At 43.6% G+C, this 144,179-nt stretch overlaps 1 long non-coding RNA gene across 1 annotated transcript; it reads right to left on the bottom strand.

The window, feature by feature from the left end:
- Nucleotides 1–54,167: 54,167 nt before the first annotated feature.
- LOC138667211 (uncharacterized) lies at nucleotides 54,168–124,608 on the bottom strand. The gene is made up of 3 exons (XR_011318647.1): nucleotides 124,549–124,608; nucleotides 73,572–73,698; nucleotides 54,168–54,184 (listed from the first exon to the last, which is right to left on the bottom strand). It is a non-coding gene; the product is annotated as an uncharacterized lncRNA (long non-coding RNA).
- Between the last annotated feature and the right edge of the window lie 19,571 nt (nucleotides 124,609–144,179).

Genomic DNA, 144,179 nt, shown 5'->3' with positions numbered 1-144,179 from the left:
TTTTTCAACGCATCCGCTGCCCAATCTATGTCCTGGGGAGGAGGGGGCGGAGTTACGGCCACACATGCGCGGTCAGAAATGGCGGATGCGATGTACAAAAAAAGTTTCATTGGACTTTTTTTGTGCCAACGGTCCGCCAAAACACAACTGATCCAGTGCACGACGGACGCGACGTGTGGCCATCTGTCACGATCCGTCGGCAATACAAGTCTATGGGCAAAAAACGCATCCTGCGGGCACATTTGCAGGATCCGTTTCTTGTCCAAAACTACGGATTGCGACGGATGCCAAACGACGCAAGTGTGACAGTAGCCTTAGGGCTAGGGTTAGGGTTGGGGCTAAAGTTAGGGCTAGGGTTGGGGCTAAATTTAGGGTTAGAGTTGGTATTAGGGTTAGGGTTGGCATTAGGGTTACGCTTGGGATTAGGGTTAGGTTTGGGATTAGGGTTAAGGTTAGGGTTGTGATTAGGGGTGTATTGGGATTAGGGTTAGGTTTGAGGTTAGGGTTGAGATTAGGATTAGAGGTGTGTTGGATTTAGGGTTTTGATTAGGGTTATGGTTAGGGTTGACATCAGGGTTGTTTTGGGGTAAGGGTTGTGATTATGGTTAGGGTTAGCGATTAGGATTATGTATCAGGTTGGGATTAGGGTTAGGGGTGTGTTGGAGTTGGGTTGGAGCTAGAATTGGGGGGTTTCCACTGTTTAGGTATATCAGGGGGTCTCCAAACACGACAGCCAATTTTGCGCTCAAAAAGTCAAATGGTGCTCCCTCCCTTCTGATCTCTGCCGTGCGCCCAAACAGTGGGTTACCCCCACATATGGGGCATCAGCGTACTCGGGATAAATTGGACAACAACTATTGCAGTCCAATTTCTCCTGTTACCTTTGTGAAAATAAAAACTTGGGGGCTACAATATCTTTTTTGTGAAAAAAAAAATATTTTTTATTTTCACGACTCTGCATTCTAAACTTATGTGAAGCACTTGGGCATTCAAAGTTCTCACCACACATCTAGATAAGTTCCGTGGGGGTCTAGTTTCCAAAATGGGGTCACTTGTGGGGGGTTACTACTGTTTAGGTTCATCAGGGGCTCTGCAATCGCAACATAATGCCCACAGACCATTCTATCAAAGTCTGCATTCCAAAACGGCGCTCCTTCCCTTCCGAGCTCTGCCGTGCGCCCAAACAGTGGTTTACCCCCACATATGGTGCATCAGCATACTCGGGATAAATTGGACAACAACTATTGCAGTCCAATTTCTCCTGTTACCCTTGTGAAAATAAAAACTTGGGGGCTACAATATCTTTTTTGTGGAAAAAAAAATATTTTTTATTTTCACTACTCTGCATTCTAAACTTCTGTGAAGCACTTGGGCATTCAAAGTTCTCACCACACATCTAGATAAGTTCCTTGGGGGGTCTAGTATCCAAAATGGGGTCACTTGTGGAGGGTTTCTACTGGTTAGGTTCATCAGGGGCTCTGCAAACGCAACATAATGCTCGCAGACCATTCTATCAAAGTCTGCATTCCAAAACGGCGCTCCTTCCTTCCGAGCTCTGCCGTGCGCCTAAACAGTGGTTTACCCCCACATATGGGGTACCAGCATACTCAGGACAAATTGAACAACAACTTTTGCGGTCCAATTTTTCTTGTTACCCTTGTGAAAATAAAAACTTGGGGGCTAAAAAATCTTTTTTGTGGAAAAAAAAAATATTTTTTATTTTCACGACTCTGCATTATAAACTTCTGTGAAGCACTTGGGCATTCAAAGTTCTCACCACACATCTAGATAAGTTCCATGGGGGGTCTAGTTTCCAAAATGGTGTCAATTGTGGGGGGTTTCCACTGTTTAGGCACATCAGGGGCTCTCCAAACGTGACATGGCGTCCAATCTCAATTCCAGCCAATTCTACATTGAAAAAGTAAAACGGCACTCCTTCCCTTCCAAGCTCTGCGGTGCGCCCAAACAGTGGTTTACCCTCACATATGGGGTATCGACGTATTCAGGAGCAATCGCACAACAACTTTTGTGGTCTAATTTCTCCTGTTACCCTTGTGAAAATAAGAATTTGTGGGCGAAAAGATCATTTTTGTGTAAACAAAAGCGATTTTTTATTTTCACGGCTCTACGTTATAAACTTCTGTGAAGCACTTGGGGGTTCAAAGTGCTCACCACACATCTAGATAAGTTCCTTAAGGGGTCTAGTTTCCAAAATGGTGTCACTTCTGGGGAGTTTCCACTGTTTAGGCACATCAGGGGCTCTCTAAACGTGACATGGCGTCCGATCTCAATTCCAGCCAATTCTGCATTGAAAAAGTCAAACGGCGCTCCTTCACTTCTAAGTTCTGCGGTGCGTCCAAAAAGTGGTTTACCCCCACATATGGGGTATTGCCGTATTCAGGAGAAATTGCATAACAAAATTTATGGCTACATTTCTGTTTTTACACATGTGAAAATAAAAAAAATGGTTCTGAATTAGGATGTTTGCAAAAAAAAGTTAAATGTTCATTTTTTCCTTCTACATTCTTTCAGTTCCTGTGAAGCACGTAAAGGGTTAATAAACTTCTTGAATGTGGTTTTGAGAACTTTGAGGGGTGTAGTTTTTAGAATGGTGTCACACTTCATTATTTTCTATCATATAGACCCCTCAAAATGACTTCAAATGTGATGTGGTCCCTAAAAAAAAATGGTGTTGTAAAAATGAGAAATTGCTGGTCAACTTTTAACCCTTATAACTCCCTAACAAAAAAAAATTTTGTTTCCAAAATTGTGCTGATGTAAAGTAGACATGTGGGAAATGTTATTTATTAACTATTTTTTGAGACATATCTCAAAGGGCATAAAAATACAAAGTTTGAAAATTGCAAAATTTTAAAAATTTTCGCTTATTTCCGTTTTTTTCATAAATAATTGCAAGTAATATCGAAGAAATGTTACCAATAACATGAAGTACAATATGTCACGAAAAAACAATCTCAGAATCAGCGGGATCCGTTGAAGCGTTCCAGAGTTATAACAAAAAAAAATTGGCTCGGTCATTAAGTACCAAATTGGCTCTGTCACTAAGGGGTTAAATCACCTACATTGTTTTATTTAAATCTTTTTAAATGTACATCATGTTCTAAGAGATCTGAATGTATATGATTCGAAATCCAAGGACAGGGCTGGCATTAAAGGGAGCAAACCGGTCAATTGTCCAGGGTCCCCATTCTCAAATGAGTCACAAGCCTTTACCAAACAAAAAATATTAATGGTCTTTCTGCATAAACTGTGCAATTTCTGAGTTCAGAAGTGTAGAAGAGCCTTTGGTGACATCATAATCATGTGACCAAAGGTCCTTCACAATGAGAATGTAATGGCGGAACTAAAGAGGAGAAAAAAGCCCAGTCTAACCTCTACACTAGGTATGTGTTACATTTAGTCTGTCTAACATGCAGTTTGTGTGTATTCACTTATGTATAACATGTAGTATGTGTGTCCTAGAATAAACTTTTGATATACAGCTCTGGCAAAAATTAAGAGACTACTGCAGAAGTGTTCAGTTTGTCTAATTTTTCTCTTTATAGGTATATTTTTGAGTAAAATGTAAATTGTTCTTTTATTCTATAAAGTGACAACATGTCTCTAAATTTCCAAGCAATAAATTTTATATTTTTTTTCTGACAAAGAAAAATGGTCAAAATTAAAAAACCCAGTGCTTTCAGACCTCAAATAATGCAAAGAAAACACGTTCATAATCATTTAGAAACAACAATACTAATGTTTTAACTCAGGAACAGTTCAGAAATCAATATTTTATGGAATAACCATGATTTTTAATCACAGCTTTCATGTGTCTTGACATGCATTCCACCAGTCTTTCACACTGCTTCTGGCGCAAAAATTTAAGCAGTTCTTCTTTGTTTGATGACTTGTGACTATGCATCATCCTCTTGATTACATTCCAGAGGTTTTCAATGGGGCTCAGGTTTGGAGATTGGGCTGCCCATGACAAGACTTTGATGTGGTGGTCTCTTAATTTTTGCCAGAGCTGTATTTTATATGTAATAATTTTTCTTCAGGTGGATTGAGAGTACAATAAAATATTACAACAACCTGTGTGTTTATTTCATTAAAATACTTTTTAATAATGTGTGTGTGTTTTTTTAACCCTTTCATACAATTGGATTAATAATGGATAGGTGTCAGAATTGGCTTACTGTCACCTTACAATAGCAAGGTGACGTAAACCCTTCATTACCCCAGATCCCACCGCTACACGAGAGTGGGAAGAGAGTGGCCAAGTGCCAGAATAGGCGCATCTTCCAGATGTGCCTTTTCTGGGGTGGCTGGGGGCAGATGTTTTTAGTCAGGGGGGGGGGCCAAAACCGTGGACCCTCTCCAGGCTATTAATATGTGCCCTCAGTCACTGGCTTTACCACTCTGGCGGAGAAAATTGCGTGGGAGCCCACGCCAATTTTTTCCGCGATTTAACCCTTAAATTGCCTTTAACCCTTAAATTTAATAGCTACAGGCTATTTAAAGGTTAAATCGCGGAAAAAATTGGCGTGGGCTCCCGCGCAATTTTCTCCGCCAGAGTGGTAAAGCCAGTGACTGAGGGCAGATTTTAATAGCCTGGAGAGGCTAAAAAGGGGATATGAGATGGTTTACTGTATGTCTCATATCATGTCGGGTTTAGGCAGGAGAAATGAAAAGCCGGCCATTGAATTACCGGCTTTTCAACATTATCGCGCTGAAGTAAATATAAATATCTATAATATAACGCTGGGAGCGTCACTCTGTCCGAAGCCTTTATAGACTGCGCAAGCGCAAGCGCCGGCGCAATCTGGGCCTCGCAGAGTGACGCTCCCAGGAGATCGCGGTATGCGTAAACACTGAACGCACACCGCGATCTCCACCGGAGAGTCAGGGACCGCCAGGAGGGTAAGTATATTCACCTGTCCCCCGTTCCAGCGCTGCGTGCGTCTCCGTCTCCCGGGTCCTCTGCTGTGACGTTCCCAGTTCAGAGGGCGCGATGACGCGCTTAATGCGCGCCGGCGCCGCCCTCTGACTGAACAGTCACAGCCAGAGGAGCATAGCAAGTGCAGCGCTGGAACGGGGGACAGACAGGTGAGTATAGCAAGTGCTGGGGGCCTGAGCTAGCGGTGACTCCAGAACCTGACCCCCACAGCGCGCCGGTGTCCCCGCCTGCTCAAGCCCCCCAGCACTCGGCGCCCAGCGATGATAGGTGAGCATGGTATTTTTTTTTTATATATGGCAGCATACGGGGCATATTTAATGGAGCATCTTATGGGGGGCATATAATACAATGGTGGCACAAGATGGGAGCAGGACACGACAGAACGGGGGCGCAGGATGGCAGCAGCACATGACAGAACGGGCGCAGGATGGCAGCAGCACATGACAGAACGGGCGCAGGATGGTAGCAGCACATGACAGAACGGGGGCGCAGGATTGGAGCAGCACATGACAGAACGGGCGCAGGATGGCAGCAGCACATGACAGAACGGGCACAGGATGGTAGCAGCACATGACAGAACGGGGGCGCAGGATGGCAGCAGCACATGACAGAATGGAAGCGCAAGATGGGACCAGCACATGACAGAACGGGTGCAGGATGGGAGCAGCACATGACAGAACTGGGGCGCAGGATGGCAGCAGCACATGACAGAACGGGCACAGGATGGGAGCAGCACATGACAGAACAGGGGCGCAGGATGGGAGAAGCACATGACAGAACGGGGGCGCAGGATTGGAGCAGCACATGACAGAACGGGCGCAGGATGGTAGCAGCACATGACAGAACGGGGGCGCAGGATGGGAACAGCACATGACAGAAGGGGCGCACGATGGCAGCAGCACATGACAAAACGGGCGCAGGATGGGAGCAGCACATGACAGAACGGGGGCGCAGGATGGCAGCAGCACATGACAGAACAGGCGCAGGATGGGAGCAGCACATGACAGAACAGGGGCGCAGGATGGGAGCAGCACATGAAAGAACGGGGGCACAGGATGGGAGCAGCACATGACAGAACGGGGGCACAGGATGGGAGCAGCACATGACAGGATGGGAGCAGCAAATGACAGAATGGAGGCACAGGATGGGTGCAGAACATGTCAGAATGGAGGCGCAGGATGGGTGCAGCACATGACAAAATGGGGGCGCAGGATGGGAGCAGCACATGACAGAATGGGGGCGCAGGATGGGTGCAACACATGACAGAATGGGGGCGCAAGATGGGTGCAGAACATGTCAGAATGGAGGCGCAGGATGGGTGCAGAACATGTCAGAATGGGGGTGCAGGATGGGAGCAGCACATGTCACAATGGGGGCGCAGGATGGAAGCAGCACATGACAGAATGGGGGCGCAGGATGGGTGCAACACATGACAGAATGGGGGCGCAAGATGGATGCAACACATGGCAGGATGGGGACGCAGGATGGAGCAGCACATGTCAGAATGGTAGTGCAGGATGGGTGCAGCACATGACAGGATGGGGACGCAGAATGGAGCAGCACATGTCAGAATGGTAGTGCAGGATGGGTGCAGCATATGTCAGGATGGGGACACAGGATGGAGCAGCTCATGACAGGATGGGGACGCAGGATGGAGCAGCACATACCAGGATGGAGACCATATACCAATATAGATGCTAGCCACCCGGGCGTAGAACGGGTTCAATAGCTAGTATATATATATATGTGTGTCTCTATGACACATATATATATATTTATATATAATATATATAAATATATAAAAAACGAAACCAGACTTTGGAGTAAAGATCGCCGACCGCCGACCCGATCCCACAGTTGGATCGGGTCGGGTTTCACGAAACCCGACTTTGCTAAAAGTCGACGACTTTTGAAAATTGCCGATCTGTTTCGCTCAACCCTAATGATGACATAGCGGTCACGCAATGCACTCTTGGGACCGGAGCACGCGAGGAGCATCGGTAAACGATTCGCCTGGATCCGGGGGCCAACGGAAGGTGAGTATATAACTATTTTTTATTTTAATTCTTTTTTTAACAGGGATATTGTCACGGCCGCCTCTGCTGCCGATTCCACCGCCGCTTCAGCTCATACTTATCTGCTCCGGCGTGCTCCTTCTGTTCCTCCAGCTGCTGGGTCCGCTGCCGTCTTCTCCACTTCTTCTCACCCACGGCGGCGCGCTCCTCCTGCAGGCACATGTCCTCTTCCTGGTTCTTGGCGGGTGCGCATGCGCACTCCTCACGCCAGCACCTCTCTGCGCACGCGCACCTCGCTTTCCTGAACTACAGGCGCTCCATACCTTTTCTCTATGATCCTGGGAGGACTCTGACCTGGTGGTCCTTCAGCACATCTTGTATATAAGGTAATTCCTTCCTCTGCTCTTTGCCTGTTTGTCAATTGTCCTCATTTGACCCAGGTCCTCTATACCTTGCTCCGTCCTGTGTCTCCGCCATTCCCTTCCTGTCCTGGGCATTTGCCATATCCAGTCCATCCTGTGTCTCTGCCATTCCCTGGCTGTCTTGGTCGTCTGCCATATTCAGTCCACTCTGTGTTTCAGTCACTGTCACTCAGTCCTGTGTCTCCACCTTAGCCACTTCCTCGTCCTTCCTCTCCTGCTTCCTGTTCCCCAGTATCAGCTTCCGCAACATTAGTCTCCCTCGGACCTGCCACTAACACTCCCTGTATAGGGGGTGGTCCATGTGGTAAGCTCACCCTTGGTAGATTCGTTGTCGCGGTACTGTGGGTTCACTCTTTGGGTTCGGAAGTTCTGATAGTACAAAGAGGGGATGGACCCCGCTGGTACCCCGACTCCTACCCAGAAGGAATTATTATTCCTCCGGGAGAATCAGTCCAGGATTATGTCCTTTTTGAAGTCAATGGAGTCCCGACTCTCGTCTTTGCAGGCCTCCGACCATGGGAGCACCTCTCAGTTAGCATGCCTCCAACAGGAGCTGGCCTAACAGCGTGACACTCAAGCTCATATTCTTAATTTTATGGCTTCTGTGAATGATCGCCTTCGTGCCCTCCAGTCTTCCGCTCCCGTTCCCTCTCAGGCTTCGGCTCCTCTTCCACCTCCCCATTTGGCTAAACCTCCTCGCTATAGAGGGGATCTTAAAGGGACACTGTCACCTGAATTTGGAGGGAACAATCTTCAGCCATGGAGGCGGGGTTTTCAGGTGTTTGATTCACCCTTTCCTTACCCGCTGGCTTCATGCTGGCTGCAATATTGGATTGAAGTTCATTCTCTGTCCTCCATAGTACACGCCTGCGCTGTGCAAGATTGCCTGGTGCAGGCATGTACTACGTAGGACAGAGAATGAACTTCAATCCAATATTGCAGCCGGCATGCAGCCAGCGGGTAAGGAAAGGGTGAATCAAAAATCCCAAAACCCCTCCTGTTGTGAGTTCTGTTTTTGGGCTCCCTCTGGTGGTTACTGATGGTACTGGGTGATTTGTGTTCTGCTGTATCTGGTGTCCACCTGTTCTATTAGGATTTGGGAGTTTCCTATTTAACCGGGCTTTCTTGTCATTTCCCCGCCGGCTATCAAGGTTATCAGAGTGTTTTGTTACCTCAGCTTCTGGCTTCAGTAATCTTCAGGACAAGCTAAGTTTTGATTTTCTTGTTCCAAGTTTTGCTTTATTTTTGTCTTGTCCAGCTGGCATATAATTGTCTCTTTGCTGCTGGTTGCTTTAGTGGGCTGTAATTGCTCCTCATGTTCCATGAGTTGGAACATGAGTTCAAGTAATTACAGGATGGTTTTTTGAAGGGTTTTTTGCTGACTGCGCAGTTTACTTTTGTATCCTCTGCTATCTAGTTTTAGCGGGCCTCATTTTGCTGAATCTGTTTTCATACTGTGTATGTGCCTTCCTCTCATTTCACCGTCATTATATGTGGGGGGCTGCTATTTCTGTGGGGTATTTCTCTGGAGGCAAGAGAGGTCTGTGTTTCTTCTAATAGGGGAAGTTAGATCTTCGGCTGGTGCGAGACGTCTAGGATCAACGTAGGCACGTTCCCCGGCTATTGTTATTTGTGTGTTCAGGTTTAGGGTCGCGGTCAGCTCAGGTTCCATCACCCTAGAGCTCGTTGGTGCTTGTCCTTTTGTGATTCCCTGCCATTGGAACCATGACAGTATAGCCGGCCAAAATGTTTGGGCTGAAGTAGGAGGAAAAGTAGTCTGAGGAAGTTTTTTTTTTTTTTTTCTCTCCTCTGAGGTTGCTGCCTAGCCTTAATTGCAGCCAGGCTGATTTTTCTTTTTTCCTCCTCTTAATCCTTGAATGGCTCTGACCTTAGCTGTTTATCATGGACGTCCAGAGTTTAGCTTCCAGCTTGAATAATCTTGCTGCTAAGGTTCAAAATATACAAGATTTTGTTGTACATGCTCCTATGTCTGAACCTAGAATTCCTATTCCAGAGTTCTTTGCTGGAGATAGATCTAGTTTTCTGAATTTTAGGAACAATTGCAAGCTGTTCCTTTCTTTGAAATCTCGCTCTTCTGGAGACCCTGCTAAGCAGGTTAAGATTATTATATCTTTCCTGCGGGGTGACCCTCAAAATTGTGCATTTGCATTGGCACCAGGGGATCCTGCGTTGCTTAATGTGGATGCGTTTTTTCTGGCATTGGGTTTGCTCTATGAGGAACCTAACCAGGAGATTCAGGCTGAAAAAGCTTTATTAGCTCTCTCTCAGGGGCAAGATGAAGCAGAAATATATTGTCAAAAATTTCGGAAATGGTCAGTGCTTACTCAGTGGAATGAGTGCGCCCTGGCTGCAAAGTTCAGAGATGGCCTTTCTGAGGCCATTAAAGATGTTATGGTGGGGTTCCCTGCGCCTACGGGTCTGAATGAGTCTATGACTATGGCTATTCAGATTGATCGGCGTTTACGGGAGCGCAAACCTGTGCACCATTTGGCGGTGTCTTCTGAACAGGCACTTGAGACAATGCAATGTGATAGAGTTCAGTCTAGAAGTGAACGGCAAAACTATAGGCGGAAAAATGGGTTGTGCTTTTATTGTGGTGATTCAGCTCATGTTATATCAGCATGCTCTAAACGCACAAAAAAGGTTGATAAGTCTGTTGCCATTAGTACGTTACAGTCTAAGTTCATTCTGTCTGTGACTCTGATTTGCTCATTATCATCCATTTCCGTCGATGCCTATGTAGATTCAGGCGCTGCCCTGAGTCTTATGGATTGGTCATTTGCCAAGCGATGTGGGTTTAGTCTTGAGCCTCTGGAAGTCCCTATTCCTTTGAAGGGAATTGACTCTACACCTTTAGCTATGAATAAACCTCAGTACTGGACACAAGTGACCATGCGTATGACTCCCGTTCATCAGGAGGTGATTCGCTTCCTGGTATTGTATAATTTACATGATGTTCTAGTACTTGGTCTGCCATGGTTACAAACTCATAATCCAGTCCTTGACTGGAAAACAATGTCTGTGTTAAGCTGGGGATGTCAGGGGGTTCATGATGATGCACCTCCGATTTCTATCGCTTCATCTACTCCTTCTGAGGTTCCTGTATTTTTGTCTGATTATCGGGATGTTTTTGAGGAGCCTAAGCTCAGTTCGCTTCCTCCTCACAGGGATTGCGATTGTGCTATAGATATAATTCCTGGTAGTAAATTTCCTAAAGGTCGTTTGTTCAATCTGTCAGTGCCAGAGCATACTGCTATGCGGGATTATGTTAAGGAGTCCTTGGAAAAGGGACATATCCGTCCATCTTCGTCCCCTTTGGGAGCAGGTTTTTTTTTCGTGGCCAAAAAAGATGGGTCCTTGAGGCCTTGTATAGATTATCGTCTTTTGAATAAGATTACCGTAAAATATCAGTATCCTTTGCCTTTGTTGACTGATTTGTTTGCTCGCATTAAGGGGGCTAAATGGTTCACTAAGATTGATCTTCGGGGTGCGTATAATCTTATACGAATAAAGCAAGGTGATGAGTGGAAAACCGCATTTAATATGCCTGAGGGCCATTTTGAGTATTTGGTAATGCCTTTCGGACTTTCTAATGCTCCTTCAGTCTTCCAGTCATTTATGCACGATATTTTCCGTGAATATCTGGATGAATTTATGATTGTGTATTTGGATGATATTTTGGTTTTTTCTGATGACTGGGAGTCTCATGTTCAGCAGGTCAGGAAGGTGTTTCAGGTCCTGCGGGCTAATTCCTTGTTTGTAAAGGGCTCAAAGTGTCTCTTTGGAGTCCAGAAGATTTCTTTCTTGGGGTATATTTTTTCCCCTTCTACTATTGAGATGGATCCCGTCAAGGTTCGGGCTATTTGTGACTGGAAGCAGCCTGCATCTCTTAAGAGTCTGCAGAAGTTCTTAGGCTTTGCTAATTTCTATCGTCGTTTTATAACTAATTTTTCTAGTGTTGTTAAGCCTTTGACGGATTTGACTAAGAAGGGTGCTGATGTTGCTGATTGGTCTCCTGCGGCTGTGGAGGCCTTTCGGGAACTTAAACGCCGGTTTTCTTCTGCTCCTGTGTTGCGTCAGCCTGATGTTTCGCTTCCTTTCCAAGTTGAGGTTGATGCTTCCGAGATTGGAGCGGGGGCGGTTTTGTCACAGAGAAGCTCCGATTGCTCGGTGATGAAGCCATGTGCGTTCTTTTCTAGAAAATTTTCGCCCGCTGAGCGGAATTATGATGTGGGTAATCGGGAACTTTTGGCCATGAAGTGGGCATTTGAGGAGTGGCGTCATTGGCTGGAGGGTGCTAGACATCGTGTGGTGGTCTTGACTGATCACAAAAATCTGATTTACCTTGAGTCTGCCAGGCGTCTGAATCCTAGACAGGCTCGTTGGTCACTGTTTTTCTCTCGTTTCAATTTTGTGGTTTCATACCTGCCAGGTTCAAAGAATGTGAAGGCGGATGCTCTTTCTAGGAGTTTTGTGCCTGACTCCCCTGGAAATTCTGAGCCCACTGTTATCCTTAGGGATGGGGTGATTTTGTCGGCCGTCTTCCCAGACTTGCGACGTGCTTTGCAGGAGTTTCAGGCGGGTAAACCTGATCGTTGTCCGCCTGAGAGACTGTTTGTTCCAGATAGTTGGACCAGTAGAGTCATCTCCGAGGTCCATTCTTCTGCGTTGGCAGGTCATCCTGGAATTTTTGGTACTAGAGACTTGGTGGCCAGGTCTTTTTGGTGGCCTTCCTTGTTGAGGGATGTGCGTTCTTTTGTGCAGTCTTGTGAGGTTTGTGCTCGGGCTAAGCCTTGCTGTTCTCGAGCCAGTGGATTGTTGTCACCTTTGCCTATCCCGAAGAGGCCTTGGACGCACATTTCCATGGACTTCATTTCGGATCTCCCTGTCTCTCAAAAAATGTCCGTCATCTGGGTTGTGTGTGACCGCTTTTCTAAAATGGTTCATCTTGTACCCTTGCCTAAGTTGCCTTCCTCCTCTGAGTTGGTCCCTCTGTTTTTCCAGAACGTGGTTCGTTTGCATGGGATTCCGGAGAACATCGTTTCTGACAGGGGATCCCAGTTTGTGTCTAGATTTTGGCGGACGTTCTGTGCTAAGATGGGCATTGATTTGTCCTTTTCGTCTGCATTCCATCCTCAGACGAATGGCCAGACGGAGCGAACTAATCAGACCTTGGAAACTTATTTGAGGTGTTTTGTTTCTGCTGATCAGGATGACTGGGTTACCTTTTTGCCGCTGGCCGAGTTTGCCCTTAATAATCGGGCTAGTTCTGCTACCTTGGTTTCTCCTTTCTTTTGTAATTCAGGGTTTCATCCTCGTTTTTCCTCTGGTCAAGTGGAGCCTTCTGATTATCCTGGAGTGGACATGGTGGTGGATGGGTTGCATCGGATTTGGAGTCATGTGGTGGACAATTTGAAGTTGTCCCAGGAGAAGGCTCAGCAGTTTGCTAATCGCCGTCGCCGCGTGGGTCCTCGACTTCGTGTTGGGGACTTGGTGTGGTTGTCTTCTCGTTTTGTTCCTATGAAGGTCTCTTCTCCTAAGGTCAAGCCTTGGTTCATCGGTCCTTATAGGATCTTGGAAATTCTTAACCCTGTGTCGTTTCGTTTGGATCTCCCGGCATCGTTTGCTATTCATAATGTGTTCCATCGGTCGTTGTTGCGGAGGTATGAGGTACCTGTTGTTCCTTCGCTTGAGCCTCCTGCTCCGGTGCTGGTGGAGGGAGAATTGGAGTATGTTGTGGAGAAGATCTTGGATTCTCGTGTTTCCAGACGGAAACTCCAATATTTGGTCAAGTGGAAGGGTTATGGTCAGGAGGATAATTCTTGGGTGGTTGCCTCTGATGTTCATGCTGATGATTTGGTCCGCGCTTTTCATAGGGCTCATCCTGGTCGCCCTGGTGGTTCTCGTGAGGGTTCGGTGACCCCTCCTCAAGGGGGGGTACTGTTGTGAGTTCTGTTTTTGGGCTCCCTCTGGTGGTTACTGATGGTACTGGGTGATTTGTGTTCTGCTGTCTCTGGTGTCCACCTGTTCTATTAGGATTTGGGAGTTTCCTATTTAACCGGGCTTTCTTGTCATTTCCCCGCCGGCTATCAAGGTTATCAGAGTGTTTTGTTACCTCAGCTTCTGGCTTCAGTAATCTTCAGGACAAGCTAAGTTTTGATTTTCTTGTTCCAAGTTTTGCTTTATTTTTGTCTTGTCCAGCTGGCATATAATTGTCTCTTTGCTGCTGGTTGCTTTAGTGGGCTGTAATTGCTCCTCATGTTCCATGAGTTGGAACATGAGTTCAAGTAATTACAGGATGGTTTTTTGAAGGGTTTTTTGCTGACCGCGCAGTTTACTTTTGTATCCTCTGCTATCTAGTTTTAGCGGGCCTCATTTTGCTGAATCTGTTTTCATACTGTGTATGTGCCTTCCTCTCATTTCACCGTCATTATATGTGGGGGGCTGCTATTTCTGTGGGGTATTTCTCTGGAGGCAAGAGAGGTCTGTGTTTCTTCTAATAGGGGAAGTTAGATCTTCGGCTGGTGCGAGACGTCTAGGATCAACGTAGGCACGTTCCCCGGCTATTGTTATTTGTGTGTTCAGGTTTAGGGTCGCGGTCAGCTCAGGTTCCATCACCCTAGAGCTCGTTGGTGCTTGTCCTTTTGTGATTCCCTGCCATTGGAATCATGACACCCGCCTCCATGGCTGAAGATTGTTCCCTCCAAATTCAGGCGACAGTGTCCCTTTAAATTGTGCAGAGGGTTTTTAAACCAATGCCAGCTTCATTTTGAGGTACTTCCCATACAGTATCTCACTGACCATTCTAAAGTGGCTTTTGTAATCTCTCACTTAGAGGGCAAGGCTTTGGCGTGGGTTAAGCCTCTTTGGGAGCGGGGTGATTCCCTTGTCACCCAACTTTCCACCTTTGTTGATACTTTTTGTAAAGTTTTTGATGAACCGGGTCGTTTGGCCTCTACCTCCGAGTCTCTGTTTAACCTTCATCAAGGTACGCTTTCGGTGGGTCAATACGCCATCCGCTTTTACACCCTTTCATCGAAATTAGGATGGAATAATGAGGCTTTAGTGGGAGCCTTCTGGTGTGGGATTCTCCTCGAATGAAGGACGAGTTGTCGGGTTGTGATACTCCGTCATCCTTGGAGGATCTTATCGCTTTGGCAACCCACATTGATTTACGTTTCCTGGAACGTTCTCAAGAATCCGCTAGAGAGAGAAGATTTCCTTGACTCCCTCCGGCTATTCCTAATTCTTTCTGTTCTCGGTCTGAGTAGACTTCTGCCCCAGAACCCATGCAGGTGGACCGTCTTAAACCTTTGGAGCAGCATCGAAAAGAGAAGCTTGCTCAAGATCTCTGCTTCTATTGTGGCAGTGCGTCTCATCTCTAGCGTTCCTGTCCTTTGAGGCCAGGAAGTGCCTCCGCCTTGGACAGGTAAGAGAGGTCTCCCTAGGTATCCCAGAACCCTCTCAACCCCTCACTCTTTCTGTTCTTTTACATCTGGGTAATAAACGTTTCTCTGATTCTGCTTATATAGATTCCGGGGCAGCCGGAAACTTTATCCAACTCAAGGCAGTTAGGAGATTGCGGATTCCTGTCAGATCCCTGGGGACTCCTCGACAGATTGTGTCAGTCGATGGCCAACCTCTGCAGGAGTCCATTACATTGAAGAATTGGAATTCTGCATCGTGAGAAGATCATCTTCTATGTGCTGCCTTCTTTGTCCCACACGTTTCTTCTTGGACTTCCTTGGTTAAAGACTCACGAGCCTTGTATAGACTGGCGGTCTGGCGAAATCCTGCGTTGGGGACTCTTCTGCCAGAGTAACTGCTTGCTTCCTGTGTTACCAAGAGAATCTTCTCGTCCTATCTCGATGTCCTCCAATTTGCCTTCCACGTATTTGTCTTTTCTGGATGTCTTCGATAAGAAGGAGGCTGAGACATTACCTCCGCATCGACCCTACAACTTCCCAATTGATCTAGTTCCGGGCTCTACTCCTCCCCAAGGTCAAATCTACCCATTGTCTCTTGCCGAGACTCAAGCCATGACTGAATACGTCCAGGAGAATTTAACCAAAGGTTTTATTCGCAAATCCTCCTCCCCTGCAGGTACGGGTTTTTCTTCATTAAGAAGAAGGATGGGACTCTTCGTCCATGTATAGACTACCGTGGCCTCAACAATCTCACAATCAAGAACAAGTACCCGCTATCACTCATACCTGAGTTGTTTGATCGCCTGAGAGGAGCCCGAATTTTCGCGAAATTGAATCTTCGTGGAGCTTACAACTTACTCCGTATTCGTTCAGGAGACGATTGGAAAACTGCTCCCCCGTCTTAGAGAGAATCATCTCTACGCCAAACTCAAGTAATGTGTTTTTGAGTAGTCTTCGCTACCGTTTCTTGGCTATATCATTTCTGACTCTGGTTTACAAATGGACCCGGAGAAAGTGTCTGCTGTGCTTAACTGGCCACGCCCTCAGGAAGTGAAAGCAATTCAACATTTTCTTGGGTTCGCCAATTACTACCGGCAGTTTATTCCACATTTCTCCACTCTGGTCGTCTCAATTTCGGCTTTGACTCGCAAGAGGTCCAATCCCCACATCTGGTCTTCCGAAGCTGAAAATGCTTTTCGGTCTCTGAAATATGCATTTACCTCGGCTACTGTACTCCGTCGGCCTGAGATCAATAAACCCTTTATTCTTGAGGTAGATGCTTCTGCCATTGGAGCTGGTGCAGTACTCTCCCAGAGATCTTCTTCCAGACGATTGGCTACTTGTAGTTTCTTTTCCAAATTCTTCTCTGCCTTGGAGAGGAACTACACCATTGGTGACAAGGAACTATTGTCCATAAAATTGGTGCTAGAGAAATGGCGTTATCTCTTAGAGGGAGCTGTTCACACTTTCAAGATCTTTACAGACCACAAGAACCTTGAATATATCTGCTCTGCGCAAAGACTGAATCCCCGACAAGCAGTATGGTCGTTATTCTTTGCCTGTTTTGACTTTGAATTACATTTCCATCCTGGCGACAAGAACTATAAAGCTGATGCTTTGTCCAGGTCATTTCTTGCTTCCGATGTTGTAGAGGAACCAGCACACATCGTGGATCCCAGCAAAATTATTCTTGTGGCTCCGGTCAGCTTGTCTTCCTTACCACCAGGTAAAACCCTTGTCCGGGTGAACGAGAGGTCTCGAATCCTATGTTGGGACCATGCCTCAAGACTGGCAGGCCATGTCGGGTACAAGAAGATGCTCTCTCATCTCGCGTCATTATTGGTGGCCATCCCTTCTTTCAAATGTTCGAGGTTCTGTTGCTTCGTATCTATCTTGTGCTAGGAACAAGGTTCCCAGACATCTGCCCTCCGGTCTCCTACATCGTCTTCCAGTTTTTTTAGTCCCATGGCAACATATCGCTATGGACTTCATTACTGATCTGCCTCAGTCCTCTGGTCATACAGTCATTTTTGTCGTTGTGGATCAATTCTCCAAGATGGCTCATGTGACGCCCAAGAGACCGGGGTACCCAGCACCGGACCAATGGGGTCTGTCTGTTGAGGGGGGTGTCACGGGTGGCTTGACCCGGTGCTGTGGCCTCAGGCAATGCACAGTGTAAAGGGTATCGTGAGGGAACAGGCACTTACTTGATCAGCAGCAGGTTCTCCCAGCGGTGATGATCCCAATCCTGGATAGATGGCTATTGTCCAAATGAAAGACTGAGGCACTGAAGCGTTTAACCAGTTTACTTTAACAAAAAAGGATTTACAACCAGTCCTGTCACCGGAGTCTGTATGGGAACTCTGAGTTACTTTGACCCTGCCGGGGTCTTCGCCTCTTATTGTACGCAATATCTGTGTGGCCCTGCTGCTGTATGTGAACTGGCTGCCGGCCCAATCTGTCCCCTCCGGGTCCTGGTTCGACGGGCAACCCGAGTCCTTTTATCGGCTTACCCCCTCCAGGAGTACCGCTGAACTCTGTGTCTGTTGCTGCGTCCGACCCTAGTGAAGCTGATATCACCTCACGTTTTTCCGGTTGCTGTATTATATGTAATGAATACAGCCACGGATCCGGTATCCGTCTTTACGCCTGTTCTGGGTAGTGATTAATGCTACCCGGTTCTCACAATGTCCTTTTTCTCTATCCCTCTTCTCCTCAGGCCGGTGATTTAGGCCTGGTAACAGTCACAGGGCTGTTAGAGATTCAACTGTATGACCTCTCACTTTCAGCTCCTTAGCCCAACTGCCAGTTTTTCTCTCAGACCAGAATGGATCAAGGGGAGTCTCTGGAGCTCCCCCTTCTGGCCGGAGGTGGTAGTGCAGTCTTGCTATTTTAGTATTTGCATTTACTGTCAGTAACTATTTTTGTGGCAAATACCCCTAGGGGTGCCACATTCCCCCTTAGTTAAGAACAGTACTCCGGGACTGTGGGACAATAACATTTTGAAATAACAATTAATATGTACAGAGTCTTAAAAATGAAAAGTTACAAAAACCACTCGAGGAAACAAAAATATAGTTCTGTACAAAGTCACTTCAAATAGCGTCCATTAATACAGTTCTATCCTTGAAGGTACTAGGAAAGGCACTGCACTTTGTGTCCAGGAATTTAGTTCCATTTTTCCAACGGAGCTATCAATATAAAGTCTAAAGAAAGTTCAAAAAGAGCGAGGAGCAAAGTTCAAAAAGCAGTCTTTCCGGAGCTTTGATTTAGTGCCTCCGGGCTGATAAAAAGTTCAAGAATATGCAAGAAGTTCACACAGACAAGTCTCTGTAGGCACTGGGCTTAAACGTTGCAGACTGATAACAATGACTATACTACATTTTCTGTTTAACTATATACGGCATAACATATATACAATTCACATTATGAGCTTTATAGTTGGTAATCTGCATACCTGGCCGGTAATTGACCCTGGGTACTACGCTGTGATCTACGTAATAACGGTGTCTCTTCATGTGGTGTACTACTGTCTACTGCGGATGTAGTATCTGCCCGCTCTGCTAAAGATAATTCCACGACTATGGAGTTGGCAAGTCCACCGTGAATGGGATTACTCTGACCAGGAATCTGTTCTTCCTGGCCTGGAACCTCCTGTAGTACGGGGTCAGCCTCTTCCTGTCTTGGGACTTCTGGTATTGGGTTTGGTGTTGGGTAAAAGGCCACCATGGGAACCACTACTGCACCATGGTATGTTAGTAGGGTTTTGGGAAAGTCTCCTATACAGGTGTGATACACTTCCTCTTCTTTTTCCTTTACTGGTTGAACCTGTATGGGTTGAATAACTTCTGGTTCTGGCTGGACAACGTCTGGCTCTTTCAATGCTTCCGGACATAATTTAAGATTGTCTCTTGACACTAGTACATATGTTAAGCCTCCGTTTTTGCTAATGAGACACATTTTAGGATTATCCACTCTTGTTGGTAAAACTGTGTAGGGTACGGCTTCCCACTGAATGTCCAGTTTATTGGTTCGACGATTTCTCTTGAGCACTTGGTCACCTGGTCTTAATGGGGTCGCTAGAGCATTCTGATTGAAAGTTCGCTCTTGTCTTTCTCTAGTTTGCTGAAGGCTTCTTTCCACACTCTCTTGCACTTGGCGATACTGCTTTTGCCGTATGATATCCCAATTGGAGTCTTGGACTTCTGCGTCTGGTTTCAGAATTCCCATTTCTAGATCGATTGGTAATTGGCCGGGTCTTGCACGCATAAGGTAAGCTGGGGTGCAATTGGTGGAACTCACCGGGACATGATTATACAGATCCACCAAGTCAGGCAATTTCTCTGGCCATTGATTCCTTTCTGCCTCAGGTAAAGTCTTTAGTAGTTCTATTACAATATGGTTCATCTTCTCGCATAAGCCGTTTGTTTGTGGATGATAGGCCGTCGTCCGGATCTTTTTGCAACCATACATATTACAGAATTCTCTGAAGATCTCTGATTCAAAGGCTGTACCTTGGTCGGTGAGAACCTGTTCCGGATATCCATGGGGTCTACAAAAGTACGTTTGGAACGCTTTGGCTGCTGTTTTTGCTGTCAGATCTTTTACGGGTGCTACTACCAAGAAGCGTGAATAATGGTCCACGATGGTCAAGGCATAGACATAGCCAGACCGGCTTGGTGTCAACTTCACGTGGTCCATGGCTACAAGTTCAAGTGGTTGTTTGGTGATTATGGGCTGCAGTGGTGCTCTTTGGTTCTTTTGATCGTTTCTTCTGAGGTTGCACGGGCCACAATTTCTGCACCACTGTTCGATTGATTTTCTCATCCCGACCCAATAAAATCTTTCTCTTAGAAGTACTTCTAACTTTTTCCAACCGAAGTGACCAGCACCATTATGGTAAGCTTCGAGGACCATCTTGACATCTTGTTTAGGCACGATAATCTGCCAAACCAATTCATGTGTTTTCGGATTGGTGTACCTTCTACAGAGCTTCCCTTGATACAGGAACATTTTGCCTCTCTCTTTCCAGAGTTGATGCGTCTCTTCTAGGGCATCCTCATCGGGATATGCACTTTGCTCAGTTAACAGTTCCTTCACCAACTTCACAGCCGGATTGCTGTCTTGGGTGTCAGCCCATCTATGGTGTGCTAACGGATTTAAATTCACCTCTTGTTGTTTCTGATAGGTACTTGACTGATGATGTTTTGCCTTGGGATGATGGAAGGCTGGTAGTTCAATTTCTTCAAGCTCCCCCATTTCTTCTTCTACATCTCTCAAGTGTGGCATCCGGGATAGGGCATCGGCATTTCCATTCTTGCGACCTGCTCGATACTTGATCTTGAAGTTGTAATTAGATAACCGGGCTATCCATCGCTGTTCTAACGCACCTAATTTGGCTGTGTCCAGGTGGGTCAACGGATTGTTGTCAGTATAGACAATAAATTCTGCAGCGGCCAGATAGTGTTTGAAACGTTCATTCACAGCCCAAACTACTGCCAGTAGTTCCAATTTGAAGGAGCTGTAATTTTCTGAATTTCTTTCAGTAGGCCGGAGCTTTCTACTTGCAAAGGCGATGACTTTCTCCCGACCTTCTTGCTTTTGTGACAGCACCGCTCCTAGTCCCACATTACTGGCATCGGTGTAGAGGATGAAAGGTTGATGGTAATCTGGGTATGCCAGAACCTCTTCTCCGGTTAGTGCCTTCTTTAGTTGTTCAAAGGAGTCTTCCCTTTCGTCGTTCCACTGAAAAGGAGGGTTTCGGTTTGAAGGTTTCTTCGTCTGCCCTACCAAGGTGTCTTGCAAGGGTGCTGCCAACTTGGTAAATCCTTTTATAAATCTGCGATAGTAACCCACCAATCCCAGGAATTGTCTCACTTCTTTTGCGCTGGTAGGTCTTGGCCAATCCCTTATGGTGCTTATTTTCTCGGGATCTGGTGCTACTCCCTCCGAACTCACGATGTGTCCCAGGTACTGTACCTTTGGCTTGAGAAGGTGACATTTGGATGGCTTGACTTTCATGCCATACCTGGATAAGGCTTCGAACACTTCTGCCAGGTCTATTAAGTGTTGTTCGTAAGTCTTTGAGTAGACGATCACATCATCTAGGTACAGGAGGACGGTCTCGAAGTTCTTGTGTCCGAGGCAGCATTCCATCAGCCGCTGGAAGGTACCGGATGCGTTGCAGAGTCCGAACGGCATGCGATTAAATTCACATAGACCCATTGGTGTGGTGAATGCCGTCTTTTCCTTATCTCGCTCAGCCACAGGGACTTGCCAATACCCGCTTGTTAAGTCTAAGGTGGAAAAATAATTAGCAGATTTCAAAGCAGTTAAGGACTCTTCTATCCTAGGCAAGGGGTAGGCGTCTTTATGGGTGATGTTATTAATCTTCCGGTAGTCTACGCACATTCTCATGGTTCCGTCCTTTTTTTTGACAATCACTAGAGGGGCCGCCCAGGGGCTACAGCTGTCTCTTATTACCCCGGCCTGTTTCATCTCCCTCAGCATATCTTTTGCACATTGATAGTGAGCGGGCGGTATGGGTCTATATCTTTCTTTTATTGGGGGATGGTCACTGGTGGGGATTGTGTGTTCTACCCCTTCTATCCGTCCGAAGTCCAATGGGTGTTTACTGAAGACTTGTTCATATTCCGTCACTAGCCTATACACCCCTTGTTTTTGATGGGTAGGTGTTGAATTTATGCCCACGTGTAGCTGTTGGCACCAATCCTCCATTTCTCCATCTGAGCCATTGCCTTCCACCTGACAGGTTGGTTCTAAGGGCTCAATGGTTGTGATGGCATTGTTGTCAACAGTATATAGCTTTGCCATTGTAGCATACCTTGGCAAAGTGACCTCTTCCTCTCCACAGTTCAAAAGTCGTACCGGCACTCGTCCCCGGTGTACCTCGACTATCCCTCGTGCTGTGAGTATAGTGGGCCTGCTGTCGGTGTACACTGGTTCTATTAAGGCTTGATAATCTCGTCCCTTAGTACCAATGGCTGCTCTACACCATACCAGCATTTCTGTTTTTGGTGGGATTACAATAGATGTTGGATCACTTACCCTCACACTGCCGATTTCTCCACCTGCAACTTCTACCTGTTGCCTTAACATCAATACTTTTATTTCCCTCCGGAGAACTCTCTGCTGGCAGGATTGGGCAGTTTCAGCAATTTGCTGTAAGACAGAAATGACTTCGGAAAAGCAGTTCTCTAACACATTCATTCCTATCAATACAGTTGGTTCACAGTTCCGCCGGTCAACATCAACAACAATTATACCCTGTTTCTTCAATTCTACTTTACCAATCTTTATGGTCATCTCCCTGAATCCTAGTTTCGGTACCAACTTACCATTACTGGCCCATATATCTAGTTCAACATCAGAGGGCCCTTTATCAATATCTGCATCAGCCCAGTACCTCTTATAAAGGATATACGGTATAGATGAAATCTGGGAACCTGTGTCCAGCAAAGCGTTGAGGGGCATTCCGTCCAGCACGATAGGGATAATGGGTCGTCCTCCGATGTACCTGTTGTGCCAGGGTGTTGGGCCTTGAAAGTTCATTCCTGCGAAGCGGCCCGCATTCCCAGGGGATTCCCGTTTAAATCACAATCTCGTGCAAAGTGGCCTGGCTGCTGGCAACGGCGGCAAATGGGCTGTCCATCCGGTTGGTAGCGGTCGCGGGGTCGTCCTCTCCATGTCGGGTATCTCCGGGGCCTCATCCATGGAACACCTTCTCTACGGTTTGACAACTCCATCTTGGGTCCTCTCATCTCCTGCATGGTTTTAGCCATTGAAGCAACAACATCAGTTAAAGAGTCAAGCTTTTGTTGAAGAGCCTCATTAGTACTGGGCCCCAGGGGCTTAGCAATGGCCCCGGACATAGCTGATGTCACTGGTACTCCATGTTGTTGAGGAGCCTCTGCCATGAGTTGCGCAGGATCCTGATCCCGAGGTGCCTCTGCCAGCTGGAGACGTATAACGCTCTCCTTTAATTGGGCAAATGTCAATTCAGGGTTCTTAAAAACAAGCATGCTCACATGCCCCCGGTGAGAAGGGGTGTAGAGTCCCTCAATAAATTGATCTCTTAGCAGTTTATCCGCTCCGGTGTTAAAAATGGGTTCAGCCAGTGTAAGTGATTTAAGGGCTTCCTGCAGGTTTAAGGCAAAGTCTCTCACGCCCTCATTAACTTTTTGTTTGCAATTAAAGAATCGTATTTTAGCTTTGCTGCTGGCAGTGGTTTCAAATGTAGCTTTTAATCCAGCAAATATGCGTTCAACAGTGCCTTTTAGATCAGCTGCCCATGCTGTGACGTCTCGCTTAGCATGGCCACTTAACTGCATCATCAGGAGACTAACACGCTGAACTTCACCCACAGGGAACATGTCAAAATGGGCCAGCATCTTTTCTCTGAAATCGTCAAGGGTATTAGGCTCACCTTCATACATTGGAAGCCATGGGCCACCCGGGGTATATGGCATCAGCACCGGCATGATGGGCGCCACTCCTTGCACCGCTGCGCTACCGGACTCTCTATCGACACTCTGTCTTTCAGCTGCATTAGCGTCGCCGGGTGCTGCGGCGTCTCCGTGCTGCGACATACTGTGCCCCCTTAGTTAATCCGGACCCTTCCGGTCCTCCGCTTCCGTCGGGATAGTGTAGATTCGTTCTGCTGTGCAGCAGGATCGATTTTCCCCTTGCTCTGATGTCAGAGCGCTCAGCTTGGTGCCGCCCACAATGACACGCCTCCTGCTGCTCCCACCCACCGCGCTCTGTAATGGCGGATTCTGAAGTTTTTCAGTTAGACTGGGGCTCAGGTGATGGCGTAGCTCGATTAACAGTCTCGTGCCTAACGGTTATGAAGTGATTACCTCAGGGGATGGCGGCCATCTTTACTCCATTATAACCAATGGGGAAAAGTCACTTTCAATAGTTTTCAATGGAGAATGGATTTTTCTTTAATAAAGTCAATTTTCAAGATTTTTCATCCAAGTTTTCACAGTTTTGGGCTCCAATCACGGCACACAATACCCGGTATACGGGCTGGCTAGATCCTGTTCGTGACGCCAATTGTGACGCCCAAGAGACCGGGGTACCCAGCACCGGACCAATGGGGTCTGTCTGTTGAGGGGGGTGTCACGGGTGGCTTGACCCGGTGCTGTGGCCTCAGGCAATGCACAGTGTAAAGGGTATCGTGAGGGAACAGGCACTTACTTGATCAGCAGCAGGTTCTCCCAGCGGTGATGATCCCAATCCTGGATAGATGGCTATTGTCCAAATGAAAGACTGAGGCACTGAAACGTTTAACCAGTTTACTTTAACAAAAAAGGATTTACAACCAGTCCTGTCACCGGAGTCTGTATGGGAACTCTGAGTTACTTTGACCCTGCCGGGGTCTTCGCCTCTTATTGTACGCAATATCTGTGTGGCCCTGCTGCTGTATGTGAACTGGCTGCCGGCCCAATCTGTCCCCTCCGGCTCCTGGTTCGACGGGCAACCCGAGTCCTTTTATCGGCTTACCCCCTCCAGGAGTACCGCTGAACTCTGTGTCTGTTGCTGCGTCCGACCCTAGTGAAGCTGATATCACCTCACGTTTTTCCGGTTGCTGTATTATATGTAATGAATACAGCCACGGATCCGGTATCCGTCTTTGCGCCTGTTCTGGGTAGTGATTAATGCTACCCGGTTCTCACAATGTCCTTTTTCTCTATCCCTCTTCTCCTCAGGCCGGTGATTTAGGCCTGGTAACAGTCACAGGGCTGTTAGAGATTCAACTGTATGACCTCTCACTTTCAGCTCCTTAGCCCAACTGCCAGTTTTTCTCTCAGACCAGAATGGATCAAGGGGAGTCTCTGGAGCTCCCCCTTCTGGCCGGAGGTGGTAGTGCAGTCTTGCTATTTTAGTATTTGCATTTACTGTCAGTAACTATTTTTGTGGCAAATACCCCTAGGGGTGCCACACTCACTTTATCCCTTTGCCTGGATTGCCCTCCGCTCCTGAATTGGCGAGAATCTTCATTTCTCATGTCTTCCGGATTCATGGCTTTCCATTGAACATAGTCTCTGATAGAGGAGTTCAGTTCACTTCTCGTTTCTGGTGGGCTCTATGTAAATCAATGAATGTTACCCTAGACTTTTCTACAGCTTATCATCCTCAGACCAATGGACAAGCAGAGCGCACAAACCAAATACTGATGACTTATATTCATCATTTTTCCAACGCTCATCAAGATAACTGGTCTTATTTGCTTCCATAGGCTGAGTTTGCTTACAATAACCACATTAAAGAGTCTTCTTCCAAGTCTCCATTCTTCATCGTCTATGGGCAACATCCTGGTATCCCTCTGCTGGTTCTCCCTGTCTCGGGTCTGCCAGCTAATGATATTCTGTCCGAGGAGTTCTCGAGGGTCTGGCAGGAGACCAAAATTGCCTTGGAACAGGCTCAGGTCAGGATTAAGAGACATGCCGATAAACGACGTCTGGATTCTCCTGTATATCGCTCAGGCTATAAAGTGTGGTTGTCCTCCAGGTTTATTCGTCTTAAGATTCCCTCGTACAAATTGGGTCCACGGCCCTTTCGAGGTTGTGTCTCGTATCAATGATGTTTCCTATAAGATGAAATTGCCTGCTTCCCTTTGCATACCTAATTCTTTTCATGTTTCTCTTTTGAAACCTGTTGTCTTCAATCAGTTCCATGTTTCTCCTGCTCAAAGTCCTTTACCTGTCTCTGATCCAGATGTTTTTTAGGTAAAAGACATTCTTGCCATGAAAAAGTCGAGAGGTAAAACTCTCTTTTTGGTTGATTTTGGTCCCGAGGAGAGGTCTTGGGAGCCACGTGAGAAAATACAAGCTCCTCAGAATTTCTCCATATTTCTTTCTGGTCTTAGAAAAGGGGTGAGTAAGAGGAGGGGTACTGTCACGGCCACCTCTGCTGCCGGGTCCACCGCCGCTTCAGCTCATACTTATCTGCTCCGGCACGCTCCTCCTGTTCCTCCAGCTGCCGGGTCCGCCGCCATCTTCTCCGCTTCTTCTCACCCACGGCGGCGTGCTCCTCCTGCAGGCACACGTCCTCTTCCTGGTTCTTGGCGGGTGCGCATGCGCACTCCTCGCTCCAGCACCTCTCTGCGCACTCCTCGCTCCAGCACCTCTCTGCGCACACGCACCTCGCTTTCCTGAACTACAGGCGCTCCATACCTTTTCTTTATGATCCTGGGGGGACTCTCACCCAGAAGTACTTCAGCACGTATTGTATATAAGGTAATTCCTTCCTCTGCTCTTTGCCTGTTTGTCAATTGTCCTCATTTGACCCAGATCCTCAATACCTTGCTCTGTCCTGGGTCTCTACCATTCCCTGCCTGTCCTGGGCATTTGACATATCCAGTCCATCCTGTGTCTCCGCCATTCCCTGCCTGTCTTGGTTGTCCGCCATATCCAGTCCACTCTGGGTTTCAGTCACTGTCACTCAGTCCTGTGTCTCCGCCATAACCACTTCCGCGGCCTTGCTCTCCTGCTTCCTGTTCCCCGGTATCAGCTTCCGCAACAATAGTCTCCTTCGGTCCTGCCCCTAACACTCCCTGTATAGGGGGTGGTCCATCTGGTAAGCTCGCCCTTGGGAGGTTTGTTGTCGCAGTACTGTGGGTTCACTCTTTGGGTTCTGAAGTTCTGATAGATATGATGCCCACATTGCTATATACTACATGGGCTGTGCAATATACTACATGGGCTGTGCAATATACTACGTGGGCTGTGCAATATACTACATGGGCTGTGCAATATACTACGTGGCTGTGCAATATACTACATGTCTGTGCTATACAGTTAGGTCCATATATATTTGGACAGAGACAACATTTTTCTAATTTTGGTTATAGACATTACCACAATGAATTTTAAACAAAATAATTCAGATGTAGTTGAAGTTCAGACTTTCAGTTTTCATTTGATGGTATTCACATTAAAATTGGATGAAGGGTTTAGGAGTTTCAGCTCCTTAACATGTGTTACTCTGTTTTTAAAGGGACCAAAAGTAATTGGACAGATTCAATAATTTTAAATAAAATGTTCATTTTTAGTACTTGTTTGAAAACCGTTTGTTGGCAATGACTGCCTGAAGTCTTGAACTCATGGACATCACCAGACACTGTGTTTCCTCCTTTTTGATGCTCTGCCAGGCCTTCATTGCGGTGGTTTTCAGTTGCTGTTTGTTTTGGGCCTTTCTGTCTGAAGTTTAGTCTTTAACAAGTGTAATGCATGCTCAATTGGGTTGAGATCAGGTGACTGACTTTGTCATTCAAGAATATTCCACTTCTTTGCTTTAATAAACTCCTGGGTTGCTTTGGCTTTATGTTTTGGGTCATTGTCCATCTGTAGTATGAAACAATGACCAATCAGTTTTGCTGCATTTGGCTGGATCTGAACACACAGTATGTCTCTGAATACCTCAGAATTCATTCGTCTGCTTCTGTCCTGTGTCACATCATCAATAATCACTAGTGACCCAGTGCCACTGGCAGCCATGCATGCCCAAGCCATCACACTGCTTTTGCCATGTTTTACAGATGATGTGGTATGCTTTGGATCATGAGCTGTACCACGCCTTCGCCATACTTTTCTCTTTTCCATCATTCTGGTAGAGGTTGATCTTGGTTTCATCTGTCCAAAGAATGTTCTTCCAGAACTGTACTGGCTTTTTTAGATGTTTTAAAGCAAAGTCCAGTCTAGCCTTTTTATTCTTGATGCTTATGAGTGGCTTGCACTGTGCAGTGAACCCTCTGTATTTACTTTCATGCAGTCTTCTCTTTATAGTAGATTTGGTATTGATACGCCGACCTCCTGGAGAGTGTTGGTCACTTGGTTGGCTGTTGTGAAGGGATTTCTCTTCACCATGGAGATTATTCTGCGATCATCCACCACTGTTGTTTTCCGTGGGCGCCCAGGTCTTTTTGCATTGATGAGTTCACCAGTGCTTTCTTTCTTTCTCAGGATGTACCAAACTGTAGATTTTGCCACTCCTAATATTGTAGCAATTTCTCGGATGGGTTTTTTCTGTTTTCGCAGCTTAAGGATGGCTTGTTTCACCTGCATGGAGAGCTCCTTTGACTACATGTTTACTTCACAGCAAAACCTTCCAAATGCAAGCACCACACCTCAAATCAACTCCAGGACTTTTATCTGCTCAACTGAGAATGACATAACGAAGGGATTGCCCACACCTGTCCATGAAATAGCCTTGGAGTCAATTGTCCAATTACTTTTGGTCCCTTTAAAAACAGGGTGGCACATGTTAAGGAGCTGAAACTCCTAAACCCTTCATCCAATTTTAATGTGGATACCCTCAAATGAAAGCTGAAAGTCTGAACTTCAACTGCATCTGAATTGTTTTGTTTAAAATTCATTGTGGTAATGTCTTTAACCAAAATTAGAAAAATGTTGTCTCTGTCCAAATATATATGGACCTAACTGTATACTACGTGGGCTGTGCAATATACTATGTGGGCTGTTCAATATACTACGTGGGCTGTGCAATATACTACGTGGGCTGTGCAATATACTACGTGGACTGTGCAATATATTACGTGGCTGTGCAATATACTACGTGGCTGTGCAATATCCTACGTGGCTGTGCTATATACTACGTGGCTGTGCTTTATATTACATGGCTGTGCTATATACTACGTGGGCTGTGCTATATATATTATGTGGCTGTGTTATACACTACATGGGCTGTTATATACTATGTGGGCTGTGCTATATGCTATGGGGGCTGTGCTATATACTACGTGACTGTGTTATACACTACATGGGCTGTTATATACTATGCGGGCTGTGCTATATACTATGGGGGCTGTGCTATATACTACGTGGGCTGTGTTATATACTACGTGGGCTTTTATATACTACGTAGGCTGTGTTATACACTACATGGGCTGTGTTATATACTGCGTGCGTGGGCTGTTATATACTACGTGAGCTGTATTATATGCTATGTGGGCTGTGCTATATACTCTGTGGGCTGTGCTATATACTACGTGGCTGTGGTATATACTCCGTGGGCTGTGCTATATACTCCGTGGGCTGTGCTATATACTATGTGGCTTTGCTATATACTACGTGGCTGTGCAATATACTACGTGGCTGTGCAATATACTACGTGGCTGTGCTGTGTACTGTGTGGCTGTGCTATATACTCTGTGGGCTGTGCTATATACTCCATGGGCTGTGCTATATACTATGTGGCTGTGCTATATACTACGTGGCTGTGCAATATACTATGTGGCTACGCTATGTACTACGTGGCTGTGCTATATACTACATGGATGTTCTATATACTCCATGGCCGGCTGCAAACAATCAGCAACAGGCGCAGTCCGGCCACGAATTGGCATGGGATTTGAACCACACTTCGCTAATTGGTCGCGGTTGACCGAATCCTGTGTATTCAATGTATTATTCTAAAATCTTCATAAATAAACTACATACATATTCTAGAATATCCGATGCATTAGAATAGGGCTACCATCTAGTAACAGTATAATCTCCAAAATAAAAAAACACAAAATCCACTATTCCAAATTATTAGGTAGACTTTTTAAGAATTGTTAGAATTGTTAGAATTGTTAAGTAGAATTTCTAAACATTTCATATGTTCTAAAGAACTGAAAATGCTCATTTGTGGAATTTGCAGCATTAGGAGGTCACATTCACTGAACAAAAAAGCTATTTAACTCCAAAAACATCCTAGCAGGCCAAGTTTCATGTTAACATAGGAATCCTTCATTGATATCACCTTCACAATTCTTGCAGTTTTTGGAGAGATTTTGCTTGTATTTCTTTGCATGAAGTACAAAAAGCCTCCCAGAGCTGCTGTTGTGATGTATAGTTCTCTATAGGGTCAGGAGAAGATGGTGGCCACACCAGGAGTTTATATCCTTTCATGCCCATAGCAGCCAATGACTCAGAGGTATTCTTTGCAGCATGCGATGGTGCATTGTCATGCATGAAGATGATTTTGCTCCTGAAGACAAGTTTCTGCTTTTTAGACCATTGAAGAAAGTTGTCAGTCAGAAACTCTATTTACTTTGCAAATGTCATTTTCATACCTTCAGGAACCTTAAACGGCAATATCAGCTGTTTCCCCATGATTCCGGCCCAAAACATGACTCCTCCACGTCCTTGCTGATGTCACAGCCTTGTTGGGACATGGTGGCCATCCACCAACCATCCACTACTCCATCCATCTGGACCATCCAGGGTTGCTCGACACTCATCATTAAACAAGACTGTTGGAAAATTAGTCTTCATGTATGTCTGGGCCCACTGCAACCGTTTCTGCTTGTGAACACTGTTTAGGGGTGGCTGAATAGTAGGTTTATGCACCACAGCAAGCCTTTGAAGGATCCTACACCTTGAGGTTCGAGGGACTTTCAGAGGCACCAGCAGCTTAAAATAACTGTTTGCTGCTTTGTAATGATATTTTGGCAGCTGCTCTCTTAATCCAATGATTTTGTCTTGCAGAAACCATCCTTATTATGCCTTTATCTGCATGAACTCTGTCTGTGCTCTGTTACAGTCACATATCTCTTCACGGTATGATGATCACTCTTAAGTTTTCCTGTAATATTCAATTTTTTCATACCTTGTCCAAGGCATTGCACTATTTAATGCTTTTCAGCAGCAGAGATATCTTTTTTCTTTCCCATATTGCTTGAAACCTGTGGCCTGCTTAATAATGTGGATCATTTTTAAGTAGTTTTCCTTTAATTATAATCACCTGGAAAACTAATTATCACATGTGTTTAAGATTGATTTCAGTGATCCATTGAGCCCTGAGACACAATACCATCCACGAGTATATTTGAAAAACAAAACAATTAAATCTTTATGACACTTAACTACAATTTGCATAATAATTTGGAACACAGTGTATTCTCAAATGAAACAAAAGAGGCAAAAAAAAACACAATACAAAAAAATTGGGATAAATTACCCCAGTGAAAAAAAGTTCATTTTTTTTCTTCAAAAATGTACATTCTGCACCCTATCTTGACTGGAAAAAGCAGAAATGTGGAATTTTTTTCATATTTATTTAAAATGAAAAAATTAAATATCACATGGTCATAAGTATTCAGACCCTTTGCTCAAACACTCATATTTAAGTCACATGCTTCCCATTTCCATGTGATACTCCTTGAGTGGGTTCTACTCCTTCTTTGGAGGCCAGCTGTGTTTATTTAAACTGAGAGGACTTGATTTGGAAAGACACACACCTATCTATAGAAGACCTCACAGATCACAGTGCATGTCAGACCAAATGAGAATCATGAGGTCAAAGGAACTGGCCAAGTAGCTCAGAGACAGAATTGTAGCAAGTAGAGTTGAGCGACCTTGACCTTTTTAGAGTCGAGCCGGGTTTCGCGAAACCCGACTATCTCAAAAGTCGGGTCGAGTGAAATCGGCCGATTATGACGTAAAGTCGGGATCGACCGAAACACGAAACCCAATGCAAGTCAATGGGGCAGCATAGTCGGCAGTGAGTGGGGGCCAGGAAAACACCTAGAGTGCCCATTTTAATGTCAAAACCATCCATTCTTCTTAATGAAGGTTGTCAAGCGTAATTTACCTTATAATAATTGGAAGGCATTTGAAATTGGGGGTCATTTGGCTAAAGTTGTGGTGGGTAGGGCTGGTTCAAGTAATTAGTGGGCCCAGGAAATCTGGACCACGTCACGGCAGTGGAGCAGGGAGAGGTAAGTATTTCAACTTTGCAAGTGCTGTGAACCTGAGCAAGCAGGGGGGGCCCACTCGTTGGCATTGGCACTGGCACAGGGCCCCTCAAAGTACAGCGGTGTGTTTGCACGGCGGGGGCGCCTCCCACCGGCAGCAACACTTTTGCGTACTATGAGAGGCCCTGTGCCAGTGACGTCGCCAACTAGTATTCCTTCCCCCACCTGATGAAGGAACCTGCACTTTCATCTGCGCCTTCCTCTTTGTCCCCGTGTAAGGTGGTATGGTATGCGGGAAGAGCAACCTGACTTTAATCAGGGTCACAATGTTGTTGTGTAGCGTGCACGGGGAATGTTGCGTTATGGGTCAATGTACCAGCAGACTCATCTATCACTGGCTGGGCAATGGGCAGGATGAGGAGGAAACACAGATATATGCCCAAAGAATAAAGTTGGCTAAATGCAGTTCAAAATTGGTAACACAGGAATAACCAGGGGGCATTGCAGTGGAGGACAACTGGAATGAGAGGCTGACACAGAGAGTAGGCCCAAATCAGTAAGTAGTCGAAATGCAGTTCAAAATTGGCAACCGTAGTTAACAGGCGGCACAGCTTTGTTCAGTGGAGGAGAACAGCAAGGAGTGGCAGACACCGATAGTAGGCCCCAACCCAACTAGTAGGCCAAATGCAGTCTAACATTAACAACTACTTAACGAGCGCCTGAAAACGGAATTTCAGGACAGGAAACCAGGAGAACAGCAAGGAGCCGCAGACACTGTTAGTAGGCCCCAAACCAACTAGTACGCCAAATGCAGTTGTTCCATTTAACCACAATTTAACGAGAGCCTGAAGATAGAAGCTCAGGAAAGGCAACCTGGAGAACACCTTGGAGTGGAACACACCATCTCTCTCCACCCCATACCCATTTTGTAGGCCTAATGCAGTGTAGTTTTTTACAACTACTAAACGAGAGTCGGAAGACCGAAGCAATGGCAAGGAAACCTGGGGAACACCTTGGAGTGTAACACACCATCTCTCTCCACCCCATAGCCAATTTGGAGGCCTAATGCAGTGTAGTTTCCAACAACTACTAAACGAGAGCATTAAGATCGAAGCTCTGGAAAGGCAACCTGGAGAACACCTTGGAGTGGAACACACCATCTCTCTCCACCCTATACCCATTTTGTAGGCCTAATGCAGTGTAGTTTTCTACAACTACTAAACGAGAGTCGGAAGACCGAAGCAATGGCAAGGAAACCTGGGGAACACCTTGGAGTGTAACACACCATCTCTCTCCACCCGATACCCATTTTGTAGGCCTAATGCAGTGTAGTTTTCTACAACTACTAAACGAGAGTCTGAAGATCGAAGTAATGGCGAGGAAACCTGGAGAACACCTTGGAGTGTAACACACCATCTCTCTCCACCCCATAGCCAATTTGGAGGCCTAATGCAGTGTAGTTTCCAACAACTACTAAACGAGAGCATTAAGATCGAAGCTCTGGAAAGGCAACCTGGAGAACACCTTGGAGTGGAACACACCATCTCTCTCCACCCTATACCCATGTTGTAGGCCTAATGCAGTGTAGTTTTCTACAACTACTAAACGAGAGTCGGAAGACCGAAGCAATGGCAAGGAAACCTGGGGAACACCTTGGGGTGTAACACACCATCTCTCTCCACCCCATACCCAATTTGTAGGCCTAATGCAGCCTACTTTCCGACAACTACTAAACGAGAGCATGAAGATCGAAGCTCAGGAAAGGCAACCTGGGGAACACCTTGGAGTGTAACACACCCTCTCTCTACACCACGGAAGGGCTGATTCTTAGGAAGGAAGGCTGTTGGAAAGAAGCAGGGCGCGTCCGAGGGTGATTATATTCTTATTAGGTATATACTCACCCTCGGACGCGCCCTGCTTTATTTGTAATGAATGTTTATTTGCAATGTGGTTTTGACTTACTCTATTTTTTTGGTAAATAATGATTTTATTATTTTCATTGTTTTGCATCTTCTTGGCAATAATATAAAGAAGACGCGACAGGACAACACTCGGTGGATGCCATATCTGTGTTTTAAATTGAAAAAAACTTTCAGTTAACTACTTGCAGGAGAAAGTTATTGTAGCTGGTGGCCATTTTTAGTACTGTACCAGATTTTTGTTGTATGTGTTTGTTTTTAATGTTAAAATGTCTGCATTTGATATCTCTCCAGTATTTTCTTTTTAATAAGCAAAATACTTATTTTTATATTTTCTAATAATAAATAAATTGGGCTGGCTGTAGGCAATTTAAAATTGGTTCCAGGGGAACACGGGCAGCAGTAGACAGGTCAGTGGAGGCCTAGTGGAAGGAGGGACCGCAGACAGGCTTCGAAGCCCTAACATAATAAATTGGGCTGGCTGTAGGCAATTTAAAATTGGTTCCAGGGGAACACGGGCAGCAGTAGACAGGTCAGTGGAGGCCTAGTGGAAGGAGGGACCGCAGACAGGCTTCGAAGCCCTAACATAATAAATTGGGCTGGCTGTAGGCAATTTAAAATTGGTTCCAGGGGAACACGGGCAGCAGTAGACAGGTCAGTGGAGGCCTAGTGGAAGGGGGGACCGCAGACAGGCTTCGAAGCCCTAACATAATAAATTGGGCTGGCTGTAGGCAATTTAAAATTGGTTCCAGGGGAACACGGGCAGCAGTAGACAGGTCAGTGGAGGCCTAGTGGAAGGAGGGACCGCAGACAGGCTTCGAAGCCCTAACATAATAAATTGGGCTGGCTGTAGGCAATTTAAAATTGGTTCCAGGGGAACACGGGCAGCAGTAGACAGGTCAGTGGAGGCCTAGTGGAAGGAGGGACCGCAGACAGGCTTCGAAGCCCTAACATAATAAATTGGGCTGGCTGTAGGCAATTTAAAATTGGTTCCAGGGGAACACGGGCAGCAGTAGACAGGTCAGTGGAGGCCTAGTGGAAGGAGTGACCGCAGACAGGCTTCGAGGGCCTAACATAAGAAAAATGTCAATACAATGGTATTGACAGTGCCAGGCATTGAAGGATGTCAGCTCATAGACTAAACATTGGTGGAGCTGTGAGAGAAAATTTTGCAAGTGGTAGAGCACTGTTTGACCTGGGGGGGGGACTGTCTTGTGGCCGGCGGTACAGGCCCAGGGCCCCTCATATTACAACGGTGTGTCTGACGTTGGGTGCGCACCACCACCGCCAGACACTTTATTGTACTATGAGGGACCTAGTGGCAGTGCCGTCGACCAAAAGCGGGCACACCCACCTCTTCAGACAAACAGTACTCTCACGGGTGCTGGCGCCAAGTGGCGATACCACGGCCCCGTGTGGGGACTTTGGCCATTTAGGGAGGTGTTAACATGTTGGATGCTGGACAATCAGGTGCTGCAAATTACGAGATTGGAAAAGTCGTTCAGAATAGTCCACAGGCAAGACCTTTACATAGGAAAGCTAGGTGTCAGCCGGGCAAGGTGGGGCAAAAGATTTCGAAATCCAGTTGTGGTTCATTTTAATGAAGATTAGATCATCTACATTTTGGGTAGCCAGACGAGTCCTTTTTTCTGTTAGTATTGAACCTGCAGCACTGAATACTCTTTCTGATAGGACACTAGCTGCCGGGCAAGCAAGCTCCTGCAATGCATATTCTGCCAATTCTGGCCAGGTGTCTAATTTTGATGCCCAGTAATCAAATGGGAATGACGGTTGAGGGAGAACGTCGATAAGGGATGAAAAATAGTTAGTAACCATACTGGACAAATGTTGTCTCCTGTCACTTTGAATTGATGCTGCAGTACCTGTCCTGTCTGCGGTCATAGCAAAATCACTCCACAACCTGGTCAGAAAACCCCTCTGGCCAACGCCACTTCTGATTTCTGCCCCTCTAACACCTCTGGTCTGCTGGCCCCTGCAGCTCGTGTTAGAACGATCACGGGCGCTGTGTGCAGGGAATGCCAGAAGCAAACGGTCAATAAGAGTTGATTGTTTGGTTGCTAATATTAGTTCCAAGTTCTCATGTGGCATTATATTTTGCAATTTGCCTTTATAGCGAGGATCAAGGAGGCAGGCCAACCAGTAATCGTCATCGTTCATCATTTTTGTTATGCGTGTGTCCCTTTTGAGGATACGTAAGGCATAATCCGCCATGTGGCCCAAAGTTCCAGTTCTCAAATCTGTGGTTGTGCTTGGTTGAGGGGCAGTTTCAGGCAAATCCACGTCACTTGTGTCCCTCCAAAAACCAGAACCCGGCCTTGCCGCGCCAACAATTTCCACTGGCCCCGGAAAAGCTTCCTCATTAAAAATATAATCATCCCCATCATCCTCCTCGTCCTCCTCCTCCTGTTCGCCCGCTACCTCGTCCTGTACACTGCCCTGGCCAGACAATGGCTGACTGTCATCAAGGCTTTCCTCTTCCTCAGCTGCAGACGCCTGATCCTTTATGTGCGTCAAACTTTGCATCAGCAGACGCATTAGGGGGATGCTCATGCTTATTATGGCGTTGTCTGCACTAACCAGCCGTGTGCATTCCTCAAAACACTGAAGGACTTGACACATGTCTTGAATCTTCGACCACTGCACACCTGACAACTCCATGTCTGCCATCCTACTGCCTGCCCGTGTATGTGTATCCTCCCACAAAAACATAACAGCCCGCCTCTGTTCACACAGTCTCTGAAGCATGTGCAGTGTTGAGTTCCACCTTGTTGCAACGTCTATGATTAGGCGATGCTGGGGAAGGTTCAAAGAACGCTGATAGGTCTGCATACGGCTGGAGTGTACGGGCGAACGGCGGATATGTGAGCAAAGTCCACGCACTTTGAGGAGCAGGTCGGATAACCCCGGATAACTTTTCAGGAAGCACTGCACCACCAGGTTTAAGGTGTGAGCCAGGCAAGGAATGTGTTTCAGTTGGGAAAGGGAGATGGCAGCCATGAAATTACTTCCGTTATCACTCACTACCTTGCCTGCCTCAAGATCTACAGTGCCCAGCCACGACTGCGTTTCTTTCTGCAAGAACTCGGACAGAACTTCAGCGGTGTGTCTGTTGTCGCCCAAACACTTCATTGCCAATACAGCCTGCTGACGTTTGCCAGTAGCTGCCCCATAATGGGAGACCTGGTGTGCAACAGTGGCAGCTGCGGATGGAGTGGTTGTGCGACTGCGGTCTGTGGACGAGGTCTCGCTTCTGCAGGAGGACGAGGAGGAGGAGGAGGGGGTGCGAACGGCTACAGCCAACTGTTTCCTAGACCGTGGGCTAGGCAGAACTGTCCCAAACTTGCTGTCCCCTGTGGACCCTGCATCCACCACATTTACCCAGTGTGCCGTGATGGACACATAACGTCCCTGGCCATGCCTACTGGTCCATGCATCTGTTGTCAGGTGCACCTTTGTGCTCACAGATTGCCTGAGTGCATGGACGATGCGCTCTTTAACATGCTGGTGGAGGGCTGGGATGGCTTTTCTGGAAAAAAAGTGTCGACTGGGTAGCTCGTAGCGTGGTACAGCGTAGTCCATCAGGGCTTTGAAAGCTTCGCTTTCAACTAACCGGTAGGGCATCATCTCTAACGAGATTAGTCTAGCTATGTGGGCGTTCAAACCCTGTGTACGCGGATGCGAGGCTAAGTACTTCCTTCTTCTAACCATAGTCTCATGTAGGGTGAGCTGGACTGGAGAGCTGGAGATCGTGGAACTAGCGGGGGTGCCGGTGGACATGGCAGACTGAGAGACGGTGGGAGATGGTATTGTTGCCGCCGGTGCCCTAGATGCAGTGTTTCCTACTACGAAACTGGTGATTCCCTGACCCTGACTGCTTTGGCCTGGCAAAGAAATCTGCACAGATACTGCAGGTGGTGCAGAAAATGGTGGCCCTACACTGCCGGAAGGGATGTTGCGTTGATGACTAGCTTCATTGGCCGAGGGTGCTACAACCTTAAGGGACGTTTGGTAGTTAGTCCAAGCTTGCAAATGCATGGTGGTTAAATGTCTATGCATGCAACTTGTATTGAGACTTTTCAGATTCTGCCCTCTGCTTAAGGTAGTTGAACATTTTTGACAGATGACTTTGCGCTGATCAATTAGATGTTGTTTAAAAAAATGCCAGACTGCACTCTTTCTAGCATCGGATACCTTTTCAGGCATTGCAGACTGAGCTTTAACCGGATGGCCACGCTGTCCTCCAACAGGTTTTGACTTTGCCACGCGTTTTGGGCAAGATACGGGCCCGGCAGATGGAACCTGTTTCGATGTTGATGCCTGCTGCGGCCCCTCCTCCTCCGCTTCAGAACTGCTGCCGCCTGCACCCTGTTCCCCCAATGGCTGCCAATCGGGGTCAAGAACTGGGTCATCTATTACCTCTTCTTGTAGCTCGTGTGCAACTTCGTCTGTGTCACCGTGTCGGTCGGTGGTATAGCGTTCGTGATGGGGCAACATAGTCTCATCAGGGTCTGATTCTTGATCAGCACCCTGCGAGGGCAATGTTGTGGTCTGAGTCAAAGGACCAGCATAGTAGTCTGGCTGTGGCTGTGCATCAGTGCACTCCATGTCAGATTCAACTTGTAATGGGCATGGACTGTTAACTGCTTCACTTTCTAAGCCAGGGACGGTATGTGTAAAGAGCTCCATGGAGTAACCCGTTGTGTCGCCTGCTGCATCCTTCTCTGTTGTTGTTTTTGCTGAAGAGGACAAGGAAGCGACTTGTCCCTGACCATGAACATCCACTAACGACGCGCTGCTTTTACTTTTACCAGTTTCACGAGAGGAGGCAAAAGAGCTAGAGGCTGAGTCAGCAAGATAAGCCAAAACTTGCTCTTGCTGCTCCGGCTTTAAAAGCGGTTTTCCTACTCCCAGAAAAGGGAGCGTTCGAGGCCTTGTGTAGCCAGACGACGAACCTGGCTCCACAGCTCCAGACTTAGGTGCAATATTTTTTTTCCCACGACCACCTGATGCTCCACCACTACCACTACCCTCATTACCAGCTGACAATGAACGCCCCCAGCCACGACCTCTTCCACCAGACTTCCTCATTGTTTTAAAAACGTTACCAAACTAACGGTATTTGTTGCTGTCACATAACTTACACGGTGAGCTATAACTTCAGTATGATTTAGCTACCCCTTTACAGGTGGGTGAGATCACAACGAAAATCAGGCACAATGTTACACACTCTGTTGTTGGTGGCAACAAATGAGAGAGATGCCACACACGCAGGACTGTCACTGAAGCGCAAATGTAAATATTAATCTCCCACTGATTTGTTTTTGTTTTTTTAAAAGGGAGACTTTAGAAAAAAAAAAAAAAAAAAAATATGATTTTTTAAGGAAGAATTTATAAACCAAATAAAATGAAATGATTGTTTCAGGGAGAATTTAGAAAACAAATAAAAAAAAAATAGGCTTTCTACGGCCCACTGAGTGAGAGAGGACGCACACAGGAGTCAGGATTGGCACACAAGCCCAGAGGCCAATATGTATCTCCCACTGATTGATTTAGTGATTTTTTCAGGTAGATTTTGGAACCCAAATCAAGCAAAAAAATTAATAGGCTTTCTATGGCCCACAATTGGAGAGAGAGAGATGGCACACCCTGGAGTCAAGACTGGCACACAAGCAGAAAGGGCAATATTAATCTCCCACTGATTTGATTTTTTTTTTTTTTTCAGGGAGACTTTAGAAAAAAAAATACAAAAAAATGAATTTTTCAGGAATAATTTAGAAACCAAATAAAATAAAATGATTGTTTCAGGGAGAATTTAGAAAACAAATAAAAAAAAAGGCTTTGTAGGGCCCACTGAGTGAGAGAGGACGCACACAGGAGTCAGGAGTGGCACACAAGCCCAGAGGCCAATATTTATCTCCCACTGATTGATTTAGTGATTTTTTCAGGTAGATTTTGGAACCCAAATCAAGCAAAAAAATTAATAGGCTTTCTATGGCCCACAATTGGAGAGAGAGAGATGGCACACCCAGGAGTCAAGACTGGCACACAAGCAGAAAGGGCAATATTAATCTCCCACTGATTTGATTTTTTTTTTTTTTTCAGGGAGACTTTAGAAAAAAAAAATACAAAAAAATGAATTTTTCAGGAAGAATTTAGAAACCAAATAAAATAAAATGATTGTTTCAGGGAGAATTTAGAAAACAAATAAAAAAAAAGGCTTTGTAGGGCCCACTGAGTGAGAGAGGACACACACAGGAGTCAGGAGTGGCACACAAGCCCAGAGGCCAATATTTTTCTCCCACTGATTGATTTAGTGATTTTTTCAGGTAGATTTTGGAACCCAAATCAAGCAAAAAAATTAATAGGCTTTCTATGGCCCACAATTGGAGAGAGAGAGATGGCACACCCAGGAGTCAAGACTGGCACACAAGCAGAAAGGGCAATATTAATCTCCCACTGATTTGATTTTTTTTTTTTTTTCAGGGAGACTTTAGAAAAAAAAAATTAAAAAAAATGATTTTTTTTCAGGAATAATTTAGAAACCAAATAAAATAAAATGATTTTTTCAGGGAGAATTTAGAAAACAAATTAAACAAAAAATAGGCTTTCTAGGGCCCACTGAGTGAGAGAGGACGCACACAGGAGTCAGGAGTGGCACGCAAGCCCAGAGGCCAATATTTATCTCCCACTGATTGATTTATTGATTTTTTCAGGTAGAGTTTAGAACCCAAATCAACCAAAAAAATAAATAGGCTTTCTATGGCCCACTATTTGTGAGAGAGATGGCACGCTCAGGACTGGCACACAAGCCCAGAGGCCAATATTAATCTCCCACTTTATTTTTTTTTTTTCCAGGGAAAATTTATAAACCCAATAAAAAAAATAATAAATAGGCTTTCTATGGCCCACTATCTGAGAGAGAGAGATGGCACGCTTAGGACTGGCACACAAGCCCAAAGGCCAATATTAATCTCCCACTGATTGATTTATTGATTTTTTCAGGTAGAATTTAGAACCCAAATCAAGCAAAAAAATTAATAGGCTTTCTATGGCCCACTGAGTGAGAGATGGCACACACAGGAGTCAGGAGTGGCACACAAGCCCTGAGGCCAATATTTTTCTCCCACTGATTGATGTTGTGATTTTTTCAGGTAGATTTTGGAACCCAAATCAAGCAAAAAAATAAATAGGCTTTCTATGGCCCACTGAGTGAGAGATGGCACACACAGGAGTAAGGAGTGGCACACAAGCCCTGAGGCCAATATTTTTCTCCCACTGATTGATGTAGTGATTTTTTCAGGTAGATTTTAGAACCCAAATCAAGCAAAAAAATAAATAGGCTTTCTATGGCCCACTGAGTGAGAGATGACACAGACAGGAATGGCACTCTAGCAGAAATGCCAATCTTAATCTCCCACAAAAAAAAAAAAAAAAAGGAACTGTCCTTCAATTACTATCTCCCTGCAGTAATCTCAGCCAGGTATGGCAGGCAGCAATAAGGAGTGGACTGATGCACAAATTAAATAAAAAGTGTGGACAAACAAAAAAGATAGCTGTGCAGAAAGGAAGGAACAAGAAGATTTGTGCTTTGAAAAAAGCAGTTGGTTTGCACAGCGGCGTGCACACAGCAATGCAGTTATCAGGGAGCCTTCTAGGGCAGCCCAATGAGCTACAGCGCTGAGAAAAAAAAAATGTAGCTTCCACTATCCCTGCACACCGAAGGTGGTGTTGGACAGTGCAAATCGCTACAGCACAAGCGGTTTGGTGGTTAATGGACCCTGCCTAACGCTATCCCTGCTTCTGACGAAGCGGCAGCAACCTCTCCCTAAGCTCAGATCAGCAGCAGTAACATGGCGGTCGGCGGGAACGCCCCTTTATAGCCCCTGTGACGCCGCGGACAGCAAGCCAATCACTGCAATGCCCTTCTCTAAGATGGTGGGGACCAGGACCTATGTCATCACGCTGCCCACACTCTGCGTTTACCTTCATTGGCTGAGAAATGGCGCTTTTCGCGTCATTGAAACGCGACTTTGGCGCGAAAGTCGCGTACCGCATGGCCGACCCCGCACAGGGGTCGGATCGGGTTTCATGAAACCCGACTTTGTCAAAAGTCGGCGACTTTTGAAAATGTTCGACCCGTTTCGCTCAACCCTAGTAGCAAGGATCAGATCTGGCCAAGGTTGCAAAATAATTTCTGTAGTACTCAAGGTTCCTAAGAGCACAGTGGCCTCCACAATCCTTAAAGGGAAAAGTTTGTGACTACAAAACGTCTTTCTAGACCTGGCTGTTGAGCCAAACTGAGCAATCGTGGGAGGAGAACCTTGGTGAGAGGCCCAAAGAAGAACCACAATATCACAGTGATTGAGCTCCAGAGATGCAGTAAGCAGATGGGAGAAAGTTCCACAAAGTCAACTATCACTGCAGCCCACCACCAGCCGGGCCTTTATGGCAGAGTGGCCAGACAGAAGCCTCTACTCAGTGCAAGACATATGAAAACCCGCATAGAGTTTGCAAAAAACACATGAAGGACTCCCAGACTATGAGAAATAAAATTATCTGGTCTGATGAGATGAAAATAGTCATTTTTGGTGATAATTCTAAATGGTAATGTGTGGAGAAAACCAGTCACTTCTCATCACCTGCCCAATATAATCCCAACAGGGAAACATGGTGGTGACAGCATCATGGTAAGGGGTGTTTTTCAGTGCAGGGATAGGACGACTGGTTGCCATTAAAGGATACATGAATGCAGCCAAGTAGAGAGATATCCTTAATGAAAACCTCTTCCAGATTGCTCTGGACCTCGACTTGGCCGATGGTTCACCCTAAGCACACAGCTAAAATAACAAAGAAGTGGCTTCAGAACAACTCTGTAACCATTCTTGACTGGCCCAGCCAGAGGCCTGACCTAAACCCAATGGAGCATCTCTAGAGAGACCTGAAAATGGCTGTCCATCAATGTTCACCATCCAACCTGACGGCATTGGAGAGGATCTGCAAGGAAGAATGGCAGAGGATCCCCAAATCCAGGTGTGAAAAACTTGTTGCATCATTCCCAAGAAGACACATGGCTGTACTAGCTCAAAAGGGTGCTTCTACTCAATGCTGATGCAAAGGGTCTGAATACTTATGACCATGTGATATCTCAGTTTATTTTTTTTAGTAAATTTGCAAAAATTTCTATATTTCTGGGTTTTTTTCAGTCAATATGTGGTGCAGAGTGTATAATAATGAGGTAAAAATGAACTGTTTTGAATTTACCAAATGGCTGCAATGAAACAAAGAGTGAAAAATTTAAAGGGGTCAGAATTCTTTCTGTACCCACTGTACATCTTCGTCATTGGACAGCTCATAAAGTTTCATGGCTTTCAGTATCACCTCTTTGCTGATGACACAGAGATCTACCTTTCTGGACCTGATGTCACCTCCTTATTTACCAGAATCCCACAATGTCAGTCATCTATTTCACATTTCTTCTTTGCTAGGCTTCTAAAACTTAATATGGATAAAACCAAATTCATCATCTTTCCCCCATCTCATTTACCCCCCCCCCCTTCCCAACTGACCTATCCATCAAAATCAATTGCTTGAAAATGATAGCTCCTTCAATTCTAAGATCCAAGACCTTTCCCCTCCAGGCCGACTCCAACTCAAAAATATCTCCCAAACCCGCAGATTCATTAACCATGAATCTGCAAAAACACTTGTTCATGTCCTCATCATCTCCCGCCTCGACTACTGCAACCTCCCACTTTGTGGCCTCCCTTCTAACACTATAGCACCCATCCAATCTATTTTAAACTCTGCTGCATGACTAATCCACCTGTCACCTCGCTATTCTCAAGCTTCTCCCCTCTGTCTATTCCTGCACTGGATCCATATTGCCCAAAGACTCCGTATCTGGACGGTAACTTTGGCATACAAAGCGATCCAAAACCTGTCTCTTCCATACATCTGTGACCTAGTTTTATGGTACTTAACTGCACGCAATCTCCGATTTCCACAAGATCTCCTTCTCTACTCTCCTTTTATCTCCTCTCCCCACAATTGCATACTTGATTTCTCCCATAGATCCCCTCTACTTTGGAACTGCGTCCCTCAACATATCATACTTTCGCCTGCAAAAGAACCTTCAAAAGGAACCTGAAGAAATACCTCTTCTGACCAGCCTACAACCTACACTAACCATCGCTCCACCATATCACTGCACAAGCAGCTCTACACTCATCTATTGTATCCCATTCCTCACCCATCCCTTGTAGACTGTGATCCCCCACGTGCAGGATCATCTCTTCTCCAGGTGCAATCTGTGACTATTTAAGATTTTTTTACTTTTTTCACATAAATGGCACTATATCAATAAATAATAATAATAATACCGCTGTGTGGTTGCCAAGGAAAGGGAATCATGATGACCCTACAGTAACTGAAGTTTTCAAAAAACTGCAAAATTATAATATTTCTACTTTGTGAAAATGATGACAATTTAGGGGTGTGTGTGTTAGGTGTTGAGTTCCCACCTCTGCACAGGGTGAATCTCGAACCATCTCTGCTGCGGTCTCCCATTCTTCTCCAGCCGCAGTGGAGTCTGCTCAGCAGAGATGTCGGTCCCAATGTCTTGCTCAGTCTCACTCTGTGCATAGGGTTTCTGCTGCTTTTCCTGCTTCTGCCATTGAAGCCAGTTCTGGGCAGCGGCGAGCAGATGCTTTTGGGTCCTGCTTTTTCCCTTCTGAGCATGCCCAGGGCAAGATCTCCCTTTGGAGATTGAGGGTCACATGCTGGATACTGCAGCAGATCCCATTGGTCCTCCAGGAAGGTCATGAAGGTGCTCAACTTCTGTGGCAGCCTCCCATTGGTCCTTCTGGGAAGGTCATGTACATGCTGCAGCTATTTAAGGTTTGCATGACCACATGACCATGTGCTAGTATACAATTGTAATCGTGTGTTTGTTGATGAATGCAAGTCGTTCCTTAAAAACCCCATCCCTTTTGTATGACTGTTTGCGTAAGGTGTATGGCTGCAATCTAGCGCCCGGCTGAACTCACAGCCTTAACACACGAAACAGCATCTACTGCTGTGACCGCCAGTATGGTGCCACACGCCATTAGAGCGCTTCTTTAGCCCAAGTCTGGGTGGTTAGTGGCGTCCGCCAGTACGGCACAGTTAGCACTCTCGTGCTATTTAATTATTAGTTTTGTTACGTGCGGTACTGCGGCCCTGTGATGCAACAGGGTTCGCTTCCTTCACACAGGGTGAAGTTAACCCGTGTGTGTATTCACATTGTACTGCCATATAGTCCGTCATTACTTGGCAGCAGGTTCCATCTCTGCACGGTGGACCCCGGGCTGCGAACGCACCTTATTCTATCTAATTATTTGGTGCATTCCGCTAGCCATAACACTGTGTCAATAATTTTGGGAAATGTTTGTACTCCAAGTTGGGTCTTGTTTATGTGTGTGTTACCTATTGCAGTAGGTTTCCCAGACTGGCAGGCCTGCAACTATTTTCAGTCAACTAGCTGTGTTTCTATCCTTAAATGTTCGAGATATCGTTAACGATATCGTTGCTACATCACAAAAAGCAACAATATCGTTAACGATATCGTTATGTGTGACGGTACCTTAAGACAAACCCGCTGTCAAAAAGGGACCAAATGGGAGAAGTAAGAGTAGATTAATAAATCCTAATTTCCAAAAGTCTAAAAACTAGGGGAGATTGTACCATGAGGGATGCTCAGCTTACCCATATTGTTGCCTGCCAAATAATAATGGTATCATTAAAGCTGTCATCTTATTCTGCAAAAACCAAGCTACCAAACAGCTCCATCAGCAAAAAATAAAAAAGGAATAGCTCTTAGAATAAAGCGATTAAAAAATAATTATTTTTTCAATATAATATTTTTTATGGTGTAAAAGTGCCAAAACATTAAAAAAAACTATATAAATGGGGTAATCGCTGTAATCATACTGACCCGAAGAATAAATACTCTTTATCCATTGCACCACACGCGGAACAGCATTAAAAAAAAGCCCCCCAAAATCCTGAATTGCTGTTGTTTATTTATTCTGCCTCCCAAAAATCAGAATAAAAAGTGATCAAAAAATGTCATGTTCCTGAAAATAGTACCGATAAAACATCAAGTTGTCCCACAAAAAACAAGCCCTCACATGACTGTCAGCAGAAATTTGGAAAAATCATAGCTCTCAAAATATGGTGATGCAAAAGACTACCTTCTTGAAAACAAAAAAAGTGTCTTTTTTCTGTGTGACAGCAGCCAAACATAAAAATCCGATCGATATCGCTGTAATTGTTCTGACCCGAAATACAAAGTTGTCTAATCACTGATACCATATGAGGAACGATATAAAAAATAAATAAAACCAATTCTTCACCTGCTGTTAATATTTTCATTTTGCCTCCAAAAGATCGCAGAAAGGCTCGACTCACATTTATCCTGCACTTTGAAATACATAATTGATGCGAAACCCCTGGCAGAAGATTCTCTATAATGAGGCAGATGGAGGCACTGTGGATGCCATAGGACCTGTTGTCCGGCAGTGTCTGTCTTTTTAAAATTGCACAAAAGTGCGGTCGGCCATAGTTTACTGCACCTCTGAAAAAAAATACACCGCTGAACAGAGGCAAGATGGAGTCCAGATAAACTCTGCTGCCTCATTATAGGGAGTGCCTCCTTCGGTGGTTTCATCTGAATTAAGTTACTTGAAGATGTAAAGGGAAACTCAGATGTAAGTGTTCAGAGTAGAGCGCTGGATAAATGTGATCTGAAACATTATGTAAAATGACCCAATAAAAGCTTCAACTCAATCCCAAAAAATCAAGTCCCCTCTCACGTTCATCATCTGTTAATGGGAATATAGGGGGTTCATCCACCTCTCGTGTTTCCCCTTTTTCCTCATAGTTTGTAAGCTTGCGAGCAGGGCCCTCACTCCTCTTGATATCTGTTTTGATCTGTGCTTATTGTTGTTCTGTAAAGTCTATTGTCTGTACAAATCCCCTCTATAATTGTAAAGCGCTACGGAATATGTTGGCGCTATATAAATAAAAGTATTACTATTATTCCTCTTTAGTGGTAGCACAAGGGCTCTGGAATAGCCCCCCGAAAGAAATTCAGCAAATTCTGTGTTCCCAAATCCATATTCCAAATTAGCCCCAGTGCGCCTAAACCACATATAGCATCTATATGTTTGGCAATTCTGTTGTGATGAGAGTCCACCTAACTTACAGGTGCATGAGTTGGGCACAGCATAATTTTTACTCAGCAAAACTCACATGGAGTCAAAATCATCACAACACCTGTAGATAAATTCCCAAAGGGTTCTAATTTCCAAAATAGGGTCACTTGAGGGGTGCGATTTTGATTTTCCAGCACTTAGGAGCTCTGTATATTGAGTCCACAAGCTATTATAGAAAATTCTGCACTCCAGGATGCCTCCTGTATATCAGTACTGCTTAGCCATACTCCCGAGTCTCGCTGTATGGCCTTGCATTATTGTACACCTTCATTTTAGGAATTTCTACATTAGGCAGAAATGGTAGGACAAATTTTGGTGCCATTTTTACCTGCAGCGCCCCAGAGTCCTGGTCGTTGCAGTAATGTCATTCTTCCACCAGGGGGAGCGATGTTACGTCTGATGGCACCAAAGGAGTTCACCCTGCCAGGTATCACAGCCACACACCCTTACGGGCCGGCCACCAAGGGGAGCAAAAGGTTCTATCTATTAGGCCACTCCTCACACTTGGGTAAAACTGAGGGTTGGTTAGGAAGTCAGACAGAAGCTGACTGGAGGGAGAAGGAGATAGTCAGTGGAAGGGAGAGTCGGAAGAAGAGGAGAGAAGCAGACTGGGCTCAGCCAAGGAAAGGGAAAGAAGGACACGGAGCTGCGCCTGCAACCCTTGCGGCAGCCTCCTAGGAAAGGACAAGAGAAGAAGTGTGCCGTAGTGAGTGAGCAAAGAAGTCGTAGCAACAGGAGTAAAACACCAGTGGGAGACCAGCTAGAAGCAGGCTGCCTCCCACTGAGCGCAGATCCGGTGGCCGGAATACTGAGGGAGTAATAGACTCTACACTTTACTTCAGAGACCGGCAGGACAGTCGATTCCAAGTTGGCTGTCCGACCTAAGAACCTAAGCGGAGGAGGGGCAACGCTATAGTCCCTATAAAATAGCCTCAGGCCACCACCGTCATACGGGTTTGTCCTATCCATCTGGGGGACAGAGAGAGAAGAGTAACAAGAGTGAGGACCTTATGGTAGCTAATGCAATTAAGGACCTATTACGTTACTGTGCGCAAGGGGAAGGCTACTGATTTCCACCTGGATAAGGGGACTCTGGAATTGCCATCACACCGGCTGGACTCTGCCTACCCTGTCATCCGGCACCCTGGACTGTGGATGCTGAAGCCTTCAGTAAAGGTAAAGAGACTGCACCCATTGTGTCCTCGTTATTCACCACGCCTTGCACCATCCACCATCACTATCTACACCTCTGGGAAGCCCTGGGGATATACTTCACCTGTGGGAAGGTTTACCATCTAGCTTCCATTCCATCACCCCAGTGGACCCCTAAGCACGTCGGTCACCCTGACCGAATACCACAGGCGGCGTCACGAACACTACTGTTATCTACAAACTCTACCCTTTTTATTTGGGCACCCCTCATAGGGCCACGGTCCGGGTCGGGCCACCGTGACATCCCCACCGAGGGAACTGAAGGACCCGTTACCGAGTACCCCATTGCCCTTACGTGGGGGCGCTGCATACCCATCTCCTTGTGTGAAAGTGTAAAATCTGGGACTAAAACAAAGTTTTGGTGGTAAAAATATAATATTTTTTTTTATATATTGCCCAATGGTATAAAATTCTGTGACCCACCTGTGGTGTCAATATGATCACTTCACCACTAGATGAATTCATTTAGAGGTGCAGTTGTAAAATAGGGTCACTTATGGGGGGTTCCTCTATTCTGGCACCTCAGGGGCTCTGCCATTGTGACATGACAGTCAAACTAGTCCAGCAAAAATATGAATTCCTATTCTTCCCTTCTCAGCTTTGCCCTGTGCCTCAAAAGTAGTTTTTAAACACATATGGTGTTTGGCATACTAAGGAGAAATTGCACAACAAATTGTATGGTGAAATTTCTCCTGTTACTCTTTTGAAAATGCAAAATTTGGGGGTAAAATAACATTTGATTTTTTATTTCCATGACTAAATGTTATAAACTTCTGTGAAGCATCTGGGGGTTCAAGGTGCTTACCATATATCTAGGTAAGTTCCCTGAGGGGTGTAGTTTTCAAAATGGTGTCACTTGTGGGTGGTTTACACTGTTTAGGCACATCAAGGAATCTCAAAATCGACATGGCATCAATTAATTATTCCAGCAATGTTTGCATACAAAAACTTCACTTCACCCTTCACAGCCCTGTTGTGCGCCCAAACAGTAATTTTATCCCATATATGGGGTATCAGCTTACTCAATAGAAATTACCGTATATACTTGAGTATAAGCCAACCCGAGTAAAAGCCGAGACCCCTAATTTTGCCACAAAAAACTGGGAATACTTAAAATTAAAATTAATTGAGACATCAGTAAGTAAAGTGTTTTTGAATATCCATATTGAATCAGGAGCCCCATAAAATGCTCCATACAGTTCATGATGGGCCCCATAAGATGCTCCATACAAAATATGCCCCATATAATGCTCCATACAGTTTATCTTTACCCCCATAAGATGCTCCATAGACACATTTGCCCCGTATAATGCTCCACAAATGCCGATTATGACCCCATAAGATGCTCCATAGACACATTTGCCTCCTATAATGCTCCACAAATGCTGATTATGGCCCCATAAGATGCTCCATAGAAATATTTGCCCTGTATAATGCTGCACAAATGCTGATTATGGCCCCATAAGATGCTCCATAGAGATTTTTGCCCCATATAATGCTGCACAAATGCTGATTATGGTCCCATAAGATGCTCCATAGAGATATTTGCCCCATATAATGCTGCACATGGCCCCATAAGATGCTTCAAAGAAATATTTGCCCCATATAATGCAGCACAAATGCGGATTATGGCCCCATAAGATGCTCCATAGACTATTATTCCCCATATTCTGTTGCTACAATTAAAAATTAAAAATCACATACTCACCTCTCGTAGCACTGGCCTCCGGCATTTGCTATAGTCACCTGTCATTACAGTAATGAATATGCGGCTCCACCCCTATGGGAGTGGAGACGGGTCCATACTCATCACTGTAATGAGCGGTACCATGTGACAGGAAGAAGTTATCAGCGCCCGGAGAAACAGGGATGTGCAGGGATTGCACCAGGAGGAGGTGAGTATTATTAGACAGCTGCCGCTCTCCCTCCCCTGCCAACCCCTGGGTAAGACTCGAGTATAAGCCAAGAGGGGCAATTTCAGCCTAAAAAAATGGGCTGAAATTCTCAGCTTATACTCGAGTATATACTTGTGGAAATGCAAAATTTGGTGTTAAAAAACATTTTTTGTGGGGAAAATGTGATTCTTCTATTTTCATGGCTCAACGTTAAAACGTTTTGTGGAGCACCTGGGGGTTTTAGGTGCTCACCACATATCCACATACATTCTCTGAGGGGTATAGTTTCCAAAATGGTTTCACTTGTAGGCAGTTTCCATTGTTTAGGTGCATGATGGGCTCTCGAAGTGAAACATTACGTTCCACTAAGTAATCTAGCAAATTTTACATTCAAAAAGTCAAATTGCGCTCCTTTCCTTCCAAGCCCCGCCGTGTGTCCAAACAGTGATTTCCTCCCACATATGTGGCATCGGCATGCTGAGGAGAAATTGCACAACATATGAAGAGTTAATAAACTTCTTGAATTTGTCTTTGATCACCTTGAGGGGTGCAATTATTACAATGTCACTTTTCAATATTTTCTGTCATCTAGGCCCCTCAAACTCACTTCAAAGGTGATGTGGTCCCTAAAAAAAATAGTTTTGTAAATTTTGATGGAAAAATAAGAAATCGCTGGTGAACTTTTAACCCTTATAACTTCCTAACAAAAAAAAAATGTTTGTTCTAATGTAAAGTCAACATGTGGGAAATTTTATTTATTAACTATTTAAGGCTATAACAATGAAAATTTAACAATTGCAAAATTTTCAAAATTTTTTAAAATTTCCATTTTTTTCACAAGTACAGTGGGTACGGAAAGTATTCAGCCCCTATAAATATTTCACTCTTTGTTTGATTGCAGCCATTTGATAAATTCAAAAAAGTTCATTTTTTTCTCATTAATATACACTCTGCACCCCATCTTGACTGAAAAAAAACAGAAATGTAGACATTTTTGCAAATTTATTAAAGGTGAAATTGAAATATCACAGGGTCATAAGTATTCAGACCTTTTGCTCAGTATAGAGTAGAAGCACCCTTTTGAGCTAGTACAGCCATGAGTCTTCTTGGGAATGATGCAACAAGTTTTTCACACCTGGATTTGGGGAACCTCTGCCATTCTTCCTTGCAGATCGTCTCCAGTTCTGTCAAGTTGGATGGTGAACGTTGGTAGACAGCCATTTTCAGGTCTCTCCAGAGATGCTCAATTGGGTTTAGGTCAGGGCTTTGGCTTCGCCAGTCAAGAATTATCACAGAGTTGTTCTGAAGCTATTCCTTTGTTATTTTTGCTGTTTGCTTAGGGTCATTGTCTGGTTGGAAGGTAAACCTTTGGCCAAGTCTGAGGTCTTGAGCACTCTGGAAGAGGTATTCATCCAGGATATCTCTCTACTTGGCCAAATTCATGTTTCCTTCAATGGCAATCAGTCCTACTGTTCCTGTAGCTGCAAGCCATCCCCATAGCATGATGCTGCCACCACCACCATATTTCACTGTTGGAATTGCATTGAGCAGATGATGAGCAGTGCCTGGTTTTCTACACATATACCACTTAGAATAATCAACAAAAAGGTCTATCATTGTCTCATCAGACCAGAGAATCTTATTTCTCATAGTCTGGGAGTTCTTCATGTGTTTTTTAGCAAACTCTATGCGTGCTTTCATATGTCTTGCACTGAGGAGAGGCTTCCGTCAGGCCACCATGCCATAAAGACCCGGCTGGTGGAGGGCTTCAGTGATAGTTGAATTTGTGGAACTTTCTCTGATCTCCCTACTGCATCTCTAGAGCTCAGCCATAGTGATCTTGGCGCTCTTCTCCCACGATTGCTCAGTTTGGCTTGACCACCAGGTCTAGGAAGGCTTCTGGTTGTCCCAAACTTCTTCCAGTTAAGAATTATGGAGGCCACTGTGCTCTTAGGAACCTTGAGTAGTGCAGAAATTCTTGTGTAACCTTGGTCAGATCTGTGCCTTGTCACAATTCTGTCTCTGAGCTCCATGGCCAGTTCCTTTGACCTCATGATTCTCATTTGGTCAGACATGCACTGTGAGCAGTGAGGTCTTATATGGACAGGTGTGTGCCTTTCCAAATAAAGTCCTATCAGTTTAACTAAACACAGCTGGACTCCAATGAAGGAGTAGAACCATCTAAAGGAGGATCACAAGGAAATGGACAGCATGTGACTTAAATTTGAGTGTCTGAGCAAAGGGTCTGAATACTTATGACCATGTGATATTTCAGTTTTTCTTTTTTAATACATATGCAAAAATGTCTACATTTCTATATTTTTTCAATCAAGATGGGGAGCAGAGTTTACATTAGTGAGAAAAATATAAACTTTTTTGAATTTACTAAATGGCTGCAATGAAACAGAGTGAAAAATCTAAAGGGGTCTGAATACTTTCCTTACCCACTGAAAACGCAAGTTACTTTGAAGAAATGTTACCACTATCATAAAGTAAAATATGTCATGAAAGAATAGGCTCAGAATCAAAGGAATTAGTGGGATTCGTGGGACCGTGAGGGCAACAAGACCTTGCTTTTATATGGTTTTTGGGTGAAATGACACATATGCTTTCAATTATATCAATTTGCAAATTTCTATTTTCATTAATCATTAACCTTTATTTTTCACTCGAAACAATATTCTTTTATTTTCCAGTTGAGTTTGCAATGTATAAGAAAAAGCACTCCGTTTTTTCAACCAGCATATGCATATATTTGATTGTATTTAATGCCTAAGTTTCTGTATGCTTTACAATTTATTTAGTGGTAATATACAGACATAAGCTTGTTTAGATAATATCATCTGCAGACTGAATCATTTATTAAACATCACTTTGTAGGACGAAAGCAAATGGAAACCGAGAAGCACTAAAAAAATGTTCAAATGCACTTAATCCCTCTGAGTAAAACATAAATTAATAATTGCTGTATGGAGAAGCCGAGCATATCTTTGAAGGTCATGCAAACATAATATACCACTTTATAATCAAAAATGCTTTACAAAAAAATAACTAGGCCGCAAGCGTTAAGCAGACATGTTATGTTCAACTGCAACTTAAACCTGATTTCATTCTTCTTTCAATCCCACATGCTATGAATAATTTCTTAATTTATTTCAACCATGAATATTCGAACAAGGGAAATAGGACTGCCATGTTGTGACTAACGATTCATTGCCGAATTTCTATATTGTGCTTTAGATTATTTGTGAAAAAATAATATTTCCTTACAGCATTAAGAAAAGTGCCAGTTAATATATTCATGCAACTTGTGTGACTGCCAATCTATTTTACCCTCTAGTAATAGTAAAATGCTTTATGTTCTTGTATAATATCCGTTGTGTTTTCACTACTTTCTGTAAGCAAAAGAAAAGAGAAAAAATAATTCACAAAAAGCAGCAGATTCATTTTCAGCTTTATGTTTTCATTCAATATACTGGCAAAATATTAAATGATTGGCTTTTCCATAACTTGAATTGAGTTCAATAGCTGCCATTTACTCACAGTAACATATGCAGAGAAGCAGTGCACTAAGATTTATGGAACTGTGCTTTATGCAAACCAGTTATTTGAAGAGATTATCGCTGAAGGGCATTCGACAGATCAGTTTTTGATCACAAACAAAGTTATGTCTGCCCAGGTAGAAGCTATAAAAGGTGCATTGGTGGCTCCTCCACCATATAATATACCTTTTAATTCAAATGGGGGCCCTGTTACAGATTGTATATTAAAACATCACTCTGGCGTTTTATTAAAATTTTTCTGCAAAACTGGTATCATTAAGGCTAGGTTCACATTGCGTTAACAGCAGCCCGTTCAACACATGCGTTAAACGGGCTGCGTTAACAAAAGTGCTGAAATATGATCGCGCTAGCGCAGATAGAGCTGTCAGATGTTCTATCTGCGCTAGCGGTGACGGACACGGAAGCACTGCAGCCCGCCCCCCAGGGTCCATCACTTAATGACGGCACATCGCTGGCGCACGCCCATTTTGGGCATGCACTAGCGATGCACCTGAAAAAGAGATTAATGGCAGCATTAACAGACTGTGTTACACCACGTTATGCCGCGGTGTAACGCAGTCCGTCCAACAGACTGCCCTAATGTAATGTGAACCCAGCCTAACCTAAGTTCCCACCACCTAGTAATTTACTTACCAGCCACCATCGTATTCGGTTCTCAGCACCGCTCCTAATGTCTTCTGCTTTTTGTGACCTCCTGGACCTTTCCACTACTTGTCTGGCAAGCTGAAGTGCACTTTTCTATGAAGTCTATGAAAACCAGAACAAGGCCAGAATAAGGCTCTCATACTCCCACGTTGAGAGATTTTGACAGTTAGCTCTGAGTTCCAGTCAGTCAGAAGCTGCAGTCGCAAGATGGCGGTGTGGGAAATCAGTGCCAATCAGTGGTGGGGGCAGGATTATGTAAAGCTCATGAATATGAGGGCAGGTTGATTAGTCCTCTGATAAAACAGTGATTTTTTTTTCAAAGCTACACTAAGCAGCCTAGCAAGTGATGCATTGCCAGAATCAGCATCTCCGCTTCCACAATTTGCTGTTCTCATATTAGGTGACAAACTCTGGTGATTAATTCCATTTAATCAAGAATTTGTAATGAAATGTTAACCAAGTGTCAGATGTTTCTATGCCTATTTTACCCTGCTTCATCAGATAAAATGAAATAGGTTGCCTTGGGCAGTCACCCTGATTTGCAGTGGGGACCTTCTTCACACCAGAATGCCAGTAGGGATAGCACATACCATTATTATTATCATTATTAGTTTGGGTTTTGGCATGTTGATGTTTAACCAATATGCACTTAATATCACATTCACATGACCAGTGTTCGGTCAGTACTTTACCTCAGTATTTGCAAGCTAAAACCAGGAGTGGAACAATTAGAGGAAAAGTATAATAGAAACATATGCACTTCTGTATTTTTCACCCACTCATTGTTTTGACTTAGAAATACTGATGTAAAACACTGAGCAAACACCAAATGTGTGAATATGGCCTTTTATATTAGAGTATCCTTCCAGGTGATCTATATATATGCTTTTCTGCATACTGTTTTATTCCTTAATTTATTTTGGCTAGTCACATAGGATATTTCTATATGTATATCCATTTTCAAGTTAATTTTTAGTTGTGTTCATCTATTTATGTTGCTCATTAGCATTTGCAATGATTTGCAATGTGCGTGTAGTAAATGATAAAAATGTTTTCTATATATTTTTGTATGTCATATATTTTGCATATTACTTTATATTTTCTTACTCTTGTTTTTTTTTTGTACATAGTTGACCATAACTCGCTTATATAATTATTACCTTTGTTAGTCTGCTCGCCATTTTATGTTTTGCACAGTTCTCATATTGAGGTGCATCTATAAAGGCTATGATGGTAATATTTAGACTTAAATTATGTTGTCTAAAATGATACTAATGCCCCTCTGCCACATTGACCACATTACAAAATGTCATAGCTTTTCAAATGTGTCCGTTCTCTTTTGTTCAACGTATCCTGGAGTATGGAGCAACATTGCCAGCTTTTGCAAAATAATATGATTCTGTGATACTCTGCCTTGGGCCACATTCACACATTCAGTATTTGGCCAGTATCTTATATTAATATTTGCAAGCCATAATCTAGAAGTGGTGACTAGGGTTGAGCGACTTTTACTTTTATGGGATCGGGTCGGGTTTCACGAAACCCGACTTTCTCAAAAGTCGGGTCGAGTGAAATTGGCCGATCTTATAGAAAAGTCGGGGTCGGGGTCGGCCGAAACACGAAACCCAATGTAGTGCATTGGGTTTCTAATGGTTCCCAGGGTCTGAAGGAGAGGAAACTCTCCTTCAGGCCCTGGGATCCATATTTAATTGTAAAATAAAGAATTAAAATAAAAAATATTGCTATACTCACCCTCTGACGCGCCCTGGTACTAACCGGCAGCCTTCCTCCCTTTGAATCAGCGCGTGAAAGACCTTAGATGATGTCGCGGCTTGTGATTGGTCGCGCGACCGCCCATGTGACCGCTCACGTGACCAATCACAAGCCGCGACGTCACCGAAGGTCCTTCAAGCGCTGATTCTTAGGAAGGAAGGCTGCCGGAAAGAAGCAGGGCGCGTCCGAGGGTGAGTATATTCCTAATATTCGTAATATTGTAGATTTTTCACAGGGCCAGAAAACTTGATTTTACACCTTGGCTCATGATATAACAAATTTGTCAAATTTACAAAGCTTAGTAAAAGATTAGTATGCTGTCGGTTTAAGTGCATATTTGGCAAAGACCGCTGCACCAAATCATTAAGATTGGAGTTTTACATGTCAGTCTTTAATGTCATTAAATGAGGCCACTGGAATAAGATTCAACTAATTCACTTGCCATGCATGCCACTTAATGAATTAAGTGTAGTGTTGAACGAGTATACTCGTTGCTCGGGTTTTCCTGAGCACGCTCGGGTGATCTCCGAGTATTTGTGACTGCTCGGAGATTTAGTTTTTGTTGACACAGCTGCATGATTTACAGCTATTAGACAGCCTGAGTAGATGTGGGGGTTGCTTGGTTGCTAGGGAATCCTCACATGTAATCAGGCTGTCTAGTAGCCGCAAATCATGCAGCTGCTGCAAGGAAAACTAAATCTCTCAGCAGTCATAAATACTCGGAGACTAACCGAGCGTGCTCGGGAAAACCCGAGCAACGAGTACACTCGCTCATCACTAATTAAGTGCATCATCTGGCAGAAATATGCTTCTGTCAGGAATTGGATTAACATTTCTAGAGTAAGTAAAACCACTAAGGTGCTGAAACTTTTCTTGAATTAGATGGCCTGGCTTAGCCTTGTCCAATCCCACGCATGCTTCACTCATTTTGGTAGATCTGGATGGGACTGGCATGAAAATGCTAGAAGTTGCACATTTTTTTCTAATTCACATCAAAAATCCGCAATGTTTGAAGGTGAGTTTCACCAGAAAACATACATAAAATGGGTCCATTTATTAAATACTCACACAACACACTGTACATGGCATATATTCAAAGTTAGTGAAGTATATTTTACTCCTAACAGCAGTCTTGGAGATAAGTTTACCAGAATAAGTAGAATATTTTTTTTCTATATTTCTAAAAGCATAAAAGTAAAGATGGTGCAAAAATATTGAGTTAATAAAAGAGAAGCTGGATCAATATGAACATTTGTAGACTGTAGAAATAATAAGCCTCCTCTGGATGACTTGCAATGCTTAATGGACACTGAGTTTATTTGAAAAAAAAAATTGCTAGGCTGAAGAAAAAGATTGGTTACAAGTGGACCAATATGTTGTTTGTTGTTTTGTTGAATCCTGCAAGACAATAATGATCGACTTTGCAGATAAAAAGACAAAGACTTCTATTGATTTGATGCGCATCTTTTCTTTCATTTTATCTAACCTGAAGCAACCTTTAGGCTATGTGCACACGTTCAGGTTTTTTCGCGCTAAAAACGCTATAAAAACTCATTAAAAATGCATACATTATGCATTTTATCATTTAGAATGCATTCTGCAATGTTTTGTGCACATGGATGCGTTTTTTTCCATGAAAAAAAACGCATCGTGGTAAAAAAATGAGCATGTTCATTATTTTTGCGGATTTTCTGCGTTTTTCCTGCAATTCTATGCATTTGGGAAAAAACGCATCAAAAACATGTGAAAAACGTGGTAAAATCGCTGTAAAAATGCATGCAGATTTCTGGCAGAAATGTCCGGTTTTTGTCAGGAAAATTTCTGCAAGAAATCCTGACGTGTGCACATACCCTTAGCATAATGATCCATTTACTCATCCTTATTATAGAACTTACGTGTTCAAGTTTCCACCCTGTTGTATAGACCTATTTGCTGCTGCCCATTATGTGTATTTTGGAGAAAAGGGTCATCTCATTAAAAGTGGTTAATCCTTTTGACTAGTATTGTTCCTCACTATTCTCCTTGTCATGCCTTTAAACAAATGCATATAATCAGTTTACAATGCTTTATAATATTGAATTGTAGTGTATTGATAACATTGGATCACTGTATTGTGATAACTTATTCAATAGCACCATCTGTTGACAATGTTCTAATTACAGCTTTACTTCCTATTTCATTGGTTACTGTGTAATTAATCTTTGCTCATCAAGGCTTCCGTAGTTTCCCATCAGCCTTTGCACTAGCCTTGCCCCCTTCTTCTTCAGCAGCCATTTTGGCCTCATGGATGCTGACATGCTTATCATCAAATGTTGATTTTCAGCCCATCTGGTTGCTAACCTCCACATAGTACAGTCGGTGAGTTATTATTTTCTCCTTGTTCGGGCTCACCATATTGTATTATGTAGCTACTCTATTCTGCATGTTTTATATCATAGTAGTCTTCTGCTATTAGAGATATTTACACTATTTGCCATGTTGTGTAATTACTCTGTGAATGTCCTGTACCATACATATTGCTATTTACTTTAGATATATTGTATGCCTTGTACTTAGCACTTTCATTTTTCTTGTAGTTTTACACTGATCCTATCAATGAAAGTTGTAAAGGACCCCCTGTGTGTACTTCAATGCAGCCATAGGAAAGAGTTTAGCTATCTGTCAACTTGCTTTTCTTCAACATTGAGGGTGCCAGAACACTCCTGAGTAGTGTTGAGCATTCCGATACCGCAAGTATCGGGCGATATTTGCTGTATCGGAATTCCGATACCGAGTTCCGATATTTTTGTGATATTGGGAATCGGTATCGGGATTAAGATTCATGTGTAAAATAAAGAATAAAAATAAAAAATATTGATATACTTACCCTCGGACGCGCCCTGGTTGTCACCAGGTCATGTGACCACTCAGCGACCAATCACAAGCCGCGACGTCATCGAAGGTCATTAACGCGCTCATTCCTAAGTTTTGTGTTGAGAAATGGAAATGTAGTGGCACAGATGATATTGTGAACACTGGCATAACACTCATATCTTTTGGCCCGCCACATCTTCCCTGTGCCAATAATGAGGTCAACTTAAACAAAGTATACAATATCCAGTAGAGGACATTACACAAGATTGGAAACGTTATCTGGGTTTAAAAAATTGATGGACTTACTGAGGGATAGGGATTCATTGTAAGATCAAAGTGAGTTCATCTCCCCCCACTGATCAGCTGATTTCTGCTCTAGCAGTGGGCCGATAAAAGCAAGCATGGATCGGCACGCTGCAAGTTCATTCATTGTTCACTTCCAGCTGCCTAATAATCTAGTTTTTCTCCCATTCAAATTAATGGGAGATAAACAACAGTATTTGGCAGCGGGCACTAAACAATGTATGGACCTCTAGAGTTCTGCTCATTCCTTTTGCTAGATTCAGGAGCTACCAGAGGAGAAATCAGGTGATCGTTGGGATGCCAGAGCTTGGTCCTCCATCAATCTCATATTTCTTATCTATTCTTATGAATAGGTTGAACAGGGGGAGGAGAGTGAAAAAATGATCAAAGAGTTCTATATAGAGTAAAAAAATATAACATCTTTTTTAAATGGTGTAACAGACACAGGAAAATGTGGACAAATAGCATGCGCAAAAACACACACACAAGATATGTGCATAGGACACACAGGACAAGGAGCTAACATATCCCACAATACTGAAGCATTAATGGTGAAGCATATATTGCAAAGTAAGAACATATAGGAGAACCCCACAAAAAAAAAATCAGATGGTAAGGTGTCAGATAATATATGAAGAACTAAGTATCCTCATATACAGCAATCCCCAAAGGAGAAGTGATATGGAGTAACAGCCCAAACATTACATTCCAAGGTGATACCATGATAATGAATGTACCTGAAAAGTAACACCAGCAAGAGCTCACGAAGCCTGTGCGCCTGCCCCAACGCGCGTTTTGCCTCTGCAAACCTTCATCATGTTCATGTCATGTACGACGATCGGTCCTGATTTAGTCCTGTACTTAAATTATCATTTCCCATGATATATTAATATACTACATGTTTGTATGTACCATTTAACTATGCTAATCCCTTTCATTAGCTATTTTTATTTCTATGAATAGGCTGTAAATGGCATGTTTCCAGACAACCCATTTAATGCTGATTCATTAAAAGAAAAGTGGTTTGTTCCATATTATCTATTGAAAAATAAAGTCACGAAAAAGAAAAAAAAGGTTAAACTAGACTGGTGTATTGTATGCATTTTTTAACATCAAGCAAGTAGCATAGGCTTAATTAAACCTTCCAGTTGTATAAAGTTGTAATATGTCATCCATACATCTCTGGGGGCTCTCTTGTACCTGCTTGTAAATTCAATCTTACATGAAGACTCGAAGACTTTTTGAAAAAATCATGGCATCATCCATTAGATGTTCATCCTTTAACACAGTACCATTAGAAACCAAGTAGGGTTTCAGAGAGTTTCAATCTTCACTGCATGTAGAAGCAAGAAAGTGTGTGCACTGATTACATAAATATATGCAATAACAATGTGGTGGGTAACGACGTACATTGTATATAGAATGCAAATGACTTCATGACAAAATTATTAAGAAATGCCTACTACTGAATATTTTATAGGTTTTTGCATTAGTAAATGTATCTATTGGTTAGGCTAAAATGTATTCAGCCCAAGAGGTGCACATTACTGCGAACAAGTAATGTGCTACCGATCCTCCAGCACAGCATAGATAGGGTAATATTACCAAATCAGTAGTCAGCACAGAACTTGCAGAATTAGCATAGAAACAGAACACATTGAAAATAAGTGAGCTTCTGCAGCTAGTTGATCAATCATGTGTACAGTTTTTTTTCCATTTGGTGTATCTTTCCAGTCAATGAAAAGATGCAAAACTATTCAATGAACAGGGTGGCATTTTTCTTTAATAATCAAATCCATAATTAAAAATAGGAAATGTTTACTCCTTAAAAAATAAACCATACAAAAAAATCATTGTCATTTAGTAGCTTTAGTAGCCAAAAAGGTGAAAACAAATATTTCTGAGTGTAAGATCAAAAAGGCATTGTATTATTAATCACTGAAACAATTTTATCGGTCTTTTTAATTTGTGAATTTACTGTATATCAAACATTTAAAGTAAATCTGTCAGCAGATTTCTCAACAAAAACTTATGTCGCTGCAACATCTTGGCTTGAATGTTTTATGAGTATATAAAAATGGCCCATTTAATAATAGGCAGAAAAACTTTCACAATTATCCAGACATGAATTGATTTAAAAAATAATGACACAAGACTTTTCAGGTTTTATTAACGTTGCATGCAGTTTGCATTGTGACATTTGGTGACAAATCTACAGAAAAAGTCCACAATGGCATAATATGCCCGTAGATCTAACTTCTCTCCCCAAACACTATTGATCTTACGTGGATGTGGTCTCCAAGAAAACTGCAGAGACTCTTCCACCTCATCACCCCTATGACTGCCCTATTGATCTGTTGCCAGGTGCAGAGCCTCCCCGGGGTCGAGTCTATCCACTATCTCTTCTGGAGAGGGAGGCTATGTCCCAACATATTAGGGAGAATTTGGCAAGAGGGTTCATTACGAAGTCACGGTCTCCAGCAGAGGCTGGGTTCTTTTTTGTATAGAAGAAGAATAGGGAACTACGTCCATGCATTGACGTCTTAATGCCATAACCGTTAAGAACAAATACACTCTACCCCTTACTTCTGAGCTTTTTGATAGGCTACGGGGAGCGAGGGTTTTTACCAAACTAGATCTGCGTGGTGCATATAACCTGATATGTAGCCATGAGGGGGACGAATGGAAGACGGCATTTAACACCAGGGATGGCAACTATGAATATCTGATGATGCCCTTCAGGCTTTGTAATGCCCCAGCCTTCTTCCAAGACGTTGTGAATTACATCTTCAAGTAACTATTATCCATCTCAGTCGTAGTGTATCTGGCTGATATTCTCATCTATTCACCAGATATAGATTCCCACCGGAGAGATGTCTGCAAGGTCTTCGAACTCCTACGGGTTAACTCTCTGTATGCTAAGCTGGAGAAGTGTATATTTGAGCAGGAGTCCTTGCCTTTCCTGGGCTATATCATCTTGGCCAAGGGTTTGGCCATGGATCCTGCCAAACTGGAGTCTGTGATGAACTGGCAAGAACCCCATTCCTTTAAAGCGGTGCAGCGGTTCATGGGGTTCATCAATTACTATCGTCAGTTCCTTCTCCACTTCTCTACCTTAGTAGCTTCTCTAGTAGCCCTCACCAAGAAAGGAGCTAATCCTAAGCTGTGGTCGCAAGAGGTCTCCAAGGCTTTTACATCTGTAAAATCCCACTTCGCTTGCACTCCCATTTTACATCGTCCCAATGTTGATAAGCCATTTATAATGGAGGTGGATGTCTCTTCCTTTGGTGCTGGAGCCATCCTCTTACAGAGGGATGTTCAAAGTCTTTTCTAAGACCTTCACACCAGAGGAGAGGAATTATTCCATGGGGACAGGGAACTGCTAGCTATGAAGCTGACTTTTCGGAGTGGAGACATCTCCTAGAGGGGGCATGGAACCCCTTCCAAGTGTTCACCGACCACAGGAATCTGCTATATTTGCCAATGGCCTAGCGCTTGAACTCTTGCCAGGCCAGATGGTCCCTATTCTTCTCCTGTTTTGATGGGAACCTGTCACCCCCAAAATCGAAGGTAAGCTAAACTCACCGGCATCAGGGGCTTATCTACAGCATTCTGTAATGCTGTAGATAAGCCCCCAATGTATCCTGAAAGATAAGAAAAAGAGGTTAGATTATACTCACCCCGGGGCGGTCCCGGTTCGTTTCGGGTCCGATGTGAGTCATGGTCCGGTCCAGGGCCTCCTATCTTCATCAGATGACGTCCTCTTTTTGTCTTCACGCTGTGGCTCTGGCGCAGGCATACTTTGTCTGCCCTGTTGAGAGCAGAGCAAAGTACTGCAGTGCGCAGGTGCCGCGAAAGGAAAGGTCAGAGAAGCCCGGTGCCTGCGCACTGCAGTAATTTGCTCTGCCCTCAACAGGGCAGACAAAGTACATCTATGCTGGAGCTGCAGCATGAATACAAGAAGAGGACGTCATCGTAAGAAGATGGGAGGCCCCCGGACCGGACCGCGATGCCAATCGGACCAGAACAGGAGAGAGCTTTGTCCTCTGCTAGTGAGTTAAATCTCTCTTCAGCCTATCATCCCGAGACAAACGGTTTGGTAGAGAGGGCCAACCAGACCCTGATCACATATCTGCAACATTTTGACTCCACCAGGTGGGATAACTGGGCATCCTTACTACAGTGGGTGGAGTTTGGGATTAACAATGCCATTGCCGATTCCACAGATCAGCCTCCTTTCCTCCTCAATTACGGCCAGCATCCACGTGTCTCTGTGCCTATGCCCATGTCATCCACCGACTCTAGGGTAGCAGACTGGCCGTGGAGGCCCATGACATTTGGGACCAAACGCAGAATGCCATCTGGGCCTCTAAGGAGAGAATGAGAGTCTCCGCTGATGTGCATCGGTGACCCACTCTGATCTTCACTCCTGGTGACTTAGTGTGGCTCTCTGCCCCGTTACATCAGGCTGCATGTTGAGTGCACTAAGATTGCTCCCCACTACCTAGGTCCTTTCAAAGTCCTAGAGTAGGTAAATCCTGTGGTATATCATTTGGCTCTTCCTGCGTGCCTGGGTATCACCAACACCTTCCACGTTTCACTTTCGAAACCCGTTGACATGTCCGAGTTTTCAGAGTCATCTGCCTGGATGTTGAGTGCATCTGCGAATAATTTTGATGAAAATGCCATTCTCGGCTCTAAGGTGGTCCAGAAGATAGGACCTGGGAGCCGATTGACCACATTCGGGCTCCTCAGCTTATTGCGGGTTTCAAGTTTGGCGAGGCTCATGGGGAGAGGGGCTCTAGGAGGGGCTCTAGGCATTGGGATTCTCCCTCTGCACAGGAGAAATCTCAAGCCATGTCTTCTCCTGTGGTCTCCAATTTAGTCATGGCTGCAGTGGATCCTGCTCAGCAGAGATGTCAGTCTCAGTGTCTTGCTCAGACTCAAGCTGTGCGTTTGGTTGCTGCTGCCTCTCCAGGTTCAGCTATAGCAAGCAGGATTAGACAGCGGCGAGCAGATGTTCCTGGGACTAAGTCCAGGATTTGCCTTTCCTAGCATGGCCGTGAGACAACCTTTCATTGGTGGTCAGCATTCAGGTGATCAGGTCCTCAAGCTAGTCCAGATTGGTCCACTAGCATTGTCCTGGCAGACAGGGAGCTATAAAAGGATCTCATGGTCATGCTCTAGTATAGACCATGTTATATGAGTTGTATGCATGTATGATAGTCTCTGGTGAAAGCTCCTAATGATCCCCTACCCTCTGGTTGTGCATGTGTTCAGGCGAGATTAGAGCTAGAGACAGCGCCAAAGTAGTGGCATCGCTTGTGCGATGCCATGTGCATTGTTGGTCTTGTCTGGTTCTAACCCCAGCATTCTAGGGGCTGAGCCTAGAGACCTCACTTGCTCTAAATATGCTGAGCCCTGTGACAGTTAACAGGGAACAGTGTCCTTTATGTTTATTACTGCGGCTCTGTGGTTAACAGAGTTTGCTGCTGTTCACACGGGGTGACATTTAACCAGCGTGTTTCTGGTGCTCACCTGTCATCTTGTCCGCCAATGCTTAGCAGCAGGTTCCATCTCTGCATGGTGGACCCTGAGTTGCGAATGCACCTAACTCTTATATTTGGTGCATTCTGCCAAACCCTAGCAAAAGGTACGTCAGAGTTTTATACCATTGTTTGTTTGGTGCTTTTTTATAACTGTTTTACTTTGTTTCACTATGTGCCTATCAGTGTTTGCAGGTTGATCTGTTATATAGCATGGGGATGCATCAGCTGTCCAAATTGTCAGTGCTGCACTGACAGGGATAGTTGCTGATCATGCACTGCAAATGATCAGCTACTTTCCTAGCTCTGGTGACCAGGATGTCGTCCTTACGACATCGAGTCACCATGGAAACAATCAGGACCCCATGTTACGCTGCGAGGTCTACGATCCAAAGGCAAAGGGGCTGTCATCCCTCTGACGGTTCTCAGAATGCTGCAATCACTTTCAATCGCAGCGTTTAGGGGGCTAAAGTGTCAGTAGCAGTGCGTGGCCCCTCCTGGCACTTATTCCCAGGTGTCAGCTGTCAGGATCAGCTGACACCCGGCGGCAATCACCCGTGCATAGCCGTGTGTGCGAGTACGATCGCCATGCAGTAATAATATGTCCCTGGTCTATAGGTCATTATTATGACATATGTCAGAAAGGGGTTGAAGTATAAACGTTGTTCAAAATATTTTTTTGTCCCTGCTCCAATAGTCCAACATTAGATACTTACATACGCCATCCAAATACAGCAGTGAGTTTCATATGCTTGCAATTGGAATGTAATTCTAGATAGATTTTCTAGTCCCATCCTATTTTATAAAGGCATGTAGGCTTTTTTTTCCTTTACCTTAATATAAAAGGCCTCTTTTTGAATAACTGTTTTACGCATCTACTGTAGATACTGTACATTCCAAAACCATTCTCCTGTTGTTTTCATGTTTGTCACTGGTTGAAAATCTACATGTGCAACTTTGCAACCTATAATTTTAGGTTTTGTTAAATTACTTTTTCGTTGAACTTCATTATTTAAAAAAAAAATATTAAAAAAAAGAATAGGATGTAAAGGTTTATTAACTATTTTAACAGTCATAGGGTGAGGTTGGGTTGTCATGACAGCTGGGAGTCTTCAGATGGTTCAGATGACCCCTGTGCCTGTCCTTTCAATAGTCCTGTGAACAGCAGGCTCATCACCAGCGTTTATAGGAGATCGCGATTTTTGCTATACATAACAGTGCTAGAGCACTGCTATGTATAGCACAGGCGATTGGATGATCACAATGTCATGTCTCCTGAGGGGACTATTCAATACAGTAAAAAGTGAAAAAAATGAGATTTAAAAAATATGACAAAAAAAACGACAAAAGTTCAAATCACCCCCCTTTTGCTCCACTGAAAATAACAAAAAAAAAATTACATATTTGTTATTTCTGCGTTCAGAAAAGTCCAATCTTTCAAAATATAAAGTAAATTAACCAGATCAGTGAATGGCGTAACGAGGGGAAAATATAAACACCAGAATTATGTATTTTTGGATCCAGCAGCATTTCAACAAAATGCACCAAAACATCATATCTACCGCAAAATGGTATGACTAAAAATATCAGCTCAGGGAACAAAATAGAAAGCTTTCACCCAGCCCCAGATCCAAAAAAATGAAAAAAAAAAAAAGGGTCTCAGAAAATAGAGACAAATGCAAAAAAAATGTTTTCATACAAATGTTAGAATTTTTTTCACCACTTAAATAAAAAATAAACTATGCATGTTTGGTATCTGCGTACTCGTACTGACATGGGGAATCATATTGCCACATCAGCAAATACAAAATGGAAAAATTGCAGCACGAATGAAAAATAAAATATAACATTTATTAATGTGTCATTAAAAAAAAATATGCCTATGAATAAGGACATGCCTGTCCAAAATACATGATGTTTCCTTATTGCTCCCCCTACCCTCTTTTTCTTCCAGTTTGATTTTTGACATTTTTTTTGATGACATGTTAATACTTTTTAATATTTAATTTTTGTTTGAATTTTAACTTTTTGTATTTGCTTTACTTGGTCCTGTTGATTCCTTCCATCACCACATGAACTACAAATTACCATGATTCACCTTGGTGAGTTGATTAATTTTTTTTTTTTTTTCTATATTGCCAGGTCAATTTTACCATTAATAATTTTTTGCAATTTCACTGCACTTTATTCACATGTTCCAGAACACTATAAAGAAAATCAATAGGGACTGGATGGGGTCACATCGCAACGCAGACCTGGCAGACGCACTCAAAGTGGCCCCCAACTTACATATCTGTGACCGAGCCGCACCTTAGCTGCCGAGAGAGGACACCGAGCTGTGAGTTGAGCTGAAGAGACTCTGTGCTGCTTAGGCGCGTGACACCTTTGTATCCACAGCTGCAAACATTTGGTAGAGCATGTGAGAGTGGAAACTGTGGGATAGGAGGCTGGGGAGGACCCGGAGAGCTGAGCACATGAACCAGGGGAGAGATCCAACCCTGTCCCCCCTAACATCAGTGACAGGTTTTGGAGGGACCTGAGGGCCAACCAGCACTAGCTACCTTTGGTGATGGCAACTACCAGGACAGAACTATTTTGTACCCCCTCAGAGGAAAAGGGAACACTTAAATTGCACATATGAAGCATGAAGCTAGAAGTGTTAAGTTGTAGCTCTGCTGCCATCTACTGCTCACAAGCAGGGCTGCCACTAGGAATTTCGAGGTCCCATACTGGTCACATTTTCAGAGCCCCCTTGAGACTCTGCCCAGGCTCCACCCTAGCTCTGCCTCCACCCCTCGAAACTTCCACAGTCCCACCACCCTCTCTTGGAAAAATTCCACTTCTGCACCACATCCTCACCAATCACACTCTATATTCTATAATGCTGTAGATAAGCCCCGGCCCGATCTGCAAGTGAAGAAAAATAAGTCATATTATAATCACGCGGGGGGTGGTCCGGTCCGATGGGTGTTGCAGGTCTGGGTCTGGCACCTCCCATCTTCTTGCAACATCACCATTCTGCTTCTTCATCGCTCCCTGGCATCGGTGCTCAGGCGCAGGAATATTTCTCTGCCCTGTTGAGGGCAGAGTAAAGCACTGCAGTGCGCAGGCGCTGAGCCTCTCTGATCTTTCCCAGCACCTGCACACTGGAGAACTTTATTCTGCCCTCAACCGGGCAGAGAAGTACGCCTGCATAGGAGCGTCGATGTCAGAGAGCGATGAAGAAGCAGGAGGGTGGCATCGCAAGAAGATAGGAGGTGCCGGACCGAACCTGCAACACCCATCGGACCGGGCCGCCCCCAGGTGAGTATAATATAACTTATTTTTCTTCACTTGCAGGACAGACCGGGGGCTTATCTGCAGCATTATAGAATGCTTTAGATAAGCCCTGAAAGGCTGTGGCCGTATCTTATATCGGACAAACCTGGTGACAGGTTCACTTTAACAGTTCCCATCACCAGATCACATACATAGCCAGCAGCTTTTTTTTAAAACTGTTTATTTTTGAAAGATTTTCCTTTTTCTCCTACAAATAGCATCATAAACATAAGTATAGTTGTAGCAAAATTATGCAAAAAATGCAAAACATTTTAGATGTTTCTTCCAGGGGCACAGTGCACAGCACTGCTGCTCCTACTAAAATTAGGGCAAACATCTAATGTATCATCTAAGAGTAGGTGGGGTACAGGGAAGAAATAGGGAAAAAGTCAGGGAGGGGAAAAGACACAGAAAGAAAGAAAAAAGGCACGTAACATCAGTTGGTTAGCTAGTTACATAGTCATCCCATGGAGCCCAGATGCGATTGAATGAATCAAGTTGATTATTAATACAGGCCGTAATATTCTCCAGATGCCTCATTTCTTTAATCTTCATCCAGAGTTTTTTCATAGTGGGAGCTGATCTTTTCTTCCAGTATGAGGCTAGTAGACACTTCGCCGATTTTAGGATATGGAGGAGCAACCTGCCAGGGCGCTTTGTCATGGGCACGGGGAGAACATTAAGCAAAAAAGCCACAGGCTCCAGAGGAATCTCTACATCTAACGCCTGAGAAATCAACCCCTGTACTCTCTTCCAGAATGGGGATATAGTCTGGCAATCCCAGAATATATATGGCAATGAGCCCACAGCCCCCAGGCATCTCCAGCGTTTATCCGATGTGGCAGGGTAAATATTATGTAAAACCTCTGGTGTATGATACCAATGCATCAGTATCTTGTACTGATTTTCCTTTTGTGTTATGCATGGTGATGATTTAGCTGCCTTGGACCATATAACCTGCCAGATAGGAAGTGGAAGTTCCCTCCCCAGGTATCTCTCCCACTTTATCATGTAAGCATGTTTAGGAAGGGGGTTTGATGGCAGAATGAACAGTATACTATAAATGTCCATGATCAAACCCTTTGTAGAGGGATTCCCTTTACAGAGTCGCTCAAAGGGAGTGGGGGTGGAGAACGTTGTGTTTTTATATAAATTTAAGGCCAGGTGGCGGATTTGAAAGTATGAGAAGTAGGTCCTAAGTGGGAATTTATACCGCTCTTTAAGAGTCTGAAAAGGAAGAATATTTCTATTAAAGGGGTATACAATATCCGTGTAATAAAATAATCGTGCTTGAAGCCATGGTTCTGTCATAGCTGCAGTAAGACATTCAGGTATGGAGGGTGTAAGAAGGAAGGAGATCATAGGGGACTTTGGGGAGATCAATGGAAAGGCCTTGCTGCTTATCCTGCAAATTTTCATTGTAAATGCCATAGAGCCCAGCAAAGGCATTGAGGGGCATGTACTCCCATTTCCCCATAGCAATGAATTGGGATGCGCTGGAGCCATCCAAAGTTTCTCGATTTTGATGTGAGGAGTCGGACTGATTTAGCTATTCGATGTCCTCTCTGACCCCTCAAAAAATTAAGAAGCACAGTCTGAAACCTCCTTAACACCACTCATGCAATTGGCACCTACAAAACCTCCGCCATGTATAAGAACTTAGGATAATAGACATCCTTATCACATTTGCTCTGCCAAAAAGTGAGAGAGGAAGTTTAGACCAACTAGAAAGTAACCCATTAATCTCTTGAAAAAAGGCCGTAAAATTATGTCTACAAAGGGAGTCGTAAGAGCGAGTCAGGAGAATACCCAAATATTTAATTTTGGTGTCCTTCCAAGCAAATTTAAACTTTTACTTCAGAGCGTCCACCATTACGCACGGTAAGTTAATTGGGAGAGCTTCAGTCTTTGTTGTATTTACCTTGTACCCTGAGAGTAGTCCATATTCTGTCAAGGTAGATTGAAGATTGGGGAGGGAAATGTGTGGGTTGGTGAGGGTGAGGAGAATATCATCCGCAAATAGAGACAACTTGAACTCTCTCTCATGTACCTTAATACCCTGGATATCTGGATTATTCCTTATTTTGGAAGCCAAGGGCTCTATACAGAGGACAAACAGCAGGGGAGAGAGAGGACACCCCTGTCTAGATCCATTTGAGATATTGATACTAGAGGAAGAGGCATGGGGGAGTTTAACCACAGCATTGGGCAAGAAATATAAAGCTTGTATAGACTGAAGAAATGGATCCAATAGGCCATACCTGCGTAAACATGCAAATAAAAAAGGCCAACTTAGTCGGTCGAATGCCTTCTCAGCATCTAAACTGAGCAGAAGACCAGATTGGCCATCAATAAGATCTATAGTACGTCTAGTGTTATCACCCGCTTGCCTATTAGCGACAAAACCAGCCTGATCTTTATAGATTAAATCCGGAAGAAGCTAGGATTTTAGTAATTATTTTAAGATCGGCATTTAGTAGGGATATAGGATGATAGCTGGTGCAATCAGCAGGGTCCTTTCCCTGTTTATGTATTACTGTGATATGTGAACTCAGCATAGAGGGGGGGAATGGGAGAACCCGTCATGAAGGTATTAAAGAGTGGTAACATAAAAGCCATTAATTCTTTCTGGAATGTTTTGTAGTATAAATATGTGAACCCATCAGGTCCTGGGGCTTTTCCCTGGGACAATTCATTAATTGTATTCTCTAGTTCTTCTTTGGTTATTATGTTGTTTAGTGTTAAAAGGGCTTCTGCACTCAAGGTTGGTAATTGACAGGAGTCCAAGTAAGTTTTCAGTGTTTCAGATCTATCAATCTGGTCTATGGGTAGAGTGGAGGGTAATGAATATAGACGGGAATAGTAATCTTAAATATGTTTGCTTGTTTCTGTGGGTCATATATGAGGTGTCCCTGTTTATTTTTGATGGCAAAGGGGAAAGCCTGAACCAGTCTCTCCCTCAACTGAGCTGCCAAGAGAGAGTGGGCCTTATTACCCCTCTCATAGTATTTTTGCTTAGTATACACCATCATTTTTTTAACTTTCTGGATAGTGAGATCCCTCAGCCCACCCCTTACCTCAACAATTTTTTAAGTGTACGTTTAGAGGGTTGCACAGACATTCTTTGTTCCAACTTTTTGAGACATGCCAAAAGGGTCATCTGTTGATGATTACTGTCTCTTTTTAAGTGTGATGCTAATGAAATGCAGTTCCCTCTCATTACAACTTTATGCACCTCCCAAACTGAGGAGAGCGAAGAGACAGAGTCTTTATTTAGAGTAAGATAATCCTCCAACTGTTCTTGGAGTTTGGCTTTATACATTGGGTGTTTGAGTAAATAATCATTTAGCCTCCAATGACATTCCCGTCTTGGTGAGGAGGCCGGGCAGAGATACAGTATAACTGGCGCGACCACGTAATTTTGCCAATGTCTGCTGTTGCAGTTCCTCGCAAAGCCAAGAGATTGCCAAAGAAAGAGTCTATCTGCATGTGGGTTGAGTGTGGATGTGAATAGAATGTGTATTGCTTGGCTGTCGGGTTCAAGGTACGCCACAGGTCATAGAGGCCATGCTTCCGAATTAGCGCACGGAACGCCTTCGTTTGTCTCGTCAAAGTCAATGGGGTTGGGGCGCCACTTACAGAAAGCCTGTCCCTTAATGCTGAAAAAATCTAATTAAAATCACCCCACTCCCGCTCTTTTCCTATTTTGGGTGGCTGTATATAATATTGGGAATCTTCTCCTAGCAAAGTTGAAGGATCCTGTTCCATCATGGCGCATCTCCTGCAGAAACACAATATCTGCCTTTGAAGACTTCAATTCTCGTAGAAGGAGGCTTCTCTTAACATCCGAGTTGAGCCCCTTAACATTTAATGACATGAGATGCACCATGATAGAGCCATTGTCTCCAAAAAAAAACAATATATACGAGATGAAGCAATAAATCTCACTCCCTTCCAGGTCCACTGGCCCCCTCTCTTGACCAAGTAGTGGCCCACCAAGCTGCCCACTATATACTGGGATAGACACATGATGCCATTACCTAGGAGAAGAAAAAGAAAAGAATGAAGACAAGAAGGGATGAGGGAGAAGGGAAAGTAGGGAACAAACTAACTGTTGGTCACATTACCAAGTGTGACCCCATTTGAAATTAGACTCCAAAAACAAGTCCAGAGCCCGATTACTTTTTGAACTGTGGTCAAAATCCCACATTGACCATATTCCTTCTCTGATGCGCGAACTGACATTAGGAAACTGGAAATGTCAATACGGGGGTAAAAAACAGGAAAAAAATGTACTAGAAGATTCTGGAGATGTCAAGTAGTCTGAGCCATTAGAGTGCCTTCTTGCACTCCCTGCCAGCCTTGCAATTGGGGCAGTACTATCTTATGTGGTCATATTTCTGTAGATATAAGATGATCCATAGTGCAAGTCCCAGGGTTTGTTCATGTTGACAACACAGGCAAAATAGTCCTCTTAATTTTCTATCAGCACCTAGGAGGGTGGTGTTTTTTCTCCTGAGATAGGACCGGGAGGGAGGCACGCCATTTTTTAGCTGAAACTTGCTGCCAAGCTGGGGACGGCGATAGAGCAGAGGGGGTCAGTTCCCAGTTTGGTAGTTTTGGGACCGGAATTTCTAAGCCTGAGCAAAACTGGTGCAGGTCAGCTACATCTCTATGGGTGGTTGGGTGGCCATTTCTTCTGCGTCTAAGGCTGAATGGGAACCCCCATCTGTCCATGATTTGGTTATCTTTCAAGGTTGTTAGAAGAGGACGTAGCAGACGCTTCCTTTTCAGAGTGACCCAGGAGAGGTCCGGCAGGATCTGGAGTTGATTTCCCTCAAACTCAATGTTCCGTTTTCTCCTGGCATGGAATAATATTTCTTCCTTTAGTCCATAATCTGTGACACAGCATTTGATATCACATGGCAGTGGAAATGATCCTTCAGAACGTAGTGCTCTATGTGCCCTATCTAGTTTGATCTGTTGAGCAGGAGGAGCATCCATTATTTTGTTAAAAATATTCTGTAAAATCTTAGGAAGATTTTCCTCGCTGTGAGGTTCTGGCAAGCCACGAACCCTAATATTATGTCAGCAACCCCTATTGTCCAAATCCTCCAGGTGTCTTAGATAGTCACAAATTGCATCATGCTGCGCCATAACCATGGAATGGAGCTGAGAAACATATGTACATATGATCATGGTCATCTTCTAGGGTCTCAACTCTGTGCGAAATAAGTTGAATATCCCTCCTTACAGTCGCAATCTCCACTCTGCATGCATCACGCACTTCAGCTATAAGCAATTTAAAACCTTCTTTAGTGGGAAGTTGTTTCATATATGAGCTCCATTTATCATGAGCATCATCAGGTGCTGTAAATGCAGAGTCTGAAGAGAATTCCTGGTCTGTATTACTAGGAAATTGAGACAGGCAGGGAGTACTTGATATATCAGCCTTATTCCCTTCTGAATCTGCTATACATGGATCTTGCCTGTAGTTAGAGCCCTGACCTGGCTCTGGGATGGGATATGTCTCCTTTGCTGAGGCTGAGCTAATACACAGCTCTGCTTGTAAAGTTCCTTTTGCATGTGTAACTCTGGGAGGGGGGCAGGGGTGGACCTGAGGGGGGCTGCAGACTGTTCTGCTCCTGTCTTACATCCACACAACCCTCCAGTGTCTCAGGGAAAACTTCACTCACCGCTGTGCATAATTCCCTCTGGCTCCCCTCTAATGCTCCAGGGATCTCGGCCACTGGCCTCTTGTTCCTGTATAGTGGCCTTGGGCACCATTGCTCTGTGGGCAGCTGCTGAGGCTGAGGTGTCTAGCTGTAAATAAACATAGAAAGAAAGCAGTGAACAGAGAATATCAGATCAAGAGGACAAAAATAAATATAAAATAAACAATAAGAAGTAATAAATAATAAATATCACCTCAAAATAGTGTATAAGTGTCCAAGTGAAAAAATATATATATACACAATATGTATACAAGACCACTACTTAAAAACTGAATGGCAGACCATTCGGTGATTTGAAACAAAGAAAGATCCCTGCGTAAGGAAGTAAACTCATATATAGAGAAAATAATAATGACCAAATTAAAGACCAAAAATAAATAACAAAAATAAAAGGTAATATAATGCCAAACAGGTATGGTATATTAAAATGCCTTTATTATAAATATATATATATATATATATATATATATATATATATATATATATATATATATATACTGGGCAAAAAATGGCAACAGCAGTAATGTGCCTGTAGCTGGAGGAAAAAGTGTACAAAACAAAATATACAGCAAAATAGCGAAAATACAACCGGACGCAAAAAAGGAGGCAAGGTATGTATGAAACAAAGTTAATATAAGAGAGACAATTGTCATATGATGACTAAAAGAAGGGAATCCACATGTAATACATAAGAAATGGTTATAATGATATTCAGTTATGCTGCAAGATGTGTAAAAAATACATCCAAGTGTGAGAGATAAAGATAGTAAAAATATATAACAAAATATAAAAAAATAAATAATAGAAAAAAATATATAGAAAAAATATATTTCGAAAAAATAAAAATAAAAATAAAAACCGTGTCGTGTATGAGCAGAAACCACACAGTGGTTTCTGCTCATACACGACACGGTTTTTATTATTATTTTTATTTTTTCGAAATATATTTTTTCTATATATTTTTTTCTATTATCTATTCTATTTCTATTTTTTCGAAATATATTTTTTCTATATATTTTTTTCTATTATCTATTCTATTTCTATTATTACACAGTGGTTTCTGCTCATACACGACACGGTTTTTATTATTATTTTTATTTTTTCGAAATATATTTTTTCTATATATTTTTTTCTATTATTTATTTTTTTATATTTTGTTATATATTTTTTACTATCTTTATCTCTCACACTTGGATGTATTGTTTACACATCTTGCAGCATAACTGAATATCATTATAACCATTTCTTATGTATCACATGTGGATTCCCTTCTTTTAGTCATCATATGACAATTGTCTCTCTTTTATTAACTTTGTTTCATACATACCTTGCCTCCTTTTTTGTGGTCCGATTGTATTTTCGCTATTTTGCTGTATATTTTGTTTAGTACACTTTTTCCTCCAGCTACAGGCACATTACTGCTGTTGCCATTTTTTGCCCAGTATATATATATATATATATATATATATATATATATATATATTTATAATAAAGGCATTTTAACCCCTTCATGACTCAGCCTATTTTGACCTTAAAGACTTTGCCGTTTTTTGCAATTCTGACCAGTGTCCCTTTATGAGGTAATAACTCAGGAACGCTTCAACGGATCCTAGCGGTTCTGAGACTGTTTTTTCGTGACATATTGTGCTTCATGTTAGTGGTAAATTTAGGTCAATAAATTCTGCGTTTATTTGTGATAAAAATGGAAATTTGGCGAAAATTTTGAAAATTTTGCAATTTTCACATTTTGAATTTTTATTCTGTTAAACCAGAGAGATATGTGACACAAAATAGTTAATAAATAACATTTCCCACATGTTTACTTTACATCAGCACAATTTTGGAAAGAAAATTTTTTTTTGTTAGGAAGTTATAAGGGTTAAAATTTGACCAGCGATTTGTCATTTTTACAACGAAATTTACAAAACCATTTTTTTTAGGGACCACCTCACATTTGAAGTCAGTTTGAGGGGTCTATATGGCTGAAAATACCCAAAGTGACACCATTCTAAAAACTGCACCCCTCAAGGTACTCAAAACCACATTCAAGAAGTTTATTAACCCTTCAGGTGCTTCACAGCAGCAGAAGCAACATGGAAGGAAAAAATGAACATTTAACTTTTTAGTCACAAAAATTATTTTTAGCAACAATTTTTTTATTTTCCCAATGGTAAAAGGAGAAACTGAACCACGAACGTTGTTGTCCAATTTGTCCTGAGTACGCTGATACCTCATATGTGGGGGTAAACCACTGTTTGGGCGCACGGCAGGGCTTGGAAGGGAAGGAGCGCCATTTGACTTTTTGAATCAAAAATTGGCTCCACTCTTTAGCGGACACCATGTCACGTTTGGAAAGCCCCCGTGTGCCTAAAAATTGGAGCTCCCCCACAAGTGACCCCATTTTGGAAACTAGACATCCCAAGGAACTTATCTAGATGCATAGTGAGCACTTTGAACCCCCAGGTGCTTCACAAATTGATCCGTAAAAATGAAAAAGTACTTTTTTTTCACAAAAAAATTCTTTTAGCCTCAATTTTCTCATTTTCACATGGGCAACAGGATAAAATGGATCCTAAAATGTGTTGGGCAATTTCTCCTGAGTACACCAATACCTCACATGTGGGGGTAAACCACTGTTTGGGCACATGGTAAGGCTCGGAAGGGAAGGAGCGCCATTTGACTTTTTGAATGAAAAATTATTTCCATCGTTAGCGGACACTATGTCGCGTTTGGATAGCTCCTGTGTGCCTAAACATTGGCGCTCCCCCACAAGTGACCCCATTTTGGAAACTAGACCCCCCAAGGAACTTATTTAGATGCCTAGTGAGCACATTAAACCCTCAGGTGCTTCACAAATTGATCTGTGAAAATGAAAAAGTACTTTTTTTTCACAAAAAAATTATTTTCGCCTCAATTTTTTCATTTTCACATGGGCAGTAGGATAAAATGGATCATAAAATTTGTTGGGCAATTTCTCCCGAGTACGCCGATACCTCATATGTGGGGGTAAACCACTGTTTGGGCACTCGGCAGGGCTCGGAAGGGAAGGCACGCCATTTGACTTTTTGAATGGAAAATTAGCTCCAATTGTTAGCGGACACCATGTCGTGTTTGGAGAGCCCCTGTGTGCCTAAACATTGGAGCTCCCCCACAAGTGACCCCATTTTGGAAACTAGACCCCCCCAAGGAACTTATCTAGATGCATATTGAGCACTTTAAACCCCCAGGTGCGTCACAGAAGTTTATAACGCAGAGCCATGAAAATAAAAAATAATTTTTCTTTCCTCAAAAATGATTTTTTAGCCTGGAATTTCCTATTTTGCCAAGGATAATAGGAGCAATTGGACCCCAAATATTGTTGTCCAGTTTGTCCTGAGTATGCTGATACCCCATATGTGGGGGTAAACCACTGTTTGGGCGCACGGCAGGGCTCGGAAGGGATGGCACGCCATTTGGCTTTTTAAATGGAAAATTAGCTCCAATCATTAGCGGACACCATGTCACGTTTGGAGAGCCCCTGTGTGCCTAAACATTGGAGATCCCCCAGAAATGACACCATTTTGGAAACTAGACCCCCAAAGGAACTAATCTAGATGTGTGGTGAGGACTTTGAACCCCCAAGTGCTTCACAGAAGTTTATAACGCAGAGCCATGAAAATAAAAAAAAAATATTATTTTCTCAAAAATGATCTATTAGCCTGCAATTTTTTATTTTCCCAAGGGTAACAGGAGAAATTTGACCCCTAAAGTTGTTTTCCAGTTTCTCCTGAGTACGCTGATACCCCATATGTGGGGGTAAATCACTGTTTGGGCACATGCCGGGGCTCGGAAGTGAAGTAGTGACGTTTTGAAATGCAGACTTTGATGGAATGCTCTGTGGGCGTCACGTTGCGTTTGCAGAGCCCCTGATGTGGCTTATCAGTAGAAACCCCCCACAAGTGACCCCATTTTGGAAACTAGACCGCCAAAGGAACTTATCTAGATGTGTGGTGAGCACTTTGAACCCCCAAGTGCTTCATAGAAGTTTATAATGCAGAGCCGTGAAAATAATAAATACGTTTTCTTTCCTCAAAAATAATTATTTAGCCCAGAATTTTTTATTTTCCCAAGGGTTACAGAAGAAATTGGTCCCCAAAAGTTTTGTCCAGTTTCTCCTGAGTACGCTGATACCCCATATGTGGGGGTAAACTACTGTTTGGGCACATGCCGAGGCTCGGAAGTGAAGTAGTGACGTTTTGAAATGCAGACTTTGATGGAATGCTCTGTGGGCGTCACGTTGCGTTTGCAGAGCCCCTGATGTGGCTTAACAGTAGAAACCCCCCACAAGTGACCCCATTTTGGAAACTAGACCCCGAAAGGAACTTATCTAGATGTGTGGTGAGCACTTTGAACCCCCAAGCGCTTCATAGAAGTTTATAATGCAGAGCCGTGAAAATAATAAATACGTTTTCTTTCCTCAAAAATAATTATTTAGCCCAGAATTTTTTATTTTCCCAAGGGTTACAGGAGAAATTGGACCCCAAAAGTTGTTGTCCAGTTTCTCCTGAATACGCTGATACCCCATGAGTGGGGGTAAACCACTGTTTGGGCACACGTCGGGGCTCAGAAGGGAAGTAGTGACTTGGAAGTGAGGGAGCACCATTTGACTTTTTGAATACGAGATTGGCTGGAATCAATGGTGGCGCCATGTTGCTTTTGGAGACCCTTGATGTGCCTAAACAGTGGTAACCCCTCAATTCTACCTCCAACACTAACCCCAACACACCCCTAACTCTAATCCCAACTGTAGCCATAACCCTAATCACAACCCTAACCGCAACACACCCCTAACCACAACCCTAACCCCAACACACCCCTAACCACAACCCTAATTCCAACCCTAACCCTAAGGCTATGTGCCCACGTTGCGGATTCGTGTGAGATATTTCCGCACCATTTTTGAAAAATCCGCGGGTAAAAGGCACTGCGTTTTACCTGCGGATTTTCCGCGGATTTCCAGTGTTTTTTGTGTGGATTTCACCTGCGGATTCCTATTGAGGAACAGGTGTAAAACGCTGCGGAATCCGCACAAAGAATTGACATGCTGCAGAAAATACAACGCAGCGTTTCCGCGCGGTATTTTCCGCACCATGGGCACAGCGGATTTGGTTTTTCATATGTTTACATGGTACTGTAAACCTGATGGAACACTGCTGCGAATCCGCAGCCAAATCCGCACCGTGTGCACATAGCCTAATTCTAAAGGTATGTGCACACGCTGCGGAAAACGCTGCGGATCCGCAGCAGTTTCCCATGAGTTTACAGTTCAATGTAAACCTATGGGAAACAAAAATCGCTGTACACATGCTGCGGAAAAACTGCACGGAAACGCAGCGGTTTACATTCCGCAGCATGTCACTTCTTTTGTGCGGATTCCGCAGCGGTTTTACAACTGCTCCAATAGAAAATCGCAGTTGTAAAACCGCAGTGAAATGCGCAGAAAAAAACGCGGTAAATCCGCCATAAATCCGCAGCGGTTTAGCACTGCGGATTTATCAAATCCGCAGCGGAAAAATCCGCAGAGGACCAGAATATGTGTGCACATACCGAAACCCTAACCCTAGCCCTAACCCTAACCCTACCCCTAACCCTAGCCCTAACCCTAACCCTACCCCTAACCCTACCCCTAACCCTACCCCTAGCCCTAACCCTACCCCTAACCCTACCCCTAACCCTACCCCTAACCCTAACCCTACCCCTAACCCTAACCCTATTCTAACATTAGTGGAAAAAAAAAAATTCTTTATTTTTTTATTGTCCCTACCTATGGGGGTGACAAAGGGGGGGGGTCATTTATTATTTTTTTTATTTTGATCACTGAGATAGATTATATCTCAGTGATCAAAATGCACTTTGGAACGAATCTGCCGGCCGGCAGATTCGGCGGGCGCACTGCACATGCGCCCGCCATTTTGGAAGATGGCGGCGCCCAGGGAGAAGACGGACGGGACCCCGGCTGGATCGGTAAGTATGATGGGGTGGGGGGGACCACGGGGGGGGGATCGGAGCACGGGGGGGGGATCGGAGCACGGGGGGGGAATCAGAGCGCGGGAGGGGTGGAACGGAGCACGGGGGGGCTGGAATGGAGCACGGGGGGGCTGGAATGGAGCACGGGGGGGTGGAACGGAGCACCGGGGGGGTGGATCGGAGTGCAGGGGGGGTGACTGGAGCACGGGGGGGTGATTGGAGCACGGGGGGAGCGGACAAGAGCACGGGGGGGAGCGGAGCACTGGACGGAGGGGAGCCGGAGCAGTGTACCGGCCAGATCGGGGGGCTGGGGGGGGCGATCGGTGGGGTGGGGTGGGGGCACATTAGTATTTCCAGCCATGGCCGATGATATTTCAGCATCGGCCATGGCTGGATTGTAATATTTCACCCGTTATAATAGGTGAAATATTACAAATCGCTCTGATTGGCAGTTTCACTTTCAACAGCCAATCAGAGCGATCGTAGCCACGAGGGGGTGAAGCCACCCCCCCTGGGCTAAACTACCACTCCCCCTGTCCCTGCAGATCGGGTGAAATGGGAGTTAACCCTTTCACCCGGCCTGCAGGGACGCGATCTTTCCATGACGCCGCATAGGCATCATGGGTCGGATTGGCACCGACTTTCATGACGCCTACGTGGCGTCATGGGTCGGGAAGGGGTTAATATACCATACCTGTTTGGCATGATATTATCTTTTATTTTTGTTATTTATTTTTGGTCTTTAATTTGGTCATTATTATTTTCTCTATATACGAGTTTACTTCCTTACGCAGGGATCTTTCTTTGCTGTAAATAAACATCCAGCGGTCCCTGGGTCATGGTGCCGGCATTAAGTGTCATTCTTGTCTGTGCATGCTGTGCGGTTTTTCTGACCATAATTTATGGTCCTGGGGCTGCCTTTTCAGACATAAAACTGTTATTTTAAGGCTGACAAGGAGCAGAACTCAGCACCATGCGTCCTACTCCATCTACTTCCGGGAGCGTCCCCCGCCAGCAGCTTTTGTAGACTCTTTTGGCTGTGCTCTACTCTACTGTAACTTATTAACCATTTGTTATAATATCCAATACAATTTAGATATGTTTTTATTTTATTTTTTTTAAAGACCAATAATACCACATACAAGTAACAAATACCACCACACCATGACCAGATCACATATTGCCACCGCATAGTGACCGAATACTACAGTACTGATCATTATAAAAAAGCGATGCTAATATCACCATAAGTGCCATTATACACAAGAGATCTATAATGTGAATGCAGTGTCCGTGTACAGGTAATACAGTGATCACCAGTGACATTATACACAGGAGCTCTGTATATAGTGTCCTTGCACGGTTAATACAGTAATCACCAGTGACATTATACACAGGAGCTCTGTTTACAATGTCAGTGTACAGGTAATACAGCGATCACTGGTGACATTATACACAGGAGATCTGTATATAGTGTCAGTGTACAGGTAATACAGTGATCAGGGACATTATACACAGGAGCTCTGTACACAGTGTCATTGCACAGGTAATACAGTGATCACTGGTGACATTATACACAGGAGCTCTGCATATAGTGTCAGTGTACAGGTAATACAGTAATCACCAGTGACATTATACACAGGAGCTCTGTATATAGTGTCAGTGGACAAGTAATACAGTGATCACCAGTGACATTATAAACAGGAGCTCAGTATATAGTGTCAGTGTACAGATAATTTAGGTATCACCAGTGACATTATGCACAGGAGCTCTGTTTATAGTGTCAGTGTACAGTTAATACAGTGATCACTGGTGACATTGTACACAGGAACTCTGTATATGTGTCAGTGTACAGGTAAAACAATAATCACTCGTGACATTGCACACAGGAGCTCTGTGTATGGTGTCAATGTACAGGTAATACAGTGATCAACAGTGACATTGCACACAGAAGCTCTGTATGTAGTGTCAGTGTACAGGTAATATTGGGATCACCAGTGACATTATAAACAGGAGCTCTGTATATAGTGTCAGTGTACAGGTAATACAGTGATCACTGATGACATTGTACACAGGAGCTCTGTATATAATAGACAGTGCATACTGTGCATGTATGTGTAATACACTAATTCACTAGTGACGTCACTAAGTGAAGTTCTCAATCTTTGCTTTTCATCTTCATCCAGCACAGACCGACATCATTTCTTCCAGCCAGGTCTCTGCAGGAAATAACAGTTATCTAGAGCACCACATGCAGAGCACATTACTTATTTTTTTCCAACTTCTATACTACACCAGAGGAAGAAAAAAGGCAAAATAGTGTCGCTCTGTACAGTATCAGGACCCCCCATTGAAAGCAGAATCCTTCAAAAATAAAATGCATCACTGCAGTAATAATATCCCTTAATTAACCCCTTCAGTAATAATATTCCCCATCTTGCCCCCTTGTGTCTCATTCCTGGCTCCAGCCATATGTTCTCACATCATGCCCCCATATGAGCTCCCACCCTGCCCCATATGAGCTCTCATCCTGCCCCCATATGAGCTCCCATCCTCCCCCCATCCTGCCTCCATATGAGCTTCCATCCAGCCCCTATAAGAGCTCCTATCCTGCCCCCACATGAGCTCCCATCCTGCCCCATATGAGTTCTCATCCTGTCCTCATATGAGCTCCCTTACTGCCCCACATGAGCTCCCATCCTGCCCCCACATGAGCTCCCATCCTGCCCCCACATGAACTACCATCCTGCCCCATATGAGCTCCTATCCTGTCCTCATATGAGCACCCATCCTGCCCCATATGAGCTCCCATCCTGTCCCCATAGGAGCCTCCATCCTACCCCTATATGAGCTCCCATCCTGCCCCATATGAGCTCCCATCCTGCCCCTATATGAGCTCCCATCCTGCCCCATATGAGTTCCCATCCTGCCCCTATATGAGCTCCCATCCTGTGGCTTTTAGTACAAAGAGAAAGTTAAAAAAAAGATTGTGATTATTTGTACACCGCCCAGCAGTGCCCTCTCCCTCATTTATTTGAGGTGCGGATGTGCCGGCACATGACAGAGACATCATATGCCGACGACATGTGCGCTGATGTCAGTTGCCGGCCTGTGATTGGCTGGCAGCTAGTAACTATTGCTGTGCAGTGCAGTGCTGTGCGGTGGCTTTCTGAACTGCAATATATTGCAACTGAATGTGGTTCCTCAGAGGCACATTTAGTTGAAAATTGCGGGCCAGGAAAGCAGATTGTGGCACTGCTTCTTAATGGTTTGGGCAACCTCCTGCTCACTTTTAAAGCAGTGTCACTGAACTGGCGAGAGCCCCCTGAATCCCTCCACCTCAGCCAGTGTCTTATATATAGCATTCTTAGCATTTTCACCTGTGTCTTGCCTCTCTGCTGTGCTTTCTGTCTCTCTCTTCTCACTTCTTCCATCTTTTCTCTCTCCCGCTCATATTTTTATCTTTTCTTCTGCCTTCTTCTCCCTGCTTGTCTGCGGCTCCTCCCCTTCCATTTAGCCCCTGCCCATCCATGCTACTTCAAAGTCTGAGAACTATGACACTGCTAGATTGGAGGGAACGGTCCTGGCTGTGCTGCTGACTGCAGGCATGGGGGGTGAGCACTGTCACAACCTGTGTGACTGCGCGTCCCTGCTCCACTGCAGCCAGCAATTCTCAGCACGGCCGCGCACATCACCTGTGCTCTGCTCCTCACTATGCATAGTGTGAAGGAGCAGAGAATAAGAGAATTTGGCAGCGCTGATATCCAGAATGCCAGCTTATTACCAGGGGAGCAGAAGCAAAAAGTGATGGACCTGCTCCAGGCCCCTCTCTGCTCCCGGGCCCCATATGCTAGTAAGGGCAGTAAATCCCTGATGGCGGCCCTGCTCACAAGTAAAATAGTGCCCTGAGCACCTCCTGGAGCAGTACATCTAGCATGACCACCTTTTAAACCAGCTCCTGCATATACAGGCTAATCTGCTGGAGACCACCACTGTCAGCAAAAGAATCTGACTGACTGTGTAGGGAATTTGCCCCCTGACACTGCTGACTTGCAGGAGCTGCAGCCTTTTCCACTGTGTGCAGATCACACAACATCAGAAAGGAAGGGGCTGTCGACCACACAAACACTGGTGTGGTTTTCCCGTCAACCCTTTCTGCAAGCTATAAGGACATTAAGATCAAACCAAATGCACTAACTGCTGGCCACACGGATCTTCTCTAACCTACTGTCTGGAGATTTATGTGCAAATAAGCATCTTGTCTTAAGGTACCGTCACACATAACGATTTCTTTAACGATATCGTTGCTTTTTGTGACGTAGCAACGATATCGTTAACAAAATCATTATGTGTGACAGCGACCAACGATCAGGCCCCTGCTGGGAGATCGTTGGTCGCTGGGAATGATCAGGACCTATTTTTTGGTCGCTGATCTCCCGCTGTCATCACTGAATGAAAGTGTGTGACGCCGATCTAGCGATGCGTTCACTGGTAACCAGGGTAAATATCGGGTTACTAAGTGCAGGGCCGCGCTTAGTAACCCGATATTTACCTTGGTTACCATTGTAAAAGTTAAAAAAAACAGTACAGGTCCTTCTCAAAAAATTAGCATATAGTGTTAAATTTCATTATTTACCATAATGTAATGATTACAATTAAACTTTCATATATTATAGATTCATTATCCACCAACTGAAATTTGTCAGGTCTTTTATTGTTTTAATACTGATGATTTTGGCATACAACTCCTGATAACCCAAAAAACCTGTCTCAATAAATTAGCATATCAAGAAAAGGTTCTCTAAACAACCTATTACCCTAATCTTCTGAATCAACTAATTAACTCTAAACACATGCAAAAGATACCTGAGGCTTTTATAAACTCCCTGCCTGGTTCATTACTCAAAACCCCCATCATGGGTAAGACTAGCGACCTGACAGATGTCAAGAAGGCCATCATTGACACCCTCAAGCAAGAGGGTAAGACCCAGAAAGAAATTTCTCAACAAATAGGCTGTTCCCAGAGTGCTGTATCAAGGCACCTCAATGGTAAGTCTGTTGGAAGGAAACAATGTGGCAGAAAACGCTGTACAACGAGAAGAGGAGACCGGACCCTGAGGAAGATTGTGGAGAAGGACCGATTCCAGACCTTGGGGAACCTGAGGAAGCAGTGGACTGAGTCTGGTGTGGAAACATCCAGAGCCACCGTGCACAGGCGTGTGCAGGAAATGGGCTACAGGTGCCGCATTCCCCAGGTAAAGCCACTTTTGAGCTACAGAGAAGCAGCACTGGACTGTTGCTAAGTGGTCCCAAGTACTTTTTTCTGATGAAAGCAAATTTTGCATGTCATTCGGAAATCAAGGTGCCAGAGTCTGGAGGAAGACTGGGGAGAAGGAAATGCCAAAATGCCTGAAGTCCAGTGTCAAGTACCCACAGTCAGTGATGGTGTGGGGTGCCATGTCAGCTGCTGGTGTTGGTCCACTGTGTTTCATCAAGGGCAGGGTCAATGCAGCTAGCTATCAGGAGATTTTGGAGCACTTCATGCTTCCATCGGCTGAAATGCTTCATGGAGATGAAGATTTCATTTTTCAGCACGACCTGGCACCTGCTCACAGTGCCAAAACCACTGGTAAATGGTTTACTGACCATGGTATTACTGTGCTCAATTGGCCTGCCAACTCTCCTGACCTGAACCCCATAGAGAATCTGTGGGATATTGTGAAGAGAAAGTTGAGAGACGCAAGACCCAACACTCTGGATGAGCTTAAGGCCGCTATTGAAGCATCCTGGGCCTCCATAACATCTCAGCAGTGTCACAGGCTGATTGCCTCCATGCCACGCCGCATTGAAGCAGTCATTTCTGCCAAAGGATTCCCGACCAAGTATTGAGTGCATAACTGAACATTATTATTTGTTGGTTTTTTTGTTTGTTATTAAAAAACACTTTTATTTGATTGGATGGGTGAAATATGCTAATTTATTGAGACAGGTTTTTTGGGTTATCAGGAGTTGTATGCCAAAATCATCAGTATTAAAACAATAAAAGACCTGACAAATTTCAGTTGGTGGATAATGAATCTATAATATATGAAAGTTTAATTGTAATCATTACATTATGGTAAATAATTAAATTTAACACTATATGCTAATTTTTTGAGAAGGACCTGTACATACTCACATTCCGTTGTCTGTCACGTCACCCAGCGTCAGCTTCCCGCACTGACTGTGTCAGCGCCGGCCGGTGATAAAGCAGAGCACAGCGCTGACGTCATGACGTCACCGCTGTGCTCTGCTTTACGGCCGGCCGGCGCTGACAGTCAGTGCGGGAAGGTGACGGTGGGGGACGTGACAGACCCCGGAATGTGATTATGTTGTGTTTTTTTTTTTTTTACTTTTACAATGGTAACCAGGGTAAATATCGGGTTACTAAGCGCGGCCCTGCACTTAGTAACCCGATATTTACTCTGGTTACCAGTGAACACATTGCTGGATTGGCATCACACACACCGATTCAGCGATGACAGCGGGTGATCAGCGACCAAAAAAAAGTCCTGATCATTCCCAGCGACCAACAATCTCCCAGCAGGGGCCTGATCGTTGGTCGCTGTCACACATAATAATTTCGTTAACGATATTGTTGCTACGTCAGCGCGGCCCTGCACTTAGTAACCCAATGTTTACCCTGGTTACCAGGGGACTTTGGCATCATTGGTCACTGGAGAGCTGTCTGTGTGACAGCTCTTCAGCGACAACACGACTTACCAACGATCAAGGCCAGGTCGTATCGCTGGTCGTGATCGTTGGTAAATCGTTTAGTGTAACGGTACCTTTACCCACCTTGAGCCCACCATCTGAGACCATGACATTATAATCAGAATGTGACAGTTTTCCCACTCCCCACCCCACTGTGGCCCATAAGCTATTAATCTGCTAATCTCCTCTGCCACCCACTGAACTGCTACTTTCCCCTACTAGTGGGGAGCTGTAATGAACAAATATCTAATAAAAGCCCAAGCAGAGAAATCCACACTCTAGCAAGTGCCTTTATCGCTCAGTACACAATCACCATCTACAATGCACAAAAGTAAACCCACCATGAAGCCACCTAAACAACCTGCCAAAGACTTATGCCACAACCCACTTCTCCATCACTGGGTAACCCACCTGTGTTACTAATGTATGAGAGTTTACCCCCTCCACAGCTTTCTCCGCTACCAAGCTGCTCTGAATCCTCTGAATTCTATACAGGCGACACTGGTAGCCCAAGAAGTCTTCAAGCTACTGAGGTCACTATTTGACAAATGGTTTGATGATCTCCATGCCTCCATCACTACAATCATAGCTAAAATTGCCACCGATTCTCAAAAAAATTGCGGAACTGGAAAGCTGGAGTCCAGTTCAATGAAACCGAGCTTAACCCCTTCCCGACCCATGACGCCACGTAGGCGTCATGAAAGTCGGTGGCAATCCGACCCATGACACCTATGTGGCGTCATGGAAAGATCGCGTCCCTGCAGATCGGGTGAAAGGGTTAACTCCCATTTCACCCGATCTGCAGGGACAGGGGGAGTGGTAGTTTAGCCCAGGGGGGTGGCTTCACCCCCTCGTGGCTACGATCGCTCTGATTGGCTGTTGAAAGTGAAACTGCCAATCAGAGCGATTTGTAATATTTCACCTATTATAACGGGTGAAATATTACAATCCAGCCATGGCCGATGCTGAAATATCATCGGCCATGGCTGGAAATACTAATGTGCCCCCACCCCACCCCACCGATCGCCCCCCCCAGCCCCCCGATCTGGCCGGTACACTGCTCCGGCTCCCCTCCGTCCAGTGCTCCGCTCCCCCCCGTGCTCTTGTCCGCTCCCCCCGTGCTCCAATCACCCCCCGTGCTCCAATCACCCCCCCTGCACTCCGATCCACCCTCCCGTGCTCCGTTCCACCCCCCGTGCTACGTTCCAGCCCCCCCGTGCTCCGTTCCACGCCCCCCGTGCTCCGTTCCACGCCTGCCGCGCTCCGATTCCCCCCCATGCTCCGATCCCCCCCGTGCTCCCCCCCCACCCCATCATACTTACCGATCCTGCCGAGCTCCGTCCGTCTTCTCCCTGGGCGCCGCCATCTTCCAAAATGGCGGGCGCATGCGCAGTGCGCCCGCCGAATCTGCCGGCCGGCAGATTCGTTCCAAAGTGAGTTTTGATCACTGAGATAGATTATATCTCAGTGATCAAAATAAAAAAAATAATAAATGACCCCCCCCCCCCTTTGTCACCCCCATAGGTAGGGACAATAAAAAAAAAGAAATTTTTTTTTTCCACTAATGTTAGAATAGGGTTAGGGTTAGGGGTAGGGTTAGGGGTAGGGTTAGGGTTAGGGTTAGGGGTAGGGTTAGGGGTAGGGATAGGGTTAGGGTTAGGGTTTCGGTATGTGCACACGTATTCTGGTCCTCTGCAGATTTTTCCGCTGCGGATTTGATAAATCCGCAGTGCTAAACCGCTGCGGATTTATTGCGGATTTACCGCGTTTTTTTCTGCGCATTTCACTGCGGTTTTACAATTGCGATTTTCTATTGGAGCAGTTGTAAAACCGCCGCGGAATCCGCACAAAGAAGTGACATGCTGCGGAATGTAAACCGCTGCGTTTCCGTGCAGTTTTTCCGCAGCATGTGTACAGCGATTTTTGTTTCCCGTAGGTTTACATGGAACTGTAAACTCATGGGAAACTGCTGCGGATCCGCAGCGTTTTCCGCAGCGTGTGCACATACCTTTAGAATTAGGCTATGTGCACACGGTGCGGATTTGGCTGCGGATTCGCAGCAGTGTTCCATCAGGTTTACAGTACCATGTAAACATATGAAAAACCAAATCCGCTGTGCCCATGGTGCGGAAAATACCGCGCGGAAACGCTGCGTTGTATTTTCCGCAGCATGTCAATTCTTTGTACGGATTCCGCAGCGTTTTACACCTGTTCCTCAATAGGAATCCGCAGGTGAAATCCGCACAAAAAACACTGGAAATCCGCGGAAAATCCGCAGGTAAAACGCAGTGCCTTTTACCCGCGGATTTTTCAAAAATGATGCTGAAAAATCTCACACGAATCCGCAACGTGGGCACATGGCCTTAGGGTTAGGGTTGGAATTAGGGTTGTGGTTAGGGTTGTGATTAGGGTTATGGCTACAGTTGGGATTAGGGTTAGGGTTGGGTTGGAATTAGGGTTGTGATTAGGGTTATGGCTACAGTTGGGATTAGGGTTAGGGGTGTGGGGGGGTTAGTGTTGGAGTTAGAATTGAGGGGTTTCCACTGTTTAGGCACATCAGGGGGTCTCCAAACGCAACATGGCGCCACCATTGATTCCAGCCAATCTCGTATTCAAAAAGTCAAATGGTGCTCCCTCACTTCCGAGCCCTGACGTGTGCCCAAACTGTGGTTTACCCCCACATATGGGGTACCAGCATACTCAGGACAAACTGCGCAACAATTACTGGGGTTCAATTTCTCCTGTTACCCTTGAGAAAATAAAAAAAATGCTTGCTAAAACATCATTTTTGAGGAAAGAAAAATGATTTTTTATTTTGACGGCTCTGCGTTGTAAACGTCTGTGAAGCACTTGGGGGTTCAAAGTGCTCACCACATATCTAGATACGTTCCTTGGGGGGGTCTAGTTTCTAAAATGGGGTCACTTGTGGGGGGTTTCTACTGTTTAGGCACACCAGGCGCTCTGCAAACGCAATGTGACGCCCGCAGACCATTCCATCAAAGTCTGCTTTTCAAAAGTCACTACTTCCCTTCTGAGCCCCGACGTGTGCCCAAACAGTGGTTTACCCCCACACATGGGGTATCAGCGTGCTCAGGAGAAACTGGACAACAACTTTTGGGGTCCAATTTCTCCTGTAACCCTTGGGAAAATAAAAAATTCTGGGCTAAATAATTATTTTTGAGGAAAGAAAACGTATTTATTATTTTCACGGCTCTGCATTATAAACTTCTATGAAGCACTTGGGGGTTCAAAGTGCTCACCACACATCTAGATAAGTTCCTTTCGGGGTCTAGTTTCCAAAATGGGGTCACTTGTGGGGGGTTTCTACTGTTAAGCCACATCAGGGGCTCTGCAAACGCAACGTGACGCCCGCAGAGCATTCCATCAAAGTCTGCATTTCAAAACGTCACTACTTCACTTCCGAGCCCCGGCATGTGCCCAAACAGTGGTTTACCCCAACATATGGGGTATCAGCATACTCAGGAGAAACTGGACAACAACTTTTGGGGTCAAATCTCTCCTGTTTCCCTTTGGAAAATAAAAAATTGCAAGCTAAAAGATCATTTTTGAGAAAATAATTTTTTTTTTTTTTTTCATGGCTCTGCGTTATAAACTTCTGTGAAGCACTTGGGGGTTCAAAGTCCTCACCACACATCTAGATTAGTTCCTTTGGGGGTCTAGTTTCCAAAATGGGGTCATTTCTGGGGGATCTCCTTCCCTTCCGAGCCCTGCCGTACGCCCAAACAGTGGTTTACCCCCACATATGGGGTATCAGCGTACTCAGGACAAACTGGACAACAATATTTGGGGTCCAATTTCTCCTATTATCCTTGGCAAAATAGGAAATTCCAGGCTAAAAAATCATTTTTGAGGAAAGAAAAATTATTTTTTATTTTCATGGCTTTGCGTTATAAACTTCTGTGAAGCACCTGGGGGTTTAAAGTGCTCAATATGCATCTAGATTAGTTCCTTGAGGGGTCTAGTTTCCAAAATGGGGTCACTTGTGGGGGAGCTCCAATGCATAGGCACACAGGGGCTCTCCAAACGCGACATGGTGTCCGCTAACAATTGGAGCTAATTTTCCATTCAAAAAGTCAAATGGCGCGCCTTCCCTTCCGAGCCCTGCCGTGTGCCCAAACAGTGGTTTACCCCCACATATAAGGTATCGGCGTACTCGGGAGAAATTCCCCATAAATTTTATGATCCATTTTATCCTACTGCCCATGTGAAAATGAAAAAATTGAGGCGAAAAGAATTTTTTTGTGAAAAAAAAGTACTTTTTCATTTTTACAGATCAATTTGTGAAGCACCTGAGGGTTTAAAGTGCTCACTAGGCATCTAAATAAGTTCCTTGGGGGGTCTAGTTTCCAAAATGGGGTCACTTGTGGGGGAGCACCAATGTTTAGGCACACAGGAGCTCTCCAAACGCGACATGGTGTCCGCTAACGATGGAAATAATTTTTCATTCAAAAAGTCAAATGGCGCTCCTTCCCTTCCGAGCCTTACCATGTGCCCAAACAGTGGTTTACCCCCACATGTGAGGTATTGGTGTACTCAGGAGAAATTGCCCAACACATTTTAGGATCCATTTTATCCTGTTGCCCATGTGAAAATGAAAAAATTGAGGCTAAAAGAATTTTTTTGTGAAAAAAAAGTACTTTTTCATTTTTACGGATCAATTTGTGAAGCACCTGGGGGTTCAAAGTGCTCACTATGCATCTAGATAAGTTCCTTGGGGCGTCTAGTTTCCAAAATGGGGTCACTTGTGGGGGAGCTCCAATTTTTAGGCACACGGGGGCTCTCCAAACGTGACATGGTGTCCGCTAAAGAGTGGAGCCAATTTTTGATTCAAAAAGTCAAATGGCGCTCCTTCCCTTCCAAGCCCTGCTGTGCGCCCAAACAGTGGTTTACCCCCACATATGAGGTATCAGCGTACTCAGGACAAATTGGAAAACAACTTTCGTGGTTCAGTTTCTCCTTTTACCATTGGGAAAATAAAAAAATTGTTGCTAAAAGATAATTTTTGTGACTAAAAAGTTAAATGTTCATTTTTTCCTTCCATGTTGCTTCTGCTGCTGTGAAGCACCTGAAGGGTTAATAAACTTCTTGAATGTGGTTTTGAGTACCTTGAGGGGTGCAGTTTTTAGAATGGTGTCACTTTTGGGTATTTTCAGCCATATAGACCCCTCAAACTGACTTCAAATGTGAGGTGGTCCCTAAAAAAATGGTTTTGTAAATTTCGTTGTAAAAATGACAAATCGCTGGTCAAATTTTAACCCTTATAACTTCCTAACAAAAAAAAATTTTGTTTCCAAAATTGTGCTGATGTAAAGTAAACATGTGGGAAATGTTATTTATTAACTATTTTGTGTCACATATCTCTCTGGTTTAACAGAATAAAAATTCAAAATGTGAAAATTGCGAAATTTTCAAAATTTTCGCCAAATTTCCGTTTTTATCACAAATAAACGCAGAATTTATTGACCTAAATTTACCACTAACATGAAGCCCAATATGTCACGAAAAAACAATCTCAGAACCGCTAGGATCCATTGAAGCATTCCTGAGTTATTACCTCATAAAGGGACACTGGTCAGAATTGCAAAAAACGGCAAGGTCTTTAAGGTCAAAATAGGCTGGGTCATGAAGGGGTTAAAGAACTGAGGAAAAGTACTTGGTGAAAACAAGCTAAGACTTGTTCCCCTTGTTTCCAAAAAAGAAGGCGATTTTTAGAAGGCTTGATAACATTTCTTTGTAATTGCATAATAATTTGGTATTTACCAAAAAAATTGGAGACCTTAAAAAATGAAAACAAGTCACTCCTGTTTGATAAACAATAGCTTCTTCAAGTTCAAAACACAGCAACTGATTTGTCTCCAGAAATAATTATTTACTTTTAATTTCCTTTTCTTTGTAACACTAGTGTTGAAAAAAATTATACAGGTTGAGAGCCTGCATATTTTTTAGAGTTCAAACCTGACCAGTAAAATTTAGATCAACCTCTAGTGACTAAAGATGAGCAAATTGATTCGATGTGAATCAAATGTGTGCAGATTTTTTTGAAGTTTCAGGAATCTGTCCAGTTCAAACAATTTCCACACTGCTTTGAGCGAATCACCTAATGTGACCTCTGCTATTTTACGGTTTGCAAATTGCATCAGTAAGAGAAGGATCATTTGACCTCGGAGCTGTCACATAAAGCTTTTGCAGCTATCATATCACATTGTATAGCACAGCCTATCAAGATGGACTACTATAGCCTTGTGAAAAGCACAGAAAATGGAAATATTTCATTGGGTTTATTTCTCCACTGCACCTGTGACATGTATAGGAGCTCCACTTACAGGGATAAAGAGCAAAAGACTGTGTCACATGTCACCAGCAGAACTGTTCTTGGTCTTCTAGGAACCAGAAGCTTTGTTATGCTGGGCATGCACTGGTGATAATTTAATCGCCAAATCCTATAAAATTATTGGCATTGCTGATGCTTCTATTTGCTACAGAACACTCGCGAGCACTAGGTAACTGTAGCTTTCATCTAACTCTGTAATGAAAAGCACCAGAAATGTACAGTGCTTGGTCACTATCAGGTTAAATAATAATCATAATGGAGGAGAATTAGAGTTGCTTAGATTTTTTTTGTACTGGATACTTAGTCATCTATGTATACTTCTGTAATCACTGATAATATTATGCCGTATGCATAATTTATTTCACACTGCTAGAAGTATTTTGTCTACTCGGCACCTGCAGCGACACTGTTTGAACCTCTTTAAGAAACAGAGGGTACAGAATAAGAGCAAGAAAAGCTCTGAAAGATATCTTTATATACTGTTATATTAAGGTCTGGCAGTGTCAGGACATTCCGGTGACAAGGAACACATTGAACTTTGTGATAGGGAATATGTGGATGATCATATTTGATGAACAGCTGTGAAGCAAATAAGCTTTTCTTAATTTTTAATGATGATTACATACTTCCTATGTCTCTCCCCTTAGTCGCTGCATATTTATAGAACTCAAGTGACATTTTGAAGTTCTTTTTAAAAGCTGCTGTATATTAGGTATGCAATAATGTACTCCACAGTGACTTGAGAGATCCTTATTATATACAGTGGGGAATATATTAGTAATGATACACAAGAGTTGGATTTGAATAAATTGAGCGAACGCTTTACTTTACTTTTTGTGAAAGCTATATTTGGAAGCTATATTTGCTAAGTCTGACTAAAGTGCAAAGCTAAAACACTATATGTTCTGTGCCCATCCTAAAAATAACATGGGCTAATGCCTAAATGGACATTATGTTTTATAGTTTAGAAATGAAAAATAATCGTTTTCTAAAAGAACATCTTAAGGTACTTTGAAAGCAAAAGCTATTAAAAACAAAATTTGCTTTTAGTTTTTTTTTCTACATTATTTATTGATTAAAGCAAAAAAGAATCAATTCTAGACATCTTTCTATAAAAATGGGTTGCCTATAAGAATTACCGTAAAGATATGACAAAGTAATAGCAAAGGAGAGGGAAGGGAAGAAGAAAAAGAAAAGGGGGAGGATTGACAAAAAAACGTGCTTACTTCTTGCCATGTTAATACAGGGTGTGTTGTAAATGAGGTTGATACATCTTATTTTAAGCTACTTGAAGTTTTTCCAAATAAAAATATTGAGTTTTAAATCGTATACACCTTAACCCCTTCCTCACATGCGCCATATATATATATGGAGCTGCGGGAGCTGCATTCACGCAAATCGCCGTATATATACATTGCCACGATCAGGCCGGCTCACGCTGATCACCACTGTGATCGGGTGCAGGTGTTAGCTCTATGTGAGAGATGACACCCTGCAGCAACGCCTACGATTGGGGCTAGCACCGATCATGAATGTTTAACCCCTCTGATGCTGCTGTCAACAGTGACAGCAACATCGAGGAGAATTGCAGAGGAAGTGAGCTCTCTCTCTGCTTCCATCGGTACAACTTGATGCTATCGAGTTGTGCTGAATATTTCCATGGTGGCTCTACGCTGCAAGATGGCTATGGCTTCCTTCACTGGTCCTATCCAGCAAAAAATGTGGGACAAATTTTGGTGACATTTTTACCTATTTCCCAGTATGAAAATGTAAAATCTGCGGCTAACAAACAATCTTGGTAGTGAAAATGTAATTTTTTTTTTCAATGCCCAATGGAATAAAATTCTGTGACACACCTTGGATGTCAATATGATCACTGCACCCTTTGATGAATTCATTGAGGGATGAAGTTTGTAAAATGAGGTCACTTATGGGGGTTCTGCTGGTCTGGCATCTTAGGGGTTCTATCAATATGACAATGCACCATCAAACAGTCCAGTATGATCTGAACTTAAAAATGGGCCTTTTTCCCTTCTGAGCTTTGAACTATGCCTCAAAAGTAGTTTCCAATCACATATGGGGTATCAGTGTATTCAGAAGAAATTGCACAACAAATTTTGAGGTCCATTTTCTCCTGTTACTCTTGTGAAAATGCAAAATTTGGAGCAAAAAAACATTTTTGTGGGAAATATGTGATTTGTTTTTATTTTCATAGCTCAACATTATAATCTTCTATGAAACACCTAGGGCTTCAAAGTGCTCACCACTAGGGTTGAGCGAAACGGGTCGGCCAGATTCAGAAGTCGCCGACTTTTGGCAAAGTCGGGTTTCATGAAACCCGACCCGACCCCTGTGTGGGGTCGGCCATGAGGTCGTCGATCTTCTGATCTGGAATCGGAATTCCGATACCGAGTTCCGATATGTTTAAGATATCGGGAATCGGTATCGGAATTCATATTTAAGTGTAAAATAAAGAATAAAAATAAAAAAATATTGATATACTCACCCTCGGACGCGCCCTGGTTCTCACCGGCAGCCTTCCTTCCTAAGAATTAGCGCCTGAAGGGCCTTCGATGACGTCACGGCTTGTGATTGGTCGCGTGAGCGGTCACATGGGCGGTCACGTGACCAATCACAAGCCGCGACTTCATCTAAGGTCCTTCAGGCGCTAATTCTTAGGAAGGAAGCGTCCAAGGGCGCGTCCGAGGGTGAGTATATTCCTAATAGGTATATATTCACCCTCGGACGCGCCCTGGTTCTAACCCGCAGCCTTCATTCCTAAGAATCAGCGCCTGAAGGACCTTAGATGACATCGCGGCTTGTGATTGGTCACGTGACGCCCATGTGACCGTTCACGCGACCAATCACAAGCCGCGACGTCATCGAAGGTCCTTCAGGCGCTGATTCTTAGGAATGAAGGCTGCCAGTGAGAACCAGGGGGCGTCCGAGGGTAATATATCAATATTTTTTATTTTGATTCTTTATTTTACACTTAAATATGGATCCCAGGGCCTGAAGGAGAGTTTCCTCTACTTCAGACCCTGGGAACCATTAGAAACCCAATGCACTGCATTGGGTTTCGTGTTTCGGCCGACCCCTACCCCGACTTTTCTATAGGATCAGCCGATTTCACTCGACCCGACTTTTGAAAAAGTCGGGTCAAGTGAAACCCGACCCGATCCTATAAAAAGAAAAGTCGCTCAACCCTACTCACCACACATCTAGATAAGATGTATGGTCAATTTTCTTCTGTTATCCTTGTGAAAGTAAACAAAATATAATCTAAAGAAAAAATTTTTGTGATATGTTTATTTTTTTGATTCCACATTCCATTAATACCTGTGAATTCATCATAAATATTAGAAATGACTAGAGTTGAGCGAAACGGGTCGGCCATTTTCAGAAGTTGCCGACTTTTGGCAAAGTCGGGTTTCATGAAACCCGACCCGACCCCTGTGTGGGGTCGGTGATGAGGTCGGCGATCTTCTGAATCTGGTATCAGAATTCCGATACCGAGTTCCGATATGTTTGCAATATCGGAAATCGGTATCGGAATCCATATTTAAGTGTAAAATAAAGAATTAAAATAAAAAATATTGCTATACTCACCCTCTGACGTGCCCTGGTACTAACCGGCAGCCTTCCTTCCTTTGAATCAGCACGTGAAGGGCCTTAGATGACGTCGCGGCTTGTGATTGGTCGCGCGACCGCCCATGTGACCGCTCGCGCGACCAATCACAAGCCACGACGTCACCGAAGGTCCTTCAAGCGCTGATTCTTAGGAAGGAAGGCTGCCGGAAAGAAGCAGGGCGCATCCGAGGGTGAGTATATACCTAATAGGAATATACTCACCCTCGGACGCGCCCTGCTACTTTCCAGCAGCCTTCCTTCCTAAGAATCAGCACTTGAAGGACCTTCGGTGACGTCGCGGCTTCTGATTGGTCGCGCGAGCGGTCACATGGGCGGTTGCGCGACCAATCACAAGCCGCGACGTCATCTAAGGCCCTTCACGCGCTGATTCAAAGGAAGGAAGGCTGCCGGTTAGTACCAGGGCGCGTCAGAGGGTGAGTATAGCAATATTTTTTATTTTAATTCTTTATTTTACACTTAAATATGGATCCCAGGGCCTGAAGGAGAGTTTCCTCTCCTTCAGACCCTGGGAACCATTGGAAACCCAATGCACTGCATTGGGTTTCGGGTTTCGGCCGACCCCGACCCCGACTTTTTTATAGGATCGGCCGATTTCACTCGACCCGACTTTTGAAAAAGTCGGGTTTCGTGAAACCCGACCCGATCCTCTAAAAGTAAAAGTCGCTCAACCCTAGAAATGACATTTGTCTAGAGTATAAAAATACTAACATATGTTCTCTCATCGGTTGTGTACTGTACATTATAATTTATGTATTCATGGATAAGAGACCTCCATCCAAAATGATCTTTATACTTCTTAATGGGCAGCACGGTGGCGCAGTGGTTAGCATTGCAGCGCTGGAGTCCGGGGTTCAAACCCCACCAAGGACAACATCTGCAAAGAATTTGTATGTTCTCTCTGTGTTTGCGTGGGTTTCCTTCAGGTACTCTGGTTTCCTCCCACATTCCAAAGACATACTGATAGGGAATTTAGATTGTGAGCTCCATCGGGGACAGTGATGATTATGTGTGTAAAGCGCTGCAGAATATGTTAGCGCTATATAAAAATAAAGATTATTATTATTAGTCTAATATGCTCTTAAGCAACACCAGACTTCCTCTGTCATCTACTCACAATAAATAAACACTTTTGCTAAACACTTTGCTTTTGCAAATCCTTCTGTAGCCTGGCCTTCTCTCCTGGTTACATTATCTCTGGCTGAGAATCCTTTGACTTCCTGTGGCATCATGTCATATTCCTCTCCGGAAACTGATGGGTGGATGTGTTTTGCTGTGTGGGTGGGCAAGGCTCCATTTAGTAGAGCTCACAGTCCTCCTCTACATGCTGCTGCAGACACAGCTCTCCCTTCTATCTGTATGTATGTATGTATTTATTTATGTACAATCTCTACTTCGTAACCTGTGTAATCTATTTACACCATTCTGTATACTCTTTAATGTAAGTACGTTTATATCTCGCTTTCTCTGTCCTTGTCCATCCATTTATCTGCCTATCTATTCAATCATCCATTCTTCCATCCATCCAACCTATTACAACAGAACATGATTAGTCAGTGAGGAATAAGCTTTATTGCCACAGCTGGTGTTCTGATGCATTACTTTTATTCACTGCAACTAATATTATTCAAAAAAGGAATAGAAGCTCGCTTGTTTTATGATAAATTTGCATTTCTCTAAGGCAAATTAAGGAGCGATATTGTTAGAATCTGTTTTGTTTTGACCATCCGCTATCTTGTTGTTTTCTGGCTGCTGGTCTTTTTCCCCTGGTGCTGGGTTGTCTTGGTGAGGTGATTGTATCACCCTTTATTAGAAGACTGAGCTCAACTATGATGTTGGGAACAGAGAGTTGCTGGCTACTAAACTCGTGTTTGAGCATTGGCGACATTTTTTGGAGGGGGCTAGACATCTGATACAGGTTTAAATGATCATAAGAATCTGATATATCTGGATGCTACTAAACGTTTGAATGCCCATCAAGCTTGGGGGGCACTGTTTTTTGCCTGGTTTCATTTCTCCGTCACATATATCCCTGTACAAAGAATGTTAAAGCAGATGCTTTGTTTCGCAGTTTCTCGCCAGCAGTTAATACTGAGAAGAAGGAATGTATTTTGCAGAGAGGGGTGGTGGTGGCAGCATTGGGTTCTGAGCTGGAGAGTAGCATCCTAGAGGCCCAGAATGCTGCACCAACTAACACTCCGTATGGTAAATTATTTGTGCCTAAAGCCTTGTGGAGAGCTTTGTTTGCTGAATGTCATGAGTCTCGGTTGGCGGGTCATCCAGGGATTTTGGAAACTAGAAAGTCAATCGGTCGAAGTTTCTGGTGGCCAGGGTGGCAAAGAGAAATGATAACTTGGGTGCGTCAGTGTACTGTGTGCACTATGTTGAAGGTCTCACATGCCCCGGCTGCAGGGTTGCTGTGCCCTTTGGAGGTTCCTAGTTTGCCATGGTCACATTTTGCTATGGATTTTATTACTGATCTGCTGGTCTCTGAGGGTTTTTCTGTCATCTGGGTTGTTGTGGACTGGTTTAGTAAGATGTGTCATCCGCTCCCGTTCAAAAAATTACCATGCGCCAAGACTCTAGCTAAGGCATTTGTGAAAGAGATTGTCAGGCTCCATGAGGTTCCCACAGACATTGCTTCCGATAGAGAAACACAGTTTGTGGCTCGCTTTTGGCATGCTTTTTGGGTCAGATTAAAGGTTCATTTATCATTTTCGTCAATTTATCATCCGGAGTCCAATGGACAGACCGAAAGGAATAACCAGGACGTCGAGCAGTTTTTGAGATGCTTTGTAGCAGACAATCAGGCGATGTGGTCTGAATATCTATCACTAGCTGAGTTTGCTCTTAATAATCATACGTCTTACTCGGCTGGGTGTTCTCCTTTTTTTTTTGCTGTACATTTTCTAAAATTGGGGCAGCGGTGCCTGAGGAGGAGAGTTTTTCTGGAAATTTGGACAGGGTTTGGACCAATGTACGCCATAATCTGAAAGAGGCTAATAGGAAGTTAAAGAAATATTTTGACCAGAAAAGAAGGGAGGCGTTGTTTGCAGTTGGGGACAAGGTCTGGTGGTCCTCCAGGAATCTGTGTTTGAAGATCCCTTCTAAAAAAGTGGGGCCTAAGGTTGTAGGACTCTTCAAAGGGGTTAAGGTGGACAGCTCGGCAGCGGTGAGATTAGACATCCCCTCGTCCTGGAGAATTAATTCAGTTTTTCATGTATCTTTACTGAAGAAAGTTGACACACCAGATAAGGAGCCTATGCCGACTGTTCCCCCCGCTGATGAGGACGGTGAGTTTGAGATTTCACCCATTTTAGATTCCAGGTGACATAGAGGAAGTTTGCAGTATCTCATGTCCTGGAAGGGTTTCGGTCCCGAGGATAATTCCTGGGTGAAAGCTGAGGACTAGGGTTAAGTGAAACAGATCTGACAAATTCAAAAATCGCCAACATTCAGCAAAGTCGGGTTTCGTGAAACCCTACCCGATCCTAGTGTGTGATCGGCCATGAGGTCGACTATCTGCACGCAAAAGTCGCGTTTCATATAACGCTTTCAGCGCCATTTTTCAACCAATGAAGGAGGACGCAGAGTGTGGGCAGCGTGATGACATAGGTCTCGGTCCCCACCATCTTAGAGAAGGGCATGACAGTGATTGGCTTGCTTTCTGCGGTGTCACAGGGGCTATAAAGGGGCGTGCACGCCGGCCGCCATCTTACTTCAGCCGATCTTAGCATAGGGGGAGGTTGCTGCAGCTTCATCAGAAGAAGGGATATAGTTAGGGAGGAAAGATTAACCCCCAAACTGCTTGTGCTGTAGCAATTTCCACTATCCAACACCACCATTTTTTTGCAGGGACAGTGGAGGCTATATTTTTGTGCATCAGCTCTGTAGCTTGTTAGGCTGCCTTATAAGGCTCCCTGATAACTGCATTGCTGTTTGCACGCTGCTATGCAAACCAACTGCTTTTTTAAAAGCAAAAATCCTGTTGCTCCTTTCTGCACAGTTATCTTGTTTATTTGTCCACACTTTTGTGTGCAGCAGTCTTTTTTATTGCTGCCATACTTTTCCTGAGATCATTGTAGGGAGATTGAAATTGTACTACAGTCCTTGTATGTTTTCATATATATTCCAGCCACTTTCTGCCACTTACATTGTGTTGTTTTATACACTGGGCCTGAGTTTTGGTTCAGTCTCCCCTAAAAAAAAGTGAGATTCAAATTCTCACAAAGTGGATATACTGCAGTCCTGTTAGTTTGTCGTATGTCAGCCAGCCACTTTCTGCCACTTAGATTGCGTTGTTATATACACTGTGCCTGAGTTTTGGTTCAGTCTCCCCCCTCAAAAAAAGGGAGATTCAAATTGTCACAAAGGGGATATACTTCAGTCCTGTTAGTTTGTCGTATATCAGCCAGCCACTTTCTGCTACTTACATTGTGTTTTATGCACAGGGCCTGAGTTTTGGTTCAGTCTCCCAAAAAATAGGGAGATTTAAATTCTCAACAAGTTTATATACACCTTCTACCTTGTTTTACAGTACCATATAACGGTTGTTATTTTGGTTAGATTTTCCAAAAAATGAGGAAGTCTGGTGGAAGAGCCCGTGGGCGGTGGTTGCCAGCTGTTACTGATGGTGGTGGTGGTGCATCTGGTGGTAATGACAAAAGCACAAAAGCACCTAAGGCTGGAGTTGTTGAGCCAGCATCATCGTCTGGCTACACAAGGCCTCAAAGGCTCCCTTATCTGTGAGTAGAAAAACAGCTTTTAAAGCCAGATGATCTAACCTTCATTAAAATGAACCAATCATGGATTTCAAATTATTTTGCCCCACCTTCCCCTGTTGACACGTAGCTTGCCTGAAAAATGTCTTGCTTTTGCCCTCCTCTTACTGACTTTTCCAATTCCTCCATTTGCAGCTGCTGAATGTCCACCATAGGCCATTTTTACACCTCCCTAAATAGGCTGACCCCTCCCACAGGGCCGTGGTCACCACCTGGCGCAAGCACCCGTGCAAGTGCCGTTTGCCTGGACAGGTGGGTGTGCCCACTCTTGGGCGACAGCACGGGCACAGGGTCCCTCATAGTACAATGAAGTGTCTCTGACGGTGGTGGTGCACAACCAACGTCAGACACACCGTTGTAATATGAGGGGCCCTGTGCCAGTAACGCCGCCCATGAGAGAGTGTTCCCCCCAGCTCGAACAGTGCTCTACCACTTGGAATACTTACCTCTCCCTGCTCCACCACTGTGTAGCCTTTGCTGTTAAATCCTTGTTAGTGGTCGAGTTCCCGCCTCTGCACAGGGGAATTTCGGGCCATCTCCGCTGCAGTCTCCCATTCTTTTCCTGTCGCAGTGAAGCCTGCTCAGCGGAGACGTCAGTCCCAGCGTCTCGCTCAGTCTGACTCTGTACAAAGAGTTACTTCTGCTTTTCCTGCTTCTGCCATTGAAGCCAGTGCTGGGCAGCGGCGAGCAGACGCTTCTAGGACTAAGTCCTGCTTTTCTCGTTCTGAGCATGCCCAGAGTAAGATCTCTCAGTGTAGTTCAAAGGGTCACATGTTCAGATACTGCAGCTAAATCCATTGGTCCTCCAGGAAGGTCCTGTATGTGCTCAGGCTCTGTAGCAGCCTCTCATTGGTCCTTCTAGGAAGGTCCTGTACGTGCTGCAAATATTTAAGGATTGCATGGCCGCATGGTGTGGTCATGTAAGGTTGTGTTCAGGGACCCGGCTCAAATAAGCCCCTAGAATGCTGTCACCTCCGGCAAGGAGATTGTGTGTTTGTATGTATTCAGGGACCTGGCTGTAATAAGCCCCTAGAATGCTGGCACCTCCGGCGAAGAGTTTTGTGTGCATGCATGACTACTGACTGCTCTCTGTTGGGCAGTTAGGCTGTGCCTCTGTGAAGTCTACCAGGGTGCAGTGCTTTGCTTTCATGGCTACTCTATGAAATAACAGAGCTAGTTCATACCACCATATAGTGCCGCCATTGCTAGCAGCAGGTTCTCCTGCACGGTGGACCCCGGGCTGCGAACGCATCAATTACAATAAAACATCTATATTTACTCGGTGCATTCCACTAGCCCTAACAGAATACTTGCGCCAGGGTCTGGCTAGTAAATGGCGGACACACAGCAGTCCTTGCGGTATATCCAGCAGCTGGAGGGTAGGTTGGCGGCTCTCGAGAGCACAACCTCAGCTGTGGATGTTACTGCAGTTGCTGTACAGGCTGCTAGCGTGGCTGCAGCAACCTTGTCCACTGCCACCCCTGTTTCGACATTATCTCGTCTCCCGCTGCCAGAACAAATTTTCTGGAGATAGTAAATCTTGTAGGGGTTTCGTGTGTCAGTGCTTTATTTACCTTGAGCTCCTGGCTGCACGTTTTCCCACAGAGCAGGAAAAGGTGGGATTTATTGTGTCTCTCTTGTCAGACAGGGCGCTGGAATGGGCTACGCCGCTGTGGGAGCGTGGTGATCATGTGGTGCAGAGTGCTCCGCTGTACCTGAGCACTCTGAAACAGGTATTTTTAGGACCTCGAGTCACCCATGACACGGCGCTCCAACTGCTGGCATTGACTCAGGGTTTGTCCTTGGTTAGCCATTTTGCCGTCCACTTCCATACCCTTGCATCTGAGCTGGAGTAGTCGGATAAAGCCCTTATCCCTATAAGCTGGCTGATCACATGAAGGACGCTCTGGCCACTAGGGAGATTCCTGCCACACTGGAGGACTTAATAGCTGTCTCCACTCGTATTGACCTCCATTTTAACGAGCGGAGGTTAGTGCAAGCCCAGTGTAGGCAGAGGTTTCGGCTGGCTCCCACCTTTGCCAAACCTCTGGAATCTCCAGTCCAGGCCCCTGAGTCACATGAGGCCATGGAAGAGTCATGGGCGAGATCTAAGTCCCGGACCGCTAGTGCACACAAGGTCTGTCATGTTTGCCAGCAGTCAGGACATCTTGCCACCAGATGTCCCCAGCGGTCGAGGAAACGTCAGCGTCTTGTGGTAGTAGGTGGAGGTACACTAGACACGGCGACAATTGCCTTCAAATTGTCTTTTAAGGGGACAATTACTATAGGCTCATCCACCCACTCGGTAGAGCTCTGCGTGGATTCTGGGGCGGGGGCAATTTTATGTCTTCTGCCTTCACCCAATGTCACGCAATACCCCTGGTAATGCTAGCTTAACCAGTAACGGTACGAGTGGTGAATGGGTCAACACTGCCCTCACAGATAACACACCAGACCATCCCTTTTACTGTGTCCATGTCGCCATCCCATCAAAAGATTATATCTCTGTCCGTCATTCCTGATGGAATTGATGAGGTCCTGTTGGGGATACCCTGGCTATGGTACCACTCTCCTCATATCGAGTGGTCCTCAGGCAGAATTCTGGGATGGGGTGAATCTTGTGGGGGTAGGTGTCAGAGGGAGTGCATTCAGGTTGCTACTACTGAGGTACCTGCAGATCTATCCTCTCTCCCCAAGCAATATTGGTCCTACACAGACGTGTTCTCCAAAATGGCGGTGGAGACCCTTCTGCCCCACCGCCCCTATGACTGTCCTATTGATCTCTTGCCTGGTGCTGAGCCTCCCCGGAGTCAAGTCTATCTGTTATCTCTCCCGGAGACGGAGGCAATGTCTCAGTACATTCAAGAGAATCTGGCAAGAGGGTTCATCAGGAAGTCAGTGTCACCTGCTGGGGCTGGGTTCTTTTTCGTGCAGAAGAAGAATGGGGAACTACGTCCATGCATAGATTACAGGGGTTTTAACGCCATCACCGTTAAGAATGAGTATCCTTTGCCCCTGATATCTGAGCTTTTTGATAGGCTTCGGGGAGCAAGGGTATTTACTAAATTAGATCTGCGGGGTGCTTACAACCTGATTCACATCCATGAGGGGGACGAATGGAAGACGGCTTTTAACACCAGGGATGGGCACTATGAATATCTGGTGATGCCCTTCGGGCTCTGTAATGCCCCAGCCGTTTTCCAAGACTGTGTGAACGACATCTTCCGGGATATGCTTTCCACCTCGGTCGTAGTCTATCTGGATGATATTCTTATCTACTCTCAAGATATTTACTCCCACCGGAGAGATGTTTGCAAAGTTTTCGACCTCCTACAGGCAAGCTCCCTCTATGCCAAGTTGGAGAAGTGTGTGTTTGAGCAGGAGTCCTTACCTTTCCTAGGCTATGTCATCTCCGCCCAGGGATTGGCTATGGATCCTGCCAAACTACAGGCTGTGATGGACTGGCAGGAACCCCATTCTCTTAAAGCAGTGCAGCGCTTTATGGAGTTCATTAATTACTATTGCCAGTTCATTCCACACTTCTCAACTTTGGTAGCTCCCTTGGTCGCCCTCAGAAAGAAGGGAGCAAATCCCAAATTGTGGTCTGAGGAGGTCTCCAAGGCCTTTAACTCCATTAAGTCACACTTCCCTAGCGCTTCCATCCTGCATCGCCCCAACGTAGATAAGCCATTTATAATGGAGGTGGATGCCTCATCTGTTGGTGCTGGAGCAGTCCTTTTCCAAAAGGATGCTCAAGGTCGAAAGCATCCTTGCTTCTTCTTCTCTAAGACCTTCTCACCAGCAGAGAGGTATTATTCCATCGGGGGCAGGGAGTTGCTAGCCATGAAGTTGGCTTTCTCGGAGTGGAGACATCTCTTGGAGGGAGCTCATTTTCCCTTCCAAGTCTTCACGGATCACAAGAATTTGGTATACCTGCAAACAGCCCAGCGGTTAAATTCTCACCAGGCCAGATGGTCCTTGTTCTTCTCCCGCTTTTATTTCACCCTTTTTTTTCTGGGGAGAAGAACACTCGTGCCGATGCTCTCTCTCGCTCCATTGTATCATCTGAGGAGGAGGAAGAGGAGCCTCGGCTTACTGTCCCCACCGAGAGCCTGAGAACTGTGGCCCCAATTTCGCTAGAGTCTGTGCTTCCGGGCAAGGCTTTTGTACCATCCAGTTTGCAACCGGAGGTTCTCTCTTGGGCTCACTCGTCCAGGGTGGGTGGACATTTTGGTTCCAAAACGACATCTGAGTTACTGGCGAGGACATACTGGTGGCCGCATATGGCTCGTGATGTCACAGACTATGTTCGGGCATGTGTCTCTTGTGTCAAGAACAAGTCTCCTTGGCAATGCCCAGCTGGGTTTCTTTACCCCCTGTCGGTTGCGGACAGGCCCTGGGAGATGGTCGGGATGGACTTTGTGGTAGGCCTACCGAAGTCTCGTAGTTGCACCATTATGTGTGTGATCACCAACCATTTTTCCAAGATGGTTCACTTGGTGCCTCTTCCACGGCTACCTTCTGCACGGGCTCTGGCAGCGTTGTTCATCAAGCATATCTTTTGCCTAAACGGTATGCCGGCCAAGATTGTCAGTGACCGGGGTCCCCAGTTTGCGTCTCGATTCTGGAGAGAGCTTTGTCGTCTACTCAGTATTGAGTTGAATCTATCCTCGGCTTATCATTCCGACATGAATGGGTTGGTTGAGAGGGCCAATCAGACCCTGGTCACATATTTACAACATTTTGTTTCTGCCAGGCAGGATGACTGGGCATCCTTGTTACCGTGGGCAGACTTTGCGCCTAACAATGCTGTAGCCAACTCCACCGGTCAGACTCCTTACCTCCTTAAATACGGCCAGCATACGAGGGTTCCTATGCCTATGCCCGTGTCTTCTGCTGACTCCAGGGTGGCAGACTGGGCAGTGGAGGCACGGGACATTTTGGACCGCACTCAGGATGCCATCCGGGCCTCTAAGGAGAGAATGAGGTCCTCTGCCAATGCACATCGGTGCCCTGCTCCGACCTTTGCCCCTGGCGACTTAGTGTGGCTCTCCGCCCGTAACATCAGGCTGTGTGTTGAGTCTACTAAGTTTGCACCTCGCTACTTGGGTCCCTTTAAGGTCCTCGAACAGGTTAATCCTGTGGTCTACTGTCTGGCCCTTCCTCCACGCCTAGGTATCACCGACACCTTTCATGTATCCCTCCTTAAGCCCGTATACATGTCCAGGTTTTCTGACTCATCTGCCAGGACATCGGGTTCATCTACGGACGATTACGAGGTGAACGCTATTTTGGGATGCAAGGTGGTACGTGGCAAAAATTTTTATTTGGTGGACTGGAAGGTTTATGGTCCTGAGGACAGGTCCTGGGAGCCTGCTGAGCATATTCAGGCTCCGCAGCGCATTGCTGTCTTCGAGTGTGGCGAGGACCAAGGAGGGGGGCCCTAGGAGTAGGGGTAATGTTAGGGGTCGAGTTTCTGCCTCTGCACAGGGGGAATCTCGGGCCATCTCCGCTGCGGTCTCCCATTCTTTTCCTGCTGCAGTGGAGCCTGCTCAGCGGAGACGTCAGTCCCTGCGTCTCGCTCAGTCTGACTCTGTACAAAGAGTTACTGCTGCTTTTCCTGCTTCTGCCATTGAAGCCAGTGCTGGGCAGCGGCGAGCAGATGCTTCTAGGACTAAGTCCTGCTTTTCTCGTTCTGAGCATGCCCAGAGTAAGATCTCTCAGTGGAGTTCAAGGGTCACATGTTCAGATACTTTTGACAAAGTCGGGTTTTGCGAAACCCAACTTGATCCGAAAAAAGTAAGTCGTTCAACTCTACTAAGGACGTCTCGGCCTCAAAGCTGATTAAGGATTTTCACAGGAGATTTCCGAATAAGGTTTGGCCAAGAGGATCCAGAGGATCCTCATAAAAGGGGAGGTACTGTTAGAATCTGTTTTGTTTTGACCATCCGCTAATTTATTGTGGTTTTCAGGCTGCTGTTCTTTTCCCCCTGATGCTGTGTTGTCTTGGTCACGTGATTGTATCACCCTTTATTACCCAGCACCTGCCTCCCATTCCTTGCTGGATAACAGTGTTAATCCGCTAGAGTTCTGGCTAGGTACTTAGACAGCTTTCTGTGTTTGATATTTTGCAGTTCTGGGATCCCTGGTTCTGCTATCTTTTGTTTCTGTTTTCAGTTTGTTTCTGCAGCCTTCTCTTGTACCCAGTCATTAGATCTCCTCCCCCTTATCTATAGGTCTTCGATGAGTTTAGACTAGGATCGTCGGTGGGTCTAATCGCAAGGAATGGGTCGCCCACTCCATCGTAGGATTTCAGCCTAGTCTTAGTGCAGGGTCAGCTTTCCCCTATCTCATCTAGTTCTGTGCTGCAGTTTCATAACAGATATTTCCCTCTTTCATAGCAAAATTAATGGTCAAACACTAACAGTGGACACAACCAATTGAAAGAGATCTACCTGATGCTTATGTAAATCAATATAGAAAATAAATATGAAAAAAGGATATGAAAAATACAGGGATCTCTTTAAAAATAACAGTAATTTTATTCATACAAACACTACAGTCAAGGAAATACATATGAATATTTTTCTGCCCAATGATGACAGATGTATTCTAGGAGTGATACCTTTATTGGCTAACCAGAAACCTGATTTTCTGGTTAGCCAATAAAGGTATCACTCCTAGAATACTTCTGTCATCATTGGGCAGAAAAATATTCACATCGATTTTTCTGGCTTAACACGGTGCCACAATACAATTTGTTATTGTACATCAAGGAAATACATAAAAACTTTTCAAAAGGCCTATAGCCTGCAAATACTGACCACAAGAAGAAAACCATATTAGACTTGTGGCCCCCCTAATATTTGCCTGTAGTAATTCTTTGAATAATATTGTTATTTTTAAAGAGATCCCTGCATTTTGCATACCACATTTTCTTCTTTCTTTTCTCATTGCTAAATTAACTCACTCAATACTTTTAAGTCAATACTCAAGTCAATACTCAAGAATTTCCTCATTCTACTTGTCTAAAATATCGGGAATAAAAGTTTATTTAATTGTTTAATCTCTGCATCTTTCAGCTTTTGTCATCTTGTCATTTTATAAAACTTGCATATATTAAATATCACATGATTACCACAAACTAGAGCACTCACTTTGTACCTCAAATCATTTGGTGAAATATTTTATAATCCTTAGGCTGACTTGAATCTTTGAATCTTCATTGTATATCTATGTACAGTGGACACATTAATGACACTTCTGTCATGCCAGTGTATATACAGTATTATCAAGGGTAAATGCAGTTAATTTCTTGTGAATCATACATTGACATGTACTTGGTTCATTTACGGTTTCTTCCCCTTGGTTTACATACCGTCTCTAGCATCAGACTATGATATGCACATTGACTAAAACAGCAAATTGACTTGGGCTCTCTGTATAGCTGGTATAATCATATCATTAGCGCTTGTAGATATAACAATCAGGAGAAAGTATTTTAAATTACACATTCTTTGATGGGACATATAATATAGTGAAGCTTGCAAGAGCTATTTAGGGCCACTTCTTTAACTCATCCTCTCAGCAATCAAGTATAATCTTTTCATGTTTATTTTTGTTCCATTTTTATCAAAGTTATAACTTTTTTAGTTTTTCTATTGGCTAAGCTATTTGAAAGCCAATTGTATCAGAATAAACCAGTTTTAAATGAAACCATTTTTTTTACCATACAAAAATTGGAAAAAAATGTTAATGTTAGGAATTATAAAAAAAATGAAATTTTACTATTGTATTCACGTTAAATAATTTTATATTTTTATTGATCACCCTATTACGACTGTGACAGTACCTAATATGTTAATTAATTCATTTATTAAAATCTGTATTATGAAAGGGGAAAAATAATTATTTTAAGTTCAATTTTTATTGATTCTATGTATGTTTTATGTATGTAACCCTTTCCGCCTGTAGAGAACAATAGAATCAATGGCACTTCAAAAAATAAATAACTAATAATATTTACCAGTAGAACAGAATGGTTTTTATAGCAGAGATCAGAGCTTAAGCTCCCATCACTGCTGTTCCTGACATTCATATCTATAGTGGATGTCAGAAAGGGGTTAATGCAAATACGTTACTTATTCGAAATGTTAAATCATTATTTTCTACACCTGTTGACTCTCATGAAAATTTATTGCTATGGGCTAAACAGTTACCTGTTTGTGATTTTCATACTGTCAGAAAAGAAATCTTCTTGAAGGTTGAATTTGCCATTATGGACATAATAGTGTATACAAAAAGACATAAAAGTTCAGCATATCCCATTATGCCAAGCAAAGCAATGGGAAATACATTGTATTGTAATTATGCTAAATAGGCCAGTGTATTTATAGCTATAACATACACATCAATTTCTCACTAAGATTCTCCAGAATGACCTTGATTTATGTATTTAATAGCTCCTTTGTTGACCATTGTCCCACATCATTTGTAATTACATGTTTATTAATAGATATTTGAAAAATGAAACATTTATATGATACAGAGTATTAGAAAGCACATTGAATCTGATAAAAAATGGATGAATTATCCACACAAAAAATATGGACGTTGGAAGTCTGTGAATATATGTATATTATTTGCAACACTGACCAAAAGATAAATATTTTCCATCAATGTATAGTGCTGCAAAATGGCAATACCATATAGCTGTGAGCTCGTTCATCTAGACAAAGCTGTCAAACTAAATGACAATGTCAACACTTTATCTTGCTATGTGGCATATGCATTTATATCTTGTTTGAAAGACCCTAAAAAAAACAAGAAATAAATTCAAGGAGACTCAATAAAGAGGAATTTGTATTTGCTGACAAACTTGTGTATTAAAGACACCATTACAGTACATATATCGAAGCAAATTTTCCATTAATCTCCCCTCATTAATTCTATTTTAATTAATCTAAGAAATGTTTAACCCCTTTACCCCCAAGGGTGGTTTGCACGTTATGGACCGGGCCAATTTTTACAATTCTGACCACTGTCCCTTTATGAGGTTATAACTCTGGAACGCTTCAACGGATTCCGGTGATTCTGACATTGTTTTCTCAAGATATATTGTACTTCATGATAGTGGTAAAATTTCTTTGATATTACCTGCGTTTATTTGTGAAAAAAACGGAAATTTGGCGAAAATTTTGAAAATTTCACAATTTTCCAACTTTGAATTTTTATGCAATTAAATCACAGAGATATGTCACACAAAATACTTAATAAGTAACATTTCCCACATGTCTACTTTACATCAGCACAATTTTGGAACTAAAAATTTTTTTGTTAGGGAGTTATAAGGGTTGAAAGTTGACCAGCAATTTCTTATTTTTACAACACCATTTTATTTTAGGGACCACATCTCTTTTGAAGTCATTTTGAGGGGTCTATTTGATAGAAAATACCCAAGTGTGACACCATTCTAAAAACTGCACCCCTGGAGGTTCTCAAAACCACATTCAAGAAGTTTATTAACCCTTCAGGTGCTTCACAGGAATTTTTGGAATGTTTAAATAAAAATTAACATTTAACTTTTTTTCACAAAAAATTTACTTCAGCTCCAATTTGTTTTATTTTACCAAGGGTTACAGGAGAAAATGGACCCCAAACGTTGTTGTACAATTTGTCCTGAGTACGCTGATACCCTATATGTGGGGGCTAACCACAGTTTAGGCACATGGCAGAGCTCGGAAGGGAAGGAGCGCCATTTGACTTTTCAATGCAAAATTGATCGGAATTGAGATGGGACGCCATGTTGCGTTTGGAGAGCCACTGTTGTGCCTAAACATTGAAACCCCCCACAAGTGACACCATTTTGGAAAGTAGACCCCCTAAGGAACTTATCTAGAGGTGTGGTGAGCACTTTGACCCACCAAGTGCTTCACAGAAGTTTATAATGCAGAACCGTAAAAATAAAAAATCAATTGTTTTCACAAAAATTATTTTTCGTCCCCATTTTTTTATTTTCCCAATGGTAAGAGAAGAAATTGGACCACAAAAGTTGTGGCACAATTTGTCCTGAGTACTCTGATACCCCATATGTGGGGGTAAACCATTGTTTGGGCGCATGGGAGAGCTCGGAAGGGAAGGAGCGCCGTTTGACCTTTCAATGCAAAATTGACAGGAATTGAGATCGGACGCCATGTTGCGTTTGGAGAGCCACTGATGTGCCTAAACATTGAAACCCCCCACAAGTGACACCATTTTGGAAAGTAGACCCCCTAAGGAACTTATCTAGAGGTGTGGTGAGCACTTTGACCCACCAAGTGCTTCACAGAAGTTTATAATGCAGAACCATAAAAATAAAAAATCATTTTTTTTTCACAAAAATTATCTTTTCGCCCCCAATTTTTTATTTTCCCAATGGTAAGAGAAGAAATTGGACCACAAAAGTTGTGGCACAATTTGTCCTGAGTACTCTGATACCCCATATGTGGGGGTAAACCATTGTTTGGGCGCATGGGAGAGCTCGTAAGGGAAGGAGCGCCGTTTGACCTTTCAATGCAAAATTGACAGGAATTGAGATGGGACGCCATGTTGCGTTTGGAGAGCCACTGATGTACCTAAACATTGAAACCCCCCACAAGTGACACCATTTTGAAAAGTAGACCCCCTAAGGAACTTATCTAGATGTGTGGTGAGCACTTTGACCCAATAAGAGCTTCACAGAAGTTTATAATGCAGAGCCGTAAAAATAAAACAAAAATTTTTTCCCACAAAAATAATTTTTTAGCCCCCAGTTTTGTATTTTCCTGAGGGTAACAGGAGAAATTGGACCCCAAAAGTTGTTGTGCAATTTGTCCTGAGTGCGCTGATACCCTATATGTGGGGGAGAACCAGCGTTTAGGCGCATGGGAGGGCTCGGAAGGGAAGGAGCGCCATTTGGAATACAGACTTAGATGGAATGGTCTGCAGGCGTCACATTGTGTTTGCAGAGCACCTAATGTACCTAAACAGTAGAAACCAACCACAAGTGACACCATATTAGAAACTAGACCCCCCCAAGGAACTTATCTAGATGTGTTGTGAGAACTTTGAGCCCCCAACTATTTCACTACAGTTTATAACGCAGAGCCGTGAAAATAAAAAAAAAATTTCCCCTCAAAATTATTTTTTAGCCCCCAGTTTTGTATTTTCTCGAGGGTAAAAGGAGAAATTGGACCCCAAAAGTTGTTGTCCAATTTGTCCTGAGCGCGCTGATGCCCCATATGTGGGGGGGAACCAGCGTTTGGGCGCATGGGAGGGCTCGGAAGGGAAGGAGCACCATTTGGAATGCAGACTTAGATGGAATGGTCTGCAGGTGTCACATTGCGTTTGCAGAGCCCCTAATATACCTAAACAGTAGAAACCCCCACAAGTGACCCCATATTGGAAACTAGACCCCCCCACGAACTTATCTAGATGTGTTGTGAGAACTTTGAGCCCCCAAGTGTTTCACCACAGTTTATAACGCAGAGCCGTGACAATAAAAAATCTCTTTTTTTCCCACAAAAATTATTTTTTAGCCTCCAGTTTTGTATTTTCCCAAGGGTAACAGGAGAAATTGGACCCCAAAAGTTGTTGTCCAATTTGTCCTGAGTACGCTGATACCCTATATGTTGGGGTAAACTCCTGTTTGGGCACACGGGAGAGCTCGGAAGGGAAGGAGCACTGTTTTACTTTTTCAATGCAGAATTGGATGGAATTGAGATCGGTCGCCATGTCGCGTTTGGAGATCCCCCTGATGTGCCTAAACAGTGGAAACCCCCCAATTATAACTGAAACCCTAATCCAAACACACCCCTAACCCTAATCCCAACGGTAACCCTAACCACACCTCTAACCCCGAGACACCCCTAATCCTAATCCCAATCGCAAATGTAATCCAAACCCTAACCCTAACTTTAGCCCCAACCCTAACTGTAGCCTTAACCCTAACCCTAGCCCTAACCCTAGCCCCAACCCTAACCCTAGCCCTAGCCCTAGCCCTAGCCCTAACCCTAGTCCCAACCCTAGCCCTAGCCCTAACCCTAGCCCTAAACCTAGCCCTAAACCTAGCCCTAACCCTAGCCCTAGCCCTAACCCTAGCCCTAACCCTAACCCTAACCCTAGCCCTAACCCTAGCCCTATCCCTAGCCCTAACCCTAGCCCTAACTCTAGCCCTAACTTTAGCCCTAACCCTAGCCCTAACCCTAGCCCTAACCCTAATGGGAAAATGGAAATAAATACATTTTTTTCATTTACTTTTATAGCGGGTTTGTTAGCGGATTTTTATGATTGACAGCCGTCACACACTGAAAGACGCTTTATATTGCAAAAAATATTTTTTGCGTTACCACATTTTGAGAGCTATAATTTTTCCATATTTGAGTCCACAGAGTCATGTGAGGTCTTGTTTTTTGCGGGACGAGTTGACATTTTTATTGGTAACATTTTCGGGCACGTGACATTTTTTGATCGCTTTTTATTCCGATTTTTGTAAGGCAGAATGACCAAAAACCAGCTATTCATGAATTTCTTTTGGGGGAGGCGTTTATACCGTTCCGCGTTTGGTAAAATTGATAAAGCAGTTTTATTCTTCGGTTCAGTACGATTACAGCGACACCTCATTTATATCATTTTTTTTATGTTTTGGCGCTTTTATACGATAAAAACTATTTTATAGAAAAAAATAATTATTTTTGCATCGCTTTATTCTCAGGAATATAACTTTTTTATTTTTTTGCTGATGTTGCTGTATTGCGGCTCATTTTTTGCGGGACAAGATGACGCTTTCAGCGGTACCATGGTTATTTATATCCGTCTTTTAGATCGCGTGTTATTCCACTTTTTGTTTGGCAGTATGATAATAAAGCGTTGTTTTTTGCCTCGTTTTTTTTTTTTTTCTTACGGTATTTACTGAAGGGGTTAACTAGTGGGCCAGTTTTATAGGTCGGGTCGTTACGGACGCGGCGATACTAAATATGTGTACTTTTATTGTTTTGTTTTTTTTATTTAGATAAAGAAATGTATTTATGGGAATAATATATCTATTTTTTTTTCATTATTTAGGATTTTTTTTTTTTTTTTTTTACACACTTGGAAATTTTTTTTTTTACTTTTTTACTTTGTCCCAGGGGGGGACAATACAGATCGGTGATCTGCCAGTTTGCACAGCACTCTGACAGATCACCGATCTGTCTGAGAGCAGTGCAGGGTTACCAAGTGCCTGCTCTGAGCAGGCACTTGGTAAGCCACCTCCCTCCCTGCAGGACCCGGATCCGCGGCCATTTTGGATCCGGGACTTACTGCAGGGAGGGAGGTAGGAGACCCCCGGAGCAACGCGATCACATCGCGTTGCTGCGGGGGTCTCAGGGAAGCACACAGGGAGCCCCCTCCCTGCGCGATGCTTCCCTGCACCGCCGGCACATCGCGATCATCTTTGATCGCGGTGTGCCGGGGGTTAATGTGCCGGCGGCGGTCCGTGACCGCTCCTGGCACATAGTGCCGGATGTCAGCTGCGATAAGCAGCTGACACCCGGCCGCGATCGGCCGCGCTCCCCCCATGAGCGCGACCGATCGCGCTGGACGTAATATTCCGTCCTTGGGAATTAAGGCCCACCCCACATGGACGGAATATTACGTCCAATGGCAGAAAGGGGTTAAAGAAGACAGTACTCCTTCATGACACTTTGAATACATCTGCCCCATAGTTTCCACACTTTACTGTATTTGTTAGTCTCCTTAGGATACTTGAACATGTTATCTTTCAATTGCTTGTACTATGCACAGCATATATAGCATATATATTGCTGTGTAAGGATGAAGACCAGGCTGCAAGTACCTGTATTGAGCCGGGTCCGGAACTGCTGAGGCTTCGTCCCTTGTTTCCTGGGGGAATGCAAAAATGACTGGACCTGGGCTCTGACCCGAAAGCTGAGGGCACGGTTATAAGTAGTGTTGAGCGATACTTTCCGATATTCAGAAATATTGGGATCGGATTGGATCGGCCGATATCGATACCGGAAAGCAATGGAAGTCAATGGGACACAAATATCGGAATGAAAATAAGCCCTTTCTTTCATTGTACATCCTGTTCTAGAGGGGGGAAGAGTGTGGGCGGTGCGTGGGCGGACACTGTGTGTCTGTGTGGGACCGTGGTGGGTCTGTGCGGGCCTGCCGGGGGTCTGTACGGGCCTGTCTGGGGTCTGTGCAGGCTGCCAGGGGTCTGTGCGGGCCTGCCGGGGGTCTGTTTCTGGAGAACCTAGAGAGCGGTCGCATCAGCTGATGCTGCCATTCTCTACGGGAGATCGTCGTGGGACACTCGTGGATTTCTGCGGATCAGGGAGTATATTGGTTGTTTTTTTTATTATCGTATTTTTTTACAGATGACACTGGCTTCGGGGAACAAAGTGACAAGTAATGGTGAGTATGTACTCCATGTTTAATGTACTGTATGTCTGAATGTATGTATTGTATGTAATGTATGAATGTACTGTATGTAGTATGTATGTATGTATGTAGTATGTATGTTTTTTTTTTCATTCAACACATTAGCCGGATGATGGGACTACTACTGTCCCATCATTGTTTATTGTGCCAATCACTGTCACTGTAGTAGGCATCGTCCGATGGGACTTCTAGTCCCATCGGACGATGCCTGCATACATGCACAGAGCCCCGGCAGCCTGCAGAAAGCCCCATCACAGCCCACACAGAGCCCTGGCACACACGCACAGAGCCCCGACACACCGCACAGAGCCCCGGCAGCCTGCACAGAGCCCTGTCACGCCACACAGAGCCCCGGCACACCGCACAGAGCCCCGACACACACGCATAGAGCCCAGAACACAAGCACAGAGCCCCGGCACACAAGCACAGATCCCCGGCACACACGCACAGAGCCCTGGCAGGCACGCACAGAGCCCCGGCAGGCACGCACAGAGCCCCGGCATGCTGCACAGAGCCCCGGAACGCCACACAGAGTCCCGACACGCTGCACAGAGCCCTGGCAGGCCCGCACCGACCCCCGGCAGGCACACACAGACCCCCGGCAAGCCAGTACAGACCCCGAGAGGCCCGTACAGATCCCCGGCAGGCCCACACAGACCCCGCACACACACACAGACACGCACAGTGTCCACCTACACACCACCCACACTTTTTCCCCCTCCAGAACAGGATGTAGAAGGACAGAAAGGGCTTATTTACATTCCAATATTTGTGTCCCATTGACTTGCATTGGTATCGTGTATCGGTATCGGCGATATCCGATATTTTTTGGATATCGGCCGATCCAATCCAATACCGATATTTCTGGATATCGGAAGGTATCTCTCAACACTAGTTCTGAGTGATGGAATCAATCCCTGCCACTATTAGGCGACCTTTCAGTGGATTCAGACCTTTGTGTACCTTAGGCAATGAATAGAACACCGCCAGTACTGGAAACTTAGGGCACATGAAGTCAAACTTATTCTTTGATATCAGACCCCTAACTTTTGCCTCAGTCAGCAACACCTTGATGACATTCATAAATTCCTCTGTGGGATCCCCTTTCAATAGTTTATATGTCATTACATCTTTGAGAATGTCTTCACACATAGTCTGATACTGGCTGCAGTCCAAACCACCAAATTCCCCCTTTATCAGAAGGTTTAAGCACACAGTCTTTTTTGGTGGCCAGTCCATCAAGTGCTTCCCTTTTACCCCTTGTCAAGTTGGAGTAGTGTCTACCTCCCACAGTGCCTATCTTTTCCAATTCTTCCACCACCAATCGTAAAAATATCTCAATACTATTATGACCGTCTAAAGGGGGAATTATTTTGGTTTTTGGTTTTAGGTCCGTAAATGGACCCAAATCTATTGGTCTCTCACTGTCCAACAAAAGATCAGTAAGAATTCTGACACTTGGCAAGTCCTCTTCGGTAACTCCTAGGGATTCATAATCAGCCCTATCATCAGCTTTAAAAACCTTTTTCCACCTCATCTTTCTCACAAATAAGTTGATATCCTTAACCCAGCCAAACTAACCAAACGATTTGTAGGAACAAACGAGAGACCCCTATACAAGACTGATTTTTCCACTGTTGTCAATGAGTAAGAGGAAAGATTTATAATTAAATTATCCTCAATTACTTTTTAGTTTTGTTGTTCTCTTTCTCTTTTGTGGGGTCTGAGCCCACCACCTTCTTCTCTAAAAAAAGATAAGGAGGATGATGAAGAAGGCCCTGAGGGGAACGTTTCCTTTCTGTAACTGTTTCTTGTCATAATATATCCCCTGCGTTCCTGTCTTTCCCATTTTTGCCTGTTATTTCTTCGACATACCCCTCCAAAGATCCCCCTCCCTTCAAACAGTCCTGCTGCCCCTCTATCCGTATCTGATGAATCAATATCTGAAGATGATATATCGGTAGTAACCTGTACTCTCCTATCTTCCTGTAAAAAAGTGTAAATCCTTTTCTCTTTAAACTCGTGTATGTCCCGAGTAAATTATTTATGTTTCCTCGCTTTTATCTCACTCTGAAATTGCTCTACAGTTGTTTGAAGGGTAGCTTCCCTCCTAGAAAAATCCGTGTGACTTTTAAACTTGGGAACCTCCTCCACTAAATCTGCTAACTTCTTGGAGGTAATCTCTAAAGGTACCGTCACACTCAGCGACGCTGCAGCGATATAGACAACGTGCCGACCTAAACTACATCGCTGGAGCGTCGCTGTTTAGGTCGCTGTAGAGATGTCAAACACAGCAACTCCAGAATGATGCAGGAGCGATCCAGTGATCTAGCGGCGACTCACTTCTCGTTCTCGCTGGTTGTTAGCTCCATGTCAAACAGCCGGAGGGTACTGATCCGACACACATCTAGGGGCCCTATGCTCGTTGCTGGCGTCGTTGCTTTTGATGTCAAACATGACGATACACGCCGATCTGGTGTCAAAATAAAGTTCTGGACTTCTAGCTCCGACCAGCGATGTCACAGCGGGATCCAGATCGCTGCTGCATGTCAAACACAACGAGATCACTATCCAGGACGCTGCAACGTCACGGATTGTTGTCGTTCTCTTTGCAAAGTTGCTGAGTGTGACAGTACCTTAAGGTTTCCTTTTCTTCCTCCAGCAGTGTAGTCAGAAATCTTAAAGAACTTTCTGTTAGTTCTGCCTCCCACTTTTTAAGGAGATCAGCAGACCTAGCCCTACGTGCTGGTGTAATGGAGATTCTCAAACCTTTAGGTACTATCTTGTTTTTTATATAGTTCTCCAATGACTGTGTTTCCCACCATAAGCGAATATTGTCCTTATATCAAACAGTCAAATTATTGAAGAGACTTCTCAAATCAGTATTTTTAGTCCCACCCTCCTCCTCCAATTCAGAGAAGGCATCTAAGGCATCAGCAGCCCATTGATCCCTATTTATGGTCCCAGATAGAAAACCCGCCATACACAAATCGTATTACATCACAGATCATAAGATAGAAGGTGCAACAATTTTTCAATTCACCGCCAAAAAACACCATATATTAGAAGATAGTATACACAATAAAACTAAAACATTTAATAATTTTCTATAAAAAACATTTCTATAAAAAATTCACACCACATACGACCTTGGACTAATGTCAGTTGTTTGACAAGAAAAAAGATACAAGGTGCACTGTATCCCTAATCTATAAACTATCTATTCCCTACCTTGCTGCGGAGGTTGGCACCCTATATCCTGCGCAATGGCGCCCCCGCTCAACGCAGGCTCTTTTTTCTTGTCAAACAACTGACATTAGTCCAAGGTCGTATGTGGTGTGAATTTTTTATAGAACTTTTTTTATAGAAAATTATTAAATGTTAAGTTTTATTGTGCATACTATTTTCTAATATATGGTGTTTTTTGGCGGTGAATTGATGGATCTACAGACAATTTTACAAACAACTTTTACTGGATAACAAGTGGTCTTTATTAAGAAGAAAGAATTTAGTGAGAGAGGAATAATTGATCATGTTTACTGACTTTGTGCAAAGCATAAAATGTCCTTACACTTAGTATATCTTTAAGTTTACTATATGCTTCCTGTATGCTTGTCTCTATTTTTGTCAAAGTATGCCGAATTTATATTCTGTCTCATTACCATACAGTACATGGACCGCATTATTTGAGATGTTCTGTCAAAGGCTTTTAGATAGAAGATCAGTTAAATTCAAGTTTCTCTGAAGTAACAGAGGACCCTCGGTTCAGAACATGAAATTTCTTGCTGAATAGCATTGAATATAATTTCAGAAGATTGAAGAGTTCATAGGACAAACCGACACTGGGCTCACATTTTGGATGATGGTCTGTAGAGTTTGACAGATGATTTATCTAGGTGAGTAAATTATAGATTACTAGTTGACATGCTGGATTGTAAGGTACATATGAGTTGATAGGTTATTTGTTTTTATTTTTCAATTTAGACATTATAAATTGAGATATATTCATTTTTTAAACTAAAACATTTCTAAACCCTGAAAAAATAAACACAATCCAGATGAATGTAATGACTAAATGGAATCCTTTTAGTATCATCCTTTCTAAAATGTAATATTATATTGTAAAAAAAAATAAAGAAAATAAAGGCTTTCACATATTAGGATCATTCAGTGTCCTTAAAAAATCATATAGTGAAAACAAATGATGATTCAGTAAACCAAGGCTAAGATTCTTATGGAACATGCGTTCAATAAATAGTGTTCCCCTTATAGAGAGAATCTACAATATATTGTGTAAATTAGAGGGAATCTGTCAGCAGGTTTTTGCTATGTAACCTAAGGGCAACATGAGGTAGGTGGCAGCTTTTGGGCTCCGCTACCTGCTACATCTTAAAATTCTGATTATATCACAACTGCTACATCCAATAAATTAAGTGATGCATCACTGGAACCAGGGTCTCTTTTCCTACATTATGCTGCTCTGAGATAAAGTATCAAAAACCAGTTGATAGAATCCCTTTAAAGGTATTCGACAATTTATCATTATTTTTATAAATATGTTGGAGACCTGATTTTGGATCACATAGCACGTATTACAGATGCTCTTCCTGCACTAATTTAGGCTGCCTTGTTATAATAATAATAGTTTTATTTTTATAGCGTCAACATATTTCACTGTGCTTTACATTTTAGAGGGGACTTCTACACACAATAAAAGACAATACAGAAAAGCAATAATCACATAAATTAACAGATACCAAAAGAAGTCTTGGCCCTGCTCGCAAACGTACAATCTATGAGAAAATAGGGGAGACACAAAAGGTGGATGGTAACAATTGCTTTCATTGTTCTGACCAGCCTTGAATGTAATAAATCGGGTTTTCATGTAATGCTGTATGAACCGGTAACCAACCAGTATGTTTAAAACTACAGACACAGATGGTTATTAAATGCATAAAGGGTGTGATGACAGGGATAGTATGATAAGTAAGTTGAGGAGGTAGGCTAGACTGAAGAAATGCATTTTTAGGGCACGCTTAAACTGTAGATATTGGGAATGAATTGAAATGTCCTGGGTAGTGTATTCCAAAGAACTGGCGCAGCACTCAAGAAGTCTTGAAGATGGGAGTGGGAGGTTCAGATTACTGAGGATGGTAATCTTAGGCTACGTTCACATTTGCGTTGTGCGGCGCTGCGTCGGCGACGCAACGCACAACGCAACCGCATGCGTCGCTTTTTGCATGGTTTTGGGCGCAGGAAAAACTGCATCATGCAGCGTTCCCTGCGCCCTGACGCATGCGCTGCAGCAACGCATGCATAGCAAAACGCAAATGCAACGCATGTCCATGCGCCCCCATGTTAAATATAGGGGCGCATGGCGCGTGCGTCACCGCAGCTGTGCCCGACGCAGCCGGGAGCGGCGCAAATGTGAACGTAGCCTTAGGTCATTAGCATAATGGAGAGCACTGGAAGGGTGGTAGCAAAATCTTACAGACAAATCAATGTTTTGTTAATTTCTGGGTCTTTCTTAGAATTATGGAATACAAATACCACTTTAGGCTGTAGAACAAAAAGTAGATATTTGATGTACAACCTTTTTATTAGTTTTAGGGTGCAATCACTTTTTCACACAGAGCCCTGTAGGTTTGGATTTCTTTTTCCATTAATAATAAAGACCTTCATTTAAAAACTGCATTTTATTTTTATTTGTGTTATCTTTGTCAAATATTTACATTTTTTTTTGGTGATCTGAAACTTTTAAGTGTAATATACATGCAAAAGAATAGGACATCAGTAAGGGGCAAACACTTTTTCACACAACTGTATTTTATTTTCTCCACAGTAGCTATCATGAGAAAACCAGTCACAAGGCAGTGTTCAAGCAGATGACTGATTACAATGGGATATATCAATAGGACTCCTGCTATGAATACTTTTTTAAAAGACCAAAGTTGGGATTGTCTCACTAGATTAGCAATTTAAACCATCTACCACTTTGATCTTATTAATTCAATCAGGTACAACTACAAATTAACTTTAATATCTATTGATTGTAACTAGTGTTGAGCGATACCGTCCGATACTTGAAAGTATCGGTATCGGATAGTATCGGCCGATACCCGAAAAATATCGGATATCGCCGATACCGATATCCGATACCAATATAAGTCAATGGGACATCAAGTATCGGAAGGTATTCTCATGGTTCCCAGGGTCTGAAGGAGAGGAAACTCTCCTTCAGGCCCTGGGATCCATAGGGATGTGTAAAATAAAGAATTAAAATAAAAAATATTGATATATTTACCTCTCCGGCGGCCCCTGAACTCAGCGCGGGTAACCGGCAGGCTTCTTTGTTCAAAATCAGCGCTTTTAGGACCTGAGAATCACGTCCCGGCTTCTGATTGGTCGCGGGTAGTGTTGAGCATTCCGATACCGCAAGTATCGGGTATCGGCCGATACTTGCGGTATCGGAATTCCGATACCGAGATCCGATATTTTTGTGATATCGGGTATCGGTATCGGAAGTGTAAAATAAAGAATTAAAATAAAAAATATTGTTATATTCACCTCTCCGGCGGCCCCTGGACATCAGCGGGAGGATCCGGCGTCCGGCACGGCTTCTTTCTTCAAAATGCGCGCCTTCAGGACCTGTGGAATGACGTCCCGGCTTCTGATTGGTCGCGTGCCGCCCATGTGACCGCCACGCGACCAATCAGAAGCCGCGACGTCATTCCTCAGCTAAAGTCCTAGAATGAGCGCCTTCTAGGACCTGAGGAATGACGTCGCGGCTTCTGATTGGTCGCGTGGCGGTCACATGGGCGGCACGCGACCAATCAGAAGCCGGGACGTCATTCCACAGGTCCTGAAGGCGCGCATTTTGAAGAAAGAAGCCGTGCCGGACGCCGGATCCTCCCGCTGATGTCCAGGGGCCGCCGGAGAGGTGAATATAACAATATTTTTTATTTTAATTCTTTATTTTACACTTTAATATGGATCCCAGGGCCTGAAGGAGAGTTTCCTCTCCTTCAGACCCTGGGATCCATGAGGATACCTTCCGATACTTGATGTCCCATTGACTTGTATTGGTATCGGATATCGGTATCGGCGATATCCGATATTTTTCGGGTATCGGCCGATACTATCCGATACCGATACTTTCAAGTATCGGACGGTATCGCTCAACACTAGTCGCGGGCCGCCCATGTGACCGCCACGCGACCAATCACAAGCAGCGACGTCACCGCAAGCTATTAGCGCGCTCATTTTTGAAAAATTAGCGCATTAATGACTTTCAAAGATGTAGCGGCTTGTGATTGGTCGCGGCCACGCGACCAATCACAAGCCGCGACGTCACCGCAAGCTATTAACGCGCTCATTTTTAAAAATGAGCGCGTTAATGACTTTCAAAGACGTAGCGGCTTGTGATTGGTCGCGTGGCCGCGACCAATCACAAGCCGCGACGTCTTTGAAAGCCATTAACGCGCTCATTTTTAAAAATGAGCGCGTTAATAGCTTGCGGTGTCGTCGCGGCTTGTGATTGGTCGCGGCCACGCGACCAATCACAAGCCGCTACGTCTTTGAAAGCCATTAACACGCTCATTTTTAAAAATGAGCGCGTTAATAGCTTGCGGTGACGTCGCGGCTTGTGATTGGTCGCGGCCACGCGACCAATCACAAGCCGCTACGTCTGTGAAAGTCATTAACGCGCTCATTTTTAAAAATGAGCGCGTTAATAGCTTGCGGTGACGTCGCGGCTTGTGATTGGTCGCGGCCACGCGACCAATCACAAGCCGCTACGTCTTTGAAAGTCATTAACGCGCTCATTTTTAAAAATGAGCGCGTTAATAGCTTGCGGTGACGTCGCGGCTTGTGATTGGTCGTGTGGCCGCGACCAATCACAAGCCGCTACGTCTTTGAAAGTCATTAACGCGCTCATTTTTCAAAAATGAGCGCGCTAATAGCTTGCAGTGACGTCGCGGCTTGTGATTGGTCGCGTGGCGGTCACATGGGCGGCCCGCGACCAATCAGAAGCCGGGACGTGATTCTCAGGTCCTAAAAGCGCTGATTTTGAACAACGAAGCCTGCCGGTTACCCGCGCTGAGTCCAGGGGCCGCCGGAGAGGTAAATATATCAATATTTTTAATTTTAATTCTTTATTTTACACATCTCTATGTATCCGATACCGATACCCGATACCACAAAAGTATCGGATCTCGGTATCGGAATTCCGATACCGCAAGTATCGGCCGATACCCGATACTTGCGGTATCGGAATGCTCAACACTAATTGTAACCTATACTTATTATAGAGACAGACTTTTTTCCTGATTATTAATAGTTAACAATAAAGAAAAAAAGTATTATTCAGGGACAATGTGATAATTTTGCATGTGCTTGTGTGATTACTTGTAATTCCTGTGAGTGAAATATCACATTACTATAATGTTCTCCATTTGTATTTCTACCAGAAAGTAAGAAATTATGCATTTAGCGCTAAAATGAATACATTTTTTCTATCAATATTTTATGAACATTTTTAGCTATCTACTGCCTGATGTGTTGGGATATTATGCTCAGACCATCTGTTCCTTTATTTTTAATAAATGCCAAGTTGTTAGATACAAATTATCACCATCATTAATAAAGGTGGATTTTTTTTACTAGAACCAGACTTTTTGCATCTTTGGGTTAACTATAGTGTTGAACTCTATTTTCTTAAAAGACAGCATAGCAAGTGTGTCAAAGTATAGAAAAAACTGACTGGCACTTCCAAACAGAAAAACAAATGTGAACAGGTGCAAGCTAAGGGAGCCACTCTCATTTATGACTAACAATTTAAGGCTGCACTCTGAAATGCCATAATATGTAAACATTGAATATATGACATTGGAACTGCATCACTGTTGTAGAAAACATGTTAAAAAATGAAGGTACTTACTTTTCACAAATTGGCCAACTTGTGTGAGCCCAAGAGCCAGCGACAAGGCGTACACCTTTGGTGGGACCTAGAAAAGTAGTGAGGTTTCAATTTCATACATTCAGTGTTTATATATTAGTGTATTTCAGAGTGCAGCTTTAATTTGCTAACAAGTGTCAAAGTTCAATTCTGACTGTGATATGTATTATTTTTATCTTTACAGTGCCTGGAAATTTTCCACTTTTGTTTCATGCAGACCTGTCACAAAATTTCACCAACTGCATATATTAATACATAGACCTCAGCTGTAGCTGAACTCACAGAATTATAATTTTACTGTCAGTACCATTCAGTTATTATAACATGGATTATCAGTAGTGATGAGCGAGTATGCTCGTTACTCGACATTTCTGAGCATGCTCGGGTGATCTCTGAGCATTTTGGGAGTGCTCTGGGATTTAGTATGTGTCACCGCAGCTGCATGATTTGTGGCTGCTAGACAGCCTGAATACATGTGGGGTTCCCTAACAAACATGCAATCCACACATATATTTAGGCTGTTTAGCAGCCGCAAATCATGCAGCTGGTGTGACACGAACGAAATCTCCTAGCACGCCCAAAATACTTGGAGATCACCAGAGCATGCTCGGAAATCTCGAGTAGCGAGCATACTCTCTCATCACTAATTATCAGTAATTACACTAACCTCATCTGGTCAAAAATATATATGCAATATACTGTATGCAGTTTGTTCTGAGACAGATCTAAAAACTGTATATATCAATTTTAGCAACTTGAGAAACATTAACATACATTTTATATCTTGCCATGCAAGAAAATAGCTAAAGAGTGAGAGAGCTCATGATTTGAAGTGATTTCAAACTTCATTTACTAAGCTTAATTGACAGCTGTAGCTTGTACTGAGCAATGTGAAATTTTTAGCAGCAGAGAGGAACGACCCTGAGGAGCTGTCAATCAGGCTAGGTGAGCAGAGATTGAGATTAAACTTTAACCCATTAATCCCATTTGATGTACTATCCCATCAAGGTGACCTGGGACTTAATACGTCATAGTGGTACGTCATAGTGATCGGCCACGTTCACGGGGGAGCACGGCCGGGTGGCAGCTGACATCTGGCACTATATGCCAGGAGCGGTCACGGACCGCCTCGGCACACTAACCCCTGGCACACTGCGATCAAACATGATTGCAGTGTTCCGGCGGTATAGGGAAGCATCGCACAGGGAGGGGGCTCACTGCGTGCTTCCCTGAGACCCACGGAGCAACGCGATGTGATCGCGTTGCTTCAAGGGTCTCCTACCTTCTTCTCTCTGCAGGCCCTGGATCCAAAATGGCCATGGGGTTGCATCCGGGTCCTGCAGGGAGGTGGCTAACAAGCACCTGCTCAGAGCAGGCGCTGGTAAGCCAGCAGCAGTGCACGTCAGATCACTAATCTGACAAAGTGGTCTGCAAAGTGTCAGATCAGCGATCTAACCTTATAACACGATTAGGGTTATGGTTGGGATTGGGGTTATGGTTGGAATTAGGGTTAGGGGTATGTTGGAGTTGGGGTTAGGGGTGTCGTTGGGATTAGGGTTAGGGTGTGTTTGGGTTTCAGTTAGAATTGGGGGTTTCCTCTGTTTAGGCACATCAGGGCTCTCCAAACACAACACGGCGTCCGATCTCAATTCCAGCCAATTCTGCGTTGAAAAAGTAAAACAGTGCTCCTTCCCTTCCGAGCTCTCCCGTGTGCCCAAACAGGGGTTTACCCCCACATATGGGGTATCCGTATACTGAGGACAAATTAGACAACAATTTCTGGTGTACAATTTCTCTTGTTACCCTTGGGAAAATAAGAATTTAAGAAGCTAAAAAATTTTTTTGTAGGAAAAAAATGATTTTTTATTTTCATGGCTCTGTGTTATAAACTATAGTGAAATACTTTGGGGTTCAAAGCTCTCACAACACATCTAGATAAGATCCTTAGGGGGTCTACATTCCAAAATGGTGTCAATTGTGGGGGATTCAATGTTTAGGCATATCAGTGGCTCTCCAAACGCAACATGGCATCCCATCTCAATTCCAGTCAATTTTGCATTGAAAAGTCAAATGGTGCTCCTTCCCTTCCGAGCTCTGCCATGCGCCCAAACAGTGGTTTACCCCCACATATAGGGTATCGGGGTACTCAGGACAAATTGTAAAACAACTTTTGGGGTCTTTTTTTTCCTGGTACCCTTGGTAAAGTAAAACAAATTGGAGCTGAAATAAATTTTTTGTGAAAAAAAATTAAATGTTAATTTTTTTTAAACATTCTAAAAAGTTCCTGTGAAGCACCAGAAGGGTTAATAAACTTCTTGAATGCGGTTTTGAGCACCTTGAGGGGTGCAGTTTTTAGAATGGTGTCACACTTGGTTATTTTCTATCGTATAGATCCCTCAAAATGACTTCAAATGTGATGTGGTCCCAAAAAAAATGGTGTTGTAAAAATGAGAAATTGCTGGTCAACTTTTAACACTTATAACTCCCTAACAAAAAAAATGTGCTTCCAAAGTTGTAACAAAAAAATGTGTTTCCAAAATTGTGCTGATGTAAAGTAGACATGTGGGAAATGTTACTTATTAATAGTGTTGAGCGATACTGTCCGATACTTGAAAGTATCGGTATCGGATAGTATCGGCCGATACCCAAAAAATATCGGATATCGCCGATACCGATATCCGATACCAATACAAGTCAATGGGTCATCAAGTATCGGAAGGTATTCTCATGGTTCCCAGGGTCTGAAGGAGAGGAAACTCTCCTTCAGGCCCTGGGATCCTTAGGGATGTGTAAAATAAAGAATTAAAATAAAAAATATTGATATGCTCACCTCTCCGGCGGCCCCTGGACATCATGCTGCTAACCGGGAGGCTTCTTTGTTTAAAATGCGCGCCTTTAGGACCTGGGAATGACGTCCCGGGTTCTGATTGGTCGCGTGCCGCCCATGTGACCGGCACGCGACCAATCAGAAGCCGTGACGTCATTCGCAGGTCCTCAATTCCTAGAATTAGGAGTTTATGTGAATGAGAATGACGTCGCGGCTTCTGATTGGTCGCGTGCCGGTTACAAGTTTAAACAGGTGCCATTACTACAGGTAATGAGATGGAGGAAAGAGGAGACTCTTAAAGAAGAAGTTACAGGTCTGTGAGAGCCAGAAATCTTGATTGTTTGTTTCTGACCAAATACTTATTTTCCACCATAATATGCAAATAAATTGTTAAAAAAACAGACAATGTGATTTTCTGGATTTTTTTTTCTCAGTTTGTCTCCCATAGTTGAGGTCTACCTATGATGTAAATTACAGACGCCTCTCATCTTTTTAAGTGGTGGAACTTGCACTATTGCTGACTGACTAAATACTTTTTTGCCCCACTGTAGTGGAAGAAGAGGAAGAAGCGGGAGAATTAACCCTCTCGGAGGTGTCAGATCTGGGCTCCTCGGATGAGGAGTATGGATGCCCTTATTTTTTGTCCGAAAATATCAGGGAATTACTTACGTTGGTTAGGTCCACTATGGGGGTCGAAACGCCCAGAGAACACAAGGTACAAGATTCCATGTTAAGGAACTTAGAAAGGAAAAAACGCAAGGTTTTCCCTTTTCATGACAACCTGCTAAATTTAATTAAAAGGGAATGGAGAAAGCCTAACAAAAAGATATCCGTGCCTCAGACACTTAAACGTAAATACCCATTTGATGAGGAGGTCTGAGAAAAATGGGAAAAAGCTCCTAGACTTGATGTGGCTATTGCCAATATGTCTAGAGGAATAGCCCTACCATTCGAAGACATGGGTGCTTTAAAAGACCCCTTTGACAAAAAAGCAGATGCCTTTTTAAAATCTGCTTGGGAGGAGTCAGCATGGTCATTTAAGCCTGGGGTTGCCCCACTTGCACAGCCCGTGCTATGGTCAAGTGGCTTGAAGAATTAAGTGAACAAATAAAAAACAAATGCCCAAGAGAGAGGCTATTGGAGGCAATTACCTCCTTACAGAAGGTGGCAGGATTCCTAGTGTACGCATCTGTTGACTCAGTTTGATGAGCCGCCCGTGCGTGCGCCCTATCAAATTCAAGGTGCAGAGCACTATGGCTAAAAGACTGGGCTGCAGATTTTCAGTCAAAAGTAAAACTCTTTTCAGTCCCTTGTGAAAGTCAGTACCTTTTTGGGAAGGCGTTAGACAAACTTTTGGAGAAAGCATCAGATAAGAAGAAACAGTTTCCACCATCCCCCTCCGTTGAAGTGATGCTCGCTTGTCCTTTCGAGGATCAGGGAATAAAGGTAGCTGAGGACGCTCAGACGATAGGTCCATGTGAGGAAAACCCTGAAGGAAAGATAGGGGATTCCTCTTCAATAAGCCTCCCCCTAAATCACACTCAAAACCTCAATGACACCAAAAACCCGGAGGGGGAAGACTCTAACATTTTCTCCATCAATGGTCAGCATTACCCACCTCAAAGTGGATAACAAATTTATCATCCAAAGGCCAGCGACTAAGTTTCCTCTGCCCCCTCCGCGAACAATGATAATCACTCGAGTGACCAAGAAAAACCAAGCCACGCTAGAAAAAGAAGTTCAAATCCTCCTACAGAAAGAAGTACTGATAAAGGTACCATATCACCAAATAGGAAAGGGGTTCTACAGCACTCTTTTTCTTACACCAAAACCAGATGGTTCAATGAGGACACTTTTCAACTTAACCCTACTGTACTGTTTGGTCAAAAATGACCGTTTTGAACTTTAATATTTTTTAAACAATTCATTATGTGGTTCTGAAACTTGTGGTTACTTCTATTTTCCTAATGTGAGGGGTTCTTCCTAAGGGTCCTGTTTTTTGTTTTTTTTGGTTTAGTTTTTGCGCCACATTTTTTTTTACACTTGTACTGTTCCGGGCAAAAATGACCAAATAGCATTTATAGCATTTTAGCTAATTTCAGCCATTTTTTGAGTAAAACAACTGAGTTATAGTTTCTTTTGAGACTACTTATTGCATCCACTATTGTTTATGAAGTAAACAGTTGCTTTAGGTGCAGATTTACACATGCAAACCATAAAATTAGCTAAAATGCTATTCGGTCATTTTTGACCGGGAACAGTACAAGTGTAAAAAAAACATATTGGCTTTCAGTACAGTTCTGTGCAAACAAGCCTGAGCTTCCACAAGGTATTCTCAGCAAAAGAGGTGTACATAGTTCCATGTTTTATTTCACTCAAGACACAACAGTGGTTTCTTCTGTTCCCAAAAAAATAAACAAGTGATACTTATGAGCACAATTCACAATGATGATGCAATAAACAATCGAGAAGATAGAAAGCCGGACATGATAATGGACTAGGCAGACATGTGTATCTTTGTTGTCCTGAATGTAAACAATAGAATTATGTGAAGATTTTCTGAAAAAAACCTGATTTTTTTATATTTTTCTTATTATTTTTACTATTTTTTTCAAAATGTTTGCACGCAGTTAAATTTTATACTATAGTTAATTTTAGTTATAGTTATAGTTAGTTATAGTTGTTGTAGTAGTAGTAGTTGTTTTAGTTAGTTAAGCTCAAATTTGTAATTTATGTGCAGAATTCAATAAGCCCTTGTAAACTTTATAAACACAAAATAAATTACAAAATTGCGTTTTTTACGTATTTTTTTTATAATGACCAACCATGCTCACATACAGTATAATAATGCAACAGGTATTCAAAAAAATTTTTTCTAGTAGCTAAAACAGCATTTTAATAGGTCCGGTCAAAAATGACCAGAGCAGTACAAGTGTATAGTGGAAACGAATAGAACAGCAGGGTTAAAAGCGATAAACCAATATATCCGGGTGGTGAGTTTCAAAATGAAAACTTTAAAGTCAGCAGTAAAGCTACTCAATCCAGGCTGCTACATGGTGGTAATAGATCTAACCGATGCTTATTACCATGTACCAATCTGCGGCGAACACCAGCGGTATCTAACGTTGGTAGTGGAGATTGCGCAAGTTCCCACTCACCTACAATATCAGTGCCTTCCCTTCGGAGTCTCAGTAGCCCCTTGTATATTCACAATAACAATCTGCAAAATGGTGTTCTACGTAAGGATGGAAAATATACTGCTGGTACCCTATTTGGACAACTTTCTTGTCATGGCAGATGACAAACAAAAATGTGCAAAGGAAGTCACAAGAGAGCAAGAAGTACTAACCTGTTTAGGCTGGGTAGTAATCTTCAGAAAATCAAAACTAAGTCCAACTCAAATACAGGAATTCCTGGGGATCCGACTGATTCAATCAAGCAAGAATGCGTCCTCCCCAAAAGAAAAATCTGGACTATTCAACAAAAGATATGGCAGGTACAGTCAGGCCAACCCATCTCAGTAAGATCGGCAATGTCACTCTTGGGCGTCCTAACAGCGATAATCCCAGCAGTCCAGTGGGCACAAGCTCATACAAGAGAGTTGCAATGGCAGATCCTGACTGAGCAGGCAGTGGATCCATACAACCTAAATGGAAAGGTTCTCCTGTCACCACAGGTCCAAGAATCATGAAAGTGGTGGTTGAGCATCAAAAACTTAAACAATGCTGTACCTTGGTCAATTCAAAACCCAGTAGTATTAACTACGGATGTGAGTCCGTTAGGTTGGGGAGCATATCTGTTAGGCCAAATTCTGCAGGGTCCATGGGAACCCTCAATGAGAACAGCATCCTCCAACCTAAAAGAGTTAACAACTGTAAGGTGGGAAAAGGGTGAAACTTGTTCAAAGGAGCGCCGAAAGGAAATTCTGACACCAGAATGGGGTTTAAGCCACAACACGTTTCAACGGAAGTACCATCTTCATTGCGTTGTGGCTTAAACCCCATTCTGGTATCAGAGTTTCCATTTGGAGCTCCATTGACCGAGTTTTCCTGTGTCTGTCCTCCTTCGGAGGTGTTCGGCTGGAGCTGCTTGGGGACTGTGTGCCCTTTCCTCACTAGGGCTACCTATCCAGCACTCCTAAAGAATCCACCTTTTACTGTCTTTGTAACAACTGTAAGGCGAGCATATCTTCATGCAGAGAAAGAAGTCCAAGGGAAACATGTCACAATACTGTCTGACAACAGCACCACCATAGCTTACATAAAACAACAAGGAGATACGAGATCCACATCCCTGATGGCGGAAGCCAAAGAGCTGTTAAGATGGGCAGAAAGCAACCTTTTGTCCCTATCAGGTATGCACTTGAGAGGAACAGACAATCTTGTGGCGGATTTCTTTAAGTCGCCATGTATCATGCCAGGGAGAGTGGTCCCTGAATCAAGAGGTATTTGGGAAAGTCTGTGCCATCTGGGGCACTCTAAAAGTGGATCTGTTTGCCACAAGAAAAAAATGGAAGGCAAACAGATTCTACTCCCTAAATCCAAAAGAACACCAGGAGGGAGTGGATGCACTGCTGCACCATTGGCAGTTTCACCTGGGGTACGCATTTCCCCCAATTCCATTGATCACGATAGTCCTAAAGAAGATTCGGGAGGACAAAGCATGAATAATCCTGGTCTTGCCCTTTTGGCCAAACAGGGCATGGTTCACATGGCTCAGATGCATGTCTATCTCGGACCCATGGATCCTCCCAGATATCCCAAATCTCCTGCACCAGGACCCAGTGCTTCATCCCCAAGTGCACAGACTCCATCTCACCACCTGGAACTTGAGAAGGGACTGTTACTAGCAAAAAGGTTTTTCAAACCCTTTAGTAAACACTTTGCTTGCTAGCAGAAAGAAAATAACGTTGGACAAGTACCAAAAAATATGGGAAAAATGCCTGGAACTTTCGGGAAGACAGTTGTCCAGTACAAGTCAGAAAGTCCCAGTAAAGGAAATTCTACAATTCCTTTAAAGAGGGCTGGAAAGAGGGTTATCTACTAAGACCCTAAAAATGCAAGTCTCTGCCTTAGGTGCATTGTTTGATGAAAAAGTTTCAGATCACCCTAGGGTCTACCGGTTCATCCGAACCTCCTTTGCAGCCAGACCCTCAAAATCACTACCCAAGGTAGCTCCCTCAGATCTAAATTTGGTTCTAAATGCCTTATCATCTCCTTTCGAGCCTCTTACTTCTATTTCAGTAAAGGACTTGACATTGAAAACAGTGCTCCTGGTTGCTCTGACGTCAGCTCAGCATTTCTGCGAGCTGCAAGCTATCTCTGTAAATCCCCCATATACTACCTTTTTGGAGGACAGAGTAATCATAAGAACTGACCAGGCTTTTGTCCCAAAGGTCAATTCAAAATTCCACAGGGACCAGGAAATAATTTTGCCCTCATTTTGTGCAAATCCAAAATCCCAGCGAGAACAAACCTTCCATTGTCTAGATGTCAGATGTTGCCTACTCCAATATATAGAAATCTCAAAATCATGGCAACAGTAATTAGCCCTTTTTGTCTCCTTCCAGGGGACAAACAGGGGGGAAAGAAGCTTCAAAATCAACTAACGCACGGTAGCTTCATATGGCTATTTCACTGTCTTATTCCTCCTCAGGTCAGACTCCCCCACTGGATGTAATGGCTCACTCTACAAGGGCCATAGCCATGTCCTGGGCTGAAAGGGTGAATGCGTCTGTAGAACAATTTTGAAGAGCAGCAGTATGGTCTTCAGTTCACCCTTCACTTTCTTCCACCACTATAAGCTAGATCTAGGGCTCTCAAATCTAGCCTTCGGTAGAAATGTGTTATCTGATGTTGTCCCACCCTAGGAGTCTCTTCTATTTCTTCCTCTCATGTGCGGTGCTGTCATGGGGAAGGGAAAAAATGATAGTTACTTATCGGTAATTTGATTTTCCAGAGCCATGACAGCACTGCATTAATTCCCACCCTATCTTGGTGATGGTTGTATGATGCACAAAAAAAAATATTGCTAAATATAAAAAGAATGTGAATAAGAGGGTCTTTGTTTAAATAACATACATGTGAACTAATAAGGCGGTTACCTTGCATACACTGAAACAAACTGGGAAGAGAGATGCCACCCCCTTCTTTTATCTCTGCTACAGGTTTCATATTCATGGGGGAGGATACCATCTCTCATGTGTGGTGCTGTCATGGCTCTGGAAAATCAAATTACCAGTAAGTAATTATCATTTTTCGAAAACATTGCACACGGAAGGGAGGGGAGATGAAGAGGGTGGAGCTCTACCTATTGCTCCTCCCTCCTGTTTATCTCTTCATGGTCATCTTTTTATTGCAGTAAGGTAAAAATCTGTCTTAACTATCTATAGATTTTACCTGTGAATTGAAAATTTTGAAAATGAAATGTCAGTCTTGGTCTCAGAAAAAAAGTAAATTTGTCAAATAACAACTTGTCAGGTCCCCATGCCCTCAGAACCACAAACAGTTGTATCTACATGGCTTAATACCCTGCCTATCAGTCCCTTTATTACATTGCACACAGAAACTGATCTTTAGCCCCTTAGTGACCACCATTACGTCTTTTTACTGACCTCACAAAACAGGCAACAGCATCCCACCCACGGGTGAAGATGCAGCAGCTGTCTGATGTACACTATAGCTGTCACCCTGCTGCATCAGTTATTGGCACCAATCAAATTTTGTTAACCTCTTAGTTGCTGCTGTCAATCATGACTACAGCATCTAGATGGTAACAGCGTGTGGGGGCTTCCTCTTTAACACCATCACCATCCTGAGATCATGATTGTATGGTCCTCATATTTGCCATGGAAATTCATGGGTAACTAAAGGCCTTAGAGTTTTGCTGGGTATAGTAGCCTGTTCAAAAGGTAGCAACATTTAGGTGGTAAAACTAACATTTTTACTTCCTGTCTTGTCACTTTGTAACAATTCCTGATACACCCCCGAAGGGTTAATAAACTACTTTTGAATACATTGAGGTGTGCTGTTTTTAAAATGGTATCACGTTTGGGGATTTTACAACATGTAGGTCTGCCAAAGTCACTTGAAAACTTCATGGGTCCTTAAAAAAATAATTTTGTAAATTTCCTTGAAAAAATGAAAAATTGCTGCCACAGTTTTAAACTTTCTAACATCCAAAATAAAAGGATAATTTAAAAATGGTGCTGATGTAAAGCATCGATGAGGTAAATACTATTTAACCCTGCTGTTCTGTTGGTCAAAAATGACTGACTTTGAACTTCAATATTCTTTAAAATATTCAAGATGCGGCTCTGAAACCCATGGCCGACCGACCCATCCTCATTTAAGTCAATCAACCACAAATTTCAGAACCGGATCTTGAACACCCCAAAAAATACCAAAGTTCAAAATAGGTCTCCCCAGACCGAACAGAACAGCAGGGTTAATGACTATTTTATGTGGCATGATAATCTGGATTAAAGGGATAATCATTCAAAGTTTGAAAATCGCTAATTTTCAGAATTGTTTTTTGGATGCTTTTATAAATAAACGCATAAAATATTAACATATATTTGTGATTAACATAAAGTACAATGCATCACGAAAAATCACTCTCAAAATCACTGGGATGTGTTGAAGCATTCCAGAGTTATTACCACATAAAATGTGACGGTCAGATTTGGAAAATTTGGCCCAGTCACTAAGGGGTTATAAAAAGTATTTCTAAAGTCCATTTATGATATAAAAATGACATCTTTGACTAGTCGATTGGACATTATAGTCACCAGATTTGTCAGCCCATTTAGCATGTTATCACGCCCTCAGTGGTTAGCACTGCAGCCTTGCAGCGCTGGGGTCCTGGGTTCAAATCCCACCAAGAACAACATCTGCAAGGAGATTGTATGTTTTCCACGTGTTTGCGTGGGTTTCCTCCGGGTTCTCTGGTTTCCTCCCACATTCCAAAGACACAATGATAGGGATTCTAGATAGTGAGCCCCATCGGGGACAGTGCCGATAATGTCTGTAAAGCGCTGTGGAATTAAAGGCGCTATATAAATGAGTAAAATAAATAAATAACTAGAGATGAGCGAATATTTCAATGTTTATTTCAGATTATGATCTCCCTATTTGCAATATTCATGGATTTATTCATCGAATATTCTCTGAAGATAGCCTAAAGCCATTCAAGTCAATGGAAGGCAAAAAAATACACATACACAACACCTTCAAACATGCCCAAAAGTTGCCAAAACACATCAAATTAGGTGCAGACAACAGAAAAGTGGCCTCAATTCACCCACAGTACAAATTATACAATGGCAAGGCAGCAATCAGCCATGCAGGAAGTATTAGGGTCAGGGCCAGCATTTACAGCTTTGAATTGAACATAAAATTAAGATGAGGTGGGTGAGCGATCAGTGTAAGCCTGCTGTCCTAAGAGCCCTGATACCACATGCAAAAGCTCAACCTGTTTCATGCTCAGCCACACTCAGGTGGCACAAATATCAGTTTCGGAGACTACTATTGTCAGAAAACTCTAAGAATAGTAACACAGGTAGCCTACTGCTACAAGCAACAAACATGAAGGAGACCCTACCAGGAGTATACACATTTACAAAAATTAGCAGAAGACACCAACAAAGTGGCATCAATTTCACCACAGTAGGAATATCATAATAGTGACCAACACCTCTTACAGTATAGCCAACTGAGCAGATAGAGAGACCCAATCACGAGTTTTCAAAATTTTCACAACTACAACAAGGTGGCATGAGTTTCACCACAGTAGAAATGTTATGATAGAGACCGAAACATTTTCCACCACAGCAAACTCAGCAGATGGACACCCAACCAGGAGTGTTCACATTTACAAAAATTAGGGCCTGACACCACCGAAGTGGCACTAATTTCACGTGGGTAGTAATAGTATAATAGGGACCTGAGGCTGCTGTCAGTCAGCGCGGTTGGCATGGTTAAAGCCTCTGTTCTCTATACAAAGAGCACTATCTAAAATCAAGGGTTATATCAAAGGTTTTGGGGTCTTACAAGTAGAGATAAGCGAACACATCAATATTCGGTTCGGATCACGATCGCCGAATTTGCAATATTCACCGATTTAATCACTGAATATAGCCGATCACCATAAACAGCACAAAATCTGGTGTTTCTTTGCTGTGTGACAGCATGGGAAACACTGGCATAGCAGTTCTGATCAGCAGTAACATTACCACCAATAGATCGCTACCGCTGTCAGAGCCCTGCTGTGTCACAATGTCTGATGTCGTCGTTACCCCGCAGAGATGCAATGACCCATGGTGAAAAGCTTGATGCAGGTCAGCAGGCACTGGATGATGAGATACTATTCTTCCTATCAGGCTATGTATGTTGTCACTAATAACAGTAGTAGTAGGAGCCGATGATGGGAGAAGTACTTTATCGTCAGCCAGAGTCTGTGCTCAAAGTTAAACAAAAAAAAAAGATGTAAACGAATCAAATACACATTCAAATAAAAATAAGAAATACATTATAGTCACCTATCGCACAATCCCCGATGCCATCTTCTCCTATAAAAATGTAAAACAAAAAAACCCACATGTACTCACCTTAATGCCCAATCCCTGATGCCCTATAAAAAAATCAAAATCAATACACCATCATATACTCAACTGTTTTCCGTGCTCACATAATTCCGAGTGTCCATGGGGATCTCAAGCTCTAACCAGCCACTGGCGATACACTGACAGGAGCGCCATAACTCCCACAGTGAAAAGCGCTGTGCTACCGTAAGAGAGATTACCGAAGCTGATCAGCTGATGAACTCCAGTGAACTTTCTCAAGGTGCGGTAATGCCATATGTGAGATAACTGGGGCTCATCAGCTGATTAACTCCGGTAAATTCTCTCACCGCAGCTCAGTGCTATACACTGCAGGAGCCCACATCATTTTTTTCTGAAAAATAATCATTTAATAATTAAATACATGTACAGTAAGCTGCACACACTGTACTAATTGTATATGTCACTGTATAACTATCTATTCTATGTGTATATACTGTATCCATCTATTCTATCCTGTCGGGTCCGGCTGTGATTTTACTGTCTGTGGCTGCTGAATTGCCGGCTTTTTATATATATATATCTATCGATCAATCTATCATCCACTTTAATATACTTTAGTGGCAATGCAATTATTTTCCAACACTTTTACCAAACTTTTTCTGATTTTAAGACTAAGGCTGCTGTCACACTAGCAGTATTTGGTCAGTGTTTTACATCAGTATTTGCAAGCCAAAACCAGGAGTGGGTGATAAATGCAGAAGTGGTGCATATGTTTCTATTATACTTTTCCTCTAATTATTTCACTCCTGGTTTTGGCTTACAAATACTGATGTAAAATACTGAACAAATACTGCTAGTGTGATGGCAGCCTAATGCTCATGCATCTGATCACGAATCCAGATTTGCAATATTCGTTTCCAAACATATTCGCTCATCTCTACTTACTAGGTGACATTTCCATATGTCATTGCATAGGGAAGGAGAAAAATTACCAATTTTAATGGCAAGTTCTTACCTAAAACACAGTTTCATACTTAAGTCAACAATAATATGCCCAAAAACATCATGGCATCAATGGAATTAAATTGCATATGTGCATTAAGCTTTATCTGAAGTGACTGTGATATTGGATGTTTGGTGACAAATTATGAAGGGAGGCTTTAGTGTATTGCTTAGTAAGAGTTCAGTCACATTAGACATGCCCTTTTTTAAAATACACAAAACCGTAAGAGTTATAATGAGGAAAACAATCTTACACATTGATTAAATTCCGGAGAATAAACAGTGTTCATGAAATTGGCAAAGTGCAGGCTAATCAAGTTGAAACGGCCATAAATAAGACCCAAATGATTTTTCTTTGAAGAAGTTCTGCTACAAAATGCATTACGTTTTGTTCTATGTATTTATTCTAATTGGATTAAACACAGGGCACAAAGCTATTTCTATAATTAAAAACAAGGTGTTCTGTTAATGGTAATTCAAAGATTTCTGCTCCATTACAGAACTGATAAAATGTACTTACTGTCATCTAACTGAAAGGCATTATGAATTTTGCAATTCTGGGAAAAACAAACCAGAATATGTGTTAACCCTTATATTTCTCAAAGTACTCACCTTTACACATCTTTATCATTTTTTCAAGCAGATTCATTATATAGTTACCAGGAGTAGTTATCAATAAACTGACATGCCTCATGAAGAGTTTGTTTATGAAATTGGCTGGCTTCAGAAAATGTTTGCGACCTTAAGGTGTGTTTTGTAACACATATAAGAGATGCACGCTCATTGTCAGAATGAAATCAGTGATAGAATCTTAGTTTACACATTCTCCAGCCAACCATAGCTTGAAACAATGGCTATAGAGGGCAATCCGTGCAAAATTAATAATTAAACCGATTGGCAAAAAAAAAATAATCTAAGCTTAAAATAGTTATAATTTTGAGGGTTTCTTTCAAATGAGTTTAAGTAACAAATAAAAATCCAATGAAGGTGTCCATTTTATGTAATTTAAATGTTCTGCTTAAAAGATGCTTTAATGTTTCTTTTTGTGTTTGTTTTTATGTAGAATGAGAATAATATACAAAATTCAGTAGCTGATTCCTTCTTGGAGCTCTAAAGTAACCAGTAGTGTAAAAATTGGAGATGAGCGAACCTGTTCGGAAAACATTTGCCAATCTGAACTTTGACAGGAGCGTAGCACATTCGTATTCGTGTTCATTTTCACAAGCATTTATACTCAAAGTTAGTGACAGTTCGGGAAGTCATCGCAGTTCCGCTAATGGTTTTGAATGACTTTGGCTAGGATAGTGGTGCTGTATGATGAGCGGAGGGGACATGGGTGTGTAGAGGTTAAAGGAGCATCTGAAGAGAATACAGGAGCGGCACATGCTTTTTTTCCCTTAACTTTATGTGTGTTGATTTCGACAACCAATCAGGCCAAATAAACCATCCACAACATCATGACACAAGGCTTTCTGCGATTGGCTGCTGAAGTCACATGTCCCTGGTAATTTAAAAAGCGGACATCTTTTTTTGCCAGTACCATTTTCTCAATGTCACAGTACAGCGAGGTTGCTCCTGCGCAAGAGCTGGTGCTGCTGTAAGTGAACTTGCCCTGTAAAAAACTGATCTTCCAGCATCAAAGTAGATTGTGCAAAAACTGTGTGGCAGTCTCTGAAAGACTTATTAGCTACACCAAATAAATTGTGCTAAAATTGTGTTTCAGTGGCAAATCAGAAGGCCAGATTTCCACTTAAAAATTCTTAGGCCTAATATAGTGCAGCAGCCATGAGGCCCAATTAGCTACTCCAAATCATTTGTGCTAAAACTTTGTTTCAGTGGCAAATGAGAAGGCCAGATTTTCACTTAAAAAGTCATTGGGTATAACTGTGTTGTTCAGGCACATCTCTAAAAATAAAAAGTGATTGTTCATTAAGGCTAAGTTCACATTTCGTTATGTGAACCTGTTTATCGGACTACGCTACACCACGGCATAACGCATATTGGGCGTGCGCTAGCGATGTGCCGTCATTTGAGTGACAGACAGTGAACGCTGCTTGCGATCCCTTTTGGGACATTGCGTTAGCACAGTCTATAGCGCTATGCGCTAAAAAGACTGCCCTAACGCAATGTGACCCTAGCCTTGGTGACAGGTGACTGACAGCTATGGACCTAAAATTGTGAAACCGCAGGGTACAAGAGGGGAAGGCTATTTACAACATGAGTGGGAAAAAGCGAGGTCATGGTGAAAAGAGGAATGGGCTTTGTTTTCAATGTGTATGTGGGTTAAGTGTTAATGTAAATGTACCATATGTAATTAGATCAACAGATATCCCAATTCTGATATACCATATTGTACGTGAAGCATATCAGAAGTGTTTTTAGCCAATAGGAAAAAAACAGATCTGAGATTCAATGGAGATTAAAATATAGGCAGATACTACACACGTCACAAAGTATCTAGGGGAATAAATGACTTCTGTGAAGGGGGTTTACACCTATTCAGCAGATATTAACCCCTTTCTGCCAGCTGACGGAATAGTACGTCAGCTGACAGAACCCCCGTTTGAGGTGGGCTCCGGCGGTGAGCCCACCTCCAAGCCGCGATATGTCAGCTGTTTTGTACAGCTGACATGTGCATAATGAGCGCGAGCAGAATCGCGATCCGCCTGCGCCCATTAACTAGTTAAATGCCGCCATCAAACGCTGACAGCGGCATTTAACTAGCTCGGACCGCTGACCCCGTCACATGATCGGGGGTCATTGGTGCATTGCCATAACAACCAGAGGTGTCCTTGAGACCTCTATGGTTGTTGATGGCCGATAGAATATGAGAACGTCTCAGGACGAAGTTGAGTACAACTCATGATTACTGAAACTTGGCAATGGAGAGTTGTCAAATGTATATGGTCTACCAGAAGACACAATTGAAATCCCAAATTCTTTTATTGAAGAGGGTGATTTAATTACAGCTATTTTTGGCGACTCAATTGCGATTACCGATGCTACAGTAGAAGCAATTGCCAGTAAAGCAATTCTTACATTGAATGATGACGTTCATGCCTTGAATGGAAATTTTTTTATTCAAGTTCAAGGTGAACACTCAACATATCGCTCCATCGACAAAATTGCGGAAGAGGAGGGTGTGATTCTGACAGATTACCCTGTAGAGTTTCTTAACTCATTGAAATCTACTGGGATGCCTCCTCATGAACTAAAGCTGAAACCAGGAGCTGTTATTATGCTCCTGTGTAATCTTAACAGAAAACGTGGCCTTTGTAATGGCACAAGGCTTTATGTGAAAAGCTTAAAAGCAAATGTTATTCATGCCATTGCTTTAATTGGAAAGCAAAGGGTCAGACAGTGCTTATTCCAAGAATTGACCTGATTTCCTAAGACAAAAACTTGCCTGTCCAGGTGCGACGGCGTCAGTTTCCTGTCATGTTGGCTTTTGCAATGACCATCAATAAATCTCAGGGACAGTCCTTGGATATTGTAGGAATTTATTTGCCTCTCCCAATGTTTTCACAAGGGCAGTTATATGTGGCTTTCTCCAGGGGAAGGAAACGCCAACAAATAAGGGTCAAAATATTTGAGACACAGAAGCAAGGTAAACTTATTCTTGATGTTGACAAATGGTTTACTTTCAACTGTGTGTACAAAGAAGTTTTGAATTAAGCTTTTTAACAATTGTAAAAGCCAAAAAATGTTGTACACAAAAGCAGGACTAACTCCTAGCCGCGGTCTGAGTACCAAACATTGGGCATGGGCAGGGGCTTGGGGGCAGATCCCAAGTGCTCTCAACTATGTGAAATAGTTTCAGGAAAATTGAGGAAAAGCACTATCAGATAGCTCTACTCGTTCATTTCCTTTAGGAATAGGGCTTTAGGATAGTTCACTTTCTTCATGGATAGCGCTATCGGATAGCTCTACCCGAACAGTATTAACTACAGAGCTTATTCATACACAATGTAGGAGTGGCAGGAGTGGTAAACCAGGTATTTATGTTTGCTATTAGTCTGCACATACGCCAGTCTGGTGCATGGGTACAACCCATTGCGAGGTCAGTCTGCTGCGTGGTTACACCCCATTGCATGGTTTGTAATCACCGTGAAAGACGCGCAATCACTTGTACATTTTAAAGATGTAAAGGATTTATTTCATGTGTTTTACTAAACTTATTCAGCTAACTTTTGGTTATAAATTTATGATATACACATGTGTCAATTATTTGTAGTTCCTTGTTTCAGTGCAAAAGCAACCTGCCAAATTTACTTCTAGGCCTCAGCAAATACAGCAGCCGAAGTAAAAAAATAGCTTACAGTTTGTCAGGTTTCTCCCGGTTGTTCTTGATCATTAAATCACAATTTAGATTAAAGTCTTTTACTATAGTTCTGCAAAGCATAACGGTATCAATAAAATACATCAGTCAGCTGAATGCTCTTGCTGTTATTGACACATGAAATTTTCCTGTTATTGTTAAAGTATAATCTATCAACTAAATATATAAATACTCCAAACCTGTATACCTGGCTTGTCAAAGTCAGTATAAATTGTTCTTTTAACTTGGCGATTTAAAATTTCACACTGCACTTAAACTTAGCGAATAAAGTGAGAATCACTCAAAATAACTTGGGCTTACTACATTTTTTCAGAATTTGTACTTTTTCCTGCCACCACAGTTCAATCTGTGCCTCTGCAGTATTTCTCCAAGTTGAGTAGGCTATAAGGAGAAATGTTAAAGCAAAACTGGAAATTTCATAAAAATAGAGATAATGAGAGAGTTGAAATCATTAGTTTGCAGTATCCAAAATATTTTTGATTGTGACTTACTGTCTTACTGTGACATTGCGTGTAGTTCTTAAATAATAAATCTGATGATGGCATTAACTTCCAATATTATTGTAGATTTTTGCTAATCATATTTAAATATTAATGTAACATGTAACTGTCCAAACAGAAAAAAGAAAATTCAGAAGATCTTATTGCTGACAAATACTAGACTTGGCTGAAATACCGTATTTTGCAGATTATAAGATATATTTTGCGGATTATTAAACACACCGGACCATAAGACGCACCCAAAATTTTCAGAAGGTAAATAGGGAAAAAAATTAATGCGTCACATGGGGGTCTGTCTTATATTCTGATTTCGGCTTACCAGGGGGGATCGGCAGCGCTGATGGAGCAGGGTCACAAGTGGTGTTTAGTGGTCTAGGAAAGATCTGACTCTCATCCCAGGATGGTGAGGCAGGTTTGGAGATGTTCGGTGGTGTGGGAGCTCCTTTGACATTTTGTGAGACCTGGGAGCCCCCCGCACATCCATTGCTGCAATTCAGAGGGCTCCGGGAAAATGGCATCTGGGTCGAGATCTTGCTGCCGAGATCTCAATCTGCACATGCGCTGCCTCTGGCAGCCATTTTTCCAGAAGTGTGGGAGCTCTGGGCTTTCACAAAATGTCAGCAGAGCCCCCGAACCACAAAGCACTGATGAACTTCCCGCACCAACCTGTGATGGGAATCAGATCATTCAACAGCCCGAAACACCGTGTCTGCGAATTGAGATACTGATTTGGCTTTTATCCTAAGTCATATTGCACAACTTGTTAAAGGGTTGATTGTGACTTGTAGGATCGCTACTTCCAACAGGTGGCGCTATAGAGTTTAAGTCCTCTTTTTCTCAGAAGAGGCAATTTGCATATTATATTTCCCAGAGGAGCACTGCACGGCGAATAAGCCTCCTTACCTTGACAAGCCAGAGATGGTATGTCACTCTCCATAAGGAGAAATGATACCCCTTAGACCCCATTCCAGAGTCTCTCACCTAGCCAAACTAGTGCTCATGCTTCGCACTGACGAGGGCCAACAGCCCAAAAGACCGTGTCTGCGAATTGAGATACTGATTTAGCTTTTATCCTAAGTCATGTTGCACAACTCGTTAAAGGGTTGATTGTGACTTGTAGGATCGCTACTTCCAACAGGTGGCGCTATAGAGTTTAAGTCCTCTTTTTCTCAGAAGAGGCAATTTGCATATTATATTTCCCAGAGGAGCATTGCACGGCGAATAAGCCTCCTTACATTGACAAGTCAGAGATGGTATGTCACTCTTCGTACGTTTCTAGAACTTTTTTACTTTGATCATTAGTTTAATAGGAAGTATTGGTTCCCAAGGACGTCCCAATTTTTATGGACAACACCTATCAATTGACTCCACTAATTAGTCTGA

The sequence above is a fragment of the Ranitomeya imitator genome, chromosome 2, assembly GCF_032444005.1.
Source record: "Ranitomeya imitator isolate aRanImi1 chromosome 2, aRanImi1.pri, whole genome shotgun sequence".
In the NCBI taxonomy this organism is placed as follows: domain Eukaryota; kingdom Metazoa; phylum Chordata; class Amphibia; order Anura; family Dendrobatidae; genus Ranitomeya; species Ranitomeya imitator.
This window is presented reverse-complemented; position numbering and strand designations above follow the sequence as displayed.